Source organism: Emys orbicularis, chromosome 3, assembly GCF_028017835.1.
Source record: "Emys orbicularis isolate rEmyOrb1 chromosome 3, rEmyOrb1.hap1, whole genome shotgun sequence".
NCBI classification, from domain to species: domain Eukaryota; kingdom Metazoa; phylum Chordata; order Testudines; family Emydidae; genus Emys; species Emys orbicularis.
Genome location: NC_088685.1, coordinates 68,348,041 through 68,492,219, shown reverse-complemented (window position 1 = coordinate 68,492,219; position 144,179 = coordinate 68,348,041). Strand labels below are relative to the sequence as shown.

The 144,179-nt window shown below is 42.2% G+C and overlaps 2 protein-coding genes across 2 annotated transcripts in view; one reads left to right on the top strand and one right to left on the bottom strand.

The window, feature by feature from the left end:
- Positions 1-30,246: 30,246 nt before the first annotated feature.
- On the top strand, positions 30,247-114,272 carry CEP162 (centrosomal protein 162). The gene is made up of 26 exons (XM_065401402.1): positions 30,247-30,322; positions 38,598-38,736; positions 48,403-48,555; positions 48,899-49,085; positions 50,516-50,571; positions 52,202-52,317; positions 54,219-54,246; positions 59,898-60,017; positions 60,862-61,056; positions 63,893-63,974; positions 64,365-64,647; positions 65,174-65,441; positions 67,988-68,136; positions 76,167-76,394; positions 78,032-78,169; positions 81,320-81,432; positions 84,175-84,280; positions 86,112-86,238; positions 86,551-86,714; positions 88,659-88,763; positions 95,029-95,256; positions 96,747-97,417; positions 98,196-98,337; positions 98,967-99,065; positions 110,374-110,508; positions 114,054-114,272. Exons 1-26 carry the CDS (start codon positions 30,263-30,265, stop codon positions 114,270-114,272), a joined length of 4,311 nt encoding a protein of 1,436 aa, XP_065257474.1. The 5' UTR covers positions 30,247-30,262.
- A 16,875-nt stretch (positions 114,273-131,147) lies between these two features.
- MRAP2 (melanocortin 2 receptor accessory protein 2) overlaps positions 131,148-144,179 on the bottom strand; it is a 19,879-nt gene continuing 6,847 nt past the window's right edge. Inside the window, exons 3-4 of the mRNA XM_065402138.1 lie at positions 135,866-135,965; positions 131,148-131,541 (exon numbers count right to left, since the gene is read on the bottom strand). Of these exons, the coding sequence (XP_065258210.1) occupies positions 131,148-131,541; positions 135,866-135,965 (494 nt within the window). The remainder of the gene's footprint in view (positions 131,542-135,865; positions 135,966-144,179) is intronic.

The window sequence follows — 144,179 nt, the reverse complement described above, 5'->3', positions numbered from 1 at the left end:
ACTGGGAAGCATTTCTTGTTCAATTTTATACTACTTTTTCTAAAGCAAGTTACAGTGGATCAGTATATTTGATTTGGGAGAAATGAAGTAACAGCTGCCCAAACTGAGCTTGAGCACTCCTGAATTTTGAGGTCAAATCTGGAAGGCAGGTGCTGGGGGGGGGGGGAGAGGGCTGTGGCTCTGTGGGGGAGCATGGCAGCATGTATGCAGCAGTGTGTCTGGCGCTGCGTGGAGCCAGACACGCTGGTCTGAGTGGCACGGTAAGGGGGCAGGAGGGTTGGATGGGGCGGAGGTTCGGGGGGGCAGTCAGGGGCAGGGAGAAGGGGGGGGTTAGATGGGTCAGGGGTTGGGGGGGCAGTCAGGGGACAGGTAGCAGTTGGATAGGCATGGGAGTCCCGGGAGTTTGTCAGGGGACAGGTAGGGGGTGGGGTCCTGGGGGGAAGTTGGGGGGGGGGTCTCAGGAGGGGGCAGTTGGGGACAAGGAGAAGGGAGGCTTAGATAGGGGGTGGGATCCTGGGGGGCAGTTAGGGGCAGGGGTCCCGGGAGGGGGTGATCAGGGGACAGGAAGCAGGAGGGGTTGGATGGGTTGGGGTTTCTGTGGGGGGCAGTCGGAGGGAGTGGATGGGGGCAGGGTGGTGCTGCTCCCTCCCCGCGGAGTGTCCTATTTTTTGAATGTTAAAATATGGTATCCCTACTCACAGTGCAGCTCTCCATTCACTGCAGCATGAGGTCTCAGCTACCCCACTCCCTCCCCCTCTTTCCTGTTGGTAGTGGCCAAGGGAATGCTGGGAAATGTAGTTCTTTCCCTGCTCCAGGGCTGGCTCTATAGGCAGGGAGCTAACCAAGGAACTACAGCTCCCAGGGCCCCCTGTTGGTTCTCAGCTCCCATGCTGGATCCCTGCCGCCCCTGCAAATGGGCTGCCCCAAGCACATGCTTGCTTTGCTGGTGCCTAGAGCCGCCCCTGTGTGGGTGGCAGGTGGTGAAGGAGGTAGCTACATCCTCTTCATGACCTTTATGCTGGTAGAGAGTTTCCCTGCATGAGGGAATTTTCTCCTGGCCACCTCCAGCCACTGTAAGGACGCTTTGCAAGCTTAGGAGGTGCAAAGTGTCCTCAGCGGAGTGGAGAAACAGCTCAGCAGAGTGGAGAAACAGACCCAATGAATCCAGTTGTTCACATCTGATTAACAAAATTTTGGGGCACAGTGGGCTAAAATGCAGAGGTACATTGAAAATATATAGGGTGAGAGTCCCACACTCTCCATCCCTCTGGAGTACTTGTGGCCCTGCCACACACCGCCCCAGAAAAGGGCAGTAGAGAGGTCCTCCGAGCCTCCTAGAGCGACTGTGTGGGAAGCAGCCAATCAGGGCCCAGAAGGCTAGTATAAGAAGAGCTGCAGGGCCAGACTGAGAGTAGTTCCTTACTAGAGCTAAAGGAGAGCGGATGGTGCTCTAGGCTGGCTGCTGGGATTTTACAAGGACAAGGCCCTGAGATAAGGGTGAAGAATGTGTTGAAGCCATGGGGAAGTGGCCCAGGGAATTATAGCAGCAATGTGGTTTATTTAAAGGGACATTGTGGATGGCTGCTATCTATAGGGTCCCTAGGCTGGGACCTGAAGTAGTGGGTGCGCCTGCCCCTCCTCCCTCAGCTACTGGGAAAATGGTCTGGACTTTGAGGCACCCCAGAAAGGGGACTGAACTGTAGTGGCCCAGCTGAAGAGCTGGGGCTAGAAAGGCCCTGTAAGGGGCAAAGATATTGCCTCCAGGGAAGGAGCCCTGGGGTACTGCTCTATTCCGGAGCAGAGACAAACAAAGACATTACAGAGGGCACCTGTTCGACTTATATCCTGAATGGGGTTTGTGTTGCTTTTATCTCACAGACAGACTGTGTATAACTTGGCTGGAGGGCTGAGTCAGCGAAGATTCATCACAAACAGGTAGAGAGAGAGAGAGAGTTCAGGCACATGTACTCAGCCAGGGGGTGCTTGTGAGAGGTGAGTGCAACCCCTTTACAGGGGCATACTGAGGGTGTGGCTGCAGGTGTTAGAGGCAAGGCTACAGAATGCAGCACTGTGGAGATTCTGGGCAGCACTGCTGCTCAAAGGCAACTGGGGGCAGGCTGCTGTAACTTCAGACCCTAGAGCTCTCTAGGTTATTCCAGAGGCCACTCTAGCCCCCAAAGCAGTCTAGAATCAGGAGAGCACCAAGGTGGATTAAAGCCTCCTTAACTTATCTCACCAATAGCAACAATATTAATCTTCAAACAGTAATTCACTGTGAATCCTGCTCAAACTTTGGCCTTTGCCAAGAATATGTTTGTCTTAAATATCTGGGCAAACTTTTAAAATGATTTCACAAAATACATACAAGTGGGAGGTAATGGAATTCTTCAATCAGTTCTTCAGTTATAATCGGTGTGTATTTTAAGTAGAACTAAAATGTGGCCCAAAACAAGTTCTCAGATAGTGTTTTTTGTTTAATAGAAATAACAGCTGATATAGTAAAGGGTATGATTCAGTGTTGTATTCTCTTCCTGTACTGTAACTTGCATACAAACATCATTAAGTTGGCTCTCATCAAATTCCAACTCTCCGTTGAAGTTTCAATTGTTGATATTCATAACTAAATCAATGAGACTAAGTCCTTGAGCTTATCCACTAAATGTGTTGGCTCTGAGAGCTTTTTACAGAATTAGGTCAGCCCACTACTTATCTTAGTACCTCCTGCAAATACCCCTGTTTGCAACACGTTGTACATACCACTGGAATTTCAGAGGCCATCATAATATATATTAAAACCATTCTAATCTGGTGCTTTCACACTTGGCTACTCAGTAACAGCTCATGCTGATTCCAGTCACCAAGTTCATAATCTCCATAGCACATTAGCTTAAAAAAAATCCATTTCCATTCTATCTTATCCACAACATGTGCAAATGTTACCTCATCCATCCTTGCACTGGCTCCAGAGATTAACCCAAAAACCGACACGATAAATGTGTAGTATAAAAAATAGTCCATTTCCTCAAAGTTGATTGTCAGTTTTGTTTCAAACTTCAGCAGAGGGTATGACATTGCTACCAGAAACTGTCATATTTTTAAATTCCATTTCATTTCCAAGGGCTAGAGCCAAATATGATATCATTTGTTGTAATAGCTCAACACTTATCTGAAGTGTGAGACTTTCAATTTTTTTTAAAAACAATGTTTTCATTTGTTATAACAACTCCCAGGGTAAGTAGGAAAATATATTTTCCTGGAAACCTCCATGACACAGAATTTAACCTTTGGATTATGTAAAGTATTATCCAGTCTCTTTAATTGAAGAGATGACACTTGAAGGAGCATATTGGGCATGAATAGGCTTCTTTTAGTCTAGGGACCTAATGTTTAAGGACAGAACTTTTATCTGGAATATTTTATCTCAAATAAAAAGCAAACCCAGGAGTAATGTTTTCTTCACTCCCATATTAATGTTGTGCATGATAGGCACAGCCCTGCACTGGGAGAGAGATCGAAAAGGGACAGCAACTCAGAGAGGCACAATGCTTCCCCCACAGCTCCGTGTTGTGCAGAGGGAATGCACCCTCCCTTTGGGTGGATAGCACAATGGAAGGCACTCAGACTCCAGTTTCTCTTACCTTGCATGAGGTGAGGGAAGAGGTGCCAAGCAGGAATGGGTCGTGCACACTTCTTTCCTTGGACAATTACCAGCTGGCTACATTCTGGCCTATTATGGGAACATGCCATATCCTTTTGTGGTAAAAACCATGACAAGGGGTCAAAGAGTCCAGGAATGCTCCTCTCAGGAAAGAAGGAGTGAGGGTTATAGAGGAGGCATGAGATTTGATCCAATGCCCTTTGAAGTCAATGGAATGACTTTTATTGAACTCACTGGAGTTACTCATTTTGTACAAATGTAATTTTGAGCACAATTTGACTCCTAGTTAGTGGGATTCCTAGGGATGAAGGACACTGTCTAATGAAAAATAGCATTAATCCTTTGCCTAATTTACAGGAAAAACTCCATGTATGCAATATTAATTAGAAATGACACATTATTTTCAATGAAACAGTTTGTTCTTACTAATCCAGTATTATTGTTACACACATGTTCAATCATAGGACACACATGCTTGTAAAGCTGATTTATTGGCTAACTCATGAAAATCATCCTCCCCCAGTACCACCCACCATCTGCAGGGACTAAAGTCCCTTTAAAAAGTCCCTTGTGTAATTAAATGTCAGACTCATTGGTATAGGGTCAAAAACAGTACTGCCAGCTGGTCAAAAGGAGCAAAAGGCAAACAGGTTTTAGTTTATATGCTACAGTACTCTGTTTGTTTTCATTAAACACTCTTACTGGTTTTAAACATCTGCATTTGTTAACTTGTTTAGTTCTTTCGTACTTAAAGAGTACAAACAATGCCATATGTGCTCACTGCTGGTATTTCTGCTCTTCATGCTGACATTTACCTAAACGGCTAGGTTTACATTTGCCAACTCAGTGGATCTGAATCACTATGAAATTTGAAATATTCAAGGTATTACACTGACAAATAAAAGAGGAAAAGTGCACGGGACGCATGAATGGCTGAGGAGAATCTTTACTAAATCTTGTGTAACACAATGTAGCAACAACCAGATGTGATGTTAGTCAGCTGAAGCTAATTTTCTACATTTAGGTATATGTCACTAGATGAGACGCAGAATCCCACTGCTCGCTCTCTCTTATACTTAGATTATTATTTTTTTACTGGAGTTAGGACAAGCATGTGTAACAGTATGTATGTCCTATTATTTAGCACCTTAGCACTGCATGTACAATAATATGATAGCAGTATGTACAAGTACACAGTAGTTACTGTGCACCTGCTTATCCTAACTCAAGTAACCACAAAAAAAATAGAAGCAACAAGTTCTTAGTTTGCATCTACAAAGCAAATTGGGGAAATGCAATCTAGATTAAATTACTATAAGGCAAGTGCACAACTGGTTGAAAGACCATACTGAAGAAGTAGCTGTCAGTGGTTTCCTGTCAGGCCACGGGTCATATTTAGAGGGCTCCTGCAGGGGGTTGTCCTGTATCTGGTACTAGTCAATATTTGCATTAATGATTTTGATAATAGAGTGAAGAGCATGCTTATAAAATTTGCAGTTGACTACAAACTGGGAGGGGTTACAAGCACTTTGGAGGACAGGATTAGAAGCCAAAATCACCTGGACAAACTGGAGAATTGGTCTTCAATCAACAGGCTGAAATTCAATAAAGACAAGTGCAAAGTACTAAACTTAGGAAGAAAAAAATCAAATGCAGACCTATAAAATGGGGCATAACTGACTAGGTGGCAGTACTGGTGAAAAGGATCTCGGAGTTATAGTGGATCACATATTGAATATGAGTCCACAAATAGATGCAGTTGTGAAAGAAGCTAATATCATTCTGTGGTGTATTAACAGGAGTATCCTATGTAAGACATGGGAGGTAATTGGTCCCATTCCACTCGGCAGTGGTGAGGCCTCAGCTGAAGTACTGTGTCCAATATTGGGTGTCATATTTTAAGAAATATGTGTATAAATTGGAGAAAGTTCAGAGGAGAGCAATACAAATGGTAAAAGATTTAGAAAACCTCACCTACAAGGACAGGTTAAAAAAACCTGAGCTGTTTAGTGTTGAGAAAAGACAGCTGAGGGGGGACTTGATAACAGTCTTCAAATATGTTAATGATTGTTATAAAAAGGATCAATTGTTCTTCATGTCCACTGAAGGTAGGACAAGAAGTAGTGGTCTTGAATCTGAAGCAGGCAGGTTTAGGTTAGATAATAAGAAAGATTTTCCTACTATAAGGATAGTTAAGTACTCGAATAGGTTTTCAAGGGAAGTTAGACAATCTCCCTTTATGGGATTTCTATAACGTGTTCTTAATAAACACCTGTCATTATATTTTAGCAGCACTTTTTCCTAATTTCAGTGCTCATTATTCTTGCAAATGAAGTACCATAAATGTGTTAGGGGCTGATTCACAAAACAGCTGTATTAGCATTTGTCCTGCAACTTGTGCAGTCATTTACACTAGTGTTGAATGAGTGCACAATACTACAAAATCAGAATGCCCTTTGTGCTGGTGTAAATGACTCTAGAAGGTGCAAAGCAATGCTGAATTGGGCCCACAGTTGCTTTCCTGGGAAAATTAGAGCCAGATTCTGGCTGTGCTTGTGTTAAATGCACAGTAAGTATGTGTGTGTGTTGGGGAAGAAGTATTGGACACAGACACAATCCTGTGTCCCTGGACACTGGGTTTAAGGAATGTTATTGATGCCAATTGTCCTAGACATCCCAAAGGAGATGGGCTGGGACAGAGGGTGAAGCCTGGTCTTGGCCCTGTTGGCACATGCTAGAGGCTAGAGTCCAGTGCTGAGAGGAGCACACATTATACCTTTTCAAAGGGTGTAGTAGATAACACCTCAGAGCCACTCCTGGAAGCATTCTACCTGCCTCTGTCCCTCCTGAATCTCTGCAACATTATCAACCTCCCACAGAACACTATTCTTGCCACCATGGATGTCTTCTTCCTATAAACCAACATCCCTCACCATGACGGCATCACTGTCTGTCTCAGCTATCTACAAGACAATGGACAACACTCAAATATCCACCCAAAATACATCGCTAAACTCATCCATTTCATCCTCACCCATAACAATTCTACATTCAACAACAAACTCTTTGTCCAAACCATGAAAATAGCTTTGGGTAGTAGGCTGGCTCCTCAATATGCCAACCTCTTCATGACCCACCTCGAGGAAGAATTTCTGGACAAAACTAATGATACTCCTAAGATACATTAATGATATCTTCATCCTCTGGATGGATGATTTAAACTCCCTCATAGATTTCCACCACAATTTCAGCCACCACCGCCCATCCATCAAATTCTCTGTAGAACTCTCCCACACCAACGTCAACTTCCTGGACACCATGATCAGCTTTGACAATGAAATCCTACAGACAACTATATACAAGAAACCCATGGATCACCAAATGTACCTCTACAGATCCAGTAACCACACCAAGAAATCTGATATCTACAGTTAGGCCTTCAGATACCACAGAATATGCTCTGAGGAGAAAGTCCAAGATACACATCGTAACATACTTAAAATTGCCTTCACCAAATAAGGACTCTGTCAGAGAAAAGATCTCATTGTGGAACAGGCCACTCAAATATCCCAAGAGAACCTGTTTCAATATAGGAGAAAATCCTCTGACTGCCCACCTCTAGTTGTCACCTACAACCCCACTCTGGAACCTATACTGGGTAGCATTAAACAATTGCAACCCATACTCAGTGGGGACCACATATGGAAATATTTATTTCCTGAACCCTCTCTTCTGGCCTTCAAACAACCCCCCAACTTTACCAAACTCATCATTAGAAGCAACCTCCCCACAGACTAGGACATGATAACTCAAAGCAGCACCAGATCCTGCCATAACAAGAGATGCAAAACCTGTAGACAGACATAGCTCCACTGCTACAGTGATCAATACCCCCTCCCCCACAACACACCTTGCCTATACATGCCTGTCATAAAGTGTGGTGTACCTCATCCAGTGCACTGAATGCCCCAATAACAACTGTCTGGCTTCACGCATATAATCACTATGCTCTCGAATGAATTCACACAGAAAAATAATAAAAGACAAAAAAACACCACATCATCCGTGGGTGAACACTTTTGACAAAACAATCACTTCATTAGACCTCTCAATCCTCATCCTCAAGGGAAAAACCCTTCAAAAGATTAACCTGGGAGGTTAAATTTATAACTTTGCTAGTATGTGTCTGTACTACAAAATTAAGTTGATGTAAAACCACCACAGTAAGTAAAGTGGTGTTTCACGTCCACACTATGCTCCTTCTGTCGGTGCATCCTCACCAGGAGTGATTCCATCAACTTAATTGTGTGGGACACTGACAACTGCAGCTCCCCATGAGGCTCACAGCTGGAGCCCTCCTGCCCCAGGGCTGATAGCCAACAGGCAATGTAAGTAATGCAGCATCTACATGGATGCTGCATCACTCTAACTACATTGACTAAAGTGCTCCACCTCTCATGGAAGTGGAGTTAAGTCAGTGTAGTGAGTGTGTTACATCGGTGGAAGCTACATTTTAGTGTAGACACTTACAGAATCAGGTTGATGTAAGTTGCCTTATGTCGACCTAACTCTGTAGTGTAGACCAGGCGCTAGACACTAAAGATCATGGTCTTAATAAAGACACTGGATTTATGGCTTATTACAATAATCTGTAACTCCCTAGCTCCCCTTTTTTGTCCTATGACTATAGGGGTGTTAATGGGCTTTTTCACCTTGAATGGTCCCTTAGAATACATGTTAACTACTTATGCTAAAAAATCTGTTCCACCTGGTATTTAGCTTTGACACTCTGAGGCATGGTCTACACTACAGAGTTAGGCTGACGTAAGGCAGCTTATGTCAACCTAACTCTGTAAGCATCTACACTAAAATGTCGCTCCGCCGTTGTAAGTTACCAACTACACCTACTTAATAACTCCACCTCCTTGAGAGGCATAGCACTTTAGTCGATTAGTTAGGGTGAAGCAGTGTCAGTGTAGACACTGCGTTGCTTACATTGCCTGTTGCTGCCTTTCAGAAGCCATCCCACAATGTCCCACACTGAACTATGGGCAAGTCTACACTACAAAATTATGTCGACCTAAGTTACATCAACATACAGCCATCGCAGTAATTAAATTGCTTTTGTATGTCCACATTATGCTCTTTGTGTTAGCAGTGCACATCCTCACCAGGAGCGTTTGCACCAATTTAACTGTCTGTGTGGGGCATTATGGGATGGCTTCTAAAAGGCAGCAAGAGTCGATGTAAGCAACACAGTGTCTACACTGATGTAGTTAGGTCAATGCAGTGGCAACCTTAGGGTATGTCTACACTACAAAATTCTGTTGACCTAAGTGCCTTTCCCAGACCTGAAGAAGAGCTCTGTGTAGCTCAAAAGCTTGTCTCTTTCATCAACAGAAGTTGGTACAATAAAAGATACTACCTCACCCACCTTGTCACTGCTCCAGAAACATCCTTCCAGCTTCTGGCCTCTGTCATCAGACTGTCTCTGCCAACTGCTGCTGGAACAGTATACCTTGGCATCCCACTTAGAGTGTGTGTGGTTTTAAAAGCCACAGTACCAGAGCAGCACTTAGTCTGTACCTTCTAATAAGCTTCAAGACTGTAATACATTCCATTAAAATGTGGCAATAGACATTTGAAAACTTATCAATACAGTGCATATAGTCTAGCCCCAAACTTGAAGCCCTTAACTCAGTCCTTATTCGGGCAACCCTCTGCTAAATAAAGCCTGAATGAGGATGTTAGGACAGATACCTCATAGCAGTGCACATACAGTAATGCAATATCTTGTTGACATATACCTATAATACATTGAGTTTTGGCCTGGTACACTTCCCCTAGGAGGAGTTAGTGGGGATAAACTGTACTGCTCAGTTCATAGAAAGGTCGCCAAACAGACCACTTGCACCTTCTTCTGTTCCCCTGCCTGCATCACCCATGTTGCACCACCCTCTACATTAACTTGAACTTTCTTCTGACTCTTCTGCAAGTGACCAGCACCAACTTAAACTCATGTACACATTGGCAAGTAGGTGTAAGTCAGTCTAAGTGAATGCAAGGGCCAGGTTGTTAAAGGTCTTTAGACATTTAAAGATGTAGAGAGATGCCTAGGCACTTTTGAAAATCCCACTAGTTGTCTATCTGCATTTTTAGGTGCTTAAATACCTTTAAAAATCTGGACCCAAGGCTCTTCAGAGCAGGGATTGTCTTCCTATGTGTTTGTGCACACAGTGTAATAGTGGGCAGGAGCCTAATGGGGCCTTTGGGTACTACTGCAAAACAATGACATATGGAGTTTAATTTACGCAGCCTTACACATCCCACCTGAATTTGGCCCATTGTCTGTGTTAAGAAATACAGAAAAAAGGTATTTTTGTCTGATTATATTCTAAGCTAGATATCGTGAAACTGGCAATATCCAGTCAGTCACCATTTATATATATATATACATCACACGTGTGATGTATATTCATGGACCTGATTCTCATTGTAAATGTTATATACTCACACTTTAAGGCCTCTTACGTAGCCAGAGCAGTATGAAGGGATCTGAGTGCAAATGAGCATCTGGTGCATGAGATTTTCAAACCACATCACACATTAGGGGCATAAGCAGCAATAGCTTCTCATTGTAAATTGTACCTGCTATTGTAATTTATCTATCAGGATCAAACATTAGTTGGCAGCACTTTCCGCAAGATCCGGTTGCAGCATCTATATCAGCATCAAGCAAAATCAAACATGGCTTGTGAACAGAGGTTTAGTGATAGATAAATCATTTGGAGAGCTCTAGAGAAACAACTCTTCACACACACCAGTGTTATGGTACGTTTCTTTATTTCTCTTCCAGCTTTTTTTTTAATTTGATTCACAGTGTTCTGGTGACATGTGTTTTTCCTTATTCAGCCATTTGGAATACAGGTGTACAACTGTGTTTTTGATGGAGTGTTGCTATTCTGGAGTGCTCCATCCAAAACACAATCCCACACATGTAATGCAAACCGCTGAAGATGAGTCAGACATCTTCTCATTGCCGTGATAATTAGACAGCTTTTCATACTAAGTTGCATGGTCTTTATTATTAGTTGCAGATGCAGAACTTAAGCAATATTCCTGAACCTTATGAGGCCTCAGTGTTGGGTTTCCCCCCCCTGAACTTTAAGGAAGTTGTGATTAAAAAAATCCAAGCACTGTATGAACTCTAAATTTTGTTAGGTTGCAAAGTACCCTTAGTGTTTAATTTTAGTACACATTAAAAACACTATAGATACAGATATATTTCAAAGCAGTAGTTAAATAATCTATTAAGGAAATATAACAGCTAAAATAGAGAGATCATCATAATTAAGGTATTCATTTAACTGTCACTTCCAGTCTTACTAATCCACACTGGCTACACAGCTAAAATTCTTGTTTCTTTGAAAATGTTTCAGTTTATTATCACATTAGGGAAAACGACCGCTTTCTAAAAGCCTGAAACAACAAAGAACTCCACTAGGTTTTAAAGTCTTAATCTAGGTATTATTTTCAAAACACACGCGAGGGAAAGGCAGACTTCACAGGTCTTAGCATACGCTGTCTGAACCTTGTCTCTGCCAGTGTTTATTTCTTGAACCTTAGGAGCTAAGAGGTGATTAGTGGGAGAGATGGGGAGAGAAAGAGAAGACACAGGAGAGCAGATGTCATACTCTTTTGAGCCCTGGCTTTATAGCCTTGTTTAGTGCTTTAACAGCAGATTTCTTGGTGGCATTTTTGGCACTATGTGGGTGGCAGCCTGACGTCAAATGTTCAGCTGCTGAAAATCCCTAAGTAATGACAGGTCATCTCCCTGTCGTAGGAACTATTGGTAGAAGACTTTTTGACAGACCATATCTGAGAGCCTTGTTGTACTATTTTCTTATCCTGTATTTGGTTTGCTTTTGTTTTCCATGCACAAACAGCGCACATGAACTTGGAGGCTGGGTGACCTTTGTGGCAGGTTAAGGAAAACAACAAATAGAGAACAAATGTAAGGGCCTGATTCTTGGTGCCAACAAGTTTGCTTTGCCAGCTGGTATTGAGGAATCTCTGTGTGGCATAGAGCTGTCATGTGTAGGGTGACCATATTTCCCTATGCTGAATACTGACACTTGGTAAAATTACTCATATTCAAGTGAGTTCAATGGCAATCAATCATACAAACGTTCAAATTAACATCAAGTTGACTGAGTCCCTGTTAAAAAGAAATACTGTGTAGTTGGATTCTTTTTATTTACCTTCTTATCTTTAAGGCTTTAGGGTTCACACAGGGAGGGGTCACACACACACCCGGGGAGGGGTGAAACACACACTCCTGTACACCCCTCTCTCACACTGGTGGGACCGAGTGACCTGACCCTCCCTGTCCGGCACTCTCTGCCCTCCATGCCTGGCTAGGCCCCTGGAACAGACCCCTCTCTCTTGGTACTTGGCACCACATCTTCCTGAGGTAACACATGTGTGTGGGGGGTGCACACAGGGTCACATGCCCCCTCCTCATATTTCTTCCAGGGTTCACAACAGAATGTGGCCAGCAGCAGCCTTTTGTGCGGGAGAGAAAGGATGGGAGCTGCTTCTAGCTGCAGGGGAGGAGGGTGGGGGAAGGGATTACCTGGCTTGTGTCTTTGCAGAACTCATCTCCTTCCCAGTCCACCGCTCCCATGTGGCTGGGAGCAGCTTGTCCCTTCCTGCCTGCACAGTGTCAAAAGGCAGCTAATACCACCAAACTGCTGCTGGGGTCACCAACATAACCCAGCCACCTCCTGTCCCCCAGCTACAGGGCAGGCAGGAAGGGGTTAAGCCCTAAGGATTCATTGTGCACCAGGGCCCAGGGAATTTGACTGCAGGGGCTTCAGGGAACCCAGCCAGAGAGGTGGCTCAGTAGCAGAGGGTGCCTACGGGACAGAGCAGCCCCACGCTCCCTGGAGGCAGGACCCAGGGCTGGGGGCAGGGGGTGAGTGAAGAGGGTGAACAGGCTGAAAATAGCTGAAAATTGCCCCCCCGCAACTCCAGAGCTTAGCTGAGAAGCTTCCCCAAGCCAGCACTGCACAGGGCTTTGGCACATGCCTTTGGCACATGCCCAGCGCCCCGGGCAGGAGGGTCTTGGACTTTCCCAGGGCGCTGGCCCAGCCAGAGGCAGTGGGGAAAGGAAGGAGCCAGGCAGCCAGGCTGTTGGTGAACTCAGTGCTCCAACCAGGCGCTGGTTCTCTGCGCAGCGCTGGGAGCAGGACGTGTTCTGCCAGGAGGGATATGGAGGAGCGGGGGAAGGGGGCAATGGAGCAAAGCAGGGAGAGAACAGCGAGAGGGGAAGCAGGTAAATGGCTGATGGGTAGGCAGCAGAGGTGACATGTAACCAGCTGCCACCTGCCCGCACTCACCAGCCACCACAGCTCACAGCCAGTGCAGCTGGAAATGGGATGGGGGGCAGGGCACTGCTGGCCAGGAGCCAGCACGCAGCGGAGCTGTGCTGATGGACCAGCAGGGGGAGTGGCCAGTCCCATGCACTGCACATTCACCCCACCACCAGCCTTGCACACCCACCCCCATCGTCAGCCACTGGAGCCCCCACTCACTGCTGGTAGGTGGGCAGCTGGCAAGCAGCAGGACCCACCAATACTGATGGGCCAGGGGAGACAGAAAATAAGGACAATTTGCCCATTTTTAAGAAAAAGTCAGGACACCGGCAGGAGGGCTTAAATATGGGACTGTCCCTTTAAAAATTAGATGTCTGGTTACACTAGTCATGGATCTGGGAGGGTAGAGGCAGTACAGGCAGCCCTGAGGCTGTTCTAACTTACATCAGGTGTCTAAACCAGCCCTTGGCAGCCCTGGGGATCAGGGAGCACAGAGCTGGCCTACAGCCACCTTTGACGCCCCCAGCTTCCAGTTCTGTACCAAATGCAGTTCTGCTAGACCTGAGGGACTGGGATGTAGGGACGCATAGCTCCCGAATCGTCAGCTCACAGGTGCGGCACACTGTGTCTGTGACTACGAGGCAGGAGTGGCCTTCACCCCAGCATCTGTGATTAGGAAACTTACTGGCTGACTTGATCATCACCCTCGCAGCTGGCTTTCACGTGCACAAGATATGGGTTTGTTATCTTATGTTGTTGTACACTGTATGCTTCTTCTATGCGCAAGAATTTAACCAGTTAGAAGTGTTGTAAGCAGGGAAGTAGAAAGAATAAAAACCTCAGGGAAAAGTCCCTGAGGGGTTTTGTTTGGCTTTCTGGCTACCACAGACCAGGCGTTCTGTTTCCTTTCTTCTCTCGTCGCCACACTGGGACCTAAATCTTCATGAGAGAGAAGGCAAAGAATGTTACTTATAGTGTAACAGTGTGACGTTATTGACATAAACTGGGACCATATAGATCATTGTTGCAACCAAGGTCCTGTAGTGGCACCAAATCTTGTATAAAGGGGGTCAAATGGGGTGTCTAAGACAAGATTATGGTTTACTGGTTATGATTATGCTGTCTATATGTGTGTATCAGTTTTGTAGTTGAAGTTATGAATATTGGCTCTATACTGTCTGTATGGCAAACTTATGCTATGCTTCTGGGTGACATCCCAGACAAGCTGGGATTAGCTCTGCCTAGCCTGCTTGATGGCCCATTAAGGACCATCAGCTATACAACTGACCCATTGAGAGAAGGCAAATATGCCTTCAGACTCAGCAAAGTATGCAGGAACTGGCCCATGTGACTCCAGACTCCATCTTGCTGTAATTTTCCACAGTAAGAACAAAGAGGTGTTCTTACACCTGGAAAAGACTATATAAGGCTGATGCCGCATCTCCATTTTGTCTTCAATCCTGCTTCTTACCTCTGGAGGAACTTTGCTACAAGCTGAAGCTTTGAACAAAGGACTGAGGACCCATCCCAGCGGGGGATGTATTCCAGAGACTTGATTTGAACCTGCAGTTTATTCTATCGCTGCTGCAAGCCTGAACCAAGAACTTTGCCATTACTGTATGTAATTGATTCCATTTAACCAACTCTAACTCTCATCTCTATCTTTTTCCTGTTATGAATAAACCTTTAGATTTTAGATTCTAAAGGATTGGCAACAGCGTGATTTGTGGGTAAGATCTGATTTGTATATTGACCTGGGTCTGGGGCTTGGTCCTTTGGGATCAGGAGAACCTTTTTCTTTTACTTGGGTATTGGTTTTCATAACCATTTGTCCCCATAACGAGTGGCACTGGTGGTGATACTGGGAAACTGGAGTGTCTAAGGAGATTGCTGTGAGACTTGTGGTCAGCCAGTGGGGTGAGACCGAAGTCCTCTTAGTCTGGCTGGTTTGGTTTGCCTTAGAGGTGGAAAAACCCCAGCCTTGGGCTGTAACTGCCCTGTTTGAGCAATTTTTCCTGAGTTGGCACTCTCAGTTGGGTTCTGCCAGAACCGCATTGTCACAAACAGCTACCTTTAACTGATTAAAAGCTATTGCTCCCCAACAGAGAGACAGGGAATCTCCCAACATTTTAGGCTGCGTTGCACAAAAAACAGACTCATAATAGCTCTCCTGTATTTACATAACTTCACACCTCCAGGTTTCCTGCTGTTGCACGAGAACTTCAGTAAGGTGCAGTCAGTTTGGGGAGGCACAATCCTTCTTCCAGCTTACAGGAGTCTGCCCACTGCACCTATCTAGTCTTTCCCACTAGCTAAGCCTTGCTAACTTCCTACTGTATTTAGACTGGAAATCTACCAACTTGGATCAGCCTGAAGAATTGGGGCATATATTTGTAACTGTTTCATTTTGATTTTGCATTTACAGATTTCTTTCCCCTCTCTACTTCGCAGGCCCAATCCTGTGTCCCTTGTCCAGGAATTCAAGATTGAACCCAATAATACAGTTTAAACATACACACATGCGCGTGTGCACACACACACAGCAGATGAAGTTATAGTGAAATTATAACGAGGCAAAAGCTTGAGTGAAAAAAGTAATCAGAATTTTCTGCTCAAGTTCTTTCACACTGATGACTGCTTTCAGTCTTCTTAAAATACCAGAGAAATAACAATAACAAAACATTTTGTTCACAGAGATACTATTTATAATAGACATGAAAGGAGGAAAACTGCAGAATAGATTATTGGTAAGAAGTTAAGTCAGGCTCCTGGCATATACACTGATATCCTTTCCAAAAAAATTATTCTAAAAATCTAACAGAGTGTCCGGTGGCACCTTTAAGACTAACAGAAGTATTGGGAGCATAAGCTTTCGTGGGTAAGAACCTCACTTCTTCAGATGCATCTGAAGAAGTGAGGTTCTTACCCACGAAAGCTTATGCTCCCAATACTTCTGTTAGTCTTAAAGGTGCCACAGGACCCTCTGTTGCTTTTTACAGATTCAGACTAACACGGCTACCCCATTGATTCTAAAAATCTAGCATAGCATATGGCAAAGCAAATAATGCATTAGCAACGTGACTACCTTTAAATCCCCAAAATTATTCTATCCAATTGTAACTCTACATGGTGAAATTAACAAAAATCAGTTTTGTAGCTGCAGCAAGCTTTTTTTCCAGAAATCTGGGGTGAAATAGTGAACCCACTGAAGTCAATAGCAAAGCTCCCATTGGCTCCAGTCGTGCCAGGATTTCAAACCTGAACTCTGGTGCTCAGATCCCCCTTCTTCTACACCAAATTGTAGTACAAATGACACTATATTCATTAAAAGTCACTGGTTAGGCACAAGAGACCATTTCCTAAACATCCTCAACTCCCATTGGCTTCAATTACAATGATAAATATTCTACAAAGAATTATAAAAAGAATAAAAGCATTAACTTTATCGCTTAGAGCATCTGTAGATGGCATCTGAGGCCTTTCAAGCCCACTCTGTCCATCAGCCAGTGACTACCATTGTATTTGTGTGAGGGCATAGCCCTTAACCCTTGGGACATATATGTGAATCCATGGTTAGGGCAAGACAATTGGAACAAAGCAAATACAGTATAATGTTTAACAGGTGCAAATACACATTATTTTATGTACATCTGTATGCACCATCATTCTTTATATCTATTCCAAGGAGGATATGCCTGGAATTAGGGGAGAGGCACCACAATGAGCAGGTATAGCAATGATTTGAGTGAATACTTACAAAACACCATGATAGTGGGTTGTGGTCCCTAAACCATGCTAGAAATGCTTAGCTGCAGTTTTTAAACATGAAATGGTTCAGCCCTGTAATGGAGACAAATCACAACACTGTGGATGTGCTAAACTGGCTTTGAAAACATTTTTACTAGATATTAGGCTATGATGGACAGGTCCTTCATGTCTCCTCACTTTAATGGAGCTTGCGACCTAAAAGAACTATTCGGAAAAGAAATGAAAAGAAAAGAGAGTTTGTTGGCCAGGTGGGTATTCCAAGTTCTCCCAGTTTTAATACCAGCTCATCTTTTTTAAATCAAACCCTGAAGACCTCCTAGCTGTACTAAACATAACACTTTATGTGTTATTCAACAAGTGGAATTAAAATATGACAAAATGTTATCCTTGGTAACATTTTGTGGGGGGGGAGGGAAACTACTGGGTAATCCTGAAGTAAAGTGATTTTTAAATGAGAGATTCTATATTTATAATCTGATTTGGACATAATCTGGATTTTTTGATTCTGTTCCTGAAACAGTAAGTGCACTGGCCTTACTAATTTCAAGCAACTAAGTTACTGAGGCAGTGATAGCTACAGAAAAACGATGTTCCCCTCAATAAGCTTTTTAAGATAAACACACATTCATGTGCTGTTTATTGTACTTTAAAAATACAAAAAAATAGTTGAGTGCAAAGAAAATTCTTCAAACTGCATTTGGAGAGTGACCTAAGATGTGGGAAAGTTGTCTATTGCTTATGTTATTTTTTTCACCCACTTTTGAGTGCTTTGAGGCTACATTTCCCCTGAGTTCTGACAGATATTGCCACCCACCTTAGTTCTTCCTGCCTCTGCCCTTACAGAACCTCTTTGTTGTTTTATCTAATCAGATTCAGAGGCCCTGCTATAGTTGGCTCTTTCAGACTGTTCAAAGCGGTTATATTTCTTATTTCCCAGGCTTCAGAAGAACTAAAAATAACCAAGTGAAAATTTGAAATGCAAATCAAGTATTTCTGCCAGCGTTAGGAGATGTCAGGATTAACAAAAGATTGTATAGCTCTGACTAATTTTGGTATTAACATATTTAATTTTTGCTCATTATTACTTGTGATCCTTCTGCTCTATGTGGTTAATATCTTTTCTAATTCACATACATGCATTCACATACACAAAAACATTTACCGCAATACTTTTCTCTGACGTTCTTCATACAAAGGAGAAAATTATTTATAGCTGAGGCTCATGGTAAGAAGGAAACTTTTAAAAATGTGTAACAGAGGACTCATCTTGGACAATGAGACTCTATGGTCCCAGTCCTCTGGACTGCGCTGATTCCGCCTGCAAGTTGCCGAGCATTCTAATTGAGAAACAAGGAGCTGTAAGGCGAGGTGATACAGTGAGATGATGAGCCAGATCCATGTTAGCCTTTCCTGACTCCAAAGGGACTACTTCCGAGAGGAAACCAGGATTTGGCCAAGGTTTGCTGAAGCTGAGAGCTCTTAACAGAGAGATCTTGCTCCACTAAATGGAGTTACCAGTAGACCAAGCTTGTAGGCATGACAGCCTGAACCCAGTGGACAATGAGCCAATGGAGGTTCAGAGTACTCAGCACCTTGTAGGATTGGCTCCTAAAGTTGTAGCTCAGTCCATGGGACATTAGTATGAGTCACAGTCTAGACCAGTTATTTTAAGCCCCCAGCATAATCTTAAATACCATGCAGAATTTAATTATTAACTAGGGCAGTGATTGAAAAAGGGAGAAGGGAGGTAGTGAGGGAATGGGAGAGAGACTAAATTCAATGGAGCTACAAAATTTATACTACCTAAGAATCTGGCCCTTGGTGTTTGGGGTTTTTTGAAGATTCTGGCTTATCATTCATTATTTGTAGATCACTATAAGGTCTACAGTGAAACAAAAATAAGAACTTTTATAAAAAATGTGTCATTGCATTTTTAAGCTGAAAACAAGATCTAGTTTTAAGATGTCACAAAGAAAATATTGCTATTTAACTGTTGGATGATTTTTCTCCTCTTATAAAATTTCTTCCATACAGCTACAGCAAATTTTGTTTTCTATACAACTTGTACTTGTATGGCAAGCTCTTCCTTTTTCTGATGCATACACTATGGTATTTTTGCTGCACAGTCATGTAAGGAAGTGTTATTACAGTGGGCATGAACAGAGAATAGGTTTAAAGAAAGTTCTTAATTCACCACTGTTTGTTTACTTTTCATCCAGTATGAAATTTTTAACCTTTAAAAAAAAACACAACTAAGAATATAGCTAAATATTTATTATCATAATCTCCTATTTCACATATTTGCAAATTCAGTACTGAAATACTATCTAATCCGATGCCTCGGCCAAAGTAGATGCAGCAGACTCTTTTTATTTGAACTTTTTTCCAAACAAAATTAGAAGTATGGACATTTTATACTTTTTATTGTATATTCAATAGTTTGACACTGTTATTATACTAATATATGAAGCCATACACTTCAGCTATCTTGAGAAAAAGTATATGTATAAAAAAGAAGCCATCACTGAACTACATGGATGAAATCCTGGCTTTGATTAAATCAATGGAAGCTTTGCCCTTGCCATCAGTGGGGCCAGAATTTCATCCTATTAATTGGTACTCACTCCTGCCAAGATGTATATCACAGTGGATAGAGAGCAACTCTATTTTCTTAGAACCCTCAGACATACTTTCTTGGCAGTAGCTCATCTTCATGGCTATCCCTGCTCTCTGTTTTTATTAAATACTGCAGTCACGTGCCCTTGAGAATGTGGCTGCAACTGGTTGCTGTTAGAAGGAAATGAAAATCCTTTAAATGGCAAGTGTGCACATCATTAGTATTCACACCATTTAAACACCTAAGCCAGGGCATACCTTTTCTCTCATCTCCATCATCATGTGTGCTCATTTCCATGTGGGCTCAGAGGTTTCCATACTGCTGAGCCCAACGGACATTTCTCCACACTACATGGGAGCCTCTCTGAACAGATATTAAGCAAACAGAGAAGTTAACATCATTGCTTCAGCTTGCAACACTGTTCAGCAGCCTGTAGCACTGTAGGCTTATATAGTTGGTTGCTAATGAAATAACTCTCACTGCCAGTACATCCCTCAGCCCACACCACTTCCCGCAACCCCCATTGGCCTGGAACGGCGAACCGCAGCCAGTGAGATCGGCCAAACCTGTGGATGCTGCAGGTAAACAAACCTTCCCAGCCTGCCAGCAGATTTCCCTGACGGGCCGCGTGCCAAAGGTTGCCGATCCCTGCCATATACTGTCCTAGCTTGGCTTGCACATTTCCCATGACTATCAACAGCAGTTGTGCATGTAGATGAAATGCTATAAATGGCCCAACATATGCAACTGGAAATATAACACCCATGTGTAGATAAAGAGCCTGATCCCAAGAGATGCTGTTGCACCTCTCGCAAAGTGAAAGTACCCTCCACTCCCCTGGGAGTTCAGTGTGAACTGCAGAAGACCCTATAGTCCAATATTTGTCTGCTCCCTCTAATTTTAACTGCAGTTTATACTTGTATAAAACAATCTGGGATATATGGCATAATGGGCCCTTTGTTAGCATAGGCTTTATACCTGAGATTAAATAGGAAATGAGAGAAATGTGAGATAGTGGTAGAATCTTAATTAGTTTCTCACTTCTTGGTATACGGTATTAGTGCTCTTTGAAGAAAACTGCCTTACAAAATCTTTTCGTTTCAAGGGTTTTCAGCAGAGAGGACCAGAATGCATGTGTGTGAATAATGTGTATTTGTATTCTTAAGTGACCTTTGTTATATTTTACCATTTACTATATATTGGCATAAAAATTCCTAAAGCAACATGACTCTCACAACAAACACAATTGACAGCCCTTAGGCTGGACAGCATATGCAAGCACAGACTGCTATTGTTCTGAAGCTATTTGAGAGTCAGTGGTCAAGGAGACAGGGGTCATTAATTTCTCTGCATATTTTAAACATTTGCAGATATGTGCTAAAATATATTTAAAACAAAGTAACCAAAATTTGAAGCAGAAATGTTGGAAAAGTTTTAGAAAGGGATTGTTTGTGAATGCAAGAAGGGGTTGCTTGTTCTTGTCACTACTGGCACCAATAAATGTACTGTCTTTTGCTTTTTGCTAAATATTAGCAGAGTAATTCTTCAAGTGATATGTCTCTCATATACTTGACTAACAGCTCTTTGGTTAGAAGTGGCCATCACGTTAGTCCCAGAAGTTGACTTGAATGGAAGCAACGAGGGTCTCAGCAGAGACCTAAAAGGGCAACTGAATGAAAAACTGCGCACTAAATTCTATTTTGGCTGAGTATTCCATCCACAGGCTCCAGCACAGCTTCTGGAATAAAGGAACAAAAAGAACAGTAAACTTTCTGTACTTAGAAGAACTGCCAGCAATGGAATGAAAAACAAAGCTAAAGTCCCGTATCTGTTCCTGCTGCTCAGTTCCAGCCTCCGGCTTCAGGCAGCCTAGATAACAAGATTTGCCAAAGGACCACCAACTCTGTCCCTGATAAAACAAGCAGAGATAGATGGAGCGGCTTTCAGAGGTGACATCAGAACATCTATGCCAAAACCCATCTATTTACAATTCTCAGATGCCGCCTCTGAACACTGCCTGCTTTTTATTCATTTGCCAAGTCCTCCTGCAGTGCCTGCCCTCCCTTACACCTATACTTAGCAGCAGGATGTCTCAGACAGTAAGTCTCAGAAAGCCCAACCAAATCTTCTGTGACCTCAGGCCGCTCTACTGGTTCCCAGCCATGATCTTTTTGGGTCAGTGTAAGCCCCGTAGAGTTTCTCAGTGAAGTACTACAGTCTTCTTTAATTGAACAGCGTGGAAGTTGGTAGGCTAGACATCTGAACCTTTTTCATGTATTTTACAAATGTTGTCTAAGATAAGGGATAATTGCCAGAAGCCCAGTAGTGCATTTATGAGTTATACTCTAATGATAGAAATAGCTATGTGCATGATGGACATCTTCAACCAAAACCAGATTTCAGTTTCCTGCTGAGGACCACATTCACCCCAGCAGTACAGGAAGCACTGCCCTCAGCTGGGGAAATAGATTTCATACTCCCATGCAGGACAGTCGTATAAAACCTGATTATTTTGTCATTATGCAGGACTCAAGTCAGGGACATCATTTCAGAAACATTTGAGGGAGAGGGGCAAAGGTGTATCAGCATATAGAACATATGTGATTACATCTGCAAAGTTGGGGAGGGGGGAGTGAAGCATGTAGACCTTTGAAAAGTCTGGGTGGTGGGGCAAGGAACCAAAGTCTAGAGGGGGCAACTTCACTCCATAATGACACCCCAGGGTCAGGTTTCACACGCACTGAATAAAAGAAGCAGTAACAGTCACTTAAGAATACCAAACTGTTATATTTTCAAAAGATTTTAAATTAGCACTTTGTTAACAGATTCAAGTTATATTATTGCTCAGTTATAACAATTGCATACTCTTGCTAAAGGGGCAGTTTTAGCAGCAAAACAAAGGAAAAAGCCCATTTTCAGTTTTTATATAGTCAGCTTTTTGTAAGGAAAAGTTTGTAAAACACACTAGCTAGTACATGCTAGAAAAAAATAACCCGGTGTAACGATCTGAAACGGGAAGTAAATTAAATGCTGCACCGATGCTAACGTTTCAATGTCGTGCCTGTTTTTCTGTTTGTTTGGCTGTTGTGGGGGATTGGTTGGTTTTGTGACTGGTATGTCACGACTCAGCCGGGGGGAGAGGGGCAGCATGCCGCTGGTAGCGAGCCCAAGGCGCTCCCCGGCTCTGTGGGTGCGGTAACCACGCTGCACCGACCGGGAAGCCAGCTGGCGGATTAGCCAGCGAACACCTGTAGCGCAAGCGGCTCCGATTAACTCTGGGGCCGGGCCGCGCGCTGCCTGCCAAAGCTTCCCAGCCGAGCCCCGCTGCCGCAGTCCCCACGTTACCCTCCCGCCCCCGAGCGCCGCGGCGGCAGATCGCTGTAGCCGGGAAGCCCTGGAGTCCCGCGCAGCAGGCGATGGCGGAGGGAGTGGGGCAGGTCCGCACGGTCCATCGCTGTGACCCCCGCCGCTCCTCTCCCTTCTACTCTGCTCCGCCCGCCGCCGCCGCGCTCCTCCCTGCGGCAGGGGGGCGCTGTTCCCGGTTCCCCCTCGCTCAATCCCTTCACTCCGCCCGGCGGGTGTAGGCACACACAAGTCACATGACGCCCTCGGGGGCGAGGGGGATTGGATCACGTGACCACCTAAGCTCGCGGCAGCCCCCTCGTTCAGACCGGTTAATGGAGCACGGGGAAACAAGGGGTACCGATGCCCCCACTGGGCCCCAGGGCAGGGGCGAGTTTGCCTCGGTAGCAATGGCAGCCGCGGGACCTGCTTCCTCACGTGATCCTCTCGGGTCCGAGGAAGACGTCATGTGACTACTGCCGCTGAGCCTGGCCGTTGGTCGTGGGAGCTACGGTGGCCGAGCTGAGCTAGGTCTGTTACCTAGGTAACCTAGTTCGGGCGCCTGAGACAAACCTACCGGTTTTTCAAGGGAAGCGGCCGCCGGCGGTTCGGCCCGGCTTAGGTAGGTAGGTAGGTGGCCGGCCGGAGGCGGCACCCTCTGGGCGCCCAGCAACAAAGCTCCAGCTGCCACTGACAGACTTGCCCGCGCAGCTCTTGCGGGAGCCCTACCGACGCCCGCTAGCTCGAGGCTGTGCCCTGGGCTGCGGGGCCGGGGTGGCTCCGGCGTGCACCTGCCCTGGGAAGCCAGGAGACCTGCTGCCTAAAACGCCGCTGCCCTGCCCTGGCCCAGGGGTAGAGAGGCGCCCACGGGGGGCATGCGGCGAAGCTACCCCGCCTTTCCTGATGCTCTGGGCCTAGTGCCTTCTGGGCAGGCTGAGGGCCTAGGCATCTATTCACCGGGAGATTGGGAGTTTCTTCTGCTGAGCTCTTGGGTCCTATTGGAATGGTGTATAAAGGCTGTAGATCGACCCACCTTGCTGGGTTGGAACCTTTTAAAAAGCGAAATAAATAGGTAGGGCCAGATTAGACTAAAGGGACACTGACCACCCCCCCCACCACCACCACCCAGCAGCATAAGACTAAATTTCATGCGTTTGAAAAGCGACGTCCCCACTTGTGCCGTCTGTTAACAGCCCTGATCACTTGAAACTGAATAGATTTTAAACATCCCATTCACCTATTACCATTGCTGCTGTTTACTTCCTGCAGTTTATTCAGCTGAGGCATTGGAAATAGACTGGGCAGTTCATGGCTTTCACGTTAGTTCACTGATGATGTGTTTGGATTTCAGGAATGTGTGAATTCAAACACAAAACAGTTATGCAAATGTTTCTATTAGGTCTTATAAAAATATAAAAACAGGCTCTATCTGTTTGAAGATTGTGACTCCTTTGGTGATATTTTTGAATTAATAGTAACACAAACGTGTGCCAAGCACATCCCCAAGGCAGTGAGATTAAAAAAAAAATCTGCTTTGAGTAGGGGATTGGACTAGATGATCTCCTGAGGTCTTTTCCAACCCTAATATTCTATGCTTCTGTGATCCTTCTGTGATCACAGCTTCAAATCCCAACAGGGTTAAGTCAGTTTTCCATCATTCCTGGGAAGATAAACCAGAGTTCCATGAAGTGTACGTATGTGTGGCGTATGTGTGCAGTCGGCGGTGCAAGGAGCTCCTGGCCCTCAGAGACCATGTACGGACTTTGGAGACCAGGGTGGCGGAACTGGAGGAGCTGAGAGAGGCAGAGAGGTATGTTGATGAGGCTTTCCGGGACACTGTAGAATTGTCCCACCTCCGCTTAGACAGCACCTGTGCTGTTAAGGAGGAAGAAGGGCCCAGGGAAGTAGAGCAGTCAATGGGAGCAGAGGGAAACTTTCCCGTAGTTGGGACCCTCCTTCCAGATGGTTCTGGGGTTGCCTCTCGCACTGAGGTTGCCTCTCCGGAGGAGGGAACTCCAGTTTCTAGGAAAAGGCAGGTGTTAGTAATGGGAGATTCGATTATTAGAAATGTAGATAGCTGGGTCTGTGATGACCGGGAGAACCGTATGGTGACTTGCCTGCCTGGTGCGAAGGTTGCGGATCTTTCGAGGCATCTAGATAGACTTATGTGTAGTGCTGGGGAGGAGCCGGTGGTCGTGGTACATGTAGGTACCAATGACATAGGGAAGGGTAGGAGAGATGTCCTGGAGGCCAAATTTAGGCTGCTAGGGAAGAGACTGAAATCCAGGACCTCTATGGTGGCATTTTCAGAAATGCTCCCAGTTCCACGCGCAGGGCCAGGTAGGCAGGCAGAGCTTCAGAGTCTCAATGCGTGGATGAGACGATGGTGTAGAGAGGAGGGGTTCACGTTCATTAGGAACTGGGGAAACTTCTGGGATGGGAGGAGCCTATACAGGAGAGATGGGCTCCACCTAAACCAAAGTGGAACCAGACTGCTGGCACTAAACATTAAAAAGGTTGTAGAGCAGCTTTTAAACTAGGAGATGGGGGAAAGCCAACTGCTGCAGAGGAGCGTGTGGATCGGACACAGACTTCTCTTAGGGGAGAGTCTGATGATAGAGAATCTCCAGGTTATAGTCAGGAGCAGAGGACTGAAAAGTATAATGTAAGGGCCGGATCAGATGATAAACAGTCACATAAAAAAGAATCTGGCACATCAGAAAAAGGCAGGCTAATAAACAGGGACAAGTTTTTAAAGTGCATGTACACAAATGCCAGAAGTCTAAATAATAAGATGGGTGAACTAGAGTGCCTTGTGATAAAGGAGGATATAGATATAATAGGCATCACAGAAACCTGGTGGACTGAGAGCAATCAATGGGACACAATCATTCCGGGGTACAAAATATATCGGAAGGACAGAACAGGCCGTGCAGGGGGAGGAGTGGCACTATATGTTAAAGAAAGTGTAGATTCAAATGAAGTAAAAATCTTAAGCGAATCCACAGGTTCCATAGAGTCTCTATGGATAGAAATTTCATGCTCTAGTAAAAATATAACATTAGGGATCTATTATCGACCACCTGACCAGGACAGTAATAGTGATGATGAAATGCTAAGGGAAATTAGAGAGGCTATCAAAATTAAGAACCCAATAATAGTGGGGGATTTCAATTATCCCCATATTGACTGGGAACATTTCACTTCAGGGCGAAATGCAGAGATAAAATTTCTCGATACTTTAAATGACTGCTTCATGGAGCAGCTGGTACGGGAACCCACAAGGGGAGAGGCGACTCTAGATTTAATCCTGAGTGGAGCGCAGGAGCTGGTCCAAGAGGTAACTATAGGGGGACCGCTTGGAAATAGTGACCATAATACAATAGCATTCAACATCCCTGTGGTGGGAAGAACACCTCAACTGCCCAACACTGTGGCCTTTAATTTCAAAAGGGGGAACTATACAAAAATGAGGGGGTTAGTTGGACAAAAGTTAAAAGGTACAGTGACTAAAGTGAAATCCCTGCAAGTTGCGTGGGCCCTTTTTAAAGACACCATAATAGAGGCTCAACTTCAATGTATACCCCAAATTAAGAAAAACAGTAAAAGAACTAAAAAAGAGCCACCGTGGCTTAACAACCATGTAAAAGAAGCAGTGAGAGATAAAAAGACTTCCTTTAAAAAGTGGAAGTCAAATCCTAGTGAGGCAAATAGAAAGGAGCACAAACACTGCCAACTTAAGTGCAAGAGTGTAATAAGAAAAGCCAAAGAGGAGTTTGAAGAACGGCTAGCCAAAAACTCCAAAGGTAATAACAAAATGTTTTTTAAGTACATCAGAAGCAGGAAGCCTGCTAAACAACCAGTGGGGCCCCTTGACGATGAAAATACAAAAGGAGCGCTTAAAGATGATAAAGTCATTGCGGAGAAACTAAATGGATTCTTTGCTTCAGTCTTCACGGCTGAGGATGTTAGGGAGATTCCCAAACCTGAGCTGGCTTTTGTAGGTGACAAATCTGAGGAACTGTCACAGATTGAAGTATCACTAGAGGAGGTTTTGGAATTAATTGATAAACTTAACATTAACAAGTCACCGGGACCAGATGGCATTCACCCAAGAGTTCTGAAAGAACTCAAATGTGAAGTTGCGGAACTATTAACTAAGGTTTGTAACCTGTCCTTTAAATCGGCTTCGGTACCCAATGACTGGAAGTTAGCTAATGTAACGCCAATATTTAAAAAGGGCTCTAGGGGTGATCCCGGCAATTACAGACCGGTAAGTCTAACGTCGGTACCGGGCAAATTAGTTGAAACAATAGTAAAGAACAAAATTGTCAGACACATAGAAAAACATAAACTGTTGAGCAATAGTCAACATGGTTTCTGTAAAGGGAAATCGTGTCTTACTAATCTATTAGAGTTCTTTGAAGGGGTCAACAAACATGTGGACAAGGGGGATCCGGTGGACATAGTGTACTTAGATTTCCAGAAAGCCTTTGACAAGGTCCCTCACCAAAGGCTCTTACGTAAATTAAGCTGTCATGGGATAAAAGGGAAGGTCCTTTCATGGATTGAGAACTGGTTAAAGGACAGGGAACAAAGGGTAGGAATTAATGGTAAATTCTCAGAATGGAGAGGGGTAACTAGTGGTGTTCCCCAAGGGTCAGTCCTAGGACCAATCCTATTCAATTTATTCATAAATGATCTGGAGAAAGGGGTAAACAGTGAGGTGGCAAAGTTTGCAGATGATACTAAACTACTCAAGATAGTTAAGACCAAAGCAGATTGTGAAGAACTTCAAAAAGATCTCACAAAACTAAGTGATTGGGCAGCAAAATGGCAAATGAAATTTAATGTGGATAAATGTAAAGTAATGCACATTGGAAAAAATAACCCCAACTATACATACAACATGATGGGGGCTAATTTAGCTACAACGAGTCAGGAAAAAGATCTTGGCGTCATCGTGGATAGTTCTCTAAAGATGTCCACGCAGTGTGCAGAGGCGGTCAAAAAAGCAAACAGGATGTTAGGAATCATTAAAAAGGGGATAGAGAATAAGACTGAGAATATATTATTGCCTTTATATAAATCCATGATACGCCCACATCTCGAATACTGTGTACAGATGTGGTCTCCTCACCTCAAAAAAGATATTCTAGCACTAGAAAAGGTTCAGAAAAGAGCAACTAAAATGATTAAGGGTTTAGAGAGGGTCCCATATGAGGAAAGATTAAAGAGGCTAGGACTCTTCAGTTTGGAAAAGAGAAGACTAAGGGGGGACATGATAGAGGTATATAAAATCATGAGTGATGTTGAGAAAGTGGATAAGGAAAAGTTATTTACTTATTCCCATAATACAAGAACTAGGGGTCACCAAATGAAATTAATAGGCAGCAGGTTTAAAACAAATAAAAGGAAGTTCTTCTTCACGCAGCGCACAGTCAACTTGTGGAACTCCTTACCTGAGGAGGTTGTGAAGGCTAGGACTATAACAATGTTTAAAAGGGGACTGGATAAATTCATGGTGGCTAAGTCCATAAATGGCTATTAGCCAGGATGGGTAAGAATGGTGTCCCTAGCCTCTGTTCGTCAGAGGATGGAGATGGATGGCAGGAGAGAGATCACTTGATCATTGCCTGTTAGGTTCACTCCCTCTGGGGCACCTGGCATTGGCCACTGTCGGTAGACAGATACTGGGTTAGATGGACCTTTGGTCTGACCCAGTACGGCCTTTCTTATGTTCTTATGTTCTTACTCTTTGTGTGTCTTTAATATGAGATATTAGAAATATTATGGCATTTGCCATGAGAAAAAGGTTTTTAACAATCCTCTAGCCAAAGTTTCCCCTTCCTGCAATGTGCTGCCAGGCAACCACCCTCCAGTCCAGAAATGGCTGCATTTTTTGATTTTGTGTGTGTATATATTGTTTGCAAAGCGCTTTGGGATCCTTCTACATTAAAGTCATAAATATAAGATTATTTCTTATTAAGGGAGAAATTTGCCTAAAGTCTTTTAAGGAAGCGTGTGCTTGATTTTAGTTAATAACTGGTATTACCTGTGGGCAAATGGATGTCAACTGATTTAAAAAAAAAACTTTTTGAAAAATCAAATATCAGATGAAATTGTATAAGATGCAATGTAAATATTTATAAGAAACGTGTGAGTATATATGTATGTAATGCACAGGAAACTACGGTAAAATGTAAGAAGATCAGGACTTATTTTTTCTTATCAAGCTTGCAAATAAATATTCTCCACTTGCTTAAGCAGTTGGCATAGGTAGTAACATTAAAATGTCACAGCTCACAAGACTCTTTGTTGTAAAAATATAAAATCATACTGGATTATGTGTGTCATGAGAGGTAACATTCTTAATCCTCTTACTGTGTTTTTTTAAGACTCTTTCCAAGTGCTTACATAAGGATATCTTATTTAATTCAAAGACTGGGCAGTCTTTGCAGTAATTTTCTTTAGTACTGCCAAAGTGTTGGGTAGTCTTTGGATGAAGTAAGAGTTAAAGCAGGAAACAGTTATCAGAACTCGCCTGTCAAAATCAGTTTACTAGTTAGGTAACAGTTCTATGTTGTGAAAAGGATCTATACTTGAAAAAGTTCATATTTAATAGTAAAACCTTATCTGCAAACCCTTAATCTATTTTGAATTTATTATATCACTTCTCGTTCTGAAGGATCCCAGAGTACTTCGAAACTATGTATGGCACCACTGTAAAACAGCCACTTTGAGTCTGCAGGGTGATATCTAAAAGCTGCATAATGTTGAGAGGCTGGGGAATATTTGCTCTCAAAAACCAACACAAATCCTCCATTCACAAAAAGCACTATTGACTTTTCAGTGTGAATGCAGAACAGACAGAATTTCTGTCTTTAAGAGCTAACCTGAAAGACTTCCACGGATTAAATCATTATTTATTTGTTATGCTCTAGCAGTGTGCTCAGTGCTGGACACACTATAAAGAAAGTCTCCCTGCCCCAGAGTGTTCACAGTTTTGGAAAACAAACATAGACCGCAATTAAAATACATCAAACACTGTGCAAGTATACATGGTATAGATGCAATCTGAGTTTACGGTGTTTTTCTCCCCTTTCGTTATAAATGAAACATTTCCTTCCTGATAACGTTGGTGGAAGAGCTACATTTTGAAGAGGAATATGAAGGATGAGAAGAAATTCCTATTTATTAACCTCACAAGGTTTAAGGGCTAAATCAGTCTTGTTGGTATTTAAGTCTATGGTTCTAGGGAATCTAGGCAATTCAGATGTGGTGCTTGGACCTTTGCAGTAAATACAGTATTTGGGGGAAACGTGGTACAGTTTAGTCTTGGTAGACAACTTTTAATGTTTCCTGCATGAAAAGCTAGTAGGAAATCATCAGGCTGTTTATGATTTCAAAAGCACTGCCTCATTAACTGCATTTTTATTTTTAATTTTAGTATTTTCCAGTAATTGAACTGTTTTGGAAGTTAAGTTTGAGCTGCTGACTATGGCTCATCGGTTTTCAAAAGCAGAACTAGATGAGCAGTTTGAACAGTTTCTGAAGGAGGTATGTTTACATTTTACTATGAAATTGATTACATATCTTTTTTACTCCATTAAAATGTGGAAACACTGATAGTTGGGTGTGGTAGAGCAGGAGAGACATGACACAGCTATATTATATTAAATAATTCTCTTAGGTAGTGATCGCACAAAGACTTACAGACCCGCTTAACTTAAAACATGCAAGTAGTGCCAGTGAAGTCAATGGGATATTTTTGTGCTTAATTTTAAGCCTGTGTGCATGTTTTTGGTGTATTGGGTCCTTAGAAAGCTCAATTGCTACGTGATATGATTAATTGTGATTACATTATTCAAGGTATTAAATTTGAGAGCCACACTCAGCACTAGTAGCAGATGTTTAAAATTGATCTGCTTGACTTAAAATACATGGAATGAGACCAATAGCAACTCTTCCGTATGTGTATAAAATTGCAATTTGCATTTAAAACTACTTTTATCCGGTATTTTTCCTATATTATTTTTAAATATATAATTTCACTTAAAAGCTGCTCTAAATTCTAATAAAATTCATTGCTATAAAATAAACCTAACAAAAGGGGAGCCAGCTATAGTGGTTTGAAAGCTTTAGGCTGAAGGGTTTTATCACTGATGATGCCCAGTGTTTAGCGAAGGGTCACATCTAGCCAAAAGTATCCAGATTTTCCAGACTTCTGGTTCTGACAAATCAAAACACCATAAATCTCCAGCTCTGCATTTCTTTCACTGGAGCTATATTATGTAGTCTATTACTTTCCCAGCATATGAATGAGAACAAATTGTCTTAGGGTCAGTCTAGATAAGATGGAAATGATGCTCGTTAGTAGTGGGGAAACATCTGGAGGATTTGGCAGGGGTTGTATGCTCTGTTTGTTGAGGTATGCCTGTCTATTGTCAAAGCAACTCATAATTTCTCAGTATTTTACTAGATCCATCATTGCTTCTGGTTAGCAGCTCTGAGTGTTCTTTGGCTAGCCAAGCAATTGTGGTCTCTTCTTTCTGATGCAGACCTTGCTACAGTTTCCATTCATTTTTCTCTTCTACTTCACTACTATTGTATGTGTTGAGCACTCTTGAAGGACACTTGGAAGCTTTGACTAATGGAAAATGTTTTTTCCTGCCTTTTAAGCAGGGAAGACTGTGAGCTCATTTTACTATTGCTCTCCAGTGTCTTCCAGTTTGTTTCTGAGTATAGTTCAATCTTTTGTTTACCCTAATTAAGGCCTTGAATGGTCTGGATGTGGCTACCTTAGAGATTGTCCACATTTTTCCCTATTGCCTTTTTTGGTAATTGAGATCTACTGGGGTGCAATTAGGGCTGATCTCTTAGGCTCTGGTGGCTGGATTCAGGGATTCTGACTTTGGAACTCCCTCTGTGGTTTATTGACATTTTAGTGTGGTGTACATAAGAGCATGATGTGAGCCACACTTACTTAGTCAGGCCCTTTTCTGACTAGGGGTGCAGCCATGGTGCATGGGGCGTATGTGATGTAAGACAGTGGGCACCGAGTAAAATGATATCTAATATGTTAATATTTTAAATGTTCATGTAAGTAATTAAACTACATGCCAGAGTTGCACTAGTCAGGAGGCTCCTTCTTCTTGGTAGCTCTGAAGCTTTTGATTTTCAGAGGCTGGTTTCTATCCCTGCCTGGAGTATGCAGCTAGGGGGAATCCCTACAGCCCTAGGGATTGAACAGCGTTGTATAGAGAGATTGGGAAACCAAAATGGCGTTTTTGAACTGAAGGTTCTTCATCAGCTTTAAAGGCCAAATTCTGCTGTTTCTGACAACAGTGTGAATAAATAGTTACTACACTGATGTTTTTAGTAGTGTTCTGTTACGGAGATGGTGGGGGAAAAAAACAAACATCATTCTGGGATGTATTAGCAGGAGTGTTGTAAGCAAGACACGAGAAATAATTCTTCCACTCTACGCCTCAACTTGGAGTACTGTGTCCAGTTCTGGGCACCCCATTTCAGGAAAGATGTGGACAAATTGAAGAAAGTCCAGAGAAGAGCAACAAAAATTATTAAAGGTCTGGAAAACATAACCTATGAGGGAAGATTGAAAATAATTGGGTTTAGTCTGGAGAAGAGAAGACTCTGATAACAGTTTTCAAGCACATAAAAGATTGTTACAAGGAGGGGTGAGAAAAATTGTTTTCCTTAACCTCTGAGGATAGGACAAGACGCAATGGGCTTAAATTGCAGCAAGAGCAGTTTAAGTTGGACATTAGATAAAACTTCCTGTCAAAGTGGTTAAGCACTGGAATAAATTGTCTAAGGAAGTTGTGGAATCTCCATCATTCAAGATCTTTAAGAGCAGGTTAGACAAACACCTATCAGGGATGGTCTAGATAATACTTAGCCCTGCCTTGAGTGCCTTCCAGTCCTACGATTCTATGATTCTGTGTTTTACTGAAGAAGTACGGTGGTTGGGTTTTGCTTTTTCAGAAGCTGATGGTTGCGGCTGGAGTTAAGGCTGTCTGTTTTGTTGGGAGGCAGAGGCATACATGCTGAGTGAAAGAATGTGGAGAAGGCAAAATCATAATTGCAAGGGTTGTGTGAGCACTAAATTTGTGATTTCCTGTCTTTTTTATTATGGTGTTGCATGCCCTTGAGCAGCTTTAACTGGCTATCAGTGAAGCTTTTTGGGGAGATTTTTCAAAATTTTAAAGAAATTGTAGTTATTCAAATGGATTGCTACCAGTGGTTATATATGTATTCTCTTGCATATATTGTCACTTCCCCCATACTGTCCAGTTCCCTGTGCAGGTTTGTTGCTGGCACAGAGGTGCCCGAGGCAAAGCAACGGGTTCGTTGCCCGGCGTGCTTCGCGCCAATAAACACACCGGGGTGGAGAAACAATCAAAGGTTTATTTGAGATCTCAAAGTGGTGCAAGGAGACAGGCAAATCTCAAATCGAGCACACAGAACAAAGCAGCTTCTCTCTTCTTATACTTTACAATCAAGCCCCCCCTTCTCTCCCTCCGTATCACCCCCTCCTACTCCCCCACCCCTTTCTACCGAAGACATGTTTATACATTTAAGCCGTTAAGTCATTCTAGGGCTATAAATCTAGCTTGTTAGTAACATTCCTCTAAACAATCATTGGGTCCTATTTACTCTAGTTTACTATGTTTGCATGTTTCCTCCAGCTAGAAACATGCAAACCTCATCATTATTGTTTAGGACCTGGTTATAAGCAAGGTCGTAATAGGTAACTGGCTATTTACACATTCCAATTCCTGTCCTTGGCTTTTGAGGCCGCTTAAAGTTAAACATGGAAGAACAGAGTTTAAACATGGAAGAACTCTGGTTCATATATAGGCCTAATGACGCCATCAGGTTCCTCTGCACAGTTGTATTCATTCTCCATGTCCTACTGTAGAAACTTGTTTTCAGTCCCGTAGCCTCCTATAAACAGGCTAGGTTACCCCATACACCTCCGCGTCCAAGTCCTGCCTCCTTCCATGCCCCCATAGAGTTTTCCTCCTCAATATGCTTCCCTCATCCACCGCATCCCTAGTTCCTGTCAATCCTCTCCCTGCACATTGAGAAAACTGACTTGAGCTATATCAGTGATCCTTACCGAGATTTCTGTGTGTCACGCAATATGGAGAGTGTTCCCATGCTCAGCACTCCAGTTGCTTTGCTTGAGGCTTCATGACAACTGCAAGTGGAGCTCTAAAGAGTCATAGCTTGCCTTTTTGCTGCTCTACAGTGATAATCATGGGCAGCTGAAAAGAGAGATTGATTCAGAAAGGGAGGTTTATTCACTTAATTGGAGAACCTGCAGAGTAATGTTTGAAAGACTAATACTACATATTGAGGGAATACTGATCCTTTCAGAAGATTGTGTGTATAAAATGATGTGTGTAATACAAGCTTGTGCTAAGAAACATAATTAAAAAAAACTAATGCAAAAATGTCAAGAAAACAGTACTTTGATGTATATCATTAAATGACTGGAACACTCTTACTCTGTGAAGTGTTAAATACCAAGGATCTGATCCTGCAGGCACTTCTGCACTTGCTTAATTTTACTGCCGTGTGTAGTCTCATTGACAACGGACTGCTTCATGGTAATAAGTTAAGCAAGTGCTTAAATGATTACAGGATTGGTGTCCAAGTTCCTAAAGAATTGGTCTGACTTTATGCATGTTTTTTAAATTAATCTTTTTTTAGCTGTCTGCTAACTATTAAGTACCATTATCGTTTAGTGGGAAATAAAATAATTGACTCTGCTTGACGACTCTACCTTCTCAGTATTTTTGAGAGGCAACATTAAGTTTATTTAGCCATCAAAACTAGTATTGAGAATTCACTGTTCAGAAAAAAAGGTTGTGGGTTTTTTTGTTTTTTTCCTGTCTGTTTTTCTTTTTTAAAAATAAGCATTTTCAGTAAGTCTTGGTGATCAGATAAATGTCATTATTGGGGAAAATATGTAGTAATTTTTGTGTAAGAGTTTTCTATCCCAGGTGTTACTTTACTATTTGCAGTTGACAAGATGGCTGGACATAGAAAGTTTCCAGATCTGAATCACAACATCTGGGGGTTTCAGTTCAGTTATGATACTCCAAGGAGTATCAGCATCGTGCGTGTCCTGGTTGCTGAGTAAAGGATACAGTTAATCATAAAAGAAACAGCAAGTGATAACAGAACTTGCATCAAGCACCTGTCAATAACTCCCAGCTAAAGATCAGAGGGGTAGCCGTGTTAGTCTGGATCTGTAAAAAGCAACAGAGTGTCCTGTGGCACCTTTAAGACTAACAGATGTATTGGAGCATAAGCTTTCGTGGGTGAATGCCCACTTCGTCGGATGCATGTGGGCATTCACCCACGAAAGCTTATGCTCCAATACATCTGTTAGCCTTAAAGGTGCCACAGGACTCTCTGTTGCTTTTCCCAGCTAAAGAGAGGCACTCAGTCCTTGTGGGACAGTGGTACTGTAATACCTGTGTTATGATTAGAATAAGGAAATTAATTTGACTTTGTTAAGGGCATATATTAAAAATGTGTTTTATTCTGTCCTGTTGAGCAATTCAGCCAAAAGAGTTTACAGTATGTGCTGTCATTTTTTAGCTTTATAATTTACAAGTTTTTATTAAATTGCTTAGTATTCATGCTGCAGGGCTTTCAGTATTTAAAGATTCTCTCTCTGAGGCTATTGAAAATATGATAGACTTTTATTTTTATAAAACTTAATTTTTAAAAAATTGTTCAGAATGATGGGTTTTGGAGATGTTGGCTAGAGTATTGTAATATTATTATCTTTGTGGAACTGTTCCTTTTGTTAGCAGTTGCTAAAGGATTGCTCATTTTAGACCATTCACGTTTGATTTCTGATATTCTCAGCTCATTTAGATCTTAATATATGGGTGGACCTTGTAATAATTATAATAATGCTAACTGCCCCTTGGCTTCATACTTACTAAGTACACAAAACTTGGTTGATTCCAGTATCAAGGCTGCACTGTTAAAATGACCAGAAGTCCAGAAATATAAATATAAAAATTAAGATTTCTATAATGGTATTAATTTACCCATGTGACACATCCTTGTATATTTAACAATATAAGCAATAATATGCAGTGTTAACCTACACAGTTAGGAGAGAAAAATAGGCATAGAATATACAGTAGTGTCCGTCACAGCTGCGGGAACCCCTGCCTCTTGCATTTCTGGTCTTTGCTGACTCTTACAACTGTATAAACTTAACATTGCTGTAACTTTTTTTTTTTTTTTTTTTTTTTTTGCATTTAGCTTAAGTTCGTTTTAATGAATTTTTAAAAAACATTATTGGCTTAGTTCATCCTATGAGACTACGAAGTAGCACATAAAATCCACACTGCACTGAATCAACTGATTGGGAGTGTATTGTGGAACTACTTGAGGGTGGCAGTGATAAGAGAAATTCATGCAAATGAGGTTCTGGTGGGTATAGGGATATGTGAGGCTTCCTATACCTCCTGCCATTCTTTCTTCCCCCACTCAGCATCTGAAAAGTTCACTGTGACCCTGTTTCTGCCATAACTCCCCCAGAGCTGTCCTGGGAGTCGGAGGAAAGGAGCAGAAGTTGGCTCTGTGGGAATGGGTCAGGTCTCTACTTCAACATAGTCTTGTGACCTGGTAGACTGGCTGTGGATCTTTCCTCTCCCCACTCCTTCCCAGTTATCTCAGTTAGCCAGAGTGTAGAACTTTGCTCCAGTGGTCTGACTGGCTCTGAGTTGGACCTTCCAGTCCGAATCCCTATGGCTAGCAGTTAGTTGTGCATTGACACCAACTTGATAGTCAGGGAGGAACTGCTCAGGCATACTGATTTAATTCCCAGGAGCATGGAAAGCACAGAGTGGAGTTCTGAATTCTGCCCACTATTAGAGAGGTGAGGAAGGCTTCAGTGGTTATTTCAGAGGGTGGGGGCTGGGGAATGACTTACCTTTGGGACTTTAACAATGCTGCTCAGGGTACAAAGTCAGGCCAAACTATACATCTTCTTCTGTGCTCTGTGATCCGGAGGGACGTGATCAGGATTTGGCCCAAGTTTTTTATTTAAAATAATTACTATACATAGGTTCTTACACTGTCATAAAAATCTGATTACATTATTAAATTGAAAATGTATGCTGCTGATCAGATAATTTTTGCAGAACCAACTGTCATCAATTAAACATCAGTGCTAGAAATATAGTACAAAGTATTACTCCATATCCTAGTATAGTTATTGTTCTCTTGTACAACTTTATGCTACAAATATGAAAAGCCAAAAAGGGTGGACTGTGTGGAATCAAGGGAGGCTCCTGGACAACTCTACCAAAAGATCATGGATTAATTTTCAGTTATGTTGAAAACACAATGGAAATGTTTCATTATGCCCTTTTTATAATAGTCTGATCCTCAATTAAAATTATAATCTAAATCCAGAAAAAATGTAAAAGTAACTAAATTTGTAAATACCCAGAGTAGAGTAAGGTTATAAGTAACAGCCATCATGGATTTGTCAAACACAAATCATGCCAAAGCAACCTAATTTCCTTCTTTGACAGAGTTACTGGCCTAGTGAATAGGGAGGAGGCCATAGACATGATATATCTTGATTTTTAATAAGGCTTTTGACACAGTCCCACATGACATTCTCATTAAGGAAACTGTGAAAATATGGTTTAGATGAAATTTCTATAAGGTGAGTGCACAACTGGTTGAAAGACTGTACTCAGAGTAGTTATCAATGGTTTGCTGTCAAACTGGGAGGGATCGGGCATGTATCTAGTGGGGCCTGGCGGGGGTCTGTCCAGGGTCCAGTACTATTCAGTATTTTCATGAATGACTTGGATAATGGAATGGAGAGTGTGCTCATAAAATTGCTTATGACCCCAAGCTGGGGGTGGGGGTTTCTAGCACTTTGGAGGACAGGATTAGAATTCAAAATGACCTTGACAACCTGAAGAATTGGTCTGAATTCAACAAAATGGAATTCAATAGAGGGAAATGCAAAGAACTCCAATTAGGAAGAAAAAAAAAAAGTCAAATGCACAACTACAAAATGGGGAATAACTGGCTAGGTGGCAATACTACTGAAAAGCATCTGGAGGTTATAGTGGATCAAAAATTGAACGAGTCAACAATGTGATACAGTTGTGGAAAGGGCTAATATCATTCTGGGATGTATTAATGGGAGTGTTGTGTGTAAAACACAGGAGGTAATTGTCCTGCTCTACTCTCAGAATGCTGAGACCTCAGCTGCAGTACTATGTCCAGTTTTGGGTACCATACTTTAAGAAAGATGTGGAGAAACGGGAGAGAATCCAGAGGAGAGCATAAAAAATGATAAAAGGTTTAGAAAACCTGTGACCTTTAAGGAAAGGTTAAAAAAAACTGGGTATGTTTAGTCTTGAGAAAAGAAGACTGATGATCTGATAACAGTCTTCAAATATGTTAAAGGCTGTTATATAGAGGACAGTGATCAATTGTTCTGTGTCCATTGAAGGTAGGACAAGAAGTAATGGGTTTAATCTATAGCAAGGGAGATTTAGGTTAGAAAGTTTTTCCTCATACCCATGATGATAATTAAACTAAACTATCCCCATCATTGGAGGTTTTTAAGAACAGGTTAGACAGGCACCTGTCAGGGGGATGGTCTAGGTACACAGGGTCCTGCCTCACCACAAGAGGCTCGACTAGATGACATCCCGAGGTCCGATCTAGTCCTACATTTCTGTGATTCTAAATCACATCAGAATGTACACAGAACTATTTTTAATTCTGTATCCTTCTGATTCAGTCTCTTTCAGATGATTCATTTGAAAATTCAAAGAAAAAATCCACCATTCTTGAGACACTGGGACAGCCCAGGAGAAAGGAATTGAAGAAGAAAGATCCTGTGCCATGGTGGATATCCGAGGATGATTCTGATGATGGCGGTAAATAGTGTGCATTTCTGTATAACTTCAGTTCTTTTTGCCACAGTGTGTCAGTCAAGATCTTCCTTTTTTTCATATATATTTTTTGCATCCTGAGGAAAGTTGGTAATGTGAGTGTAGTTCAAAACTGTTTACAATTTTTGTAGCACACTAACAAGTAATGTTTGCAGAATAAAAAATGAAATGAATTCATTAAACTTTTTTTATTCAAATCTTCATTGGAAAGAAAATTCAAGAGTAAGCTATATGTATTATACTGTGTTTACTTTTATGGTTAGCTTGAAGTTAATAAAATATTGAGATACCCTTATATCAGATGAATAAATTCTGAATCACAAAAAGATAATTTATTAGAAAATGTAGTGTACAAATATTAAAAGGGGTCACAATGTCATTAATAATGCCTAATTTCTTTCTTACTCAATACCTGTAGATCTCCATTTTAAAAAATGGAGAGAGGAAAAAACTTCAATAATTTTGAAACGATAAGAGATCTGTATTCATGATAATTATACTTGCAGCTATTCATATGGTGGGGTGGGGAAAGTGCAGGAAAAAATCCACAACAAAAGCAAAAACATGCTACCATTCTCCCATCCTCAATCAGGTGGAGGTTTTTCACAGACCTGTAGTGTATTGGTAAAACCTATGGACTTGGCGGGTCTGATGATCTCTCCTGCAGTAACTACCTTGATCGCATCCTCCTACAAGAAAATATATATTGGTTGCAAACCTCCACCTCACCTTCCTGACTCAGTCTGGTTCCCCAGTGACCAGTAACTAACTAACTAACTATGTAGGGAGCCAGCTTTCACAGGGTGATTGCCACTCGCTTTTGCACAGTGAATGGTGGCTCATAATCCATTGCAGCAATATAAGGGTGAGCTCAGCAGAAAGTTCCGGAAGTATTCCCTGGAAGTTACGCAGATGCCGCTGATCATCTCAGGCTTTAAGAATGACTCTATCGCATTGATGGTGGTCATCGTCCAGACCCAACTACTACATATTCACTTAATCCACAAATACAACATGCAGACCTGAACTCAGCAAGTGTCTGGCAATTGTCTGATGAGTTCTACAAGTTGTTCATCTTGGTCTCTGGCTTTTCACAGATTCTACTGGAAAACTCCTATCTCAGATGTTTCCCAATAGCTTTTCAAAAGCTCTGAGAGAGAACTTTCTTTCTGAGTAAGGAGTGCAAACTGAGCATTCCACCTGGCAAATCTTTTTGCAAAAATAGCTTTGAAAGGGTGTTAGCTGATAATTTCTCAAGGGGTTATTAAAGTTTGACCTCTTCTCTTACAATTCCTTTTGGTGTCCTTGAGGTAACCCACAAAGCCTTTTGAAATTTTTCTGAAGCCACTACTCGGAGCTGCATGGGGAACTGTGGGATAGGTACTCAGAGAACAGTGCAACCAAATGATGTTGAACAGCACAAGCCAGCAGTTAGTATGGACGTACTGAGCCATTTCTGCTTAAACCAATTCTATCACACTGGTTCAGCTAAGAACAGTTTGGTTGTCTAGAGTAGATGCAATCTTAAAGCCCAGGTTGCAGGGCAGGCAGGAAAAAAAATCTTTATAAACCGAGCAGATTTGATCTGCAATGCATTGAGATACAATAAATCTGGAGCCCCACCAAACAATTTTAGGATCACTTTTAAGAGTAGATCTTCACTTAAAAGCTGGAAAATAGTAGGTAATCTAGACCAATTTTGCCAGTACAGAATCTTCCGATTCTGGCTCACACTTTTGCCCCCTTGTTCTAATCCTGCATTGTAAAGAGGCCATAAAGCTGCTCTAACTTGGCAGCTGGGCATTACCCTGGCATAGGGAAATTTCTGGATGGCGTAAAGCAGTGCATCTGTCTCTCTGTGATCCCTCTCTGAGTATGGGGCCATGTTTAGAGCAATGGGCACTATAAGACAGCAGAAGTTAAAGGCTGAGGTTGCTCTAGTTTGCACTGGAGACTGAACTGGCCCCATTATCTGTGGGAATCAGGGAGCACAGAGGTGACCTACAGCCACCTTTCTTTCTTACCCATTCTTGGGTCCTTTGTCAAGTGTAGTTCTGCTGCAAGATCCAAGGATCCAGGCCTATATTCTCATATAGATTCTCCAATACGTTGTCATATTATGCAACTGAGCAGTGGCTGAACAATGCTGCAGTACTAAATTGCCGCAAGGGATAAGTTGAACGAGTGACCTACCGGTAGTTTCTTATCTTCTATTGTTTTGCAAGTCAGATGTACACTTATTAATGTGCAGCATAAGGAACAAAGTAACGGTTAGCATTGCTAAAAAATAAATGATATTGCTTCAAAGGTAACAAACGTGGGAATAAATTTTGAATTTCACTTGTGAGGTCTAAGCCTAATGTTCCATGAAATTCTGCAGGGCTTTGTGTTCCCTTAGGCCTGATCTTGCAGTTCATTTGCAGACGCCACTCTTGTTAAAGGCTATAGGAGGTACCTGCATGAGATCTGCACCATTAAGCTTATAGTGCTTTATGCACTCTGCTAATTGCATTATTTCTTTCAAAAGTGATTGACGAAGGTATTTTGTCAATGTGAAGCAAACCAACTCATATGAAAATCTGTAGGAGTGTTAGTCTTTCTGTCATCTATCATGTAGTGTAAATCTCTAGTCTGATTATCTTTTCCTAGCCCTCTCATCGTCGAAAGGCCCTGACATTGGGTTTAGCATCAAATAATAAGCAATTCAATTGGTTTTCTATTTTAATTAATAAACTAGAAGATACAGTGGTTTCCACTGATTGCTGTTCAGTTGGCTGAAAAGAAAATAATGGAAAAAAAACTTGTAGTGTCTGCATATTTTACATTTGATCTCATCTTCCTTTGGCTTTATGCTAAGGTTGAATTGATTTGTGGAGTATGTTTCTAGCTGTTGACTTTCATGTTTGGTAGATTAAGAAACTGCCTTTATTCCTATGGGCTGTTCCCCCCCCCCCCCACCCCCCCATCTTGGATGCATTTGATCCTCATTAATCACATAACCCTTCTAGTTCTTTTCACCATATTAGTGATGAATCAAAGAGCATGATAAGAATTCCTGTCTACTCTGTGTCCAGCTTGCATGTCTATTCTTGCTGTCTATCTTGTTTCTCAAGATCCTCAGATAAGATTTGTCAAACTGGAGAAAGAGAAGAAAGGAATGGAAAATAATGCTGAAATAGCTGGAGATAATGAACAGAAGATGCCTCATTGAATTTTCCAATCTGGTACTTGATGTAATCAAGTTTTCTAATATTTGTTGACATCAGTTTGGTGCTACTTTTGTATTTCCAGTAGAATTTCCTTACCTTATTTTTCCAGTTAATCACAACGTACTCATGAAACCAAGCTGCCTTTTATATCATTTGCATTGCCAAAAGTAACTAGAGGAACTGTAGACTTTATAATGTTGCAATAGTGTAGTTCGGTAACAATGTCATTTTTCATTAGAATATATTTAATAGTTTGGCCAAATATGGAAAAACCACTGGCATAGAAATCATGGGAAGAACTTGTGTATGTATCAGTGTCTAGCTACATGTAAAATGAATATAATATATTTGCATCAGTTCAGAGATTCTAATCCAGCCGACATTCTGCATATTCTTATGGGCCTACTACTGTCCCCCTTACTCATGTTGTATATTAAGTTATCCCATGAATAGTGCCATTGCAGTTGCACCAGCATAAAACTACTGTAACAGACAACTGAAGAAGAATCAAGCAGTTTATTTCTAAGGTATAGATTGCATCTTTAGGCACAGACCTATGCATGGTGCAACATAGGGTTTGCCACCCTAAGAGGAGTCCCAAGGACGACTTGTTGCTCTCATAGCTGCAACTAACGATGGATGGGCCATGGCATTTGTGCATAAATAATAATGGCAGTGAGTAATTGGCAAGCAATAGGCTAAGTCCTTGTCTACACTAGAAAGATGTACTGTTTTGATTATAATGACAATTAAAGTAGTACAGCCCATTAGTGTAGACACAGTTATACTAGCAAAAATGGCTCCTCAGTTCTACAGGAAATCTCCCTTCTATTACATGTCTAGCTTCATAAATGAGTGTGCTGTTCTGTGTTTAATCAACCTCAGACCCGTATGATGAACTGTAAAGCATCTTGGTCTGGGAGATGAAAGCACTAAAAACTGAAGAAATTTCTCAAGCTACAATGGCAAAATTTGGGGGCATGGGAAATGAGGTTTGTTTTTTTTTTTAATTAAAAAAGAAAATGAAGTTGTAAAGGGATGTCTTGTTTGTTAGTTGATATGATGAAAGGGATACTGTCATCTCTTTTAGCCTGGGAATCAAGGTCTGGTTCAATTTCCAGTGTTGCCACTGATTCACTTGTTGACCAGAACCAAGGCCCATCAAAGTCAACGGAAAGTCTCTCATTGTCTTCACTGGGCTTTAAATAAATTCCTATGAGATTTTAGGTGAGTTGTAGGTGTGCAACTCTTATAATCAAGATATTGAAATATCAAGGCTATTACTACTTTTTATCACTGCTTTTTCACTGTTATGTTGCTTCAACAGATCCAGATGCTTTCTTTGAAAACTGGTATTACAAAACTTGCTTTATTGTTGGCATAGCTACAATAGTATTTGTTATCTTCAGACAGATAGTATGACATACCCTTCCATTCATGCTAGAATAAAACTTTTGTATAAGATGAGATACCTTGTAAGTAACAGCTGAATCCATTAAAAAGAGAAAATTGTATATATAAATCTCCACAAGCAACAATTACTACGGCTGCTGTACTGTAACTTTATAGTTTTGGTAGCAGCTATAAAATTGATATAGTTCAACCTGCAAGAAATAATCAGGTGTGGTTTTTTTTTCCCAGTGTTGTAACTTAAATTCTCCTGATTTATTTTTCTCTTTACTCCCTGTTACATTATACCTAAATATTCATGAATGTTGTGTGTGAGCTTAGTCGTTTCTGCAAAACCTTTTTCCAGTGCATCTTGCAATAAGACATTGGCTAAATACGGTATACTGGAAACATTTCATAAGGCCAAGAAAGATGCATATTTAAATGAAGAAGGAAATGCCGCTTCTGACATTCCAGACAGTTGTGAGGGTAACATACTTACTCTATTTCCTATCCCGTAGGTGACTTTAAAAAAAAATAAAAAAAACATTTGTTAGTTGAAAATTTCTTGTCCAGTTATAAAATAAAATTAAAATTAAATAAAATAATGCAACCTTTTTGGATATGGCCTACTGCCAAAAACAGCTGAAATTTAAAAGCTGTAATTCAGCATGAAAAATAGCCCTTGTTGAGAAGTAGTTCATTGCATTGTTCCAAAGGAAATTGACTTTGATTTGGCCATGTTATGAGGCTCTGAAAATTACATACAGAGCATATGAAATCCTCTTTTCTTATTGGTTGTTTAAGTTTATTAAACTCCTGTCTTGCATTGAGAATCAAGTAGGCAGGTCCCCATTTCAATGGGGGTTCTCTGTGGCTCTCAATACAGAGCTGCAGTATTGGTAAGCATTCACAAAGCTTATGTCAACCCCTCCAAATCATGAGATTTAAAAAAATCATAAATTATGGGGTCTTCTATTTTTCTCGTTGATTTTAAGCCTTTAGGGTTCATGTATTCAGTTTTTTCTCTGCAACCATGATGGATAGAAACATTATTTTTAAATGAAATCTTGTAGTTTTGTGTAATTACATGACTCCAGGTGCTGGGGGTTTAAGAAAAACACCAAATACTGTGAGATTTGCAGAACATTTGCATGAGTTGGCATTGGCAAGATCATGGCCTAAGTGATCACCTAGAACTGAACTGCACTTGCTTGAATAGCTCAGTTCAACAACAAACAAATAACAAGTTCCTTGGGTCCTGGTCCACCAAAGCACTTAAGCAAGTCCCATTGAAATCACTGGGACCACTCACACACTTAAATGCAGGATCTTTGCTCACAGGGTGAGTCCAGACTGGCCTGGATGTACTCTGAACATTGTGGGAAACCGAAAATCTGGTAAATAGGGTCCTTCTCTAGTACCAGCAGCAGAATCCCCTGTGGTCTAAAGGAATGTGTACGAAGCTAGGAGCTTGAGTTATTTGTCAACCTCCTTCCATCTGACTTTGTAATATTTATTTAGTGAGGTCTCACCATTTCTGCCCTATAAGATGGTAATATATACTCCCATTTTCCAGATGGGGTAGTTGAGGCACAGACTTTGGGGTAGTTGAGGCACAGACTGATTAAATGACTTGTCTAAAGTCACATACAAAGTTTGTGGCAGAACTGGGATCAGATCCCTGAATTCTGTTGTTGTAGACCCATATCTTGTCAACTGGATTACAGTCCCTTTTAGACAAATTGCTCCAGAAATCAGGCTATTCATGCCTACCCTTTTGAACAGCACTTTGAGAATTATAGATGGAAAAAATTCGATATGGGAGCAAAGTGTGTCTTTACCTTATCTGAAAAATATGGCTATTAAGATTCAGGGATTGTGTAAATAGGAGCCACTGTTGTCTAGTTAGGTATTGACCTCAGATAGAAAAGACTTGAGTTCTAGTACTTGCCCTGACATTTACTTGCTACATCACTTAACCACTCTGTTTCATTTACCTCATCTGGAAAATAGGACTATTTGCCCAGACTTCCCATTACAAAGTGATTGAGAGCTGAAGATGTAAAAGCATAATTTTCCTTTGCGTATATTGTTGTTGACCACATTTTACAGGAGTAACTTAGGCATAAAGAGGATGAGTGACTGTCTACAAGGCATTGCAGGTACAGTGGCAAAGTGTGCTATAACCAGCAGGAAACGTTCAGCATCCCACAGCTCCCATTTAGGGCACCTAAATAAGTGGTCAGATTTTCAAGAGTTGAGCTATGTTGCTATCAATGGGAGCTGCTGCCTGCTAGGCACTTGTGAAAAATCTGGTCCTGTTTACGTACATAATTAATTTTAACTTTGCTGTGAACTGACTTGTCCCAAGAATATTTCCATACTGCTCTGGAAAGCTTTCCAAAGTATTTTTAGGAAGCCCTTTCCTCTTCTGCTACTGTAATACAAATATATAATAGTGAAGAGCATCATGGGCTAGTATAGGTGCTTAAAATGTTATTGCAAAATTAGGCCTCAGTCGTGCAATCAAATCAGCACAGGTGGACCGCATCCACTTCAGTGGGATTCTTTGCAGGTGCAGAGCTGTACCCTTGCATATCCGAATGCAAGGTAAGGACTTTTACTTTTAAAAAGTATGTCCATATTGACTGAGTCATAAAAACATTTCACTGTAAATATACTATTGCTGTTTAATACAGTTAAATATCCAGCATCTGGAAATGTATTGTTTTGTCTGTATATGTCCAGTTTGAAATAGACAGATGACTTTCAAATCAGTTGGGGATGGGGGGGACTCTGTACACTTAAATCCATTGACATTAACGGAAAGATTCCTGTTGACTTCAGTGGGTTTTGGAACCAGGCCATATATTTTGAGTAAGTTTTTTAGGATGTTTAACAATATAAAGAGAGTACATCTAATATTTAGAATTTATTAAGACAGTCTGAGGATAAGTCACTGGAAAAAACAAATTAGTTTCACTTTTACAAGAGACACATGGTAAAACAGAAATAATGAAATATGTACAGAAGTAATACAAGTTTATAGAGCCAGATTCTCTTCCCTGACTTTTCCCTCAGTGCCAAGGAGATGGAAACTGGCCCTATCTCTGCTTTTGAGGTTTCCTCCAATGGGGGGAATTTTTGAAGAGGGTAGAGCGGGCATAGCCGGCTTTTACACCACTTTCTTCCACAGTCCCTGTCAGAGTGCATTGGGGGTGAAGAGGAATATGGTAAGGGGAAGGAGAAATTTGGCTAGAGCACGCTGTGGTCTGGCTATTCCCAGCTGGTGAGCTGTTCCCAGCTGGCACAACTCAGAGAGCTGTGTTTGCGGCCTGACTGGGTAGAGAATTAGTGTATCTATACACAGCAAAGAATCTGGGCCTAAAAGCATACTTTGTTGAGAAACATCTTGTCAGACACAGCAATAAGTAGGGTTGTCAACCCTCCCGATTTGGCTGGGAGTCTCCTGGAATCAGGCTCGATCTCTTGGAGGCGACTGAAGCCAATCTGGGAAATTTTAGGCTTATAAAGTCCGGCGGCACAGCGGGGCTAAGGCAGTTTCCCTACCTGCCCTGGCTCCACGCTGCTCCCGGAAGCAGCTGGCATGTCCTGCAGCAGCTCCTAGGTAGAGACGTGGCCGGGGGTTGCTGTGCGTTGCCCCTGCTCCAGGCGCTGACTCCGCAGCTCCCATTGGCCAGGAATGGGTACCGCGGCCAATGGGAGCTGTAGGGGCGGTGCCCGCAGGCGGGGACAGCGCGCATAGCTGCCTGGCCGCTCCTGAACCTAGGAGCCGCTGCCGGACGTGCCGCCGCTTCCAGGAGCCACCTGAGGTAAGCGCCGCTCGGCCAGAGCCTGCACCCCAAACCCGCTCCCAAACTCCCTCCCAGAGCCTGCACCACCTCCCACACCCCTGCCCCAGGCTCAGCCTGGAGCACCCTCCCACACGCCAAACCCCTCAGCCCCAGCCCAGAGCCTGCACCCCATTCTGCACCCCAATCCTCTGTACCACCCTGGTGAAAGTGGATGGGGGAGAGCGACAGAGGGAGGGGGGAGCTGGAGTGAGCAGGGGCGCGGCCTCAGAGAAGGGGTGGAGCAGGGCCTTGGGCAGGGGGTGGGGAAGGGGTGTTTGGGTTTGTGCGATTAGACAGTTGGCAACCCTAGCAATAAGTTATTAGTCAGAGCTGTATTTGTCTCCAAAGGAAAAATATATGAGAATAAGTGGCTTAGAGAGAAGAGAATTCCTATAAAAATCTGTCAAACATACTGGACTGCTGGGACAAGGACATTAATGTAAACATACAACAAAGAAATATTTTAAGATTCAGACATGTATATAAGGTTTTGTGTGTGGAAGGGGAAGTATGATATAGTGTATTACTTGCAAATTAGTATGTGATCATTTAATTAAAGGCTATTGTAATAGATAAAATGTGCATGTTAATCCTTAACTTTCTTCTTTCCTGACTTTTGAGTACTTAGTTGCAACCTGAATATTCTTTTATTGTAGTTTTTTAATTAAATGAAATGTGTTGTTTTTAAATAATGTAAGTTGCTGCTAAAGCAATGGGTGCTATTTTTATTTTTATATAATATATATAAATAAAAATAAAAATAAAAAACAAATACAAAGCTACATTTTCTCTGGGCTGCCAACTACATTTACAACTAAATATTAATCTCTTTATAACACTTCTGGATATAATTGGCTTCCATGAATGCTTTTGTGAAGAGGTTACAAAATACGCTCTATGTATTTCATAACATATGATGTTCACCTAAGCAGAATCTCAGACTGGTGTTAAAAACATGACTTGTGAAAATAAAAAAATTGTAAAGCAGAGAGTAGCTAAGCTAAACAAGACATGCAGAGGGCTGAGTCACACACTTTAATAGGAGCTAAGGGACGCAAACAAGTTGAACATTTTCGCTCCTGTGATAAAGTATATAAACTTCACTCATTCTAAAAAGGTAACTGCAAGACTTAACCATGCAGTACAAATTGTCATTTGTAATTTATCTCTATTGTGTACAAAACTGTCTTTTTTAGGAATGCTAGGGACAAATGGAAGCTTTCTCAAGTCACAAAAGGATTCCCATCCTATTATGGAGGTGGATGAGGAAGCTCACACAGGAAAAATGCACCTCCAAAAAAGTGATGGCGTTTCTATATCCTTAAGTAGAGACAGCCTGGAACCTGATGGTAAGAAATAACAGAGAGAGGAACCATTTAATCAGATTATTAGCAAATTGTTGGCCAAGTTATTATCAATGAAGAATATATTTTTCTAAAAATAAACACAAGTGGTGAGAATTGGTGAAACTGTTACCTTAAAACATGGTTCTCGACCCTGATCCTGCAACTAACTCTGCATAGGAGTCTATCTGCATGGAATCACTTGCAGGATCCAGTACACTATTTATTATTTCTTTAATACCATTAGCACTGTATGTGACTGTCTTTTATTATAATTAAACTTCTATGATTATTCCATGTACTGAGATTATATTATTGTAATTAGATTGTCATATGTTTTTAAATTTAGATTCAGTTGTGGCTTCTGGACCCAATCAAAGTATTTTGGGAGCTGGATTGGATACTTTGGAAGAACAAGAAGAAAGAGAGAGATTCTTTGCTAAACTTGAAAAAGGAGCTTCATATACCATTGATTATTCAAGATTAAACAAAGAGCTGGACTCAAATGATTCTATATTACTAGCAGCATTTGCCTGGTAATGTGTGTGGGGGGACCCTACGCTGAAATTACTACATTACTTTTAATAAATATATACACCTCTACCTCGATATAACGCTGTCCTCGAGAGCCAAAAAATCTTACCGTGTTATAGGTGAAACCGTGTTATATTGAACTTGCTTTGATCCACCGGAGTGCGCAGCCCCGCCTCCCCGGAACACTGCTTTACTGTGTTATATCCGAATTCGTGTTATATCGGGTCACGTTATATCGAGGTAGCGGTGTATATATACGATGGTGCTCAGAAGCCCAAATCACAATCAGGGCATCATTGTACTAAGTACAGTATGGATATACAAAATGATGTGGTCATTACTCAGAGGGTGTGATTCCCAGCTCAAGGAGACATATGGTAGCTGCGATCAAGCTAGCATGCTAAAAAGTGTGGTCATGGTCGCATGACTGGTGGGTGGGGCTAGTCATCCAATTACATGCTATGGTCTCAGATGTGTATGTAATCGGGATGTTGCCCTCCTGCCAGTCATGTTGCTGCCATCATGCTCTACTTTTAGTGTCCTACTCTGATAAGAGCTAGAATGGGTATGTCTCCTCAGCTCAAAGTGCAAATGTACCCCAAAAACCTAGGGCAGGACACAAATGAGATTAGCAAAAGGAGAGAATGAGGAGAGTCATAGTGATAGTTACATAGACCTGTACACAACTTGATAGTTACAAGTTATTTAATTTTTTTCTTAACTATAACATGTAAATAAAGATATTGGTAATCCATACTAACCTTCCACTTAGCCATTTTCTTTTAACATATTCCTATAGAAATCACATTAGAAGTGAGGCTTGGGGAGGGATTTGAAGTAGTGACTTCAGAGACTAGATCTGGGAGGTCATTCCATGTGTAAGAGGCAGTGTGAAAGCTGTGGGAGAAGTAGACAAATGGGCAGTCAAGGCTGGCATAATTGGGTTTGCTTAGAGATTGAAAAAGAAACTTCTTAAGATATAAGAGCAGATAAGGAAGGAGAGGGAGAGTTCTGAAAAGCTTTAAAAGTGGGGACAACAACCTTGACTTTGAAGGGAGCCAAGAGAGGAACTCAAAGGGTGGAACGTGGCAAAGTCAAAACAAGAAGCAAAAATAATGATGATAGGCATGTTTGTTTTGAGGGGCTATGTGGGTGTGAAGGAGGCCAGAGAGGAGGTGGTTGCAGTAAACAATTAAGAGTGAAGAGGCTTGGGGGTGAGTTTTAGCTGTGTGGACAGCTGAAGCAACACTTACACAAGTAGAATGTAAAATTGAATATCAATGATTAGTTCAAAAGTGTGCACATATTATTACAATTACTAGTATGAGGCAGGAAGCTTTTATGAAGAACAAATTAAAAAAAATATATCTAAATTGGTGCTCATAAATGACAAGGGAGACAGTAACATTCTTGCTTTTTTTTTTTTCCTCAGCAATGAACAAAATGTAGAACAAGTGGAAGATGAATCTAAACATGAAGAGAAATGTGGTAATAGTCTTATCTTCAGATATAATACACTTACATTTTCTTGTTTAATTTGTGGAGTCTCTTCTTTTTGGCATTACTTTATACCCAACAGTGTAAACTAAGAATATAGAAAATTTTACAAAACTGCTGAATAATTAACAAAAGGTGAACTCCCTGCACTAGTGTTAATTATAGAAGCTACTGAAGTCATCAGAAAAATGCATGTTGGAATATCTGAGTAGAGCAGGATCTCCACATTTCCTGGAAAGGAAAAAATACAATTTAAAACCTTTGTTTGTCCCCTACTTCATAGAAGGTGAGCCAGAAAATTTGAGGCTCCTCTCCTTTTGCATATTCCAAATAGACAAGATAGTATAGCAACATCATTGAAAGGTAGAGTAGTGGGGGTATTATGGGAACCAGGTGATCTTTCATCTGGCTTTCTTCCACATCAATATTCATCCCAATGGGTGCAACCTGTTTTTATTTGAATGTCAAGGTGATTTTCTTATTGTCTGTACTAATAAGGACTTGGGATCTGCCTTTTATAACTTTACAGTCCTTCCGTCAGGTGATTCCCAGATCAGCCTCCTCAGGTGATCAGAACCTCCCAGGTAGCTTGGTTTCCAGGCGACATCTCCCCTGACAAACCAGTTCTGCCCGGCAAGAGCCTGCCTCTTGTCTAGGATGTTTAGAGACGGATCCCAGTTTAAGGACCTCTATTGTCAGCCCTGTATCACTCCCACTTGAAATTTCAGTCCAACATGGAAGTAAAAGAACAGAGAAGAAAAGGGCTGCACAATCAAAATGGAGTTAGGAGCTTGGTAAAGACACATACAGAGCGTTCATAATCTCACACCAAATTCATAAATTGTAGATTCTTCAAATTGACACACTGCCCCTCTTAGCCCTTCTCTACTTTTTCCCTTTCACTGTGCGGCTGCTCCTCCCTCTCCCCTTACTTGTGCTCTTTCTTGGTTTATCCATTTTATTCCATACTGGTTTCTTAATCTATTATACTAAAAGGGCAAATTCCTTTTTGAGATGGAATTAATTAATTGTTTAGCTGACCTGTCCAGAAATCCATTTTGGAAACTTTGAATTTAATAAACATAAAGAAACTCTTATTAAATCTAAGTAAAATGTGTATTTGCAAACTTTAATTAACTAAAGGAAATAGTCTTTCTTTAAAATGATGGGTGCATTGTCAGTTCAAGAGTTATAATAGAAATGTTAAAACAAATTTGTAGTTTTACAAAGCTAAAAGAATAGAAATTCTTATAGTAACAATTTAGATCCTATATAGTTATTGTAGTGCGTGTATATGTATGTATAGACTATAATTATAGTCTTATAATTTTTTAGAGTGAAACTCGTATAGTAACAATTGTACTACATAATCAGAAACTAAAGTATACATTTTGAATCCTCAAATGTCAAACAAAAATATCATTGGGAATGGTGGACAATCCTGTTTGTAGCAATTACACTATGTACTCATTTTAATTTGGAGGGACTATACATGATTTATTCTTCATGCTAATTTTTGTTACAAAATAAGCTCTGTGAGCAACACAGTATTTATTATTTTCCTGACCCTGCCTTAAAAAAAAAAAAAATCATCTTTATTTCCTGCTTAATTATACTTCAGGCAATTATAGTGAAGATTTTGAAGATGAGACTGAATCTAATTATCCTTCTAAAAATGAAGATAACCAAGTTGAGCAAACTGTCAGATCAGATGCTGATTTAAGTATTCAAGGACAGGTATAATATTTAAAATGTTGAATTTTGTGGTGTCAGACATTTGCTGCTATGCTTATCTGCTTTAAAGATGTTCATAATTCTGACAAAGACCAAACTGCTAGTTTTTAAACGCTTCTTAAAAATCTATCATTTTAAACTAATTGTCTGAGCTTTTAAACTACTTGTTTGAGTTTATAGAGATCTGCAAGTACACAAATGTACATGTAAAAGAACACAAGTAGCTATAGTTTTTTTAATGTACTTGCATTACATACAAGGAAGAATAGAGGTATTTGGTGTGATATTTTTCCATGAAGAATGTACTCTTCCTGGTGGTTTGATCTTGATGGTCAGACTCAACCCTTGACATATCTACAGTACATGCTTATTTGCATTTTGAGTCAACGATCACAGATGGTAAGTGCGGTACTTAAAAGCACTGCACAGCGCTTCAGAATGACAAGGAGCTTGTCATTTCAAGTAATACACTATATCATACTTCCCCTTCCACACACAAAACCTTATATACATTTCTGTATCTTAAAATATTTCTTTGTGGGGAGGCCTGGGGGAGGGGCGAAAAAGCTATTGAGCTCTTCGGGAAAAGGAAAGCCTCTGGTCCATAGAACTTTAGAATGAAAAGAGGAATCAAACTTTTCCTTTCCACCCCTTCTCCCAAACAGTGCATACACCTGTTGGCTAGTGACCTGCTGGATGACTTGTGAAGGGGTGGTCAGGATTATCTGTATCATCAATGATGAACCTAGTGGATCTAGCCACCTGGAATTCTGTGACTGTAGGGGAATGCCGGAGTGTCATGGAGAAGGTGCAGTAGCTCTATACCTGTTCCCAGCTGCCTTTGGCATAGAAGGCCTGGCCGGAGTGGCTGTATGTTCTGGCTATTTCTGATTGCTGCAACAGCTTTTTGGGGATCACTTGGCATAGGTTAGAGCAGTTCTGAGGCTGGTCTAATTTTCACCAGGGGCCAAACCATCCCAGGATCACCCTCAAAATCCAGGGGCCTAAAACGTGGTATAAAGTCACCTTTTCCTACCCTTTGGGTCCAAGAATTGGACCCAGTGTGTTTTATGTAAGCAAAACAATGAGACCAAGAGATAAGCCTTCAATGCAAAATTAAAGACAATAAGTCTTTGTAAGGATATTTTGTATGGTATCCATGCACTGTACCACATCTATAGAAAATGAGCTAAACCTATTTTCAGATGCTTCTGGTCCCTTAAGACTGAATAACAAAACACTGGTGCATAAGATGATTCTTATTTCTGAGCAAAATTCTTTTAAAAATTCAGTGCAACATAGTAGAGGTAAACTTTATTTAGTAGGGCATACCATGTATGTGATTACAGCTTATCTACATTGCATTCTGCTGTCTAGAACAGCTCACATTCATCTCCAGTTGATGACCCTCAAATTTTTGTAGCTTGTTTAAAAAAAAAAAAAAAAAAAAAAGTATTAGTTGAAATGCTAGTCCTAATAAATGCAAAACCACAAACCGCACCTCCGCCCATGTTCATACCACTTTAAGGCTTCAAACTTGAAGGCAAAGCAGTTAGGAAATATAAAATGAATGCTGTAATAAGGACACTAACTTGGTGTTTTCTGACTTTCTTGTATTGTAATTTGCAATAACAACATTTTGCTAATGTAATTTTTAGCATCTAGTTCCATCTCACCCCAAAGGGGGAAGCAGAGTAAAAGAACGGGGAAGATGTATGGTTCCAGTTCATCTATTTGTATCATAACTACATAGTGCTCCAAGCAGTTGCACAGCTTAAACTCATACTATAAATATTGAACTGCACATGAACTAAATCAAACTTTTTAATCTCTTTAAATATAAACTTATTTTGTTTTTTTCAAATTCACAAAGTAACTATCCTTCACTCTTTCAATTGTTTTAGGATGAAAAGACTGGCATGCTGGCTAAAGGTAAAAATTTAAACTTGCAGTAGCGTGAAAATATTTGTAAAACATATAGCAAGTAAATCTGTTTTATTTCTGTATTTGAATTTACTGCTCCCTAATCATGGACTGAAGTATTTAAGAATGATCCATATGTCTTTAAATAGGCCTCAACACAGTCTCTAATTTTGCACCAAAAATTCAATATCCATATTTTCACACCTGCAAGCTTAGGGCCCGATCCTGCAGTGAGCTCCATGCAGGCACTGCAGTCCTCGCATGTGGAGCTCATAGAACTGGGGCCTTGGTAGCCATGTTTCAGAATCCTGCCCAAAGTGTTGAAATGTAGAAGGTGATCCAGTGGATATAGTGTACTTAGATTTTCAGAAGGCCTTTGACAAGGTCCTTCACCAAAGGTTTTAAGCAAAGTAAGCTGTCATGGGTTAAGAGCGAGGGTCCTCTCATGGATTGGTAACTGGTTAAAAGATAGGAAACAAAGGGTAGGAATAAATGGTCAGTTTTCAGAATGGAGAATAGTGATGTCCTCCAGAGGTCTGTACTGGGACCAGTCCTATTCAACATATGCATAAATGATCTGGAAAAAGGGGTAAATAGTGAGGTGGCAACATTTGCAGGTGATACAAAACTACTCAAGATAGTTAAGTCCCAGGCAGACTGTGAAGTGCTACAAAAGTATCTCACAAAACTGGGTGACTGGGCAACAAAATGGCAGATGAAATTCAGTGTTGATAAATGAAAAGTAAAGCACATTGGAAAACATAATCCCAACTATACATATAAAATGGTGGGGTCTAAGTTAGTTGTTACCACTCAAGAAAGTGCGGAGAAACTAAATGGATTCTTTGCTTCAGTCTTCACGGCTGAGGATGTTAGGGAGATTCCCAAACCTGAGCCGGCTTTTGTAGGTGACAAATCTGAGGAACTGTCACAGATTGAAGCGTCACTAGAGGAGGTTTTGGAATTAGTTGATAAACTTAATATTAGCAAGTCACCGGGACCAGATGGCATTCACCCAAGAGTTCTGAAAGAAATCAAATGCGAAGTTGCGGAACTATTAACTAAGGTTTGTAACCTGCCCTTTAAATCGGCTTCTGTACCCAATGACTGGAAGTTAGCTAATGTAACGCCAATATTTAAAAAGGGCTCTAGAGGTGATCCTGGCAATTACAGACGGGTAAGTCTAACGTCGGTACCGGGCAAATTAGTCGAAACAATAGTTAAGAATAAAATTGTCGGACACATAGAAAAACATAAACTGTTGAGCAATAGTCAACATGGTTTCTGTAAAGGGAAATCGTGTCTTACTAATCTATTAGAGTTCTTTGAAAGGGTCAACAAACATGTGGACAAGGGGGATCCAGTGGACATAGTGAACTTAGATTTCCAGAAAGCCTTTGACAAGGTCCCTCACCAAAGGCTCTTACGTAAATTAAGCTGTCATGGGATAAAAGGGAAGGTCCTTTCATGGATTGAGAACTGGTTAAAAGACCGGGAACGAAGGGTAGGAATTAATGGTAAATTCTCAGAATGGAGAGGGGTAACTAGTGGTGTTCCACAAGGATCAGTCCTCGGACCAATCCTATTCAACTTATTTATAAATGATCTGGAGAAAGGGGTAAACAGTGAGGTGGCAAAGTTTGCAGATGATACTAAACTGCTCAAGATAGTTAAGACCAAAGCAGACTGTGACGAACTTCAAAAAGATCTCACAAAACTAAAAAAAGGGCAACTAAAATGATTAGGGGTTTGGAACAGGTCCCATATGAGGAGAGATTAAAGAGGCTAGGACTCTTCAGCTTGGAAAAGAGGAGACTAAGGGGGGATATGATAGAGGTATATAAAATCATGAGTGATGTGGAGAAAGTGGATAAGGAAAAGTTATTTACTTATTCCCATAATACAAGAACTAGGGGTCACCAAATGAAATTAATAGACAGCAGGTTTAAAACAAATACAAGGAAGTTCTTCTTCACGCAGCGCACAGTCAACTTGTGGAACTCCTTACCTGAGGAGGTTGTGAAGGCTAAGACTATAACAGCGTTTAAAAGAGAACTGGATAAATTCATGGAGGTTAAGTCCATTAATGGCTATTAGCCAGGATGGGTAAGGAATGGTGTCCCTAGCCTCTGTTTGTCAGAGGATGGAGATGGATGGCAGGAGAGAGATCACTTGATCATTGCCTGTTAGGTCCACTCCCTCTGGGGCACCTGGCATTGGCCACTGTCGGTAGACAGGATACTGGGCTAGATGGACCTTTGGTCTGATCTGGTACGGCCGTTCTTATGTTAAGAAAGAGATCTTGGAGTCGTGGATAGTTCTCTAAAAACATCCACTCAATGTGCAGCGGCAGTCAAAACATTTAACAGAATGTTGGGAATCATTAAGAAAGGGATAGATAAGACAGAAAATATCATATTGCCTCTATATAAATCCATGGTACACCCACATCTTGAATACTGCTTGCAGATGTGGTTGCCCCATATAAAAAAAAGATATATTGGAATTGGAAAAGGTTCAGAAAAGGGCAACAAAAATGATTAGGTGTATGGTACGGCTGCCAAATGAGGAGAGATTAATAAAACTGGGACTTTTTAGCTTGGAAAAGAGACGACTAAGGTAGGGATATAATAGAGGTCTATAAAATCATGACTGGTGTGGAGAAAGTAAATAAGTGTTATTTACTCCTCATAACACAAGAACTAGGGGTCATCAAATGATATTAATAGGCAGCAGGTTTAAAACAAACAAAAGGAAGTTATTTTTTTCACACAAGGCACAGTCAACTTGTGGAGCACCTTGCCAGAGAATGTTGTGAAGGCCGAGACTATAACAGGGTTCAAAAAAGAACTAGATAAGTTCATGGAGGATAGGTCCATCACTGGCTATTAGCCAGGATGGGCAGGGATGGTGTCCCTAGCCTTTGTTTGCCAGAAGCTTGTAATGGATGACGGGATGGATCACTTGATGACTACCTGTTCTGTTCATTCCCTCTGGGGCACCTGGCATTGGCCACTGTTGGAAGACAGGATACTGGGCTAGATGGACCTTTAGTCTGACCCAGTATGGCCGTTCTTATGTTCTAAAAACAGGACTTGATTATGGAAGCCCCAGCTTCCTTCTCCAAGCCCAACTGATACTTGGCAGGGTGGAAGCAATTGAGCATCTTTGAACCTAAAGTTAGGGATCAAAGCAGAAAAGATAGCAGCTTAAACTGCCCCTCTCCTCCTGATTATAACCCCTTGATAGTTTGAAATAATATTTTTGGTCCTGTGCTGGAAGGTTGGACACCAGTGTTTTACATGCTTTTTGTGACCTACCTGTTGAAAGCCAAAGCCACCAACCCAGCAAACTTGGGTTGAGTTTTTTCAGAGCCAGCTAGGGATCCAGCCTTATTCATTTCAGTGGGAGTTATAACTAAATTCTTTAGTTGTCTTTGAAAATCTTAACCTTGTTGTCTAGCACTCTGACCTCCAGTCATAACACACCCACTTCTGGAGAAAAGGATATTTTATTACTGGTCACTTCTACAATGGTCTCCTTTACCAGAGTGAAGAAGAAAATCTGTAGCTTGCTTACCCAGCTGTCTGGGAGTGAAGTGATCATGAGGTGCACAAGAAGTCTTTCAGAAATTAACAGAATGTTTTTCCTATTCTCACTTGTCTCCTCCCTCCAAAAAGGGGGGTTTAAATAATTCAGAAATTGCTAAATGGGTTTTATTTTGGCAATTAAAAAAAAAAATCATGCTGATTTTTGGAGAGTCCTTTAGAGTAATGTTGTTATAGTGAGGCAAGATTTGGTGTGTCTACAAAACATGTGGGGCTCTAACAAATGAACTGTCTTTAGCCAGTTCATAAGTGCGGAGGAATGTTGTTGCGGCAACACTGTCAAGGTTGCTAAGCTGTTACAGCTGCTCAGGGCTTCTGTTCTTGGAGCTTCGGTGTTACCAGCACAAGCAGAAAGCTCAGCCTGCTAATTCAGCAGACCTCGATGTTACTCATAGAGAAAGACCACAGGCACGGTTCAGTGACTAAGGCACGCAGCCAGGTTTATTGCCCTCTAGGCACGGTCCTAATGACTCTCACAACTTGCACAAGTACATTAACACATGAGTGCCCCATGGCAAGGAGTGGTTCAGACAGCGGGAATTTCTGTTGTCCCCTCGGCCACACAAAGGATTAAGGCGAGGTACCCTGACGTTTATAGACTGAGACAAACAACTGGGATAAACAATTTATGTACCACCTTATGTGTTTCGTGACATCAGTTTGTTACCTTCCCTTGTACCTTGCTCCTGATGTCTCAGACAAAACACCCCTATTCGTTACTCTGTCAAACCATTTTATCTTGTGCTAGGTTGGGGTGTATTTGTATTAACTTCCTGGAATATATTTACGTAGTTACTTCCTCTCCGGTCAGGAATGTGCTTACTTGGTTAGCCAGTATCTAGTGCAGTGGTCTCCAAACTTTTTTGATCGCGTACCGCTATCGGTAAAAAAATTTTGAGCACGCACCCCCTGCCGTGCTGGCTCTACCACTTTTGCCAAAGCAAAAAAAAAAAAAAAAAAAGCCGCTCGGACTTCCGCCTGAACTGCCGCGCACCCCCAAGGATCCTCTTGCACGCACCCCACTTTGGAGACCACTGATCTAGTGTATTAGTTATGTTGCCACGGCCAAGCCTACTGTGGTTCATATCTTTTGAGTCACACTGTTAGCTATGCCTAGGGCTCCAGCAAGGCCTGCACCAGTAACAAAATACCTGCTGGTGGATTAACAAAATATTAACTACTCTAACAGTCTATTTTATGTTCAAGTATGCTAATCCTGAATTTGAAGGGATAAATGGTAAAGGCCTATTAGTAATAAAACCAAGTGAGGGCTTAATTCATGAGGGTTAACTAAAGGGCTTACTCATGAGCCTATCTGTGCAGTGTAGTATAAGGGTGTGTTCAGGACCGGCTCCAGGCACCAGCTGAGCAAGCAGGTGCTTGGGGCGGCCAAGGGGAAGGGGCAGCGTGTCAGGCTCTTCGGCGGCAATTCGGCAGAGGGTCCCTGTTCCTCTCGGAGGGAAGGACCTGCCGCCAAATTGCCGCTGAAGAAGAAAGCGGCGCAGTGGAGCTGCTGCTGATCGCGATCGCGGCTTTTTTTTTTTTTTTTTTTTTCCCCCGCCGCTTGGGGCGGCAAAAACCCTGGAGCCGGTGCCCTGGGTGTGTACACCCATTTGGCTACTTGCGTTGCCTGTCACAGCATGGTGGGGAAATAGCAATAGCTAAGCCATTACTTCCTCTTCCATGCAGGTGGGTAGGCAGGAATGGGGTGTGGATTGAGCCTTAGCTCCTCTTTTCTAGTGTGCCAGCCAGCACAACTGAGCTGGTTTGGAGCAGAGTGGGCAGGGAAGCTGAACTGGGAAAAGAGCTGGAGCAGCTTGCTTCCCCCAAGGAGCAAGAGGGAAGCAGAGACTGAAAAGGCCTGCTTTGCTGCTGGTGGAAGTGCAACTAGGAACTGTCCCATACGCATGGCGGATCGCAAAGTGCCAATCTATTCCTAACTGATTAAAATTGTATTCTGCATCCACTGGGGCAGGATGGAGAAAGTATAATATCAAATCAGTGACAGTGTTCTCTAAAGTCCCAGGTTTATCTCTTTTTGTATCCTTTTAGTTGTGTTGCTTGATTCACAAGACTCCACCATGGAAACCCAAAAGGTCATTGAACAGCAAGATGCAGCAGTGACTGAACATCAGACACCTGAAGTCACTAAGGATGAAATAAATGGAACTGGTAAGGCTGCTTTGTCTTGTCTTGTCTTGTTTTGTTTTGTTTTAGACTCTATTTTAGCTGGAGACTTGATGGCTCCAGAGGATTGGATAGAGGAAATAAGGAAATTCTACGTTCCCTATGCAAATCAAGCCCTGGTTGGTAATGACCAAAATCTTGAGGAAGGAAATATTTTTTTCTTTTCAGGCTTAAATTTTTTTTCATAAAGGCCTTTTCTAGACAACTGATACTTAAGTTTTAAATATTTTCTTTTATTCTTTCTTGATCACTGCAAGCTGCTTTCTCAAACTCCCACACCCACACTTTAGCAATTGAATTTCATTTAGAAGTCAGAAATAGACATTTACAGCAGCTAAAATTTTAATTGTACTTGAAACTGTCATGGGAGAGAGAAGTCAAAACAATGAGAAAATATATAACTCCATGAAGACTTACAATACACTTATTTCATCATAGGCACACTGTATTTAATCTAACAAAATATATTTCTCATTTGTGTGAGTTTTAGTAGTGAAAATATATATAAAAATAGAAACACCTATAATTGCAGAGAAAAGACTGTAGAGAAGAGCAAGTATTGTTTAATAAACACTTTCCTAGTTAAAATGAAGTTTGCTGTTTTCAGCAATAGTTGCTCCCTGTAAATTTTGAAATTGTGAGTCAAGAGAGGAAAAGTAAATTGTTGGATTTCTTTTCTTTTTCTCATTACTTTGTCACAATGTTGTTCTATTTATCTGTTAATAGATCATGCTAGTACCTGAAACTTATGCTTCCAGTGTGTTGAGTTTACTAATTGTTTCTCTAATGAATTTCCAGTTCCCTGCATTTTGTGATTGTTAATTTCCAGCAGGTATTTCCTATGGACAAACTAACAGTGATATTGAAGCATTGCAGCAGGCCTATTGTCATATTGATCAGTCTCTAGGAGACACAGATGAGCAAAGAATTAATCTTAGTGCGATGGAAAATGCAGAATGCCCAGTACAAGATGCTTCACAAAACAACGAAGACTGTGCAAAAAACATCTCAACTACTGAATCAGGTAGATACTGCACATGGAAGCAGGGTTGTGATTTCCCATCTATTGCCTTTCCTTAGTTGACATTACTACATTATGGAAATGATACATTCAAACTCTGTGGATAGAACTAGTACAGAGTGCAGCTATTTGCCATTTATTTTAGGTTAAAAGAGCTGTGGTTTCTGGTAATATGGACTGAATTGCTCATGCTCCACTAATCTTGAGTATATAATCTTTGTATAATTCCTTTCTTGTTCAAATTATGTAAAATCCGTGTATGTTTTGGGTTGTGTTCAAGTTACACATGAGAAGTGTGTTCAAGTTACTTAAAGGAATGATTTCAAACAAAAGAGCTAAAACTTAAAGCATTTATGCATTTACTACTGACTCCAATATTCTCTACTGCATAAAACAAATCTCTTTTTAAAAATTGAAAAAACAAAACTGTAATATCACATACACAAGTAAAATATACAAGCCTAGGGGTAAAATTTTTCAGAAGAGTCTGAGTCCCATTTTCAAGAGCGTCTTAGGCTCCCAAGTAGAGGTGGCTGGGAAACCTAATTACAGTTATGTGAAAACTTTAGAGTTTTCATAATTTTTTAAATTCTGACGTGGGACAAATTTTCACAGAACTGAAATCCTGCAACATTTCATTTTGGAAACACCAAAACCTGGTGTTTCTGAAACAAAATATGCTCCTGGGATCCCCGGCTGCCTCTTTGGCAGGCTGCAGGGAAGCTGGTACCCATGATGCCTTGGCAGTTGCAGACTGAAGTTGACATGATCCCTTATCAGGTTCACTGCTGTCCATCACTGAATAACAGCGGTGAAACTGACCAGACCTTTTAACTTGACAAAAGTCTGGTCAGCTTCACTGCTGCTATTCACTGAAGGGCAGCTATGGATCTAACAAAAATCATGTCAATTTCAGTCTGTGGTTGCCAGGGTTCCTGGCTTCATTGCAGCCCATATGGTGATCTGCCGGGACCTGGGAAGCCTTGGGTCCTTTCTAACATGCTTGGTGGGTTGAAGCTGGAACCCTGGGAGTGACAGCTCTGAGGCTCCTGGCTGAGCTGGGTCTTCCAGGGTTCCAGCTGCATTTCATTCTACCCGCAAGCCCCAACTGCTGAGAATCCAGGCAGATGAGATGACCAGGAACCTTCCTGGGTTCTGTCAGAAGTTTGTCAAATTCAAACTGCTTCCTTGAAATATTTTGATTTCCATGTATCAGAAAATTATGACACAAAATATTTTGTTGGAATTTTTCTGACCAGCTTTTCTCCTAAATGCCTAAGTCTGTCTTACTGAGTGGGACTTGAGTTTCTAAGTGCTTTTTGAAAATGGGACTTAAGCTCCTGAATCACTTAGTCACTTTTGAAAATTTGACTCGATCTTCTCCCTGAAATCCAACCAGGGAGTGGATCTTCAGCGTGTGAATCTCTACTCCCACAAGATGGGGGATTAGCCACATCAGTGGCACTATCTCTTCTCTTCTACTCAAATTCTTAGAGAGTGCTACACCAGATCATGATCTACAGTGGTAGAGAGGGTGAAGACTACACAGGTGATAGGGATGAGAAGGCAAGTTGCACGTTCCCAGCAAGGATAATATAGTCTGATACAGTTATCTTTCTATTAAGCACCCTCCTTGCATCCTAAAGGCATCCAGGGCGAACAGAGTTCTCCAATAGCATTGTATTGGCAAGGAAGAGCTAGTGGGGGCCAGAGCTGATGCAGAGGTAAAGGATCTCCATGTGGATGGCCTCCTGCAGATCCCAGGGGATCTGTCATGTTCTGGGACAGCTCTGATTACCTTACCCAACACAGACTTGAATGAGACAATATAGGGAAATCTACAGGAGCCAATGTTTGCAAAGACCTCCTTCCCCAGCAGCTCTCTCCCATGGGTTTTACCACAGGAGGGTAGGATCTGGCCTACAAAGATTTGTACTACATAAAGTTCTATTTTAAGAAAAGATTTTAATTTGCTTTGTATTTGTAACACCCTTTTTAAAGCTTAGAAACAAGATCTTCTCTACCCACTTTTTCTATGTGACAAACATTAACAGCTAAATTCTGCTCTTAGTTACACCAAGGAATTGAGAGTTATTCCTAATTTACACCATTTTCCGAGATGGCCTAGTATGTCTTTTCCATTTCTATTTTCTGTCTGTGATTTCTTTTCACTACCTTAGAAGCACTGGAGATTTTGGAGAATTACACACTACTGTTTGTCAGAGTTTAGCTCAGTATCTCTTTTTTGTTTGCTTTTTAATGGGGTTCAAGTTAATAGCTTTCATTTATTACTGGTTTTGTATTATCCTTATCAGTTTGTTCAATACAGCACTTAAAACGTAGTTAGTGATTTAAGTTAAAAATGCCAATAAATACTTTATGCACTAATCAAGCAGAATGATGCCCATTTGGAATACCTGTGCCTAACTTAAAATATCTGAATAACACCTGAGAGATTGTATGTAGTTTCTGGACAATGAGGGTGCTTGTAAAAACAAGACAAAAAAACCCACCCCACTCAAAATTAATGATTCTGACACTTTTGTGTTAGAAGTTACTTTTACAGTTGAGACAAGTTTTTTTTTTTTTTTTTCTTCAACGTCAGTGAATTATTTACATGGTAGATATCTTGGAATCTATTTGATGCCAAGTTAAATCAGTAAGGGGCATGTTTCAGAAAGATACGTGCTATTTTTGTCAAATACTCAGTTATAGCATTTGATACAAATATGTTTTCTAAATCTATCACCCACTCAAAATTGTAATAATTTAAAAAAAATAGTTTATTACTGTGTATTAAGTATTATACTTAAAATTAATAATTTATTCCACTCCTTAGATTTGCTCACTGTAGAGGAATTGATGAAACCCATTAGAGCAGATTCATCTCATGTGAGAGGCTTTGACCTGGAGCCTGTAAGGTATTTTAGAAAATGCATGTTTTAACATCTTAATACCCATAAATTATTTGTGAAAATCATCTTTCTGAATAACTAGGGTCATTTTTGAGCTAGGAATCTAGATTTTATTGTGCTAGATAATTTAGTACTACTGTGTGTCGTTTGTGCTGATGTGTAGAGTGAATATGTATCCTGAATTGGTCTGGCCACTTTTGAAAATAAGATCTATTTCCAGTAGACTTACTCCATTAGTAAATACAGTTTAGAAGTATTGCAAGTAGCTATTTAAAAAATGAGCAGTCTTTTGATCTGGCAACGGAAATAACATTGCATTTGTGTGTCAATTTTAGAAAAAAAAATTGTAAGCAAATTGCAAGTCTTGTTAAATGCACTTTTATTTTTATTTTTTAGTCCAGTAAAGCTAACAGACAGCAGAGCAGCTGAATTTGACAGCCATTTGCCATTTAAAGAACTCAAAAATGATGCAGTTCTGGAGAAGCAAAGTTTAGATTTTTTGTTTGAAAAACATAGTAAAGAAGAAGAGAGTGTTTTTCTCCAGGCAACTGCAAATGAAGGTAATCATCAAAAAGGGACTGATAAAGAAGACCAGATTGATAAAGAGCAGCTTGACTTTTTGAGACAAAAAATACTACAAGATTCTGCATTGTTGCATCAGGACAGCAAAATTAATAAGGTAAGCAATATTTAGCTATCTTTTATCTGTTTTAAAAAAATCATTTTAAATCACATTTTGAAGATTGTTTCTACAAACATATTTTCTAGAAATATTTTTAGGAGCTTAGAGTCTATCCATAATTTGGGGATTCCCAAGAAAACATTATTGCTATCTATTGATTAGGGTCATGGGTCCAAAGCTGAATGCCAATTTCCAAGATGACCTAATAGGTCTTTTTCATCTCTACCCTGTTGTCAGTTCCACCTAATAGGCAGTTTTCTATTCTCAGTGTGATATCTTCTTTTCACTACCTTAAAAGCACTCTAGATTTTTGTAGAATTACACATTATTCATTTGTTTGGGTTTGGATTATTCATTTTCAGCTCCAACGGGAATTTTATTCCTGTTTATTTAAGTATAACTCTTGTAACTGGCCCAGTATTCAGTTACTAGAATTATATTTAAATAGGAATAAAACTGAAGTTACCTTCAGATTTTATTATAGTCTAATGTGGTTGTTACAAACTATACTTATTCTACACAGGCATGTCAGTCCAGCTCCTGGAGGAACAAGGGATTGGATTCAGTGATTAATAAGCAAATAATGCACAAGAGCACTAGAAGTACAGCTCCTTTACATAAGAAGAAATCTCCCATTGGACCTCATATATTGGTTAGGAGTTCTGGGTATGGTAAACCCACTTCACCCTTAAAACAACTTTCCACAACTAGTGAAAAGAGAGCATCAAAAGAAGCTCTCAAAAAGCCAAGTTTGAAAGCCAAATCACCTCCAGATAAAGCAAGGCAAAAAGGTAAACTGATAAAATTATGTGTATAAAACTATCTTAAATGAAGAGTTCAGAAGTTAATTTTTGTTTAATCCAGAGAGCTTTTGGTTTTGATGTTACACGCACAAAATAGTGTTAGATTTTATGTGATGTACTTTTTCGACTTCTTAAAGATGAGTCTTATAGCAGTGTTAATTTTTCCTGAAAGAATAAATCAGTGTGAGATTCCCAGGATTCCTGCATCTTCCTGAGGGGTGGGCCTAGATATCATATTTTCAAATTGCAGTCAGATTGTATGATATTTTCTGCATTGAACAGATTGATGCATTTTGATATCACTGACTCATGGATATCATAGTCAGTCCGAAAGTAAAATAATGAAAATAAATGTAATCAGTTTATGCTTGAATAGGCCTACCAGAACTCGTTGTAGAAATGTAATCTTTCTTTTGTAGCATATTTTACATGTGGATTTCAAACCTTCCTTTACTGGGCTAGTCAAATCTTCTGTCGATTTTTGACGACATGCAAGTTTTTATGGAAAGTGCTGCTGTCCTCAAAAACCATTGTGTTTTTAATTAAAAAAAACCTTTTTTATAAAAAACAAAACACATTTTCAATTTCCTTATGAAAATTCAAAATTTTCCATAGAAAGGAAAAAACATTTTTTGACCTGCTGTAGTTCCCAAGTAAAAAATACATTTTACTCTAGTCGTCATGTAATTATTCAAAGCCCATGCTCCACCACTAGATTTATTTAACTATTGCTGTCCAACTGAATAGAAAATAATTTTGCCTTCAAAAACAGATGTACATCTGTTATAGTTTCTACTTTAGTAAGTATAAATATTCTCTGCAACTAAAAAATCTTTATTTCTGTTAAAGTCCTTTTGGATAGTTCAACGTATTGGAGTGATATTGTAACCTCTTTCAGTGTGGCCTGTCCTGTTTTTTATATGCGTTTTATCTTTATCCTCAGTTGGGCATTTTGGAGCTTGTTAGAAAATACAAAGAAATAATTGCTTTTATCTCCCATTTATTTCCAGAATTAGTTTTTTCCTTAATGCCCATTAATCTGATATTGAGGTTGCCCACTAAGAAAAAACCTCTGCCAGAATTCTCTGCTTCCAAGTGGCTTGTACAGTGGAGACTGAACTACAAATGAAGAAAAACTTCAGGATTTGGTTCATTTTAACTTTGTAAAATTCCTGATGAGTTTTGGCAACTTGTGGGCAATATTTGTTATTTCTGAGGCACTGCAGGCATCCACTCTGTGGATGCTCTCAGATTCTCGGCACATTCTATAGCATCTAATGTGGTCTCCAGGAAGCATATGGAGCACACTCGAGGGTAAAACAGCTCCTGTCTGTTCCCTTATTTTGAGAGCCCGACAGTTTAGGGAGCTTCTGGATAAAATGGTGACAGTGGTGGCTGGTAAGGAAAGGTTTATTTGTCTTCCTTAAAATTCCCAGGAAAAATACTTCAGGTAGTCCTAGAAGCAAACAACCATTTCGCAACCAACAGTACTAGAGCTAAAACCTGAAAGAGATCAACTCTTCAGAAGAGCAAAAGGCATCTGATTTGCAACATGGTCACTTACCAATATATTCTCCCGCACTATAGGTAGAAACTCCTGTCATCAGCTCAAGCTTTTTTTGGAAGGAGTGTATGTAGTCTGTAGTATTTCAGTAGTTACAGAAAACCACCACGTTCTAAGCTACCGACCTATAAATTGTTGAATGTGCGTTACTTCCTACCCTAGGATGAATTTCACTGTTTATGCCCCAATGTCAAGTTAGAAAGACAAGGTGGGTGAGATGATATCTTTTATTGGACCAACTTCTGTTGGTGAGAGAGACAAGCTTTTGAGCCCCCACAGAGCTGTAATGAAACATAGTTCCTCACTCAGCTTGTCTCTCTAATATCTGGGGACCAACATGACTACAACAACACTGCATACGCCAATGTCATGTTGGCTGTTATGAATAGATGCTGAGTTTCTCAATTAAACTGTGGAGTTTTTTTGGTTTTGCTACAGGGTCTATTTCTAAGATTGGTGTTATTTCTCTGAGTGTGACTGGTATTCTGTAGTATCTTCATATATATGTGGGTGGCTTGGTTCTGCTTAAAGAAAGTTCACAAAATGAACTGAGCTAGCTTATTTGCTGTCCAATTAATGGATAATTATCGTGGTCTTTTGGTCTGCAGGGCATTCTGGTTATTACAGTTATACTTCTCATTGTTCTTTAAGTATGAATAAAAATTTTTATAAAGGAAATGATGGCTACTCCATCTCCAGTAACATTGCACATAATTTGTTGTGGATGTTCTTGAATTAACTGAAAATCTTAACTATGGAGTGCCTGAATTGTGAGCCAGAAGCTTGAGGCTTAGCACTGGTGGATCATATGAATATACTTAACTTTTTGAGAGCATATACGTACAGTATGTGTTGTTCACAAGTAGAAAATAAGCATTTTCATTGGTTTTATAGCCTGAAAGCACAGTGCCTTCACAGTCTGTCACTCACTGAATTTTGTTCTGTTCTGCTTATTCCTCTCAAAATGAAGAAACATTATTTACTACTAGGATAATAAGATCTGCAATAAATGAATCAGCTTCTAAAAAGATCAACAATATGGTTACGTCCAGCCAGTCAGTTGTTAATGCCCTTGGACAGCAGATTAAGGAAATGGATTCTTGTGTGCAGTCTCAAAATGTAAGTGTAGTATTCTAAGTTATTACTGCTCAAAACTAGAACACCTGTGATGAAGAATTTGCACACCAGATTTGTTAAGGCTTTTTGTAACACCTTTTCTAACAGGATCAATAAATACTGAAACTTTGCATTAAGAGCTTGCTTTAATCAGATGTTGATGTTCTTCTAAAAGATATTGCTAAAGTTATATTGCCACTTTAGGTTCCCAGATCAGCCTGTTTGGGTAGTTTTATGTCAATGTTATTGTGAAAATGCTATACATTATTTAATTTCTAAACATTAATATTTCAGTACCAAATGGGTTTAATTTAAATAAAACTTATATTTGGCATGTAAGTTAGTACCTGTATTTGTCTGTCTTTGTATTAGTACTGCATATTGTACTAGAGCATATAATAGTATCTTCTGATGTCAACAGAAAAATGACTTGGTTGACAACACGGCAAAGAGTTTTTCTCCTCCTTTATTCAGGCAGGCAGTGGGCAGCCAATAAGAAAGCAATATTTATTTATTTATTTATTTTTGCCTTATAGGAAATTTTATGCATTTATTGGTGTTTATCCCTGGATTCTTCCTGCTTTTCTGTAAGCTAGACATGGAGCAAGGCAGCTCAGGTAGCTGTGGGTGGTCGCTACCATTTTTTTTGGTTCTATTCAGAGACCTTTTTTCAAGATGGAAAAAAGGCTCATAAAAGAGCCCAAAGGAAATCTTGAAAGCAAAGAAAAGAGCATAGGATTCATAGATTCTAGGACTGGAAGGGACCTCGAGAGGTCATTGAGTCCAGTCCCCTGCCCTCATGGCAGGACCAAATACTGTCTAGACCATCCCTGATAGACATTTTATCTAACCTACTCTTAAATATCTCCAGGATGTTTCATTACTTGTCAGAGTGCTGCTCTTCCTTCTTCTCTGGCACCTCTGTGCATACCGGGAGGATGAAACAGCTTCCAATGAGTGTATGGGAAGCAACACTTAGAGCCACAACAAACAGAATATTTTTTAAATGTTAGCAAAAATAATTGTAAAGTGCTTTTCTTTTCTGAAAAGTGACTAAAAATGGCATTGTGGGGCTTCATGTTTGCCTCTTGGTGATTTCCATATTAACTTTTTTCAGTTTAGAAGTAAACCTTTTTCGTGCTGCAGTTTTACATGGGTTCTGTAATTTGTGTTCACTCCTCCTTGGGAACAACTGTCAATTCAAGTGATTGCACATATCCATTCCACACTAAGGCCTGGTCTACACTAGGCTTTTATGTCGAATTTAGCGCCGTTACATCGAATTAACCCTGCACCCGTCCACACCACGAAGCTATTTAGTTCGACATAGAGCTCTCTTAAATTCGACTTCTGTACTCCTCCCCAACGAGAGGAGTAGCGCTAAATTCGAAATGGCCATATCGAATTAGGCTAGGTGTGGATGGAAATCGACGCTAATAGCTCCGGGAGCTATCCCACAGTGCACCACTCTGACGCTCTGGACAGCAGTCCGAGCTCGGATGCTCTGACCAGCCACACAGGAAAAGCCCCGGGAAAATTTGAATTCCTTTTCCTGTCTGGGCAGTTTGAATCTCATTCCCTGTTTGGACAGCGTGGCGAGCTCAGCAGCACTGGCAACGATGCAGAGCTCTCCAGCAGAGATGGCCGTGCAATCTAATAGAAGGAGGGCCCCAGCATGGACTGATCGGGAAGTCTTGGATCTCATCGCTGTGTGGGGCGATGAGTCCGTGCTTTCAGAGCTGCGCTCCAAAAGACGGAATGCAAAGATCTACGAGAAGATCTCTAAAGCCATGGCAGAGAGAGGATGCAACGCAGTGCCGCGTGAAAATCAAGGAGCTGAGACAAGGCTACCAAAAAACCAAAGAGGCAAACGGACGCTCCGGATCCCATCCCCACACATCCCGTTTCTACGAGGCACTGCATTCCATCCTAGGTGCGTCCGCCACCACTACCCCACCACTGACCGTGGACTCTGAGGATGGGATATTGTCCGCGGCAGGTTCCTCGTCGGACATGTTAGCGGACGGGGAAGATGAAGAAGGAGATGAGGAGGACGAGGCAGTCGACAGCGCTGGCACCGCTGATTTCCCCGACAGCCAGGAGCTCTTCATCACCCTTACCGAGATCCCCTACCAACCGTCCCCATCCCTTACCCCGGAGACAGGATCAGGGGAAGGATCAAGCAGTAAGTGCTTTAAATATCTAAACATTTATTTTTACAAGAACTGAAATATTTATAATATTAACAATGGCTTTTTCCTAAAGTGCTTAAACATGTAAACAATTATCTGCAAAAAAACTGGAATATTTACAATAGTAACAAAGGGTTTTTCATGATTTGTCTGCCTTAGGCTCTTCACAATTTAGTCCCAAGTATTTACATTTTTTTTTACAATGTCCGGTAAGTCATGATTCTGCTGCCCAAGACGCTCCACTCTTTAGTCCCAGTGCACCTACGCGAAAATCCGGTCAATATGGCCGGGGATAGAGGCGAAATCCTCATAGGAGAACTCCTCGTAGGTCTCATGAAGGTACATTTCCAGCCTGTTCATCAGGTTCCTGGGTAGGGCGATCTTATTGGGCCCTCCGTGGTAGGACACGTTTCCGCGCCACGACACCATCAGGTACTCTGGTATCATTGCCCTGCAGAGCATGGCGGCAAACGGCCCTGGTTTCTGAAGGCTTTCTCGAAGCATCCTTTCCCTCTGGGACTCCGAGATCCTCAGCAGGGTGATGTCGCTCATGACGCCCTGCTTTGAATTAGGGAGGGGAATGTTAGTATTGGGACTGCTTTACAGCCACGCGGTGGAGGGAGAGGGGCAGCATACAGGGATCTTTCCCTGGGACAGCCGCGAGGGGGTGGGACAGGGGCATAGTTCATGCTGTCCTGATTGCTGGCAGCAGAGACTGGCATTGCTTTCAATGTGAAAGGAGGCCAGTGCTACTAGTACAGTTTTAAGCAGCCAGAAGTCTACGGCTTACCATGATTGCACGCTACAGAAGTTCAGGTGTCCTGCCACGCTTCTCAGATAACTGCAAGACCACTGCAAGACCCCAGGCACTGAAGGCGAGGGCCGAAAATTCGACCTTGTCCTGAGTGCGCATGTGAGAGGTGCAGTGCATGGTCTTGTTCACAGAGAAAGACTAGGTTCTTTGTACACAACTTCATTTATCTGTCTCAGGAATTCACTCAATTTTTCCCATTCACACAGACACATCTGCGACTGTCTCCCAACCCAGCCTGTCAGCACACTCCCAGAGGCTAGCGCAGATTAGGCGGAGGAAGAAGAAGACGCGGGAGGACATGTTCTCAGAACTAATGAGCTGCTCCCGAGCCCAGGCAGCCCAGCAGACACAGTGGAGGGAGAACTTGTCACAAATGCACCGAGCAGTCATGGAACGGGAGGAGAGGTGGCGTCAGGAGGACCAGCAGGCTACTGAAAAGCTGCTTGGACTAATGAGGGAGCAAACGGACACGCTCCGGCGCCTTGTGGATGTTCTGCAAGACCGGAGGCAGGAGGACAGAGCCCCGCTGCAGTCTATCTCTAACCGCCCTCCCCCGCCACCAAGTCCCACACCCCCCTCACCCAAAGTACAAAGAAGGAGGGGCGGCAAGGGCCGTTAAAACTTTCAGTCAACCCCTGCAGACTGCTCTAGCACTAGAAGGCTCTCATTCCCCAAAATTTTAAAAGTCCTTTCCTACACACCTCACAGAAGCCCCCGTGCAAGTTTCAACCCCCACGTTTCATGTGTGGTTCATAATAAAATATTCGTTTCTGTTAATTACTGTTTCCATGATTTTCTTTTGGAGGAGAGTCTGTCTGAAGGAGGGGAAGGGGCTTGGTAATTGGACAGGACAGTCACCTTTAGCAGGGTACAGAGGCGGGGTCAGGTCCAGCATCAGGACACATACCCAGTGCAGTGACTAGTGACCCTGGTCAATCTGGGAGGTGATTTTCATGTTCGGGGGGGGGGGGGGTTGCTCTGTGACTTTGTGGCGGGGGAGGGCAGTTACAGATCTAATGCATCACAGAGCCGCGCAGCAGGGGATCTGTAACCCTCCTCCCCCTGCCAGACAGTCACATAGCCGACACATACACGCTGTCCCGCCCAGGAGGGCTGGCAGGCTCTGTTGAAACAACCAGTCCACCACTGCGGAACCTGTCATTCCTGGAGTTTAGAAGCATCATTTGCATCACAACACTAAACCCGCACCCCGCCACAGTCTGCGTCCCAGGTTTAAAACATTCCCGCGAAAACAGTAATAAAGACAACGGTGTTCATTAACAAAACAGAACAGATTTTATTTTTTGGGAAGGGGGTGAAGGGGGTATGTAACTGGAGAGGATAGTCAACGGTAACTGGGTAAAGAAACGGTGGCAAGTTCAGCTTCTGTGTCCACAAACTTAAAATTCACTGGTGACCCTGCTCAGTCTGGAAACTGTCTTTCAAAGCCTCCCGGATGCACAGTGCGTCCCGCTGGGCTCTTCTAATCTCCTGGCTGTCTGGCTGGGAGTAATCAGCAGCCAGGCGATTTGCCTCAACCTCCCACCCCGCCATAAAGGTCTCCCCCTTGCTCTCACAGAGATTGTGGAGCACACAGCAAGCTGCAATAACAATGGGGATATTGGTTTCGCTGAGATCACAGCGAGTCAGTAAGCTTCTCCATCTCCCCTTGAGACGGCCAAAAGCACACTCCACCACCATTCTGCACTTGCTCAGCCGGTAGTTGAACAGTTCTTTTTCTGTGTCCAGGGCGCCAGTATAGGGCTTCATGAGCCAGGGCATTAGCGGGTATGCTGGGTCCCCGAGGATCACTGTAGGCATCTCCACATCCCCAAGAGTTATTTTGTGGTCCGGGAAGTAAATACCTTCCTGCAGCCGTCTAAACAGACCAGAGTTCCTGAACACGCGAGCGTCATGAACCTTGCCCGGCCATCCAACGTTGATGTTAGTAAAACGTCCCTTATGGTCCACCAGTGCTTGCAGCACCATTGAAAAGTAGCCCTTTCGGTTGATGTACTGGCTGGCCTGGTGGTCCGGTCCCAGGATAGGGATGTGAGTCCCATCTATAGCCCCACCGCAGTTTGGGAATCCCATCGCGGCGAAGCCATCTATGATGGCCTGCGCATTTCCCAGGGTCACTACCTTTGACAGCAGTACCTTCACGATTGCCTTGGCTACTTGCATGACAACAACCCCCACGGTAGATTTGCCCACGCCAAACTGGTTCGCGACTGACCGGTAGCTGTCCGGCGTTGCAAGCTTCCAGAGGGCTATGGCCACTCGCTTCTGGACAGTCAGGGCTGCTCGCATCCGGGTGTCCTTGCGCTTCAGGGCAGGGGACAGCAACTCACAAAGTTCGAGGAAAGTCCCCTTCCGCATGCGAAAGTTTCGCAGCCACTGGGATTCATCCCAGACCTGAATCACTATGCGGTCCCACCAGTCCGTGCTTGTTTCACGGGCCCAGAATCGCCGTTCAACAACATCCATATGCCCCATTGCCACCGTGATGTCCTCGGCACTGGGTGTCGTGGTTTCAGACAGGCGTGTGCTACTCTCGGAGTTCAGGTCCTCACCCCGCTGCCGTAGCCTCCTCGCCTGATTTCTCTCTATCTGCCTCAGTGAAAGGTCCATTATGAGCTGCGATGCGTTGACAACGGCCACAACTGCAGCGATGGTCGCAGTGGGATCCATGCTCGCAGTGCTGTGGCGTCCGCGCTGTCACTGACCAGAAAAGTGCGCGAACTGATTTCCCGCCGGCGCTTTCAGGGAGGGAGGGAGGGCGGTAGTGACGGACGGATGAGGACAGTTACCCAAAAGCACCCTCGACAAATTTTTTTACCCAGAAGGCAATGGCGGCTCGACCCAGAATTCCAATGGGCAGCGGGGACTGCGGGAACTGTGGGATAGCTGCCCACAGTGCACCGCTTCCAATGTCGACGCTTGCCCCGTTAGTGTGGACTGACAAAGTCGAATTACTGTCCTTAGTGTGGACACACACGTTCGACTTTGTAATATCGATTCCACATATTCGATTTAACTAAAATCGAACTACTCTCCTAGTGTAGACATACCCTAAGTGTGGGCACACCACACTCTTTTTCACTACTATGTGAAAAAGAGATTTTTCACATAGCAGTACTGATCAGGGCTGCTTGTGTGCCTTGCATCTATTTGTAATCCCAGCCAAGAGTATATAGGGTGGAGACACTCTGATCCCCCTTTAGTTCCTTCTCACTGCCTGTGTCCTGGGACTTGAATCTAGTATTACTTCTAATGGCCCACCTTGTGAGTCACTGGTTGCATGCTCCTGATTACATCGCTTTCAGTCAAAGTGGCTTTCCTTGTGGCTACCATGTTGGCTAGGAAGATGGAGGAACTGCAGGCCCTCAGAGTAGGGCCTCCTACACTTTGTCCTTTAAAAAAAAAAAAAAAAGTCTCTACCAGGTCTCACCCCAAGTTTTTTAAAGATGATGATGGACTTTCACCTCAACCAAACAATTTACTTACCAATTTTCTTCACTGAGCTACATAGTCACAAGATGAATAGAGGCTCCACACTTTAGGCATGCATAGAGCCCTTGCCTGCTGCTTTGACAGAACTAAGCCATTCTGTGCATCCCTCAGCTGTTTGTCTCCTTTGCGGACAGAATGAAGGAGCTGGCAGTTTCCTTGCAAAGAATTTCAAATTAGAGCACATTATACATATCAGTGTGTTATGAGATTCCTGAGACCACTGCTCCTTCAAAGATTTCTGAATATTCCACAGGAGTTCAAGCAACTTCAATAGCATTTTGGGAAAATATCCCAATTTCTGACACACATGCACGTTCCTTTACCAAGTATTATGGTATTGCTGCAGCTTCTAGGGATGATACCAGCTTTGGAAAGGCAGTTCTACAATCCCTTTTCAGACAGAATCTGAGCTCTGCCTCCATTTCAAACTGCTTGGGAGTCACCTAATGTTGAATGGACGTGTGCAAACACCTGAAGGAAAAACAGTGACTTATCTGTTCTGTTTTTTCGAGATGTCCATTCCACACCCCACCCACCTTCCCCTCTGCTTCAGAGTCTAGCTTGCTATGGATTCCAATGCAAAGGAACTGAAAAGTGTTGGGGTGGCTCCAAGTTTTGTACCCTGGGCCAGGAGTACATGCAGGCATAGGCACTACCTCAATGGATACCGCTAAGGGGAAAAAATCCCTGGCTTCAGTGCACTTGGCACACATGCCTCACATGGAATGGACATGTGCAATCACTTGAAGAGCAAGTGTTACAGAACAGGTAAGTAACATCTTTTTTTATCCTACCGTATTGAAATATATTAAAAGGTCCTCATTATCCCATCATCCGTTCATGTTCAACTCCTGCTGAAGTTGGTGGGAACTGCATATATGTGCAGCTAATAGAAAAATCTGGCCCTAGAGCTACTACAACTCAAAGGTGCCTTAACAGCTTTGTTCACCTTGAAATATTTATTTTGTTATTGGGATTTAGCCATTCTGAAGTATGAGTCAGACTAGAATCCAACTGATTCGCTCTTATCAGAATTAGCTCTTAAGAAGAGTAAAAGTAGTTAGAAATTCATTTTTATCTCTAAAGTAAGATTATAGGATTTGGCACACATACAAGGAGAAGCTCTTTGAAATTGGTGCCATTTTTTACCAGAACCATAGTATAAATATTACTTTTAAATTGCATTTTACATGACTTGCTTAAAAAAAAAAAAAACCCAAAAACCTAAAGACAATAATTTTATAACTTTTATTGTATATTTTACCTGTGAAGATCCTTCCCAACTCTTTTCTCCTCCACCCTGATATGTGCTGGCATTGGACACTTAATCTTGCTTAACTGTATTAACACTCCTGTTCAGCTCTTTATATCTTCATAGTGCTGAGTGAAATAGTTCACAGAAGAAAGAAGATGTAGTATTGGCTAACCTTAAATCTTCAGTTCATCTTATTGAAATGAAAATGAATGATTAATGATCTCAGTGCAGTGTTTCTCTGGTAATTTTTCTTCACCAGGATTCCTCACTTTTCCCTGTCAAAAGTTGTGAGAGAGAGCTTAATTTGCTAAAAAGAGTCAAGGAAGCAGAGGAAAAGTTGAAAGCAGCACATGATTTAATTCAGCAGCTAAAAGATTCATTTTCACAGAAAGAGAAGGAAATGGAGAATAAGATGGTAGAAATGAAAATGCAACATGACAAAGAGCTTTTTCGGCTGAGTCAAGAAAACTATGTGCTTCAGACCAAGGTACTGTACCTTATTATCTTCCACCACAGACAAAGGGAAAGTCTTGCTTAAACTTGCTTCTGAAAACACTCAGTATTTCTTAGTTCAGTCATTCCTGCTCTGAACCAATTAACAGGAAATAAACGGTGGAGGTGGGGGCAGGGTGCACACTCACACTGTTGCTGTTCCATCTGAAATCAATCATAAAGATGTGTTTGTTTTTTTCCAGAGAGTAAACTGAGTTATGCTCTTCCCTCACTCCTTGTGGCTACCATGTTGGCCAGGAGGATGGGGGATCTGCAGGCCTCAGAGTAGGACCTCCTACACATTTTTTGTTTTTGTTTTTTTTAAATAAGGACAAAGTCTCTACCAGGCCTCACCCCAAGTTTTTTAAAGATGGTCTTGGACTTTCACCTCAACCAAACAATTTACTTACCAATTTTCTTCACTGAGCCACATAGTCACAAGATGAATAGAGGCTCTTACATGGAGGCTTTGCTACTTAGGGGTTGTCTGTCTAATTCCTCTCTGGATACGTGTATGCTGCATGCGTCTTTTGGCAGCATGTAGAGTACATATCCCCCTAGCCCCCTTAGCCTGGGTATAAATAACAGTGTAGCTGGTGAGGCCTGGCTTAGACAAGTAAAGACACCTGAAGAGTGTGTATATGTATGTATGTGAGTACATACTTTACCCCCTCTACTTGCCTCTACACTGTTATTTTTAACTCCTCCAGTGGGGAAGAACTCTGACAGTGAGGGGGCAGCAGGGAAAGGCTGTGCAAACTGTCTGCTGCTGGAGTCATTCCCTGCTGCAGGGAAAAGCTCTGACACCGGAGAGGTAACTGGGAAAGGCTTCACCTTTCCCCCTGCTAGAGCCTTTCCTTGCCTCAGGAAAAGACTCCAGCAACTGGGAAAGGCTGGAGGGGGGTGGGAGGGGATGTGGGGAAAGGCTCTGGCAGCAGGAAGCTGCTGAAGCCTTTCCCCACTATCTCTCCTCTGCCAGAGCCTTTCACTGATATCTATGGCTACATGCTGCGGTGTGGATGCAGTGTGCTTTTAACTGCAGCATGTAGCTATATGTATACTACATGCCACCACCAGTGGTGTACGGTGTATACGTATCCTATATTACACATTCCAGAGCAGCATTCCAATTATAAATCCTTACACTATAACTATAAATAAACGTTTAATATAATGTCAGTTTCTGGTAAAATAAAAGCAGAATTATATACACTTTCTGATGTGTTTTCTACAAAACTATGCTTAAGGCTTGGCTCTCAGGGAAAGTTACCACCAGAACTTTACCAATTCAAGTATACTGCTACAGTTATACCATGTGAACTCTCTTAATAAGAGTGTCCACATGGGGAGTTAGTGGTATAGTTCTGCTGGTAAGTTTCCCCATGTAGACAAGCCCTTATAGTGAACAGGGCCTGTTGTGCATATTACTACAGTCTTTCATGTGCTTCACTTTTTCAGATAATGCTTCTCTGATGACACCGGTATTTTTGAAGGCTCAGAGTACTCTGTTTCCATGTGTTTTATTATAAAAAGGACTATAGATGCCATCTGACTTAGTGCAAAGCTTTCTCCAGAGAACTTTGTCTAACAATTGTTTTATTGACATTTTGTGTGCTTTGTATATTTTAAAAGGTAAATAGTATGGAAGAGCTGAGCAAAGAAAAGAAATGGCTTCACCTTGGGGCAACAGAGACGGTCACTGAAGAAAAGTTAAAGCAAATCCAAAAGGAAATTCAAGATCAAGAGAACCTTCTTCACGGTTATCAGCAGGTAGAGTGATATTTTAATGTGGTGGTGTGAACTCTGGTTAGCTGTAAAAACAAAAAGATCAGACAAACTATGTTGTTGTTTTTGTAACTTTAGGATGGGATTTTCTAAAGCACCTAAAAATAACAGGAGTAATTGTGGCACCTTAGAGACTAACAAATTTATTAGAGCATAAGCTTTCGTGGGCTACAACCCACTTCTTCGGATGCATATAGGGTTGTAGCCCACGAAAGCTTATGCTCTAATAAATTTGTTAGTCTCTAAGGTGCCACAAGTACTCCTGTTATTTTTGCGGATACAGACTAACACGGCTGCTACTCTGAAATAAAGCACCTAAGTTAGACTCCCATCTGCCATGGTCATTGTATCCATAGTTGAGGTTAAGAGCTCCTGCACTCCTCCACATACAAGATGCATCTGTGTTTAACTTAAAAACACTTAGTTGAATTGTTACCAAATAAAACTTTCTGGGGTTTCCTTTACTTCTTCAAAATTTCAAAAGCTGCCTTACTTGGGCCTTTTGTAAATGGAAAAGCTGTGAATTATTAAACTGATTCTTCTGAGAATGAAACTTTCGTAGGTGAAATCCTTGACTAGTTGCTGCTATTCTACTGAAGGGAGATATCTTCTTCTAAAAAGCAGTAGAGGTTTAGGTTTGAAGGGCATGAATAAATTACACACATTTCAAAAAAGCTTATATCTTTCTAGTTTTGAGTAAGCTCTTCCCAAGTTATATAGTGTTCCCTGGCATTAAAAGAATATGACCTGTGAGCTGAAAACTTTAATAAATAAAATACAATTTGGCCAATAAAGAATCAAAATTTCCATCCCCAAAACATGTGGAAAACCTGTTTTCCCAAGAAAAACTAGGCTCATGGAGGTAAGTTTGGCTCTGCTAGCATGCATCTGCATCATCTCTCCATCTTCTTCTCAGCCCAGAGGTGCAACTTATGTCTGACTGCACTGGTAGAAAGGTAGAAAACTTAGAGAACAGAGTTTGAAACTTTTCTTCTGGGATTGGGTATGACTCAGAACTAGGGCTGTCAAGTGATTAAAAAAATTAATTGTGATTAATCGCACAATTAATCTCTCTGTTAAACAGTAATAGAATACCATTTATTTAAATATTTTTGGATGTTTTCTACATTTTCAAATATATTGATTTCAATTACAACACAGAATACAAAATATACAGTGCTCACTTTATATTTTTTATTACAAATATTGTAATCTGTAAAAAAAACAAAAGAAATTGTATTTTTCAATTCAATTCATACAAGTACTGTAGTGCAATCTCTTTATCATGAAAGTGCAAGTTACAAATGTAACTTTCTTTGTTACATAACTGCAAAACAAAACAATGTAATACTTTAGAGCCTACAAGTCCACTCAGTCCTACTTCTTGTTCAGACAGTTGTTCAGACAAACAACTTTGTTTACATTTTCAGGAGATAATGCTGCCTACTTCTTGTTTATAATGTCACCTTAAAGTGAGAACAGGCTTTCTCATGGCACTAGTGTAGCTGGTGTCATAAGATATTTACATGCCAGATGCGTTAAAGATTCATATGTCCCTTCATGCTTCAACCACCATTCCAGAGGACATGCGTCCATGCTGCTGACGGGTTCTGCTTGGTAATGATCCAGAGCAGTGCGGACTGACTCATGTTCATTTTCATCTGAGTCAGATGCCACCAGCAGAAGGTTGATTTTCTTTTTCGGTGGTTCGGGTTCTATAGTTTCCACATTGGAGTGTTGCTCTTTTAAGACTTCTGAAAACATGCTCTACACCAGGGGTGGGCAAACTACAGCTCGGGGGCCACATCCAGCCCTCCAGACGTTTTAATCCGGCCCTTGAGCTCCCGCCGGGAAGCGAGGTCTGGGGCTTGCCCCGCTCCAGCTGGGGAGCGGGATCTGGGGCTTGTGCGGCTCCCAGAAGCAGTGGCATGTCCCCGCTCTGGCTTCCACACATCGGGGCAGCCAACGGGCTCTGCACCCTGCCCCCGCCACAAGCACCGCCCCCGCAGCTCCCATTGTCTGGGAACCGCAGCCAGTGAGAGCTGCAGGGGCAGCGCCTGCGGACAGGGCAGCGTGCAGAGCCGCCTGGCTGCACCTCTGCGTAGGAGCCGGAGGGGTGACATGCCGCTGCTTTTGGGAGCTGCTTGAGGTAAGCGCCGCCTGGAGCTTGCACCCCTGATCCCCTCCTGTACCCCAACCCCTCGGTCCCAGCCCGGAGCACCCTCCTGCACCCCTCATCCCCAGCCCCACACCAGAGCCCGCACCCACTGCCGGAGCCCTCAGTCTTCCCCCCCCCTCACTCCCCCGCACTCCAACCCCCTGCCCCAGCCCGCAGCCCCCTCCTGCACCCTGAACTCATTTCTGGCCCCACCCTAGAGCCCGCATTCATGGCCTGTCATACAATTTCCATACCCAGATGTGGCCCTCGGGCCAAAAAGTTTGCCCACTCCTGCTCTACACTTGCCCTCTCAGATTTTGGAAGGCTCTTAGGTCGAGTCTGTAGCTGTCTTTAGAAATCTCACATTGGTACCTTCTTTGCGTTTTGTCAAATCCATAGTGAAAGTGTTCTTAAAACTAACAGCATGTGCTGGGTCATCATCCAAGACTGCTATAAAATTAAATATATGGCAGAATGTGGGTAAAACAGAGCAGGAGATATACAATTCTCTCCAAAGGAGTTCAGTTACAAATTTAATTAACTCATTATTTTTTAACGAGTGTTATCAGCATGGATGCGCCATACTATCCCAGCTAAATGTGTACTACATTTAGTTGAGCATACTGTATAAAAAAAGTATTTGATATTCAGATGTGCTCAAAGAACAAATAGTTATAAACATCAAGGTCTCATCCAACATAAATATGTTTGCCTATGTGTGAGTATTCAGTGATTACAATTATATGACCTATTATTATCATCGTTGTTTTTGTCTAGTATTTTTATAAATTACTGTAATTTATACTTAGTCTGTGTTTATATGAATAAGGTAATAGAGTATTTGCTTTATGAAATCTAAGTATTAAGAATGTGGTAGAAGCAAATTACACATGTAAATTACAATAAAAATGCTATTGAGCCAGATCAAATTATTATTAATAAACGAATGCAGGTTAAGTTTGTCTTTTTTGTCTTAGGAAAATGAAAGGTTATACAAGCAAATGAAAGAACTCCAGATACAAAACAAGAAAAACGAGGAAAGGATGTTTAAGGAAAATCAACATTTAACATCTGAGTTAGCGTCCTTAAGGTGAGTATGTTTAACTTCTAATCTAAAGACATGTAAATTCAGAGTTAGTCTGAGGGCTTGTGTGTTAGTCTGCACTAGTGAGGTATAAATTTGTCTACACTAGTATTTTGTACACTAACTGGCCCATGTGGACCTTGCTGGTGTGCACTTAAAATTCCTACTGTACATGAACATAATACTATCCGAAACGGGACAACATTAACATGCACTAGAGAACTTTTAGTGCACACCAGGGTCCGCACAGGCCAGTTAGTCTGCACCAGCATATCATACACTAACTCACCATGTAGACAAGCCTTCAGTTAGCAGAACCATAAAAACAGAACTAGCAAGCCTGTCGGATATCCTGTTGTTCGGTTTATTTTGTCATAGATGCTGATAGGTGACTGACTGAGCTCCTATTCCACTGAAATTGGGAGGGGTGGAAGAAGTGTCCAAATTTGGTTCTTACCCTTCCCTTTTCTCTTAGAGACCTACTGGATAAATAGGGCTTGTAGCTTAGACGCTTGTATTCTAAATCTCAAGAGTGAATGTTTGTTCATACACAGAATTAAGTGAAGGCCTGGGGGAGAGCATGCCTTTTTGTAGTATAATTTTATTTGCCATGTTAAAATGTGTTTGATTATTATTATTATTATTATGCATAAGTATTCTCATAAGATGAAATTCACCAAGCAGCTCAGGTCATGGAAGGCCCCAGTACAAAGGAATCACTGTGCTGAGGGATGAGTGCCTGAGCAGTGGTTATATAGGGGGAATCTCCCCCTCTGTAAAACTGGGATCTGTGTCTGTAACAGAGGGTCAGCAACCATGCAAATCCAGTATTTACAAATCTTTGTATAGGAGCTTACAGCTGAGCTTAATTCGTGGGGAGTAGATTCTATCCCCAGACTTACATGTAGTTTTCCTAAGCAAAGATGGCTTACTTGGAGTTTATGGGTCTATCTACACTGCCAAAAAAAAATAACACATCACCGAGTCTTGGGAGTCCAGGTCTCCAGACTTGGGTTCATGCTGAAGCGCTGCCAATAGCTGTGTAGACATTCCTGCTTCAGTTGGAGCTCAAGGTCTCAAACTTGGGAGGAGGGGTGGATTTCAGAACTTGGGCTCATACTAAATAAAGCTATGTAGATGTTCCCGCCTGGGTTGGAGCTCAAGTCTGTTGACCCGGGCTCTGAGACTCACTACTGCAGTGGGTTTTTTTTGTTTGGTTTTTTTTGGTTTGTTTTTTTATAGCAGTGTAGACATAGTGGCTTGTGCCAGAAAGGGGTAGATGTCACCTTTACTGATTTTGATCATATAATGACTTACCATCTTTTGTTTTATTTAAAATCTTTGCAATTATCATTGTGACTGGTGCCTGGGATGGGCCACACTGAGAAAACCACACTCAAGGCAGACTGCAAGAAATAGGCCAGACAATCCCTCAAAAACTGGTGGTTAACTCTATAATTAGATTCACCAAGCCAGTAACAAAAGAACTTCTGCAGTACCACACTGGTTAACCAGAAGCCAAACACAGTCCTCTTTAGGCATTCCAGCCCTTGGCTCCCATCCAGTCAATCCAGTCTAGTATAGTGAGAGGTTATTGAAACCCCATTTCACCATATGTGAGGTTCTTCCTAATCCCAATGGATCAGACACACATCCCAGGTCACTATGAATCTCAGATCTTACCCAAATATCGCGCTGTCAGCCAATCCTTAGTAAACTAACGAAAGGTTTATTAATAAAAGAAAAGAAGGGTATTATAAATGGTTAATAAATCATACACATACAAATGATTGCCAAGTCCTTATATCAGTATGTAGCATTGATGAATAGACTGCTGGCGTGTAAAGTCTCTCTAGAAACTTCCAAAAGATTGGAAGGTCCTCAGTTTATAGTTCAAAAGGCTCCTTTTAGTTGTAAATCCACAGTCCAGAGAATTAGAGCAGGAAAGAGGCAACATGGAGGTGTCTCAGAGGTCTTTTATTTCTTTTGCCATGTGAATGGAAGTCCTAAACAAAGCCCACAGCACCTGTATGTGGAAAATTACTGGCCCAAGATGGAGCCCAGGGTCATATGAGCGTATCACATGCCCTTACATGTTTTACGGAATCACCAGGGTGTGGTCATTGACTCCTTGCCGTCTGAGGCATCCTCAGGAAGAGCCATCTGGACAGGATGAGTTTCTTCAGTGGTCCATTGTGAGAGTGGAGTGTCCTTGATAGGCCAGCAACACACAGAATTTACATTAGGGCTAGACAGCTATCTGGGGAGTGACACCCAGGAATACAACACATGTGTAAGACGTAGGTACGTAGCCAGTCTTCATAAATTCAGATACAAAGATATGATACATGCATGTAAACAAGATAACCATACTTAGAAAATCTTAACTTTTCCATTGACATCTGACATGGCATATTTTGTACAGGATTTGTTGCAATTGTATAACAGTGGTAGCAACAATAATAAAAATGGTCATCTTTATTATACACAGCATCACAATCATCAAGTTAGCATTTATGAAGATGGATGGATTGGTGTCTGATATCCCAGGAGTAATTTTGGGCTTGGTGTTTTACCTATTTATTTCAATGCTTTTTTTTTTTTTTTTTTTAATGCTTTAAAAGAAATATTTGCCTGAATTTGTAGAGATGATTCATTCATATGGAAACCACTGAATGTGTTAATGAAGAGAAAGTTACATAAAATCACCAAACTGCATAACATTCTCTTTTGTCATTGTTACATTAGAGAACAGATGGATAAAAATAACTTCCTGTCACGATTAGAGCAGGATTCTAAGCCATCAAGAAACCAGAGTTTCACAGAACTGATTTCAGAACTTCGAGTAGCACAGGTAAGTGGATTTTTTGTTCCAGAAGTGTATGCCTGTTTAAATATTAACCTCCATGTAAAATAAATATATCCATTGATACCATAGACTTATTGTGTAAAGTAAAATTGGAAATTTTGTAGCATATTTCTGTATACTAAAATGATGTACCATTTATAGTATTTATTAAAAACCTGTCTTGTTTTAGTACTTGAAAATAGCATGAATGAATAATCAATTGAACCCACAAAACTAGCCTCCAAAGATGCCTTTACCCACTGTCATCTCTTGTGGGGGCTTCAGTGGTTATTCTGAAATGTTCTATGAGAATGATGGCAGCCAGCAGGGTGGTATACTGACATGTACAGGTGCACATTTAGTTGAGACACCGATAAAGAACACATGTTAGTCTCAGGCAAGTTTAGTGTAGTGTTTAAGGAGTGTTTTTCAGTTGGGTTCTAGATGATAGCTGGTGGGCAGATCCTTAAGGGTGCCTTTGCCAGTTCAGAATTTTGAACCGTTTCTGTATTCTGCAAGGGAAGAGTTTTTGCTCTTGTGATAGGTAGGTAGCCAAAGATGTCATCTCTGAGAAAATAAATTTATAGACACAGGATACCCTCTGGATTTTCCAAAATCCTATTATTTGAACCTTTGCTTTATCCCTTCCTTGTCCACCAATAGAGCAGAGACCTCTGGCCAGAAGGGAGGTCTTCCTGCTGCTAAATAACTCCTGCAGCAGCGCAGGAAGCCTTCTGCAGTCCTGTTGTCATGGGAGTGGGGCCATGACAGCAGAGATGCAGAGGGCTCCCTGCACAGCCACAGGACAGCTGTGGTCCCGACAGGGCAGAGCCTAGTCCCAGCTGGGGTTCTCTGCTGTGCTCTGCCAGGACCACAATGCCCCTGCATCCCTGACATCTTGTGCCTGCAATAATCAAGAAGGCAGAAGGAGCAGCACAGGGAGCCCTCTGCAGCCCTGGGAGGGGGTGAGCGAGCAAGAGTCCTTGCACTGCCACTCCTGCTCTCTCGATTATCCATACTCTCCATTATCTGAATAAAATCCATGTCCCCCATGCGATTCGTGTAATCGACAGTATACTGGAATGAGGGCAGATCTCCCATTTTAAATATGGAGAAGCTGAGGCAGGAAGATTGTCACTTTCTCAAAGCAAAGGCGGGAATGAGTCTCTCTGTCAGGTGGTCAGTGTGTGAGGCCACATCTCACTCAAAGGGAAAGACCTGGCATCTTGGAAGAAAACCAGTAGGTTGTAGAAAGAACCATATCCAGACAGCAAGTGTGCATAGATCTCACAAGGAGGCGTGTGGATTTCTGAGAAACCTTCCTTCTCATTTGTTTCCCTTTGGACTTGGGAAAGCAGGAGACCTAGAAGCAAATTGTTGGTTTGAAAGGTCTCCAAGAAGGCATAGCCAGAGTAAGGCTAAAGGTTAGTGCTCACTGATACAAATGAACTAGACTAAGTTTGGGAATGGGTTTCTGTTCTTGGTATATGTAAACTCAAATTTTTCCATTGTGCCTAAACTAAAAGAGTTTTTTCTTTAACTGTGGTCTACTTACAAACTGAATCTGGATTGTTTGGCTTCTAAGACTGATTTAATAAGAGCCTGTTATGTTATAAGAGACCTCAGATTCAGCCTGTATTGAGTGACTAACTTCATATAGTCTTCCTGCATCATAGAAAGGATACTATCCAACATAGACAATCACATTGGCTGCTAAGGGACCAGTGCAACAGCTGTGATTCATCTTATGATGGAAAAACACCTGTTACTTTTTTTTTGTATAAAACGTATGTTCTGTTGGTTTATTTTTCTTTACATGTTTTCTGTGAAAATTAAGAAGGAAGAAGCCAAATTGCTGGAAGAGATGAAACGGCTTAAGCAAGACAAACAAGCTCTTGAAGTAGATTTGGGACAAATGAGGAGAGAGAGAGATTTGGCAAGAGCCCAAATTGTTTCTACTTCAGGTAAAGTACTCATTTGTGGAGGCTTTCGTTCCAATTAATAATTGGATAATTGCTCCTTACCTGTGTTTCATTAAATAAATGTATAAAACTTAATTATTTGTAATACAGAAGGGCTTAAATAAATGTGATATAAAGGTTTTTGAAATGCTCTTATATTTGAAAACTTAATTTGAGTCACACCTTTAAATTTTAGTAAAGAAAAAGTAATGGCAAAGTGCTGAAATGTATCTGAGAATGATGCAATATCTGACGGATAGCTTTGTTGCAGATATCTAAGAAGAGTATATTAAATCAAAAATTTTTGCCTTCTAGGTGAAAAATCTTATGAGATAAAGATTATAGAAGAATCATACAAACAGGAAATCAGTCTTTTGAAAAAGAGACTGCAGTGGTATGCAGAAAATCAGGAGCTTTTGGATAGAGATGCAATTCGTCTTAAAGATGCAAAAGAAGAAATTGAGAAATTGAAACTACAGGTGATCACAACAGTTCAAGGTTTATTTTGTGAATTAGTATTTCTAGAAATAGTGTCCATAGAATGCAACTTGGTTCTTCAGTATATGTTATCTATCATATTCTAAATGCAGTAATGGAATACATCAAAATCTTTTACTTAAATACTGAGGGCCTGATATGCAGAATGTACATTTATTATGTGTGAAATGGAGGATTTAGATGTATGAGAGCTTAAAGCTGTTTTTATTTGCATTTGGCACTTCAGTGGCATTTCTAGAAATAATTCTAAATTGATAGTTCTTTAGGCCATGCAAATCTATTAACTAAGACTACCAGGTAGCAGTTACGTTATTACACTAACATTTAAAAAACATACCATGCTGTAGTGGTTAAAGTAGTGTTACCCCAAAGTGCGTGGCATCCATGCCTCGGAGGCTGAAGGAAATAGCTGTAGGGGACAGACAGGCTTCTGAATCATTCTCCAGTGTCAGAGGAAGCTTTATTTGCTTGAAAGAAAAGTAAGTCTCTAGCTGTAATGGTTGAAAAGAAAACCTTTCAAAACATGAAACAAGTTAAACCAATGCAGAGAGCCTGAAACAATTTCTGTGAGTGTGAACTGCCCCACTTATGTCAATGGATGCTAATTCAGATGCCAGTGATACTCTTTCCCAGCTTATGAATGCATGTAGAAAACAGAGGAAGTATTGTATGATAAACATCCCAAAGTGGGGGAAGAGGTTGCAAGTATGTAAATTAAGATCTATGTAGGCCTTTAACAACACATGGTGGGTGGGGAGGAGCTGGCATGACTGGTTTCATATTCCTCAAGGTAGGCTCATTTTCAAAGGTTTGGGAAACACCGTGAGATTGCTGTCTCATTCGGGTGAACAGTTTTGTGTATCAAAGGTTAAACTTTACAATGAAGCATTGTTATTACCCATGTTTTTAAAATAACATCCACCATTGATGCAGTAGATAATGGGAATGTGTGTTCATTTAACGGTCCAATATCTCTTTAGCAATACATTGCAATATTAATATTAGGTGGGAGCTCCAGATATTAGACTTGAACCTTGATGGCCAAATTTTCTCCTGTGACAGAGCTTTGCTTGGTCATGGGGAAAAAGGGACGCGTCAGGGAACCGGTTCTGGCTCCCTGAACCTCAGGGCCAGCTCATCTGAGGCTATGTCCTCACTACGGGGGGGGGATCGATTTAAGATACGCAAATTCAGCTACGCGAATGGCGTAGCTGAATTCGACGTATCGGAGCCGGCTTACCCCGCTGTGAGGATGGCGACAAATCGACTTCCGCGGCTCCCCAGTCGACGGCGCTTACTCCTACGTCCGCTGGTGGAGTAGAAGCGTCGATTCGGGGATCGATTGTCGCGTCCCGACGAGACGCGATAATTCGATCCCCAAGAGATCGATTTCTACCCGCCGATTTAGGCGGGTAGTGTAGACCTGCCCTTAGATATAATTTAGAGCTGCTGCTGGGCATCTCTAAATTGCATCACTGAATGCAAAGTTGTGGATGCTTAAATTGTGCCCTTAACTGATCACATATCAGTGGAAGACATAGCTTAGCTCTACCATCCCGCCTCCCCATCCTACCCATGTCAAGAGAGTGGGGGGCAGAGGCTCAGGGCACAGACCTGGCAAAGATTTGCTTGCAGGGAGTTCCCGTCATAAGGGAATTCTCTGTTAGATCTCTGCAGCTTGGTTACAGTTCCGTTACCCCTATCTGGCACAAAGAGGCCATAGCCCAGCATGAGAATATAGCCCATAGACTTCTATCAGACAAACCATACTGATAACTAGGATAAACTTCTGCACTAGTCTTGTTCAAATATGGAACTCTTTCATTATAGTTAATTTGAAATAATTACAAATATTTTCAACTGTGCTAATGAAGTGAACCTGTTGCATATACTTTTTGTAATGTACCACTGAATATGCTGGATAGGTTGATAATCTCAGAACTGAAGCTGGGAATCGGTCTGTGCAACAGAAGAAACGTTTAAAGGACAGAGCGGCAGATGCAAAAAAAATTCAAGATCTTGAGCGACAAGTATGTAATAACATTACTTTTCTCAGTGTTTCATAGCTTGTGAAAAATGCAATAATGCTAATTGCTGTTGAGAGATCTTGGCAGAAATATCAAGATTAAACTATGCGGTACTGGAAAAGTCCCATGATAAAGTAAACAATTTTTGTCCTTATGGAACTGTCTTATCTTGACATTACAAATATTAATTCATTTATGAGAAAGTGTTCTCATGATGGGACAAACCCTAAAAGTAATAGTATTTCAAGCAGCAACTGACTTTATCAGTACACTTCTGAATTCTTATTTCCATGTGTAAAGGTTTTGTTTGAATATTTTCTTCCCCTCACATCCAGGATGAATGTTCTGGGGCCTAGAATGAAATAATAATGGCATTAGTCTGTTGCTCGGAGAATGATTTGGATATCATATGACTAACATTGAGATCACGGTAGAATCAAGTATTAGTTGGCGAATAGGATAGAAGAGAAAAGGAAAAAGAGCCCAGAAAGCCATGAATATTTTGTTTTATATGGCCCTGAAATTCCAAAGCATCAAAAAGCAAATGGAGGGTGCATTAAAGTAGTGTCCTTCTCTATCTAAAATAATCGGAGTATAAAGAATAACCCATTTAAATCAAAAGGCATCCTAGGAAAAGATTGTTTAAATCAAACTACTAAACCCACAGTGCAGCTGAATATTTCAAAATCTAAAACAAATCCCTGTTCTTGTGTTGGGGTGGGGTGGTGGTGTGTGCCTGCGTGCGCATGTACCTCTATAACTTTTTAAACATTCCAATAAAAGCCCTTGTGTCCTCTTTACAAATCTTCCCCCAGCAAATTGCCACCCTCATCTTTTTTAAATGAATGGTAATAAAGTAAGAAATAAGAGATTTTTAATTCAAAATCCAGGAAACTGCTTTTTTTATATGATCAATGTCTGACTGTTGATCACAGAAATGTAATTATATTTTTTTAATGAAAATTTATGCTGTAGCATTTTTCTCTAGATATAAATGTTAAGGGTTGAAAGTATACTGGTGGTAATGTCTGTGAAATGTTTTCCTTCAAATGCTTCTCTGTATATATTCCACTGATGGTGTACATGGAACCAGTGCCCCACAGTGTCTGCTGGTAGCCACTGTTTGTACCCTGTGTGTCCTTATGCCACCAACCGAAGGCATAAAGGGTAGGGCAGAGCCCAACTTTGGCAATTCCTTCTCTGGCTACAATTTGGAATTTGCAGTGTTCATGTGACCTCTTCTTATGTAAATAGTTAGTTATAGATAGGTAGGTACTTAATAGTTAATAATTAATGTTAGAGATTTTGTATAGTGTTTCCTTTCTTCCCTTTAGAAGGAAACTTGGTTGTTGTTTTTGCCTCAGGGCTAGTGGCTTATCCAGGTACCAAGACTATCTCTTCACTGCAGAGTTAACTTAGGCCATGTTTACACTACCACTTTTGTTGGTATAACTCAGGGGTAGGGAACCTATGGCACGTGTGCCGAAGGCGGCACGTGAGCTGATTTTCAGTGGCACTCTCACTGCCCGGGTCCTGGCCACCAGTCCGGGGGGCTCTGCATTTTAATTTAATTTTAAATGAAACTTCTTAAGCATTTTAAAAACCTTATTTACTTTACATACAACAATAGTTTAGTTATATATTATAGACTTATAGGAAGAGCCCTTCTAAAAACGTTAAAATGTATTACTGGCACGCGAAACCTTAAATCAGAGTGAATAAATGAAGACTCGGCACACCACTTCTGAAAGGTTGCCAACCCCTGGTATAACTTATGTCGCTCAGGGGCATGAAAAAATACCCCCCCCCCCCCCGAGTGACATAAGTTACACTGACAGAAGTGCTGTTCTGGACAGCGCTATGTCCGTGGGAGAAGCTCTCCCACCAACATAGCTACAACTGCTCGTGGAGGTGGTTTTATTATGTTGACAGGAGAGCTCTCTCCCGCTGGCATAGAGGAGCTACACGAGTGATCTTACAGCAGCACAGCTGTACCAGTGCAGCTGTGCCCGCTGTAAGCTCACTAATACAGACATGCCTTTAGGTTCTTACTTCGGTGTTATCCCTTTCTGTCCACACACAAAATACATTTACCTGCATTTGATGGTGCTTTAAACCCAATCTGTCTGGCCTAGATAGGGGAATAGGCTAGAAGTGGCTCTCAACCTTTTCAGACTACTGTATCTCTTTCAGAAGTCTGATTTATCTTTCATACCCCAAGTTTCACTTAACTTAAAAACCAATTGCTTACAAAATCAGACATAAAAATACAAAAGTATCACAACACACTGAGCCATTTTTCAGTAATATTCTCATTTTTACCATATAATTTTAAAATAAATCAACTGGAATATAAATATTGTACTTTCATTTCAGTGTATAGTGTATATAGAGCAGTATAAACAAGTCATTGTCTGTATGAAATTTTAGTTTGTACTGACTTAAGAACAGCCATGCTGGATGTGACCAGTGATCCATCTAGTCCAGTATCCTGTCTTCCGGCAGTGGCCAATGCCAGGTGCTTCAGACTTCACGAGTGCTTTTTATGTAGCCTGTTGTAAACTAGGAAATGTCGAGATGAGTTGATGTACCCCCTGGAACACTTGCGTGCTCCCAGTGGTACATGTACCCCTGGTTGAGAACCACTAGGCTGGAGCTTGGGTGCTGCTTTCACTTGGTCTGGGAACCTGCCCACTTTGTAGTGAGGACACCAGCTAGACCACTCAAGTTCTGATACTCCTCCAGTGCCTTCTCAGAATCCCCCCTTTGTGCCCAGAGGATAGTCAAGTTCTCCCACAATTCACTGAGAAAGAATTGGAGAGTAGCTCAGTTTACTGAAGCACAAAGAACTATGGAATATGCATCCAGAAGTCATAGCAACTTACCTGAGTGAGTGAAGCACCAGTGAGGACACGGTAATTCAGACATGGCTTTAGTGTGGCTGTTCACAGCCATGCTGGGCTAACTGGGGTGCTCAGACCCAGGTGCTGATGACCCAAGTAAACTTTTTAGTGATGACAATACCCTGTGACTGAACATAAATCTCCAGGCTTTAAAAATTGCCCTTTTTGTGAGGCCAGACTTTCTCTTAATGATTCAGTTGCTTGCATACTAAGTACTTGTTGTGTTTGAGTGAGGAGCACATTAGAAGGAGAGAGATGTGCCTTCTGTAAATCAGTTTCTAGGAGAACCCAGAAAGCTAGGGAGTCCTGTTGGAAAATGTTCCTTTTGGAGAGGATAATGCATCCCGCTTCAGATCCTGGGATGTCTGGGGCACAAACCTCTGAGCACCCATCATCTAAAAGTGCTCCACATGTGGACCTGAAGTTCCTACTCCTAAAGATCCAGCGTCCTTGCTTGGTAAAATTTCAGGGGACTGAGGGAGGAAAGAGCCCACAGGTGAACGAGTTGTAGGTCAAGCCATAAATCTTCTCTAGCCTGAGACAGAGTAGCCCAAGGCCCAAAATGGGTCTACTGTCCCAACCTCTCACCACCAAGGACCCCAGTACCATTGTCTTCCCTGGTACCAATGTTATCTACTCATCTTTTCTTCAGTACCAGTGTATTCCGTACCAAAGTCCTGTGTGATGTCAAAAGACCTACTGGTCTCTTTCATACCGGACACCCCTCTATTAGCCTTAGTGAAGGAGCTTAACCCCAAGTACCAACCACTGCTCCTATACCAGAACCAAGTATATCAACACTTCCATCCAGAGCACAGTTTGAGGGCAGTCCCAGCACACCAGCTGGCAGTTTCTTCTCTACAGAAGGACTATTCATTTTTGTCAGACTCTGAGGGAGGTAGGGAAGTTTCACTGTCTCTGGGGGGTCTAAATATTCATGTTAGTAAACACCCAAGGAGGAGTTGAGGGCAGAGTCTTATTACAATAGAAGTTCAAACTCATGGGTTTCCTGGAGTCACTAGTCCTGGAATCCCCAAAGGGGGAGGAAATCCTTGTTTTAGTCCGTAGTGGCGTACCTGATCTGGTCCAAGAGGTGAATCTAGCTGAACTACATGGTAATAGCAACCATAATGTAATTAAATTTAACATCCTTGTAAGGTGGAGAATACCAAAGAAACCCACCACAGTAGCATTTAATTTCAAAAAGGGAAACTACACAAAAATGAGGAAGCTAGTTAAATGGAAAATAAAAGGAAGTCACAAGATTGAAATGCCTGCAAGCAGCAAGGAAACTTTTTAAAAACACCATAACAGAGGCTCAAACTAAATGTATACCTCAAATTTAAAAAAAACAGTAAGAGGACCAAAAAATGCCACCATGGCTAAACAGAGTAAAAGCGGCAGTTAGATACAAAAAGACATCCTTTAAAAGTTGGAAGTCAAATCCTACTGAATTGGAAGTCAAATCCAATATTGCACAGTTCCATCATCTTCCTCGCACCCTTCTCCTAACTAGGTACTGCATGTTAATCACCCTCAGTGGAATACAATAGGTATCATCACTCAAAGAAGAACAGGAGGAGGCTACTTACCTGTAATTGGAGTTGCTTCAAGATATGTGGTCCTGTAGCGGAGTGGTTACCCCGCTCCTGCCTGAGGGGTTTAAAACAGCCCTGGCAGAGGGCTGGGGCAAAGGGAAAAGCTACTGAGCTGATTGGGGAAGTAGCCACAGCTGGGCCACGCCCCAATCAGGCCCCAGCTGGCCTGTATAAGAAGGCTGGGAGCCAAGAGCTCAGCAGTCTCTCTCTGTACTCAGAGAGAGAAGGGCCTGGCTGCAGGGAGCTAAGACAGAGTACCTGGGTGGAGCAGAGCTGCGGAAAGGCTGAGGAGCTGGGGAGGCTCCAGCCTGGATAGCCCCAGGCTGCGGCCTAGTAGGAGGCCAAGGGGTACTGGGGGTTGCAGAGGGCAGCCCATGGGTAGGCCAAGGCAGCAGGTCCAAACCCAACCTTGCCTGTGATGAGTGGCCTATACTGCAGTCTGTCCCAGTGAGCGGGGGCTAGTTGGTGACTGGCAGTGGCCTGGTACTGAGGCAAGGTGGGGATAGTGGGTGGGGGTTCCCCAGGGAGGGGAGACCCAGATCTGTGGGGTACTGCCAGGGGGCAGCATCCCAGTACTAGGGGCACCGGGTCCTGGGAGGGACACTGGCGCCAGAAGAGGACAGGCGGACCACCGGCCTGCAGGGGGCACTCCAGATCGCTGGAAGAGCTAATTCCCGAGACGACCAGCAGGAGGCGCCACAGGGGTGAGTCCGCTCCTCTACAGGTCCCTATTTGTATTGCAGTCCCACCCTCCTTCCCGTTTACTGCAGATCTATTTGATTTGTGGTGGAGAAGGAACTGAGGGCGCGGCTGATCCGCCCCACCCTTACTTGCCTCACATGAATCCATGACGTGCAGCAAGCGTGCACACGTGGACCAACAGACACTACTACTTTCAAAATCTCCAGGCACATGGCACATGCGTATAACCCTCAGTGGACTTCAGATAGGGACCACGCATCTCAAAGAACCTCCAGTCACAGGTAAGAAACTTCCTCTTAGAAACCATTAAAAAAGGGATAGATAAAAAGACAGAAAATATATAATATAGAAATCCATGTTACACCCACTAGTCGAATACTGCTTGCAGTTCTGGATGCCTCATCAAAAAAGATATATTAGCACTGGAAAAAGTACAGAGAAGGGCAACAAAAATGGTATAGAACAGCCTCCATGCAAAGAGAGATTAAAAAGACTGGTACTGTTCAGTTTAGAAAAGAGATGACAAAAGGGGGATATGATAGAGGTTTATAAAATCATGAGTGATGTGGAGAAAGTGAATAAGGAAGTGCTATTTACCTCCTCACGTAATACAAGAACCAGAGGGACACTCAATGAAATTAATAGGCAGCAGGCTTAAAACAAATATAAGGAAGTATTTCTTCACACAGTGCAAAGTCAACCTGTGGGGCTCGTTACCAAGGGATGTTGTGAAGGCCAAATGTATTACTGGGTTCAAAAAAGAATTAGATAAGTTCATGGAGAATAGGGCCATCAATAGCTATTAGCCAACATGGTCAGGGATGCAACCCCATGCTCTGAGTGCACCTAAACTGGGACTGGATGACAGGGGATGGATCACTCAATAATTGTACCTTTCTGTTCATTCCCTCTGAAGCATCTGGCACTGGCCATTGTTGGAAGATACTCGGGCGAGATAGACCATGGGTCTGTTCTACTATGGCCATTCTTATGTTCTTATTGACAGGGAAAATCACAATTTTTTTAATCAAATCTCTATTTAACGAGTTTTGGTTTTTTTGACAGATTAAAGAAATGGAAACAATTCTAAAAAGAAGGCATCCAAATTCTTTGCCTGCTTTGATATATGCTGCTGCTGCAGCATCTGAGGGAGGTGGTGACATTTCAGCTAAATCCAATACAATTGATTTCCTGGAAAGAAGAATAAAAAAGTTAGAAACAGAACTTGAGGGTAAAGATGAGGAAGCTAAAAAAAGTCTACGTGCTATGGAACAACAGTTTCAAAAAATAAAGGTAACTAACTTAAGGCTATCAGCATCAGGCCCTTATGCATGTTGAGTTGCAGCTTATTCCACAAGTAGTGAAGAGAGGTTCTACTGAATGTAAGGGTATCTGTCTCTAAGGTAGTAGCATAATGTTTGGGGAGAAGAATATTGAAAAAGATTTTGGGGGCAGAAATTTCAAAGCTTTGGGCATTTAAATATAGTCACGTAAAAGCATTTTGAAACCGACAGAGGAGGAATTAAACTTTCAGGAGAGATTGCTTGGGTCGTCTTAAAAAACCTTTCATAAATAGAGGAAGGGGACTTGGTCCTACAGGATACAGAGAGGAGGTGCACGCATACTGAGCTGCACACACAAGCGAAATAAGTGTGCAGGCTGTAGCAGCATAGTCCACTTACAAATTGCAGTCTCTTCTGCATGTTGAGCTGGAACCCGTGCCCCCCACCTTTTTCTTCATGGATGTCCAGGACACAGAATTGTTATGTTGGGGGTTTGTGGACTGGAGATTCCTGCAGAAATTGTCCTGGGCTCTGATCTGCAGCATGACAAGTAGGTGCTAGGTTGCCATTGCCCAGGAAAACATATACTTCTGCCAGGATCTTGGCACCAGATCTGAAATCCTGTGTTTGGAAGTCCTGCCGGTATGGCAGTGGGCTTTGTCCCACAAGACCAGTTTTGGTCGCTGCTCACGTAGAAGGGAAGGAGAACATGATCTTGGAAAGACTGAATCAGTTGGAGATAGACCCCTTTTGAGTAAACCCTGGCACTCACTTGAATGAGAAATTACCAGTCTTCTGCTCATGACACCAGGAGAAGAAGATACATTACTAAGGTTTGCCTTCTCCATCCAATTGAGAGGAAGCTTCCTTGTGTATCTATCTACTAGTACCTCTGGAACAGAATGTCCTGACAGAGCTCAAAAGAGACCAGGGTTTAATTATCTTGATTGCCCCATACACACCCAGATGGCAGGGACCATCTGTTTTGTTCTATTTGTACATTCTGGTCCATGATGCTGATTTCCACTTTGCAACAGTTGAAATGCTATGTTTAACAAAAATATGAAATGCTCTGAATTTCTTAGTGAGCCAACGTGCTCTTAATGTTAAACTGAGAATGGAATGTTAATTTGTCTGTTCAGACTGATAGCTGAATAGAATAATCCAGCACAATAATACAATGGGAAACACTCATTTTCCCAATAATTGGCTTTAATTATTTATTCTCTTTCTAACTGTTATAAGGTGCCCATCTATCCTTACTAAGAATAGTTCCTTAGTTTGCTGATATACTGTGCTTTTTTGTTGCAGGTAGTCTTAATAAGTTATTACATTCAAGAGGCTGCTTTCTGAACTACCTAATTCATAGTATTGTAAATATTACTGGTTTTGTTGTATATAATTGTTAAACATTTACGTAAAGTGCTTAATCTCTTAATTTATACAAAAAAGAGGGAGTAATAAATGTGCAACTCTGTGTAAATTGCTTTTTTTTTCCAGCTTCAGTATGAGCAAAGACTTGTAGAGCTTGAAGAACTCCTTGCCTATAAATTGATGAATGAACCACAAAAACTGCATGACAGCAAAGCCAGCTTTACAGCAATTGAGCAAGAACTTCGTAGTCTAAAGGTGAACCATCAGATCACAGTAAAAAATCTTCAAACAGAAATTGAAAATCTTAAAAATCAAAACTCCCAGTTAGAACTCAAAAAATGTGAAAGAGATGATGAAGACTTACAAACAATAGAATACCAAGTGGAACAAGCTCATGCTAAAGCCAGGTTGGTAAGACTAAATCAAGAATTAATCACCAAAAGTAGAGAGATACAAGACCTAACAAAAACTGTGGAGAGACTTCAAAAAGAGAGGAGGACGATGTTGTCAAATCATAACTCAAGTGACAAAACTGACGATAAGGAGAAGTCTACAGAAATTTTGAAAAAGGCTATTTTAGCAACAAGTAAAAGGAATGCCAGCACCAGTGAACCCTTCCCAGACACTCTTGATGATAAAATATACCAGCCACATAACTTTGCCGATTCCCATATTTCAGAAGTTCTGCAAGAAAATGCCAGGTTAAAAGATGAGCTAGAAAGACTGTCTCTAGAAATGAGCCAGCAGAGAGTGAAGTCTCAAGCAGCACTGGCTCATTCTGAAAGTAACATACGAAGGTAAAACAGTCATCTCATGCATTTATTAAAACATTGGAGTCTTGGCGGGAGATCAGTAATGATATAGTGCCTTTTGACAAATAGATCACATGTATGAATCCAGCTCACATTAGTAATGACCTAAAAGCTGCTACCTTCTCATGCTACCATCTAACTTAGTTGGTGGTTTCTGTACACACATTCATAGTCAAGTGTGTACATGTCACAAAAATTGCCACCTAAATTGGCACTAATTGGCATCTTTCTGGTCATAGATGACTGGATAAAATTGATGCTTTTGAATGGACGAGAATGTGAGGCAATCACTTCCATGAGTCCTTACCCTCATTTAGGAACAATACGCTGAGAAGAGAACTTAGGTCTTCTATGTAGTGTATCACTGCTATTAAGCCCTCAGGCAGGTCCAGATGAGTGCATTTTAATAAATCTAGAATTTGTCATGGCTTTGAGTAAGAACAAGGTTATTTAATATAAATTGTTGCAGCTTGGATGCCTTTGTCTTTTCATCTAATAGTGTAATACTAATATTTATGGCCCAAATCTTCAAAATTAGACACATGCATAATTTCATATACAGTTACCAAAATTGTGGGTGCAGTTGGAGTAATTGCACACACATGGTGTTTGCATATACCATCTTTGTAACTTCTAAAAAATGAAGTGTGTGCAATTTTGAAGTGATGGGGCCTATAATTTAATTTATTTTAAATGTATAAGCATATATAATTTTGTTGGTACAATTTTGGGGAACAGCTATATGCATAGCTTTCTTTTACAGGACAAAGGAAGATACAGCAGAATATATTGCAGCTCTAAGAGCATCCCATCAGCGAGAAGTAGAGAAAATTCTTTGTCAGCATGCAGTGGAACATTCTGCTTCTAAAGTAGCTGAACTAAATAGCAAAATTTCAAGACAAGAAGTAAAATAAAACAGTTATACACCTATGATCCTAATGAATGTTAAGAGTTATTAACTATGACTTTAACAGAAAATGGGCAAAATTTGTGATGATTTAGAAATTAAATATTTTTAAAATAGTCCCATTTCTGAAAGAATACGACCTTTCTCAAAAAATAATATATGTACACCTCTACCCCGATATAACGCGACCCGATATAACACGAATTCGGATGTAACGCGGTAAAGCAGTGCTCTGGGGGGGGGCAGGGTCGCGCATTCCGGTGGATCAAAGCAAGTTCGATATAGCGGTTTCACCTATAATGCGGTAAGATTTTTTGGCTCCCGAGGACAGCGTTATATCGAGGTAGAGGTGTATATTACATAATAAAAATGTAGAGCGAATATACAGGGCATAAAGATATGATATGACGGAAATATTTTAAATTCAAATCCAGTACACGACCAATTAACTGCATCAGTATTGGCTTTTGTCTAGTATAAGGTACAATACAGTTACTATTAATATTAAGATTCAAGAAATGCTTTCATATATTTTAATTCTAAGATTCAAGAATTGACTTTCTGTATTACTTTGAAGGTTTTAAAGTCTGTCAGTGTTAATGAGGAATATTTAAAATATTTCCTTAGATCTTAATAAAACATCTACAAGAACAAGTTAATGAGCTGCACAGAGATCAGGAGGCCCTTGCAGTTTCGCAAACGCGAGAGGAAATCTTGCAAAAAGAGGTAAATGAAAGGTTTGTGGTGATTTTTTTTTTTTTCAATTTTGAGCTATCTGATTATAAAGCAAAAAATCTTTGTTTTATTTTTAAAAATTTCCAATAATATAAAATGAAAACAACCTGCAAAAATCCAAGCTTGTGACCACTTTCCTTACCTTAGACCTTAGTCCATCCCGTGCTTTTCTGCACATTGGGCTACCCACATTTGCCATCCTTGCCTGTCAACTGCCCTTCTCTCCAAATCTTCCCATTTCATATTGAGGTGCTTGATGTCGTTCACAACTGTTCATTTCCATGTTATTCACGGTCTTCCTCTCTTTTTGGCTTCCATTCAAGGCCGGTATTTGGTATGCATTCTTTTTCCATTCTCAGCACATGTCCCAGCTACTGAAGTCTTCTTTTGTAGATTATTTGTGAGAGGGTGCCTTGCCCAGTAATTTTTCTGACTTCTTCATTTGTCTTCCTAGAGCTATATGTTATTCCCAATATTCTTCTCAGACATTTGTGATTAAATATATCCAACTTTTGCATATCTTTCTTGGTAAGTTGCCGTGTCTCACTGCTATATGTTGTGATGGCAATAACAATTGCTTTGTACACATTCAGTTTTTGTCTTGAGGGAGATGTTTTGAGTTTCCAGATGTTTTTAAGTCTTCCAAATGCAGCGTTTGCCTTCCCGATTCTTCTTCTTATTTCCTTGGAACTAGTACCATCTTGGCTGATACGTAAAATTGTCCACCTTCTCCAGTTTCTCTTCTTTGCATTGTATCTCAAACCCATTTCCTCCATTACTTCATTTACTTGGTTTGTGCATTTTTGTAGTCCGTTGGCATCTTCACTGATGAGAACGATGTCGTCAGCAAAGTCTAGATCAGATCACCTTGAATTGTTCCATTTTTAGGCCATATGTATCACTGTCGCATTGTTTTAATCCATAGTCAATGACTAGCATAAACAAAAAAGGAGACAGGACGCACCCCTGCCTTACACCTGCCTTGATGCTGAATAGCTTACTCAATCCATTTTAAGGCAGCATTTTGAATTGGCGTAGAATGCCTTCATAATAATTAATTTTGTTGGAATTCCATATTGTTCCACAGTTTTCCACATTGTTTCTCTGTTTACACTATCGAATGCCTTTTGAAAGTCCACAGAATTGATGGCAAGACTGCCTTGGAATTCAGTTGTGTTCTCAGTAATCCGTTTCAGGGTGAAAATAGCATCTGTGCACGATCTCCCTTGTCTAAATCCAGATTGTTGTTCATGTAGGATGGTATCCATCTTTCCTTTCATTCTCTCAGGAGGACTGCTGCTAATACTTTTCCTGTGACCGATAGAAGTGTTACTCCCCTCCAATTTGAACAATTGTTTAGATCACCTTTCTTTGTAACTTGATTATGATACCAAGGGTCCATTCTTCCAGTACTTTCTCCTCCGTCCATATTTTGTTGCACAGCGAACAGATGACTGTCTCCACGTCCACTTTAGATCTTGGTAAATTAAGTTGGTTAGAATTTAAGTTTAATAATTGCTCTTTATCTCAAGTACAACTGTGAATTTTAATTGGTTGGGACAGGCCAGGTATTTATGTGAGCAAGGAAGCAGAACATGCCACAGAAAATGTAACTTACATAATGCTTGTCCATTTCACTTTGGTCTCTAGTACTTGGAATGATTTTTACCAAGTTCTAAACCTACATGTAGCAAACGTTTGGCTGAAGATCATGGTTTTAATAAAGTTAAACAGAAATGGATGAAAAGTAGACAATACAATGATAATTACATGATGTTTTGTTTTTTGTGTCTCAGTATTACTGTAGAAAGTCCACAGCCACAATGTGTTGTTTGTTTTCATGCATTAATGAATGAAAGTGTGAGGCCAGGGAAACTACAGAGACATTTAGCAACCAAACACCTGGAATTTGTAAATGAGAACTGCGACTTGTTTTCCTTCAGAAACCAACAGAATTAAAGTGCCAAACAAAAAGTCATGTCTAAAGAAGCAACTGTTCCTCAAAAAGCCTTAGAAACATCTTATGGTGAGGCCGTGCAAATTGCAAAATGCAAACAATCACACACGATTGGCAAGATCTTTCTACTTCCAGAAGGTCCTAAGTGGGCTACATATGTAGGGCTGTACATTGATGAGGCAGCAGCCGTGACAGGATAGAATAGTGTGGTTGCAACATGAGTTAAGAAAGTGGTACCAGCAGCAATTTGGACAAGCTGAATGAGTCATCATAAGCTTTTGGTATTGAAGAAGTTGCAATCTTAAGTACACAAGGCCCTCAATGTTGTTGTTAAAATTGTTAATTTTATAAAATTCTGGCTAGTGAACACACATGGTTTTAGTACAATGTGTGAAATGATGGGCTCTGACTACTCTCAGCTTTTGTTTCACAGTGAAGACTGGGTGTTGTCATGTATGAAAGTTTTACAACGTGTCTTTAAATTGCAAGACAAAATCAGAATTTTACTCCTCTGGAAAACAGACTTTGCAGATTGTGTGTGTAATGTGGACTTCTTGATTATATTAACTTATGTGGTAGGCATATTTGGCAAATTGAATGCACTGAACTTGAACTGTTAAGGTAAGAAGACAAATGTACTAGATACGAAAGAAAATCAGGGAATTCATGAGGAAGCTTTGTCTTTGGAGATGTCACACTGAAAAGAGAGTTACCGAGTTGTTTCCAGTGAAACCAGATTTCTTAAAAGAGAAGCGTGAAAGTGATCAAAATACTATCAAAGATCATTTGTCTGGATTGTGTTCCTCTTTTGATGAATATGTTCCTGGAGTTGAACATGGATCTATAGCAGTGGTTCCCAAACATCGGTGAGTGCGGGGAAGTTGGGGAAAGGACGCCCCACACACTCACCTGCGGCGGGATGCGGAGCGACGCGGCCCCAGCCCACTCTGCTTTCCTTGCCCCAGCCGTGTCGCTGGGGGCTGGCTGGGGAAAGGTCCTGCACTCACCTGCGGCAGGAAGCGGAGCGCCACAGCTGGGAGCTGGCGGAGTAGAGCGGGCTGGAGCTGGGCTGCTCCGCTTCCTGCCGCCGGTGAGTGCGGGGAGGTTAGGGAAAGGACGCCCTCTGCACTCACCTGCGGCGGGAAGCGAAGCAACGCGGCCCCAGCCTGCTCCACTCTGCCACCTCCCAGCCACGGCGCTCCACTTCCCGCCACAGGTGAGTGCGGGGAGGTTGGGGAAAGGACGCCCCCCCCCGTACTCACCTGCGGCGGGAAACGGAGCGCTGCGGCTGGGAGCTGGCAGAGTGGAGCGGACTGGGGCTGAGCTGCTCCGCTTCCGCCGCTGCTGGTGAGTGCGGTGGGGGATCCCTTCCCTCAAGCCCCCTCCCCCGAGCGACACGGCTGGGGCCAGGGTGAGGGAAGCAGAGCGGGCTGCTCCCGGCCCCGCGCTAATCCCCGGGCCACTGTGGGGCTCCCAAAAGTGCCCTCCCACAGCTCCTGCCTCCCAAACCCGGGGGGGGGGGGAGCCCCTGACCGCCCCCGAGACCCTCTGCCCATTATCCAACCCCTCGGCCCCGGACTGGCCCGGCACCCTTAACACGCTGCTCAGAGCAGCGTGTCAGAGATTTACCGTGTTGTATGCGAACCCGCCTTATATTGGGTCGCGTTATATCGGAGTAGAGGTGTATTTGTTTTGTTATGCCGTAGGGATCATTTGTCCCACACTTACGTTATCTTTCTTTTTTTTTTTTTATACCATCTATTACCTGTAAAACTATCCTCTATCATGATAATGTTTAATTTTCTGTCTATTTTTTTTTCAATTGAAGGCTTTGCTGAGGATAGTACATTTGAACAATGTTGCTAATGCTGTGTCACTCGAACACTAAAGTTATAAGTACCATTGAAGTATTGCTAAAATAAAATCTATTTTTTCCATTATAAGGTTTTAAACTTTTGAAATTTTAGTAATCTTACCCATTGTCCTTGCTGGTATTTCTTTCACATCTTCTATAACCGTATGTGCTCAAGCAAGAGGAGTTCTTGTGCTTTATCACAACTTTGGGTATGTCTACACTACGGGATTAATCCGAATTTATATCATTCGAATTTTGGAAACAGATTGTATAAAGTCGAATGTATGCGGCCACACTAAGCACATTAATTCGGCGGTGTGCGTCCAGGTACCGGGGCTAGCGTCGATTTCCGGAGCATTGCACTGTGGGTAGCTATCCCATAGTTCCCGCAGTCTCCTCCGCCCATTGGAATTCTGGGTTGAGATCCCAATGCCTGATGGGGCCAAAAACATTGTCGCGGGTGGTTCTGGGTACATCCTCCCCCCTCTCCAGGGAAACAATGGCAGACAACCGTTTCGTGCCTTTTTCCTGGGTGAACAGTGCAGACGCCATACCACGGCAAGCATGGAGCCGGCTCAGCTCAAGACAGTAGTCATGAACATTGTAAACACCTCGCGCGTTATCGTGCAGTTTATGCTGAACCAGAACCTGCAAAACCAGGAGGCGAGGAGTAGGCTACGGCAGCGCGGCGGCGAGAGTGATGAGGACATGGACATGGAATTCTATCAAACCGCGGGCCCCAGTGCTTTGGAGATCATGCTGTTAATGGGGCAGGTTATAGCCGTGGAATGCCGATTCTGGGCCCGGGAAACAAGCACAGACTGGTGGGACCGCATAGTGTTGCAGGTGTGGGACGATTCCCAGTGGCTGCGAAACTTTCGCATGCGTAAGGGCACTTTCATGGAACTTTGACTTGCTTTCCCCTGCCCTGAAGTGCCAGAATACCAAGATGAGAGCAGCCCTCACAGTTGAGAAGCGAGTGGCGAGAGCCCTGTGGAAGCTTGCAACGCCAGACAGCTACCGGTCAGTCGGGAATCAATTTGGAGTGGGCAAATCTACTGTGGGGGCTGCTGTGATGCAAGTAGCCAAAGCAATCACTGAGCTGCTGCTACGAAAGGTAGTGACTCTGGGAAATGTGCAGGTCATAGTGGATGGCTTTGCTGCAATGGGATTCCCTAACTCTGGTGGGGCGATAGATGGAACCCATATCCCTACCTTGGCACCAGAGCACCAGGGTACCCAGTACATAAACCGCAAGGGATACTTTTCAATGGTGCTGCAAGCACTTGTGGATCACAAAGGACGTTTCACCAACATTAACGTGGGCTGGTCGGGAAGGGTTCATGACGCTCGCGTCTTCAGGAACACTACTGTTTAAACGGCTGCAGCAAGGGACTTACTTCCCGGACCAGAAAATAACCGTTGGGGATGTTGAAATGCCTATAGTTATCCTTGGGGACCCAGCCTACCCCTTAATGCCATGGCTCATGAAGCCATACACAGGCAGCCTGGACAGGAGTCAGGAGCTGTTCAACTACAGGCTGAGCAAGTGCAGAATGGTGGTAGAATGTGCATTTGGCCGTTTAAAAGGTCGCTGGCACTCGTTACTGACTCGGTCAGACCTCAGCCAAACCAATATCCCCATTGTTATTGCTGCTTGCTGTGTGCTCCACAATCTCTGTGAGAGTAAGGGAGAGACCTTTATGGCGGGATGGGAGGCTGAGGCAAATCGCCTGGCTGCTGATTATGCGCAGCCAGACACCAGGGCGATTAGAAGATCACACCAGGAAGCGCTGTGCATCAGAGAAGCTTTGAAAACCAGTTTCATGACTGGCCAGGCTACGGTGTGAAAGTTCTGTTTGTTGAAAACCCGCCCCATTGATTGACTCATTCCCTGTAAGCAAACCACCCTCCCCCCTTAAATCACAGCTTACTTTTAAAGGAAATAAAGTCACTATTGTTTAAAAATCATGTATTCTTTATTAATTGATTATAAACATAGGGAGAGAACCAACAAGGTAACCCGGATGAGGTTTGGGAGGAGGATAGGAGGGAAGTAAAAGGCCACTGAAAAAATTCAATATAATGACAGCCTTTTGGTTGGGCTGTCCACTGGGGTGGAGTGGGAGGGTGCACGGAGCCTCCCCCCCCGCGTTCTTACACATCTGGGTGAGGAGGCTATGGAACATGGTGAGGGGGGAGGGAGGTTATACAGGGGCTGCAGCGGCACTCTGTTATCCTGCTGCCATTCCTGAAGCTCCACCAGACGCCGGAGCATGTCCGTTTGATCACGCAGCAGCCCCAGCCTTGCAGCCTGCCACCTCTCATCTCGAGCGTCGCTCATGACCTCATGTTCACTGGCATCTTTCCTGTACTTAGATACCGTGTCCTTCCACTCATTCAAATGAGCTCTTTCATTGCGGGTGCATTCCATTATTTCCGAGAACATCTCGTCTCGCGTCCTCTTTCTCCGACGCCTTATCTGAGATAGCCTTCGGGATGGAGGAGGGAGCCTTGAAAAATTTGCAGCTGCTGGAGGGATGGAAAAAAGGAGAGAAGTTTTTAAAAAGATACATTTTACAGAACAATGCTTATACTCTTTCACGGTGAAAAACACTATTCACATTACATAGCACATGTGATTTCAGTACAAGGTTGCATTTTCCATCTTAATATTGAGTGCCTGTGGCTTTGGTGTTAGAGATTACAGACACAGGTCCGGGCAACAGAATTCGGCTTGCACGCGGCCATGGTAAGCCATTGTCTTTCGGCTTCTGCGCCCTCCTTTCCCACATACCAAGCAAAGCCCGTTTGCTGCGGTTTTCCAGTTAACCTTCAGCAGCAGAAAACAAACTAACCCCCCCCCCCATCCAATTATCTGGGATGATCGCTTTATCCCTCCCCCCACTGCGTGGCTGGTATCAGGGAAGATCCCTGCAGAAACCAAACTAACCCCCCGCCCCCCCCCGCCCCCCGCCATGAATTATCTGGGATGATCGCTGTACCCCTCCCCCCACCGCGTGGCTGGTATCAGGGAAGATCCCTGCTAGCCAAAGGCGAAAAGCTCAGCGCCAATTTCCCCCCTCCCCCCGTGCTTGGCTAACTGCAGGGAAGGATTTCTTTTCAGCCACAGGCAAACATCCCAGTAGGAACGGCCACCTCTGTCCCCTTAATTAAATTCCCGTATTTCAACCAGGTTACCATGAGCGATATCACTCTCCTGAGGATAACACAGCGAGACAAAGAACGGATGTTGCTGGAATGCCAGCAAACACCGGGACCATACGCTGCCAGGCTTTGTCATGCAATGATACCAGATTACTTGCTACTAGCATGGCGTGGTCAAGTGTCCTACCATGGAGGACGGAATAAGGCTGCACTGCCCAGAAACCTTCTGCAAAGGCTTTTGGAGTACCTCCAGGAGAGCTTCATGGAGATGTCCCTGGAGGATTTCCGCTCCATCCCCAGACACGTTAACAGACTTTTCCAGTAGCTGTACTGGCCGTGAATGCATCCCAAGTCCTCAGGGCAAATTAATCATTAAAAAAACGCTTGCTTTTAAACCATGCGAAGCAACGCGGCCCCAGCCTGCTCCACTCTGCCACCTCCCAGCCAAGGCGCTCCACTTCCCGCCACATGTCTGCAGCTCTGACCCGGAGCGACCGTTTGCCGCCTTTGTTTTCTGATAGGCTTGTCTGAGATCCTTGACTTTCACGCGGCACTGCTCTGAGTCCCTATTGTGGCCTCTCTCCATCATGCCCTTGGAGATTTTTTCAAAAGTTTTGGCATTTCGTCTTTTCGAACGAAGTTCCGCTAGCACGGAAACCTCTCCCCATATAGCGATCAGATCCAGTACCTCCCGTACGGTCCATGCTGGTGCTCTTTTTGGATTATCGGCCTGCATGGCTATCTGTGCTGATGAGCTCTCTGTGGTCACCTGTGCTCTCCTGTGCTGGGCAAACAGGAAATGAAATGCGGGGCTTTTCCTGTCTACCTGGCCAGTGCATCCGAGTTCAGATTGCTGTCCAGAGCGGTCACAATGGTGCAGTGTGGGATAGCTCCTGGAAGCCAATACCATCGAATTGCGGCCACACTAACCCTAATTCGAAATGACAATATTGATTTTGGCGCTACTCCGCTCGTCAGGGAGGAGTACAGAAATCGATTTTAAGAGCCCCTTATTTCGAAATAAATGACTTCGTTTTGTCGACGGGTGTAGGGTTAATTCGATTTAACGCTGCTAAATTCGCATTAAACTCATAGTGTAGACCAGGCCATAAAAACGTCCCTCGAGTGATGCTTAATCTTCATCTTCTATGCATCTTAAAGTTCAGCTCTACTCTGAAAAATGCCTATGTAAAAAATAGCACCTTCTTACTCAAAAGATCTGTTTCTAGTGTGTCCTTTTATTACTGGTGGTGATGTGTAAGAAGGAAAGACTCCTACTTGAACTACAGATTCCAGATTGAGTTTGAAGGGCTGGCAGTTAGGAAAAAAAAACAATTGTATTTGTAAAGTGAGAAATTTTGCATTGGAAATCATTGTGAGACTGAGACTTTTCAAGGTAAAACTTCACTTGCCATGTTTTTGTTCCGTTTATGTAATAACTATTAATGTTACTGTAAAATAACTTTTAACCATTTCATGCCTAGAATCCAAATTTAGTTAAACTGGAAAATAAAGCAAATGGGGGTTGCAAATATGATTAGTCATTACAGGTGAATCACTATGAGCAGTCTTAAATGGGATGGGGTTGAGCTTCATCTATTTAAACTACCAGTGCCTCAAATGAAGATGTAGATATTTTGGGAGAGCCACAAGTAATTCCGGTATTTTGAATGCTGATCTGCTTCTGAATTGCTGTGCACAGCCATGCTGCATTAACTACGCCAATCTGTTAAATAGATTCCTAGCTTCACTAGAAGACAACTTTGACTTAAAAATTGGAGACTTTAACCAGAAGATGCCCTATCTTTGGATCTGCTTCTACATGGTACTGCATGAGGATGTGAACATATTGATATTTGGAACTGGTCACCTCAGGCTATTTTGAATTCAGAATAGTAAAGAATGGGGGGTGAGTGGGGACTCTCAGAATACAGCAATACTTGGTATTTGATTTCAGGAAAGCAACATTGAGAAATTAAGGTCTCTAGAAAGTTCTGATGGAACCTTTTTGAAATCCACAAGTGTAGATAGCTGCTGGAAGAACGAAGATGTACCAGACTGCAGTACCACTTAAAAAGTAACCTATATGGGGTAGCCAAACTGTGGCTCATGAGCTGCATGCGGCTCTTTTACAGTTAAAGTGCAGCTCGCGGAGCCCCTCATACCTCCCCCCATTTTCCGCCTACCAGACTGGTCAAGGGGGAAGAGCTCAGGGCTTGTGCCCTGTGGCAGGGTAGTGGGGCTAGAGGCTTCTGACTAATGGGTAGGGGGACCCCGGGGCTTCAGTCCCACAAGGTGCACCTGCTAGAGTTCAGGGCTTTAGCAGGAGCGGGGCTGAAGTCTTGAGCCCCGGCAGGCATCTCCCACAAGGCTGAAGCCCAGAGCCCCAGCAAGCACACCCTGCAGGGCAGAAGCCCCGATCTCCAGCAGGTGTGCCCTTGCTATCGAATTTCTTAAGGTTGTAATATGTGGCTCAGAGGGTCAGTAAGTTTGGCCACCCCTGCTATATAGCTTCTTCTAAATCAGGGATCGGCAACCTTTGGCCTGCGGCCTGCCAGGGTAAGGCCCCTGGCAGGCCACGCCAGTTTGTTTACCTGCTGCGTCCGCAGGTTTGGCCGATATAGGCTCCCACTGGCCGCAGTTCGCCGCTCCAGGCCAATGGGGGCTGCAGGAAGCGGCGGCCAGCACATCCCTTGGCCCGCGCCGCTTCCCGCAGCTCCCATTGGCTGGGAACAGCAAACCGCGGACACCGGGAGCTGAGGGGCTCCATGCCTGCAGACGCTCCAGGTAAACAAAATGTCCCAACCCGCCAGCGGCTTACCCTAACGGGCCGGGAGCCAAAGTTTGCCAACCCCTGAAATATAGGGTCGGCTTATGAAAGGGTCATACAGTTTTTGCTATTTTTACCTAACCATCTAGGGGTCGGCTTATAAACGAACGGGCTAATGAAAGAGTATATATGGTACCTTGACTTTATCAAAGCTTTTGATACGGTCTCCCACAGTATTCTTGCCAGCAAGTTAAAAAAAATATGGATTGGATGAATGGCCTATAAGGTAGATAGAAAGCTGGCTATATCATCGGGCTCCACGGGTTGTGATCAACGACTTGATGTCTAGTTGGCAGTCGGTATCAAGCGGAGTGCCCTAGGGGTCGATCCTGGAGCCGGTTTTGTTCAACATCTTCATTAATGATCTGGATGATGGGATGGATTGCAACCTCAGCAAGTTCACGGATGACACTAAGCTGGGGGGAGAGGTAAATATGCTGGAGGGTAGGGATAGGATCCAGAGTGACCTAGACAAATTGGAGGATTGGGCCAAAAGAAATCTGATGAGGTTCAACAAGGACAAGTGCACAGTCCTGGACTTAGGATGGAAGAATCCCATGCACCGCTACAGGCTGGGGACCGACTGACTAGTTAAGCAGCAGTTCTGCAAAAAAGGACCTCGGGATTACAATGGACAAGAAGCTGGATATGAGTCAACAGTGTGCCCTTGTTGCCAAGACGGCTAACGGCATATTGGGCTGCATTAGTAGGAGCATTGACAGCAGATCAAGGGAAGTGATTATTCCCCTCTATTCGGCACTGGTAAGGCCACATCTGGAGTATTGCGTCCAGTTTTGGGCCCCCCCCCCCACTACAGAAAGGATGTGGATAAATTGGAGAGAGTCCAACGGACGGCAACGAAAATGATTAGGGGGCTGGGCACATGACTTATGAGAGGCTGAGGGAACTGGGCTTATTTAGCCTGCAGAAGAGAAGAGTGAGGGGGGATTTGATAGCAGCCTTCAACTACGTGGAGCAGGGTTCCAAAGAGGATGGAGCTCGGCTGTTTTCAGTGGTGGCAGATGACAGAACAAGAAGCAATGGTCTCAAGTTGCAGTGTGGGAAGTCTAGGTTGGATATTAGGAAAAACTATTTCGCTAGGAGGGTGGTGAAGCACTGGAATGGGTTACCTAGGGAGGTGGTGGAATCTCCTTCCTTAGAGGTTTTTAAGGCCCAGCTTGACAAAGCCCTGGCTGGGATGATTTAGTTGGGATTGGTCCTGCTTTGAGCAGGGGGTTGGACTAGATGACCAACCCTAATCTTCTATGATTCTACTAGAGATTAGGCTTCTGCAGCATAGAGGAAAGTAATAAGAGGCAAGAACCTTCGGGCTCTAAGATAAGCTTGGATTATAACAGTGGGCTAACATTTAAAATACTGTGAAAGAAAATGTAAAGGCATTTTGATGGGAAATCCTGTTCGTTTATACAACACTTAGTAAAGTTGGCACTACTTCATTACAAGTAACAAATAATACCTCAAATTTTAGATGGCAAAACTGTTGGAAGAACTGAGAGAGGCTAAAGAGAGGCAAAGTCCTGAGATGAAACACTTCTTGTGTCTAGAAAGGAAAATCAAGTATATGGAGATCAGACACGCACAAAGAGAACAAGAACTTCAGCAGGTAAAATATAGCATCTCTGTACTTATCTCCTATGTATTTTGACAGTATTTGTACAAATTATTGCAGACCATACTGCAGGGATCAAATACATTTTGACCGATGACATGATAAACCAAAGTCGTCGTCCTTTTTTGTGCCCGCTGGTGCATATAAATGTGCATGCAATCCTGCACCCACAGTTATTTACAGGGGCAATTAAAGTAACTTGTACATTGGATCTCAAATGAAATACTTAGAAATCCTAGGTGCCAAATGGCCATATATGGGCACAAACAGGAACACTAGGTTTAGAAAATGAGGATCGGTATGTTTATAGACTAGGCTCGACTTAATATTGACTGAGTTGAGTCTGAGATCCCAAATAGAACTCAACAACATAAGATGTTTGCTCAATTTCTAAACATTACACAGAAAAAACTTGCAAAATATTTCCCATATGCTCCTTGTACTTTCACAAAAAATGCCCATAGACTTTCTTTACTACCTTTATCCCAAATCCACAAAAAAGCTAATTAAAAATATTATACAATTGTATAATCCAGTGGTGGTTTGGTGAGTTGGATCTTTTTCCTTCTTATAGTGTTGCTTTTCTTTTACTATACAAACAAAAAAATCCTTGCAGTAAATATTGAGTCCGATTTTGTTTGAGTTACACCAAAAAAGAATTTGGCCCTATGCCCTAGATAGCAAGGTAGTAAGGAACTGCCAATGAAGTCAAAGCATAAACACTTCCAGACCACTTGTACCTGAATTAAGGTTTCTTTTTAAAACCTAACGTACAGCCATATATAATTTCAACTAGGTAAAGTAATTTCTCAGTGATTCCTGTACCTCATTTTATAGAAGGATCTAGCCTCTGTGTTCTTAGTAATCTTTATAAGGATCATTTTGTATCCAAAGAATTACTTCTACTTTGTTCTGTATAGGTTCTTTTATTTCCCTCATCACTTTCACATCTTAGTGCTTTTCAGTAGTGCATTAAGCAGTGTGATTAGTATCTGTCACATGTGGTTCATTTTTTCTCATATGCTCTCCCAGGGAGAGGATTATATGTGTAATGAAGTGGTTTGGTTTGGGGAATATTTTTTTGGTAAATGGAGAAGGCAAAGTTGAAGTGTACCTCAGGGCCGGCTTTAGGAACTGCGGGGCCCGATTCGAATACCCGGTGGCAGTCCGGGTCTTTGGTGGCACTTCGGTGGCGGGGGGTCCTTCCCTCGCTCCAGGTCTTCCGCGGATCTCCCCCGCCGCCGAAATGTCGCCGAAGACCCGGAGCGAGTGAAGGACACCACCCCCACCCACCACCCCCGCCGCCGAAGACCCGGACCACTGCCGGGTGAGTAAAAAAAATTTAAAAATTAAAAAGGCACCTAAGGCGCAGGGCCCTCTTAGGCGCAGGGCCCTCTTAGGCGCAGGGCCCAAGTCCGGGGAGTCGGCCTAAAGCCGGCCCTGGTGTATCTTGTACTTGGAGTAGAAGGTGGTGAGGTTTTTAGTTCTTCTGGGCATTGTTCCATAGTCTTGGACTGGCCCCGAAGAAAGCCCTGTCTGCTGCAGATACAAGCTTTACCCTGATGGTAGAAAGTTCCATTGTGCCAGAGAAAGTGGAACTGTCCACTTAGGATATAATAGCTTTCTTCTTTAAAAGAATCTATCAAATATATAAGACCTGATGGCGGAGCAATTTATTTCTTCATTAGCATGAATGTGAATGCCCTATTTCTATTCCTGGGCTGTCAATTTTTAAAAGTCAAAACAGCAAGTTAACATAACTCATTTGTTTTCTTCTTCCCCTCTCTCATGCCCCCACCCATTCACCTCTACAACCTCAGGTAGTGGGTAATTTCCCTTTTTTTCAACTCTAGAAAGTTCCTCAATTCAGATACAAGTGGGGGCAGGTGGGATTTATGCTTTAACTTGATTGGCAGTTCCTTACTGCCTTGCTGTCTGGACCATAGGGCCAAATTCTTTATTGGTGTAACACCACTGAAATAAACAATCTGACCCAATATTTATTGTGAGGTATTTTTTTTGTACAGTAAAAGAGCAACACTATAAGAAACACTAATCACTGTTAAGTAATTTTTCTTTTGCTGAGTTGTTGTGGGGTTTGTTTGTATTCATTTTTTTTTTTTTAATTTTTGCTTATTTCCCAACTTGCAAATTTAATCCTCTGCAATGGGACTCCTAGTAATCAGTACAAATACATACATAAAATAAAAAAGGGACAGTCTAATATATTGAATGTTAAGAAGCATCGGCGTCTTGGTCCATGACTAAGGCTCTTAGGGTATGTCTATATCAGTGGTTCCCAAACTTGTTCCACCGCTTGTGCAAGGAAAGCCCCCATTGGCATGGAGCAGCGAACCGCAGCCACTGGGAGCCGCGATCGGCCGAACCTGCGGATGCGGCAGGTAAACAAACTGGCCCAGCCCGCCAGGGGCTTTCCCTGCACAAGGGCGGAACAAGTTTGGGAACCACTGGTCTATACGATAAGCAGCAGCCCACAACAGCAAGTCTCAGAGCCTGGGTCTGCGGACTGGGCTCACACCACAACACTAAAAATAGCTGTGCAAATGTTCGGGTTTCCAAAACCCAGCCCCCATTCCTAGCCTTCAGAACCCGAGGAGTCTGAACTTCTTACTGTAGTATGAGCCCCGTGAGCCTGAATCTGTAGATCTGGGCTCTGAGACTCATTGCCGTGGGCTGCTGCTTTCCGTGTAGATTTACCCTTCAGCACTACGGTAATACACATAAATAATGAAAATAACTGGCAATTTATATCTTGTTATTATAGAGGATTGAAATGATGTCGTTGCTTTATACAGCACATTCCAAAATAAAATATTCTGTTTGGAATAGCCATTACATTTTCAGAATGGCATATGGATTTTTATTTCCTTTGACACTAACATGTTTAAATTAGCTTGTTGGAATTTGGTGAGATTAGGAGTGAAAACTCATTCAGACCCATATCCGCAACAGCCTCGGGGCAATGTCACTATAGGCTATTTTTGGTGCATTTATAGAGTTCATTACGCAGTTTTTAAAAGTATAGCGATAGCACAGGGTCTCTGTACCATAAAGAGAATCCAGATTTGGTCTGTCTTTGTTGCACACTATTACTAATTCAATTACCGTGTATTTATATAGCAAATTTTGTAAAAGGCTCATAAAGGCCTGATATATTCAAAAGTGTTAAATATTTGTCAAAGTCTTAAGTGCTCAAACTTTTAATTGGGACCTTTGGAAAAAATAAATTAATCTCTTGTGAGGCTTCTTTAATCTGAACTGGGTATTAACCCCCCTTCCTCTCCCCACTAATGTCTAAAGGAATTTATTGCTACTATCAGAAGTACATTTTCCAGTGTTCAGAACAAATATTTCCATATAATAATTAGCAGTGGGCTTTGGGATTTAACATCAGAAATTAATTAAAAATACAATAGTATGTATTTTTGCAAAGGGACTGTCTCAACTAAGGAACAGTGTTCAGTGAACTGATGACTGGAAATCAATATACTTCTTGTTAACCAACTTATCATTTACAGATAGTGCAACAAACACGACATGTTGCTGAAGTGCAGCAAACCCAGGAAGTTGAGAAGTGGAAAAAACTTGCCCAATTAAAGAATCAAGAGCTGGAGAAGTTTCAAGTGGAATTAGATTCAATATTAGATGTTTTACGGGAATTGCAGAAACAAGGGGTTGTTATTCCAGTACCTGTTTCAAGTGGATTAAATTTACCAGAAAGATATTGGAAGACGTGACTGGGTAAGAACTGATCAGAGAAACAGAATATTAACCTAGACAGCTGTGAATATAAAACAATCACTGGTGAAATCCTTGCAAGTTCAGATACTTTCCATAAATTCATCTGAAATTTCACTCATCTAAAGGCAAGTTTTTACTGAACAATTGATTGATCATATTGTGTCTCATAATTTCTTAATAATAAACGGTCTTGTATATGAAATAATCCTGAACAAAAAATTAGGACTTTTGAGCCAGATGATTCTCCTCCCCCTCCCCCCATAAACTGAATTGTGAAGAAATTTGCATTTTGTATTCTTCCAACAGCCTGTGGAACATTACTGAATACTTTTGAGAGAAGATGTACAGTTCTGTTTCATATAGCATAACTGATTGCTCAGTTGTATTCTCCTATGTCAGATCATCTATGAAAATCTCGAATAATGTGGTCTATTTTATACAGAAATTGCTAACCCAGTAATATCATTACTACAATAATTAGGGCACAAAATCCTGTTTACATCTTTCCAACACTTCTCTCTTCTCATCTTTTCACCCAATACTCTTTTCTTTCCTCCCTCCCCTTTTTGGCCCCTAAACTTCTCCAAATGCTTGGAGGACTAGGTCAGGTTCTTTTTATGACAACAATGACCCCAGACTTAAGCCTGGTCTACAGTTAAAATTTAGAAGGACGCAGGGGGTGTGGAAAAAATTCACACCCCTGAGTGCCATAGTTAAGACAACCTAATCCCTGGTCTAGATGCAGCTAGGTTGATAGATGAATTCTTTGGTCAACCTAGCTAGGGGAGGTGCATTATCTACATCAACAGAAAAATTCCTTCTGTTGGTATAGGAAACGTCTATGCTATGGCGTAGCTGCAGCAGTGCCGCTGTAGTACTCCTAGTATAGACATAACCTTAGAAAACCATTTTCTTTGAATTTTGAGATATTTCTTACAAAGCCATGCCATTCATGCTAGTGCTCTATTTAGTATAATCGGTGGTATTTGATTGCTGACTGAATGATGCTAAGAGTTAAGTCATAGCTGAAGTAACTTAGTTTACAGGTCTACAGCAGCACATATATTAGCTATAGATCTGTGCCTTTTTGGAGGGACCATGAAAGAAGATACGTTTTCATCAGTAAATTATGTGGTCACACGAGTGAGTGTGCATGATTTAAATAAAAAGTAGTTATATACCAATTTGTATCTTGTAAGTTCCTGTTAAAATGCACTTGAGTGCCCATAATTGATTTGCAGTGCAATATTTGCTCATAGTTATGCTATATATTTTATATATACATGTAAAAATACATACACTGTATGTAAGGGCTAGCCTGCATGAACAGTTAGACCGCAGCAGCCTGGGGTGTGAAGCTCCCGGGCACTAGCCTGTCACGGTCTGACTATCCGTATTGTCCCTGCTGCTGTATATTAACAGTTCATAGAATGCTTTGATCTGGTCCTTTTTGAAATGCGACTAGCTCAAAGTGCTCTAACAGACTGCTAGCATGTAGAGCAGGGTCCACAAGAACAGCTAGTGTGGGGTATATTCACACCCCAGCTGGCTGAAGTCTAATGGTTCATGTAGACAATCCCTAAGTGTTTGTACATGATATCTGTATGTAAAACATGTATTGAGAGTGATAAAGTTGGGATTAATGCAATAATTATTTTGGGTATCTCATTCAGATATTTTCCAAAACGCCATAAAAGCTTAATTTTCATTAAAAAGATTTTTTTAGAATAATCAAGAATAATCTGGAAGTGTTAATATATAGTCATAAATTATGTAAATAGGACTATAAAGATTTGTATATAAAATGTCAATCATTAGTAAATATGTTGTATTTTCATAATGTACAAGCTCTTGTGATTTGTTTGCAAATGCAAAAGTTTAAAAAGAAAAGAAAAAGAAACCAACATTTCTTCTTCGAGTAGTGTCCCTATGGGTGCTCCATTGTAGGTGTGCTTGCATACCTGGGCTGCTGATTGGAGAACTTCAGTAGCAGTGTCAGTTAGGCTGGCACATGGGCTATCTCTCCTCATGCTGCGCCACAAGGCTAGTCACAAGGCTGGGTTGAAGAAACAGGCTGCGGACCCCTCTCACAAATCATCTAAAAGGAGAATGGGAAGTCCCCCTAGTGAACCCTGAGATAGCCGAAAGCGATCACCATCTCGCTTGGTATCTCGCCGGCTCCAAGACCATCTCAGTCTGGCAACCGTGCCTCATGAAGACCAATGGGTACTGATACCACTGACAGACTCATGGACCCGATGGACATGGGCACCGAGTCACTGGTACCGAAGGACAAGTGTAAACACTCTTTAAAAGTCCATGCAAGTCCACTTCACCAGCGACAGCTCACATGGTACCTGAAAGACAGCTGCAGACCAAGATCTCTGTCTCCGCCCTCCTGCCCCCAACCCCGGCACCACTACTGACACTGGGACAATTGGTACCAGCGGAATCCCGCCATTCCAGAGACCTCTGCATGTCAGGTGCACCCGAGTCCCCTCCTCTCGGTACCAAGACCTCTGCATTGAGCTTCTACCAGCCACAGGAAGTATTCCCACTGCCATGCCATGTTATGCCCCTTCCCTCTGCTCTTTAGTGAGGGTTCAGACAGTAAGCCAGAAGAGGTAAAAAGCAACAGAGGGTCCTGTGGCACCTTTAAGACTAACAGAAGTATTGGAGCATAAGCTTTCGTGGGTGAATGCCCACTTCATCAGACGCAAGTAATGGAAATTTCCAGAGGCAGGTATAAATCAGTATGGAGATAACTAGGTTAGTTCAATCAGGGAGGGTGAGGTGCTCTGCTAGCAGCTGAGTTGTGAACACCAAGGGAGGAGAAACTGCTTCTGTAGTTGGATAGCCATTCACAGTCTTTGTTTAATCCTGATCAGATGGTGTCAAATTTGCAAATGAACTGGAGCTCAGCAGTTTCTCTTTGGAGTCTGGTCCTGAAGTTTTTTTGCTGTAAGATGGCTACCTTTACATCTGCTATTGTATGGCCAGGGAGGTTGAAGTGTTCTCCTACAGGTTTTTGTATATTGCCATTCCTGATATCTGACTTGTGTCCATTTATCCTCTTGCGTAGTGACTGTCCAGTTTGGCCAATGTACATAGCAGAGGGGCATTGCTGGCACATGATGGCATATATAACATTGGTGGACGTGCAGGTGAATGAGCCGGTGATGATGTAGCTGATCTGGTTAGGTCCTGTGATGGTGTTGCTGGTGTAGATATGTGAAGAACTTGTACCGTAGGTGTTGGTCTCTGTCTGAGGGGTTGGAGCAGATGCCTCAGACAGAGACCGACACCTACAAGATCTTCACCAAGCATTCTCAAAACTACGATACCCACACAAGGAAATAAAGAAACAAATCCAACAGAGCCAGACGTATCCCAGGCCTGACCAAGGCAACAGGGAGGCTATACTGTATACCTGAGATATCAGGGGAGCCCTGGCCTTCTACCTTAACAGGACAAGGGTCTTCAGGAAGTCCCGTAGACTTTTTCTCTCCATTGCAGAAAGATCCAAGGGCTCAGCAATCTCAGCCTGTAGCAATGTGGGACTCACCCCTGCGGCACCTCCTGCTGGTCTCTTCCGGGAATTAGCTCGTCCAGCCTCCGGAGTGCCCTCCGCAGGCTGGTGTCCCACTGCCACTTGGCCCCCGTGTCCCTCCCGGACCCGGTGCCCCATTATCTGGGGTGCTGCCCCTTGGCCGTACACCCCCTCAGTCTTGGGGTCTCCCCTCCCTGGGGAACCCCCACCCACTCTCCCCACCTCACCTCAGTATAAGGCTACTGCCAGTCATCATCTAGCCCCCGCGCCCTGGGGCAGACTGCAGTATCAGCCTACACATCACCGGCAAGGTAGGGTTTGGACCTGCTGCCTTTGCCTACCCCTGGGCTGCCTTCTGCAACCCCCAGTACCCGTTGGCCTTCTGCTAGGCCGCAGCCTGGGGCTTTCCAGGCTGGAGCTCCCCAGCTCCTCTGCCTTTCCCCAGCCCTGCTCTACTCAGGTACTCTGCTCAGCTCCCTGCAGCCAGGTACCTCCCTCTCAGAAGCTAGAGGGAGTCTGCTGAGCTCCTCACTCCCAGCTTCTTATATAGGGCCAGCTGAGGCCTGATTGGGGCGTGGCTCAGCTGCGACTGCTTCCCCCTGCAACAGCCCTCTCCCAGGGCTGTCTTTATACCCCTCAGGGCAAGTGCGGGTGACCACCCCATTACACAGCCCAAAAGCTCTCTAAATGGGTATCGAATTGCATCAGACAGTGTTGCCAAATTCGCAATATGACCCTTCCAGGCCCTATTCATACACACTCCACAAGGTCGATCTCCTCATCTGTCACATTCAAGAATGTCCCTATCTCAGAGATCTGTAGAGCGGCGATACTGGTGTCAGTCCACACTTTCACAGAACACTATGCAGTCACTTGAGTCTCTGCCTCCAATGCCATCTTCGGCTCCACAGTGCTGTCATCTGTAACTGACCCAATTCTGAAGTCCTGACCCTCCAGAAGGGGTACTGCTTAGGAGTCACCTACAGTGGAGCACCTATAGGGACACTATTAGAAGTTATTCACCTTGTGCAGTAACAATGGTTCTTAGAGATGTGTGTCCTTATAGGTGCTCCACAACCTGCCCTCCTTCCCTCTATTTTGGAGTTCTTGTTAATGATTCTGAGGTAGAGAAGGCGCTGACGGGTGTTAGCCCAGGCGCGCTGATTAGCCTTGTGGTATTGCACGAGGAGAGACAGCGCATGTGCGGGCCTAACGGCCACTGCTACCAAAGTTTTCCAATCAGCAGCGCAGGGACACAAGCACACCTGCAGTGGGCACCCACCAGGACATACATCGCAAAGAACTATCATTACTGCACAAGGTGAGTAACTTTTTCAGTCCATCCTCTAGTTCCTATGTGGATTTGCCATAAAAGTACGGTATCCTCTTTTGAAGTAGCAATTGATAGGACATTTTGACAGTGTGGTGAAATGTTTTAATTAGTAAAGAGAGCAAAATCTAACTTATTGTAAGATGCCTTTTTTGATAAGTACAGTAACTCCTCACTTAACGTTGTAGTTATGTTCTTGAAAAATGCGACTTTAAGCAAAATGATGTTAAGCGAATCCAATTTCCCCATAAGAATTAATGTAAATGAGGGGGTTAGGGAATTTTTTTTCATCAGACAAAAGACTATATACTACACACACACACACACACACACACACACACACACACACACTATAAGTTTTAAACAAACAATTTAATACTGGTACACAGTGATGATGATTGTGAAGCTTGGTTGAGGTGGAGGAGTCAGAGGGTGGGATATTTCCCAGGGAATGCCTTACTGCTAAATGATGAACTAGCAATTGGCTAAGCCCTCAAGGGTTAACTCTCACACTCTACAAGGCAGCAGGAATGGAAGGAGGGGAGACAGCATCGCAGACAGACACACACACTATCAGAGGGGTAGCCGTGTTAGTCTGAATCTGTAAAAAGCAACAGAGGGTCCTGTGGCACCTTTAAGACTAACAGAAGTATTGGGAGCATAAGCTTTCGTGGGTAAGAACCTCACTTCTTCAGATGCAAGGCTGAAGAAGTGAGGTTCTTACCCACGAAAGCTTATGCTCCCAATACTTCTGTTAGTCTTAAAGGTGCCACAGGACCCTCTGTTGCTTTTTACACACACTATGTGTGTGGGAGAGAGATGTGCATTTCCCCTTTAAGTACACTGCCTTGTTAATTAGATCAGCTTGCTGAGACCGCAGCTGCTGCCAGCAGGCTCCCTCCATCCTGAGCCCTGGTGTGTCCCTCCTGCTCTATGGAAGATGGGGTAAGCAGGGTGCAGGAGCAGGGGGACACCCTGACATTAGCCCCTCTCTTTCTCCCCCCCCCCCGCACAGCAAGCAGGAGTCTCGGGGAGCAGCTCCAAGGCAGAGGGCAGGACCAGCACATGGCAGTGGGGAGAGGGACAGCTGCAATTGCTAGCCTGCTGAGCAGCTGCTGCACAGGGAACTTAGGGGAGCGGGGAGCTGATGGGGGGGCTGCTGGTCCATCCTGGTTCCAAGCCCCCACCAGCCAGCTGCAACAGGCTGCTCTTCCTGCAAACAGTGGACAAAGCAGGCGCTGCCAAATGACATTAGAAGGGAGCATTGCACAACTTTAAATGAGCATGTTCCCTAATTGATCAGCAACGAAACAACATTAACCAGGACGACTTTGTGAGGAGTTACTGTATATGTACATCTTTAGCTTCTCAGTTACATTATGACACGGTTGATTTCTTCTTTTTTCTAAAGAAATGCATAACTCTACATACTGAAGCATTTTTAGTGTATGTAATTAAGTTCTAATTATATAAAGGGGTTCAGATAACATAAACCATTCATGTGTTGTGGTGTTACCTGCTGGGAGCCAGTATTTGTAGGGTTCTGAAAGCAGGTACACTGGGGATGGTAACTGGGACAAGAATGTCTAGTAACAAGACCGTTCTGGATTTTGCCTGAAGCAAATTTAGTACTTTCCGCTTGCTACTAGAAACCCTAATGTCTCCAAGCTGTCAGTGTATACTCCCAACAAAACTCCTCTCAAGTCTGCTGCTTCCCCAGGTCATCAAGAGAGGAAAACCTTAACTGCATTTTTAAAGACAATATTAACACAAAAACAACATTGTTTCTAGAAATTCTAATGTTTCATCTACATAGTCCAGGGCCAAAACTGCTACCTTTTGCCCTGTTGGAAGGAATCTAGTTTTGAAATTAATTTATTTGAAATTAACTGAGCACATTATTAATTTTATTGTATTATATTTAATATTGCTCTTTATTATAAAAAAGACATGTATCCATGTGTGTCTAATATGTCATTATTTGAAGATACATTCATTGAAACACACCTTTGGGAAAGGAAAGAGAGAACTTGCTACCTCAGGATAGAGAAAACTTACATATTCTACAATATGTGAACTTATGTGAAATGCTCAGTTATGCTGTGATGTAATATCTCCCAGATACTTTGTAACATCTAGGGTGACAGTATGGAGTTTCTATTATATAAAACAGCATTTTTAGATGCTTTCTGCATAATGGCTAAGTTAAACTGAGGATGTTAAGCCCTAAAATTGAAGCAAGTTGGAGCCACGTGTTGCAACAATACCTCCTGAGTGTAGAGAAAGGGGAAAATCTCCTGAAACAGAGCAAAAGCGGACTGAGAAAACAGCTCATTGGCTTTTATTTTAAAATCCTCCTTTAGTGGAGTTAGTGTTATTTGTCAAATAAGTAATTCTGTATGTTCATTTGGTGCTTTTGTCCCCCTTTACTTTTTACATTAGAGGTATCATTTATTCGTGCTTATAAGTGAAGATATTTCATAAAACTAAAAACATAGAGTCCTTTGTAGTATCATTGAAAACTAGGAAATAATCCTGGACATTTAGTACAGATTTATAATAAATTTCCTCAATCTATTATTGTAACAGATTTTACATTTTTAAATACACAGAGCCTTGATTCCTTACGCTAGTAGCCATTTTCCACTTTAAACCCTGTAGAGGGAATTATTCTCATGTATTGGAAATGTTCTGAAAAGATAAAACAGCTGGCATGATGAGTCACTGACCTAGATTAGAATAGGCAGTCTTTAAAGAGAGAAAATCTGCAGCACTAAAGAATAGGATATGCAGCAGAGTATCACATCTTGTAGTGGGAGTTGTGACAAATAGTGGCTAAATAAAGAGAATATATAAGAGCCAAATACACAACAACCACCCTAGTTAACCACCCTAGGGTTTTTTCTTTTCTTTTTCAGATTGCTAGTGAAACAAGTGAGGAGACTGTTTATATAACTATAGATGATTTATAAAAACTATGGATACAAGTTTAAAGTACTGCATATGCCATTGCTGGGGCTTGGGAGTCAGGTTTTACATCTGCAAATTAGACTTATCCACTTTATTGGTTTTGAAAGACAATGGGGAGGATATAGACCATTGCAGAGATTAATTACTTTAAATAGGCAGGAGACAGGCCCTTGTTGAATAAATCAGCCCCTAATGTTATGAAGTACCTTGTCTGAAACAGTCTTTTATGGGAGAAAGTATACAGAAAGTTGTAGCAGGCCAATCCAGGTGTCCTGGACTTCTGCTAGCTAGGTTTCAAGACTGGGTGTATCTCAACTACTGAATTGATATACTTGATCCATCTTCTGGTGATGGAAAACTTCAGGTTGCCATACTAATATTGCTAGACAGAGTATAGCAGTAGCCTTTGCCATAAATAACCAGCCAGGTGTGCCTTGGCAAGGATGGATAAGGTAGCGCACTGGTGGCTCCATGCTTTACTTTCTAGGTTTCCGAGGTTGCGTTATGTATTTGCTCACTTGCCCTGAGGGCGCTCGGGTGCAAGCTTCCACAATTCCATCCTGTCCTGTTTGTATGGGAAGCTGCTAGATCTTCTCATAATTTTGGGCTGCAGTGCCTTCAGTCTGCTTATTACTTGGATCACTTGTTCTCCTCCAGCCCATCTTCCACAGCCGGGGATAGGGCACTGGCCTCAGAGATAGGAAAGTCTAAATTCTATTCCTCGCTTTGCTACTGATTTGTAACATCCCCAAAGTCACACTTCACCATTTCTGCCTTAATTTCCCCATTTTCAAAATGAGGCTGAGATACCCCTATATAAGGCACTTGGAGATCTACAGCTGCAATGTACTATGTAAATGCTAAGCATTATAGAAAAATAAGGAATAAGTTGCTGTAGCTTTTAGACTTGCTGAATGAGTGTCAATGTAGACACTGGCAGGAAAACAAAGGTTAATAGTTAATAAAACTAGAGTAAGAGTTTTTACCTCAGATTTTATTAAGATAAGGGAAACCAAGCAAAAAGTACACACAAGCACATTGCTCTAGCTTTACTACACCTGAAGACATAAATAGCCATTTTTGAAAACCAGGACCTCCCCCCCTCCCCCCCCGGCCACGTAGTAGCTGGTTTTACCTTACATGTAGTATAGGGACATAGAACATATACAAAAATATACCGTACTGCTTGGTAACATTTAGTGTTGTAAGTTTCTTTGGAATTAAGAAGTACTTTTATCCCATAATAATTCCTTCATTTGTATAGGAAGTTTTCATTGTAATGTGTTATATTAGCAGTTATAAATTTTAGCTTTGAATCCTATGTCCCAGAACCCCACAGGAAAATAGAAAAAAAGATGCTGTGAAATGTACAGCACCAGAAGCAAGGAAATTTTCAGGCATCTTAGTGGCTATTCCAAGTATCTGAATTTGTTTCAAAATATGAAACAAAAACCCACTACAGCAGAACCCTGTAGTCAATCTAATTAGGACCAGGGCCAGATTAGATAATCAAAACTTTAGATAATCCAGAGAATGGGAAAGTGTGAGGTTACAGTGCTGTCTAGCAGCCACCGGAGAGATCAGCACATACAGGAGCAGAAGTGGGTGGTGGTTCAGAGAGCCGGATAATGAAGGGTCAGATAAAAGGGGTTCTACTGTATTAAATTCTCAGTGTCCCTATAAAAAGAACTTTCTAAAAATAGGTATTCTCAAACGAAAATGCAGTTTGTCATGAGTCTTCTCCTTGCAGGAGTTGTCTGATCTGTTTTTGGCTTCCTACACAGAATTATTCAATCTAACTAAAGTCATACCTGGTAGCTTAGCTAGTGGTTCAACTAACCAGCATAGTCCCCTGTCATAAGATATATATAACGTTAGTACAATTATAATATTTAAGAGGAGCTGGGCAGATATTTTCAAGTTTGCATTTTTTTATATACCATAATTGGATGGGGGAGGAGGGCACATACATGTGCATAGCTAAATCAAGTCTACCTTACACATAGGGCTCTTATTTTTCTATGTACTGCTCTAAACTCTGTACCATTCGGACAAAGAAATCATACTTCGCTTTGGAGAAAGTGCTTCCGTGTCACTACCCCACTGTTCCTGACCAGACTCCCAAAGGCAAACTCCAGCAGGGCCAAGCCCAATTGGCCCTTCAAGGTAGCAGTTGGCAGTCGGAGGGATGACACAGAGAGACAGTCCGCAAGCACAATTCCACCCCAATGAGAAGTAGAAGCATAGGCCTGCCACCTGCAGGAGCCCAGAAACAGGTCCCAGAAGAGACAACCTAGCCTATTTTTGGTCCCTCTTAACTAGAACACCTACAGCAATTTTGAGGTCTTTTATCACAGAGCTACAAGCAAACTACTTTAAAAAAAATATTTGGACTGTAAAATATTACATTCCCTTGCTGCCCATGACTAAATCTCCTTCATGGCAAGCAGTCATAGTGAGAGGGTAGATAAGCTCTAGGTGGGGCTACACTAAATTCATTGGTAGGAAATGGTTTAATAGCAGTATTTGATTGTCATTAAGCAATCAATGTCTTGCTCCTCCACACCTTGTTCAGCAACCAGTGCAGTCCATCATAGACTGCATGTTTTGCAGGTATGCTGCAGAGACGCAAATTTGATTCGGTGGACATGGCAAATTCCTTTAGAGTCAGGCAAATCTTTTTCCTAAGCAAAATGGAAATTACTTTAGGGTCTGGGAGCTAAGCTTTAACGCTTCCTTCCCAACTCAAAAGCTACCTTAGCACTTATTAAATTATGAAGGCTTGATATTCTCTGTGCTAGAATCCCTTAATTTTATCTGAAGCAGATAATACTCATCTCAAAAAAGAAAACAACACACACCACACAGCTAGAGGCTGCATTCAGCCCCCAACCTATGCAGGCACCCCTCCCAGTGGGTTTGTAACTGAGGGCAGCAGTTGGCCATGAATATTTATACAGCTGCTGGCTTGGTCTATATGTCTGCATTAAATCAACATAGCTATGTTAGTTAGCAATATGGGGAAAAATACAACCACTTGATTGACCTAGCTATACCACTTGACCACCGTGAACACTTCCTCTGATGGAGCTAGCATGGCTTGGGGAGGTAGTGTTCCCACACCAACAGAAAAACCCCTTTCTCCAGCAGTGTAGGCTGCACACAAACCATGACAGCGACATAGCTATGGCCGTGTATTGTCAACATATCACTCACAGCTGTTTGCTGGGGGCAGTCTGACCAAAATCACAGCTAAGGGGTTGGCTGGGTCAGAATTCAGATCGAGGGCTATGCAAGATGCAGGGGTGTTCATTAATAATATATGGAGATACACCTATCTCATAGAACTGGAAGGGACCCCGAAGGGTCATTGAGTCCAGCCCCCTGCCTTCACTAGCAGGACCAAGTACTGATTTTGTCCCAGATCCTTAAGCGGCCCCCTCGAGGATTGAACACACAACCCTAGGTTTAGCAGGCCAATGCTTAAACCATTGAGCTATCCCTTCCCACCTTTTTTCCTTTTGATTTAGTTTTAAACCAGCACTGCCACATGGTGTTCAGGCACTGCTTGAGTGGAGGTCTTAAAGTTGAGCACCTGGAGTATTTATACTCATTAAAGAGCCACTGACTTGTTAGTGTCAGTATGCTGCTCAGGGACCAGTTATTACATGCAGTTTACCTCCAGCAGTTTCAAGGGGATGGATATCTTTCACTGCTTAAGCTAAGCTGCTGTTACACTTTCTTAAACTGCTACCAACAATTCACTGCAGAGGTAGCTGCATTTCACTTGTGATATAATGGAGGATATCTGTGTGTAATTTTTTTTTTTTTTTTTAGTATCAGGAGACATTATGCATCAAATGCAGCACAACTACACTAATCAATCATTTGCTACAGGGGTGAATCTGGGAATATTAGGAAATAGCCTTTCAACAAATACTAGTTGGTACCTTAAATAGCCTTCCCTGTGTCTGACCCGTCACCATTCCACTTTGAAATCTAGGCCATTTATTGATTTCACAAAGATCTCAAGAGCGCTTCAGTCACTGTAACATTCTCCTCACCACCTCTGAAGAATCCAGGTACAAAAGGTTTTGATCTAACAGCTGCAGATTTAATTCAAACAAAATTAATTAAATCTTTTAAAACTGTTAACATTGGTACAAAATAAATGCAGTATCCACCAAGCAGCCTCTGCATCCAATACAAGCTTCACAAAACACGGTATATCCCCTTTATCAGATGAGATGGAGGGAAGAGCTCACTGCCAAACCAACACACCTTCCAGCACACAACAGGATTAGAGCACACACATGACCTACTTTGTCCATGGCCCCTTCCAACATCTTAGGGCCCAAGAAATCCTGTGGTTGGCCCTGCCACTACCCACTGTATATCCTGATAAATATGCAGTGACTAGACTTTTCATCTGGGGGTCCACACAAATTTTGTGGATATAGCCGCCCCCGCAGAAATCAACAGCTTATTTTGATAGACATGTCCCTTCGGTACTTTCTACGGTGGATGTGGTGTTATAAGGTAATAGCAAGAGATGCCAATACAAGACTTTTTACCCATGTCTAAACAACCTTTTGTGCAAGTGAAAAGTCCTCAAAAATGTATTTAAGTTGTCAAGACAAGTTGGAAAGAAAAAATGAATAAAAGGGGATTTAAACAATTTACATTAAAGAAAAAATTAAAAAGACAAGGTGGGTGAGGTAATATCTTTTATTGGACCAACTTCTGCTGATGAGAGAGACAAGCTTTTGAGCTACACAGAGCTCTTCTTCAGGTCTGGAAAAGGTACTCAGTGTGTCCACTAAATACAAGGTCAAACAGAAAACTTGTCTCTCCCACCAACATAACTTGATCCAATGAAAGATATGATGTCACCCACTTTCTCTCTCTAATATCCTGGGACTGACATGGCTACAACGACACTGCATACAAAAAATTAAATTTAGTCATCCAAATGGGTTGACACAAATTAATAAGGCTCATTACTTAAAGAACGTTGGCCGTGTGTTGATCAATGCAGAGATTAGTCATTGACAGTTTTAAATAAATGTATTCATTATATTAGAAGCCAAGTATACTATTGCACATCATGGTGCTAGCAAAAACACTAATAGCTAGGGCCCTAACAAATTCATGGTTCATTTTAGTCAATTTCACAGTCATAGGATTTTTAAAATAAAAAATTTCATGATTTCAGTATTTAAATCTGAAATTTCATGGTATTGTAACTGTAGGGATCCTGACGCAAAAGGAGTTGGGGAGGGAGGGTCACAAGGTTTTTTTTGGGAGGGAGGGGGGTTGCAGTACTGCTACCCTTACTTCTGTGCTGCTGCTGGCAGCAGTGCTGCCTTCAGAGATGGGCAGCTGGAGAGCGGCAGCTACTGGCTGGGAGCCCAGCTCTGAAGGCAGAGCTACTGCAAGCAGCAGCACAGAAGTAAGGATGGCATGGTATGGTATGGTATTGCCACCCTTATGTCTGCGCTGCTGCTGGTGAGGAACTGCCTTCAGAGCTGGGCGCCCAGCCAACAGCTGCCTCTCTCCAGCCACCTAGCTCTGAAGACAGTGCAGAAGTGAGGGTGGCAATACCATGACCCCCGCTAAAATAACCTTGCGGCCCCCCTGCAGCTCCCTTTTGGGTCAGGACTCCCAATTTCAGAAACACTGGTCTCCCCTGTCAAATCTGTATAGTATAGGGTAAAAGCACACAAGAGACCAGATTTCATTGGGGGGGGCCAAATTTAGCAGTCCGTGACGCCTTTTTCATGGCCATGAATTTGGTAGGGCCCCACTACTAGCCAACGGACTCCCTCTCAGTGATGGACAATATGGGTGTATCTAATCTTTTTCAATATATTTGCCATATGGTTCTTGTCTAATTCTGAACCATCTGTAGTTGGTCTCATTTAGATTATACTCATCATAAAATTGTCAGTGTCAAACAGTCTTCACCACCACTACACAAGCAAGTCAAAGTGTACACCATGCTCTGTCTTGAACAACTACAGTTGCCTCCACACTTGGCTTTTTACATCTACATGTAATGATTTCCAGGAGTGCTTCAGTGGCAGGTGTCTCTGTCATTAGTGTTGGAGAAATCTCTTCATCCTTGTGATGCCAGCTATTTCCATGTGGAGGGAAGGAGGAGAAAGATGTCAGGTCAAGCCTCCATGGCACGGTTCCAGATAAAGGTCTGGTAATCTGAATGGTTGGTATGTTGCACAAGACTATCATAAATTGGAGGGAGGTCTTGTTCCAGGTCTGTTTGTGACAGAAAAGCTTATATCGCACACCATTTACATGTGCTGAGTTAGCCATTGTGTCATAGAAAAGGGTTATCAGACGTTCCTGCGCAGTTGAAATCAGCACAAGTATCTCCACCACAGTGCCAAAATTGGCAAGGCTTCTAAATTTGTGTGGATTTTTCCTGATAAACTTCCATGGCTTTAGTTTGCAAGCCATGCCAGATTGCTGGTTGAATTACACCCAGTCAGTGTGTGTACTGCTGGCAACATTCTGCATAGTTGTCCAAGTGCAGCTGCTTTGGCATGGGTTGGTTTATCTTTCACACCAGTACATACCCAAAGCTTGAGTTGTTTCCAACTTGTAAATAAAATTACTCCACACACTGACACTGCAGTTCTCAGAGACCACACCACTACATGAGGTTATTCTTATGAAAGCAACATGAAGTAGATGGAGTGTATCTCGTTCTTTGTGGAATGAGAATAGATTTTCTTGGTCTACAACTCCCTCTGAAGTGAAAGATATCCCCTGATCCAAGTCCCTTGTGGCATGGCTGAGGACAGGCAAAGAACAAGTTGAACAGCACTAGAGCAAGTACGCAGCCTTGCTTCACTCCATTCGAGATTTCAAATGCGTCAGAAAAGTCACCACTGGCGAGCACTTGCACTGTCATGTGGTCATGGAACAGATGGATGATTTGTATGAACCCTCTTGGGCAGCCCATTTTATGTAGAATAGCCCATAGACCCTCTGTGTTGACTGTATCAAAAGCTTTGGTCAAATCAATGAAAACTGCATTCAGGTCCATGTTGTGCTCTAAATTTTTCCTGGACCTGCCTTACGACAAAGATCATGTCTATAGTACTACTACCTGGTCTGAAACCACATTGCACTTCTGGCAGATTCTCCTCAGATATGTCTACAATGAGTCTGTTCAGTAGAATGCAAGCTAGTATTTTCCCTGTTGTACAGAGAGCAGTGCCTCTGTAGTCAGCTTTGCTGCCTTTGTTTTTGAACAATGATACAATAATAGCATCTTTGAAATCTGTTGGCATTTCTTCTTCCTCCCAAATGCTAGTCAAGGTATCATGAAACACCTCGATGCCTTGGGGTCTGTTACTTTATACAGTTCTGCTGGAATACCATCCTTTCCAGAGGCTTTGCCAGAGTTCTGTTGTTTGTATGGCTATCATAACTTCCTCAAATGATGGAGGGAGATCGAGATCATCTTTGATGGATTTCTCAGGTTAATGATCATTGTGTAAGCAGATCATAAATTACACATATAGACAAAACAAGCAGCAGAGGCAATATTGAAGATAAATTTGCCATAATGAAATTAATGTATAGTTATACACATGTTAAAAGAGAGGCATTACTTTGACTTTTCAAGAAATGTGTGAAGGCAATTTGACATGATTTACAAAAAAGTATCCATAATTCTCAGTGTTAACCACTGCATAATAGCACATCTCCCTAAAAATCACTTAATCCCGTCCTAAAAATGTGTTGGGATGCTACAAATTTTAAATGTAGGCAGGGTTTTCCATTTGGGCTCCAACTATTTATTAATTTTCTGTAAGTAATTGTCACCTCAGAGTCAATACCTCTTCCAGTTTTAAAAGGTGAAAAAAAAATGTTGCAATAAAACTAAATCTCTCCCAAATTCTTTATTGTTTTACAAAATAGCTCTCAGTGGTTTTGCAGTTACCCAAAAAATATCAGAATGCATGAGCACTACAGTCGCAAGTACTGTGCAGCCACTTGCTTGCTTTCTCTGAGTAAAGTACAGTAGCCGCAAGTATCAATCAATTACAAACATACACTATAGTAACTGGCTATATCTGTTGTGCTGTGGACAAAACAGGAATGTTTTCAACCCTGTTTCCTATAGTTTCTGTATTAAATCCTGTGCTCACCATGTTAAAGGCTCACATTGACAATCAAGTCCACAAAACTGAATGTTATTAATTGTATGTAGAATGCATTCATTCTAGGTCACCCAGCCACCCACAACTGCAAGAATATGAAATTTTCTGAAACACTAAATATCTTCAGCAGCAGATGGTAACTGTATTTTGTAAACACTAACTGAATATAATATACAGAACAGCATCACTAGAATTTTGATAGGTGGGGTTTCAGTAGCCTCTAAAAGCTGCGAGGAGTCTTGAGTGCAGATTAATGGCAAATTTTTATTATGTTGGTTATGTTTCAAAATAATCTGCCTTTTGAATGGGGGGGAGGAGATTCAGAGCCCGAAAAGGTGCTTCCTCTTCTTATTCCTCCATTCAGTCTTGATTCGAGTTTACTGTCCTCCTGGCCAAACAGTTCCACGCCACTCCTTTCAGAATCCAATGATACTCCTCCCTCTGCAGCTGCAGCAATCCCACAAAGCAGAGTCAAGTGCATTGCAACTGTTGTCTCATGTTAGTGTGTTCTGCTACCACTAGGCAGCTGGGCATGATGGCTAGTTAAATCAAACAAATAGCAAGCAACAACAGCAATGCTGAAGAAGGTTTTGATCTTAGGAAACACTTGAAAGTGACATAAAATAAGTCTTGACATAAAATATTAAGTATTTCACTTTCTACGAAAGTGAGGTCAGTCAGTCAGTTCAATATTCACAACAAAACACAAGGCATAAGATATGAAATATCTTCTACTGAAATAGGCAAAAAGGTCTGCTATTAGCAGCTGAATAAGAGTTCTTGATACCACAGAAACAATAAAAGACACTGCTTTAGAAACCAAGGTTTTTCAGTCAAGGATCTGACGTGAGGCTTGGATAACTGGTTTGCTTTCTAAAATGATTGGTGGCTCTGAAATCAGCAAATCATCTTCACCCAGTGAAGAATTCTGGTCAGTGTTCACGAAGTTGGGGATGTTAAATTTTGTAAGGCAATTCAGCTCCTCCTCCAGCCTTCCACTACTCCTAGCTACTTCCTGGAAGTGAATATTACTGTCCAGACCTGGGGCTTTATGGCTTTGTTTTGCTTTGTCCAAATGCTCCACTTCATTAATGTAAAAGTGAAAGAGTGACCTGGACTCTTCAGCTACTTGACGCGAAAATACCTTGTCTGACTCCAGAGGTTTTCCAAAGTCTGCCACAAAGCTACTCACGTGAAATCTTTTTTCAGAAGGTTCTGTATTGCTGGGGGGGAGGGGAAAAAAGCAAAATTATACGTACTAAAATAACCATGGAAATAAAAATAACTATTAGACTTCAAAATGATTACCTCTCAGTATCAAATGTAACTTCAGCAGGCATCAAAATTGGGAATAAATGCAAAAATATTCATTTACCGAGGGCATGCTTAAAAGACGAACTATCTACTTCATATTTTCTGTTGTAAAATGTTTATTTATTTTTATAGATGTTGTAGTGCTGGAATAGATCATTAATGCCAGCATTCCTACAATGCACTTTAATATACACTACTCCTACTACTCCTGGGAGCATTCTGCACCAAAACATTAAAAATTCTACACATAATATTTTAAAATTCTGCAAATTTTATTTGTCAAAATAACACTACATAATCACACCAGTTTCAATTATTTTGGTAATTTGTTTCAAAATACCTGTCAGCAAGTATGTCTGTACCAATTCAGACACACAAAAATTCCCCCAGGAGTAGAGAGTTAAAGAAACCCCTATGACAACCAAGTTCCTGTTTCTCTGCCCCCTTCCCTCCCCCAGAGCCCAGCCAGAGGGCCAGATACCTGCACCCCATTCTCCCCAGAACACATCCAAGGAGCCCCCCCTTGCCCAGACACCTGCCCCCTCCCACCTCAGAGCCCAAGGCTCCAGAGGGAGAGAAAGCCTGATGCTTTCTTGAAAGTCCCAGTCTTGTACAGAGTTTCCTGTGCGCCGCCCTCTCTTCCCCTCAGGGCATGCTGGGAACTGCAGTTGCCAGGAACCCTCTAGCTCTCTTCCCATCCCCCCAGCAACGTCTTCTATTTGCGAGCTGGGCTCTGCCGGGTCCAGCAGCCCCTAGTGGCGGCTAGTAGCACTGTAGCCCTTTTCTGTGAGGGAAAAGGAAAAGGAAATTCTGTGCGCACAACATTAATGTCTGCAAAATTCTGCATTACACAGTGGGCAGAATTCCCCCAGGAGTATCCTACTGACAACAGTTGAAATAATTATTTTAAAAATAAAACAGATTAAGGGCAGCTGGTACTTAGTACTGATTAAAACATCTTCTCTTTTCTAGATCAAAGTGTCTCCTGTTTGTGTTATAAATGAAACACTGACACTCCTTGTTCCATGTGTGGATGTGGTTTAACTAGGCTGCAACTTTATTAACTCATTTGGGAACTATCCAGCAATAACTCATGCAGTCCAGGTTACCCTTCCTTAATCATTTCCACCTGACTGGGGGCTGCCGACAGTCCCCCACCCCTCCAAAGCTGGTCCAAGCCAGTTACTGAGATTCCATTGCCCTCCCCTCATATAAGAGTTTAGGGCTTGGGGAAAGGGGGTTGTCTCCAGATATTAGAAGCCTCAATCCCATTACCTGGCTTCTTTAGGGGATGCCTTCTCCTAAGTCCACTTTCAGTTTATCAGAGAACTGGACCCCCTATAGAATGAGTAACTGCTCAGGACACTTGCATCCAGGCTTGAGAGGGGACTCAGCACTGGAGAGACAGGATTTAGATCCCCTCCCACAGGTGCACAAGGGCCAGTTACCTGAGTCCCATGGGCCCACCCACCAGGTCAAGTGATGCCTTTCCATCCTCCAACTCTCACATGATGGGGAACTCTTAAAGGAGCCACTACACCCTTTTCCCCCTGCCAGTGCTAACAAAGTGCAGTTAGCTCCATCACCTCCTTCAGACAGACAGAGCTGAGACTGAAACAGTCCAGAAAGATCTGCAAGTGATGTGAGATGACAAACACTATGAATAGCTAAACAATCAAGGAAAAGAGCTAGGCAGGAGCAGGCAGACTGCTCAAGAAGGGGGAAAGCAAGTATGCTTCTTTCACAGCCAATTCCTCATCCACTACAGCAGAGACCTCACTCCATAGAGAGGGCCTTTTATGTCATTTGTGGTTTGTGAGCCGAGCTCACATAATCTAACACGATGCTGAGTGATGGGGTCTGCATGAGCTCACCATGTCTGAATATCAGGCCACCTATTTTTTTGTTTATTTATAGTCTTTCAATTTAGAATAAAATGTTCCTGCAACACAGGCTCTAAAATTATTTAAAATTATAAACCAAATAAGTAGGCCAGTCAGCTCACCCCTTTTACCACGTAGAAACTCATAATCAAAAGATATCAGCCCATATTTTGGCCAGCACCTCTATTCCCCACCTCTTTTCAAAAGCCAGATGAAGGACATGGACCCTGCAGGATTCACCAAAAATCAACAAATCCAGATTATTTCAGATCAGGGGCTAAATGGCTTTCAAGAACCCACAGGCCCTTATGCCGAACATCCTGCCAGGGACCCTGTATCCACAGTAACCTTGCATCAGCACCTCTCCTGACTGCAGCTGTGGCATGGTAGCATGGGGAGAGTGATGCTCTCTCTGGTCAACTGGCCCAAGATATAGGAGCCAAGCATCAGGTGACCACGTTTGAAAAAATTCAGCTGAATCAGTCATCTCTCATTTGAAGCCACGGGATCAGGATTTTCATCAAATTCCACTCTCTTGAGGGCAAGCTTCTTTACCTCCTCTGAAGGTAGAAGGTAATGGGGAATGCTTGGGGGTTGGAGTGCGCCTACTACATCAACGGCTGGAAGGCAGTGCTTGTGATGTCAGATTCTGGTAGTGCTGGGGAACTCACCCACAGCAGGTAGAAGCAAGGCTGCCTCACACTAAGTGCATACGGTAGCGAGGTGTATCACAATTCTGGGTACCCCCAGGAAGCTTCACAACTCCTAAAACCCTAGGTACCAGATTGTAACCCTTCAGCTTCTTAGAAGGAGCCATTCAGGTACAACAGCTTTAATGTAGGCTACATCTACACTGCATTTTATTCATGTATCATTTTGCCACCCTCCACACGTCCCTATTTCCCCAACCGTCTGCTCTTGTCACTGCACCCCACTTACAGGGACTTATGAAATAGATGTAATCTAGGTTACCATACATTACACACCTCTTTAGGCAGCACGTAGAGCAGGGGTGGGCAAACTTTTTGGCCCCAGGGCCACATCGGGGAATAGAAATTGTATGGCAGGCCATGAATGCTCACAAAATTGGGGTTGGGGTGTGGGGGGGGATGCAGGCTCTAGGGTGGGGACGAGAGATTAGGGGTGCAGGAGGGTGCTCTGGGCTGGGACCGAGGGGTTCGGAGAATGGGAGGGGGATCAGGGCTGAGGCAGTGGGTTGGGGTGCAGGCTCCGAGCGGTGCTTACCTCAAGCGTGGTGCAGCCACAACCCAGCGCCCCAGCTGGAGCGCCGGAGTGGGGCCGAGCTGCGTAGTGTGGCTTGCAGGCTGATTTAAAATGGCTTGCAGGCCAGATCCGGCCCACGGGCCATAGTTTTCCCACCCCTGACATAGGGTATATGTAGCTACATGCCACAGTAAAGAGCAGGCTGCATCCAATCTGCAGTGTGAAACTACATGTGTCAATGAAAGGCTCTGGCAGGGGGAGCTGCCTGAGCCTTTTGAAGCTGCCTCCCTCCTGCCAGTCTTTCACTGCAGCAGTGAAAGGCTCTGGCAACTCTGTGCATTAGGGAAAGGATGCTGTACTGCTAAAAATAGCAGGGTAGACAGGGGGAGGCACTGCTTGGGCAAGTACAGAGCCCTGCAGTGTAGATACTCACAAGTTTCAGGAATGCCTAAGCCATGCCTCACTGTCTACACTGCTATTTATATCCATGCTGAGGGGCACGTAACGTGTGTACTTTACATGCTGCCAAAAGGAGTGTGCAGTGTAGATGTACCTCTAAAGGAATATCATCAAGATTCAGAGGCCTAAAATGTAGCCTATCACCTTTCTTTTAGGCTGAAAGCGTGCACGTATGCCCATTATGCTGTCCTTCCTCTCTACTTGCGTACTGATTTTGCTAAGCAGGTGGAGGTATCAAAATATTCTATACAGAAGTGCTCTCTCAAATGAGTTCTGAAAACAAAGATTCTTGAATATTTTGGTGCCATCAACTTGGTCACAAGAACAAAATAGGCAGGCAGAGTAGAAGGGTGGTATAATATCTACACTGACAAAACACATCCTGGGACCACATAGAAACAAGCACCCTGGATTTGTTGTCTGGTCTGCAGAAGATGACTGATGTTAGAAATTATGCTGCTCCAGCTTCTGAATAGGCAGACTTTTTAGTATCAGCTGGAAAGTATTAAAAAAAAAATCTCCTTTTTTTTATAGTAGGTAAAATTCCGAGCAGTTTAGCCTTGACAGTGTCCCCTTTACAAACAACTCAATAGAAGGGACCATCACTGTAATGGGAAAAACATTTGATCAGCACATCACATTGCTGTCGCCCTCTGATCAGACTTACTCTTGGTGCGGTGCTCCTGTCTTTGTCAGCAAGGTCAGCACAAAGAACATGAAAATGACAAAAACTGCCAGACCGACCCAAAATCCAATCACAATGGAATCTGCAGGAGAGAGGTAATAAACTGATTAGTATTCCACCTTCGCTTGTAAACAGGTTCCATTCCACATAATGTGTCATGACTCAGAGTTCAGAAAGGCTTTGTTTCTTATTACAAGACACATTCAACATCCTGACCAGCCAACGTACCAGGCACTGTGTCTCTGGAAAAAGCCAATGGATATAAAAGTGACTAATTCAGCATCAGCTACATCAAGCACGCGCAGCACTGAATGCAGAAACAATTCTTTTTTTAATTTCCACTTTTATAGCAATAAAACCTCAGGACAGGCCAATGTTTGGCATCCTAGGTTCTTGAACTCCTCCCAGCCACTCAGTCTCCAGCAAGTGCCCTGTACTGCTATCATTAGTGATTAATTACAGCCAATGTATGTGTTACTGTGGCTGTACTCAATAGTCATATTTGATTGGAATAACTGCAAATGCTATTTGGTCAAAAACAAGTAGTGGATAGAGCAATAAATGAATTAAATGCACAGCATTATGGTAACCGGAGCTGGTAGCAACCCCTATATTTAACTTACCTAACACTTTCCATTATAAAAGATTCTTACAACTATTTCTTTAAGAAGCTCTCACACTAGGGTGACCAGACAGCAAGTGTGAAAAATTGGGACCGGGGGGGGGGGGGGAAGAAATAGGAGCCTATATAAGAAAAAGACCCCAAAATCGGGACATCTGGTCATCCTCTCAGACTTCCATAGTTTTCAGCAGGCCTTTGATATCTGACAGGGAGAATGCCTTCAAACTACAGAAGCACCTGTTTTTGACTCAAAGTCCATTCAATTTTTGCGAAGAAATCATTTCCCTTTCTCTCTGATATGCCTTAGGAAGTTTTTGGCAACCCGCCAGAATAACTACTAAAAGACAACACTCTAAGTCAGGCTTGCAGCACTGCCAAAGCAGCAGCAGCACATGCTGTACTGAGCACACCAAAGAGCTACTGGAGTGAGGGGAAGACAGCTAGGCCAGGATCCCCCCAGCCCCCAGACTGAGCACATGGCCCCAGTTGTCCACACCTCCTCTGGGGGTAACCCGTTGGGCAGGTGCTCCCCCAGCTCACATGGGGGGTGGGGGGAGAGAACATGTGCACACCGGGCCAGGCTCCCCACAACCATCCCAAGACCCAACACATGGTCGTAGTGACCCCCACCCCAACATAATAGCCCTCTCTTGTTGCCAACCTTAATTCACTCCTTGTGCATATATATGCATGATGAGAAAGTCTTTAACTACATGACCACATTTTTTTCCACAGGACCCGACTCATTCAGTGCACAGGCTGGATGCACAAAGAGGCAGAATTAAGGCTGCACAGGCAATTGTAAAATTTGGCTTTTCCTAACATTAAAGTGCTTTAAAAAATTGCAAATTAAACAACATTTTAACATAGTTTAATTGTATTTACCATATATACTCGTTCATAAGCCAAATATTTTTGGTAAAAAAGTGACGCATCAAAGAGCGGGGATCGGCTTATAAACGGGTCTACACCAAAATTTGATGATTTTAAACTCTGTGGAATCATTGAATTGAATATCTAATACATTGTCGTTTTGTTTGCCTGGAGCATCTGCAAGCATGGAGCCCCTCAGCTCCCGGTGGCTGCGGTCACCATTCCCAACCAATGGGCGCGCCACTTCCCGCAGCTCCCATTGGTTGGGAATGGTGAACCGTGGCCACCGGGAGCTGAGGGGCTCCATGCCTGCACACGCTCCAGGTAAACAAAACGTCCCGCCAGCGGCTTACCCTGACAGGCCGGGAGCCAAAGTTTGCCGACCCATTTATTGATGTGAATACTGCAGCCTTTTAAAGTTGCAAAGGCTTTGTTTAGTGGACTAGATTGGCTTGAAATGGACCTCATAAGTCTCGAGCCAATATGAAAATACAACGTGCAGAATCGATGGAATCTCTAATAAAATTGAAATAGCCTGTTATCCCTACAGCCAGCCAATCTACAGGGCTGCTTTGAAATAAACAAAGAACAATAATAATTTGATAGTGATAAAGCAGGTGACATTCCTATATAAAGGCCTACAAAATCTATAACTACAATAATAATAATAATAATCTATTTTCATACTAGTATTTAAAATGAACAACGGTGAAATCAAAAGAAAAAGGTTTTCTTATCATGCAGCGTTCAAACTTAAAGTTGTTGAATATGCAGAAGCAAACAATAATTGCACCATTGCTCGTGAATTCTGTATCAATGAGAAGCAAGAGAATGGCAAAAAAATAAAACAACACTAAAAGACATGCCGAGAAGCAAGAAAAAAAAATGTCCAACAAGGTGAGCTTCATTTCCTGAGCTAGAGAAAGATCTCAATAATTGGGTTGTTGAATGTCGACAAAATGGGTACATTGTCACTAGAACTGGAATTCGTCTGCGTGCTCTACAAATGTCGAAAGACGACAATTACAAGTCAGTAAAGCCGTCAATGTTTGTCGCATCAGTGGGTTGGTGTACTCGCTTCATGAACCGTCATGGTCTCTGTCTTCGTCAGCGAACAAAGATAGCGCAAAAGCTGCCTAGAGATCTGGAAGAAAAAAAAATCTTTCCAAACATAATTATAAAATATCGAAAGGAATATGCATTTGAACTGTCACAAATAGGAAATATGGATGAAACACCAATGACATTCGATCTCCCGAGCAACAGAACGGTAACCGGTGTTGGTGAAAAAACAGTTTTAATTAAAACCACTCTCCATGAAAAAAATCCATTTTACGGTGGTTTTATCATGTTTGGCAAATGGGGCTCACTCCTGTTATTTTTAAAAGAAAAACCTTGCCTAAAAACATGAAATTTCCTGCAGGTGTCATCGTACATGCACACGAAAAGGGATGGATGGATGAAAGTGGGACTATTGAATGGCTGGAAAAAGTGTGGAATAAGAGACCAGGAGCACTTTTCAAGAAACCTGCTATGCTCGTTTGGGACATGTTCAGGGCACACAAGACGGATGAAGTGAAAAATGTGGCCAAAAATATGAAAACTATTTTGGCTGTAATACCTGGAGGCTTAACTTCAGTTCTACAACCGCTTGATGTCTGCCTGAACAAACCCTTTAAAGACAGGCTACACAAAATGTGGTCTGAATGGATGTGCTCAGGCATGACGAAGTTGACAAGTTGGCATGACGAAGTTGGCTGGAATCTTATGAAGCCCAAAATCAATCTGGTCGCCCAGTGGATCAAGGACGCGTGGGTGTCCATTCCCTCGGAAATGGTAGAAAAATCATTTAGGAAATGCTGCATCAGCAATGCACTTGATGGGTCAGAAGATGATGCCATATTTGATGATGACACAACAGAGGCTGATGATGAGAAGGAATCTGAGTCTGACAACAACACTGCCGACATCTACGATGACAATGCAGGTGCAGCTATGACTGAAGCCAAGTTTAATTAACTGTTTGGTGAACCAGAGACTGATTCAGACTTGGAAGGATTTTAAGACTTTTTAAAGTCTCATATTGTTCTAAGTTAGTTGTTTTAAATATCCATTTACTGATTTTAAATATTGACTGTAATTTTGAAGGTGAATACGTATTTGTTCAATTATCATAACAACAATAGGTTTTTCGTTAGATTACATTAAAATAATTCTAGCAAAAATTGAGTGTTTGTGATGCCAGCTTTTAAAATATAGCAGAGGTCGGAAAACTTTGGCTCCCTTCCCGCAGCTCCCATTGGCTGGGAACGGCAAACCGCAAACACTGGGAGCTGAGGGGGCTCCAAATAAACACTGGGAGCTGAGGGGGCTCCAAATAAACAAAACATCCTAACCCGCCAACAGCATACCCTGACGGGCCGGGAGCCAAAGTTTGCCAACCCCTGAAATCTAGAGTCGACTTATGAAAGGATCCTACAGTTTTAGCTATTTTTACCTAACCATCTTGGGGGGGGTCGGCTTATAAATGAACGGGCTAATGAACAAGTATATACAGTAATTATTCTTCTTTTAAGGAACCCGGATAGTATATTACAGTGTGAAGTTATGTTTTAGCATTGGAAATATAATTTGGCAGTGAGATATTCACCAGCGGCTGGAGGGTGCCAGTGCTCAGGAAAACACTAAATGAATGGCAACTTCCAGCAGTCAAAAAAAGGGAGAAAAGGAACAAATGGATGATTTTTCATAACTTTCATAAAAAGTCATGTCTTTACACGGAATGGGTCAGGGCAACATTTTCAACCTCTGCCCAGGGCAACTGACACAATTAATCAGTCACCAAGTACTTATTTCTGCGAAGTACAGCAAAACTGGCAACTGGGTGTGGAGGGGAAAAGGCTGAATTCTTTTGTGTTACAATTGTTCCCTTCTTACTACTGAATATGGCAAATAAGTGCCTTGCCAGATTCCTGTTCACCGGTTAATATCAAATTGAGATCCATCTACTGTATCAGAGACCTGACTGGCTGGGTAAGAGACATAGGGGTTCCAAAAGGATGCATTTATTTCTAATTGTTGCTTTCACTTTCCCTCTTAACCAAGATGGGATTTCAATCAAAGTTGTCCTATTTTGTGACTGGAATTACAGTTTTTTAGCCATCTAATAAATTCTTCTTAAAGAATTCCCAATTTTCATTCAATTTTGTCTAAATTTTTTCTCCCACTCAATTTTTCCCAGCTTTGGGAAATTCTCCCTTTGGAAGCAGCAACTATATATTTTATACTGGTTGGGACTGTCCTTTGTTTGCCCATACTGAATGTAATCAGTTTATGATTGCTGGTCCCTAGGTAACCACCAATTTTCAGTCCACTGACTAATTCAATTGTGTTTGATGCGGTACCTTATGTGAAATCATCATCTATAATTTTTAGAAACTCTAATGATGTTTTACTACTGACTACATCTGAGCACTGATGCCTCTCAAACTGTGATGCCCCATAACACCACAATTTTTCTTCCCACACAAGTACTTACGGAGTAACTCAATTTCTCTGGTTTGATTTGGTGATCTGTAACAACCCCCCCACTAGTACCCTCTCCTGGGCTTTGTTAATTGGTACATTGATCCACATGCACTCAAGAACGTTCAGAGCACACAGCCACATCTTGTTCTTAAAAGAGCTTGTTTTAAAGTGGCCTTCTTAAGCACTGTGGTGGATCTGCCGCTTTGAGCCTCAGTTAGATGATTCAGATGTTTTTCAATGCCAACGGCGAGGCAGACAAGTGTTACGTCTGTCAGTATCACTCTGGATCTCCCCAAGAAACAGAGCCAGTGTCCTCCAAGTTTTGTTTAGATGTCATAGGAATATAGGAGTTGCTGTACCAGGTGAAGTCAGAAGTCCACCTATTTCAATATTCCCTCCAAGTGTCCAGAACCAGATGTTTCCAAGGAAGGTGCAAGAAACTGACAGTGAACGATAACCTGTCCCATTAGTGGATGGCTTATGGCCTGAAGCATAAAGGTTTGTATCCCTTCTAAATTTTATCTTTCATCCTTTCTAATGTAACAGAAGTTGTCATCCATATAAATGTCTAAAGCCTTTTTGGAATACTACTAAGCTCTTGGCCTCAATGATAGTTCGTGGCCATGGCTAGATCCTGAGGTACCCCTCAGCGCTGCTTGGCTCAGTATGAGGCATATTAGGCGTTCTATCACATTTCTCTCCCTCCAAGATCCTCAAGGCACACTTTGGACTGTTATAACTTGTGCAAACTGAAATGGGCACCACAGGCAATTCTGCCAGCCTAGGATCACTAGAATTCAGTAGAAAACAAAACTGTACATACCAGGAAGACACCACAACTTTGTCAACGGCCTTATTCCTACAGCCACAAAGAGACTGATCCAATGACTACTGAAGTCAATGGGAATCTCTTCACTGACTTTAATGAATATTGGACCTAGCTCAAAGGCTGCAGCACGTGCATATACACACACACAAAAATCTTCGAATCTTGCAGCTGTTAATGTCCCCCAAATGAGTGCCGATATAACCAGACTCCAGTTCCGTGGATTTTAAATACAGAGGAAAAAATGAAGGAAAACAGACAGAGCATTAACAGTACAAGCATGACTTTATATAAAAGCGATTTCAAACTGAATTGCTGTTTGGAAAGTGATGAATATTTATGGAAACCTAAAGCTGCACAGTGGTTAAAATACAGACGCCAGTTGCCTGGAGGATTTCTACATACACTTTCCAAATGTAATCAGTAGTTGAAAAAAATATATTGTTCCCTTCACCCAACTGGGAGTAGTGAAAAGTAATGCAATAATAAATAATTGCTCTATGAAGCCTGCGGGGCTTTCAATTGCATTATCACTTTGGGATAAGATTTTTCCTGTTTTACTAGATATTCTCCCCTTTTCTACTCCCCCAGCTACACCACACATATGCAAGCTAACCATTTTAAAATGGAGGACATCCTCCTCAATCACACAAAAAGAAGAATTCAAGTGTATCATAGCCACTACCCTTGCCTGCCTTCCCTTACATCCTTTTACACTCTCATAACACCTTAAATGCTGTAGAATTCCATTGAGAAGACTTCACCCATCAATCTCAAGATGCAGAGAGACTGAACAGTTGTTCCAAATTTGCTTCTTTATCTGCATCTGCCAGAAGGCACAGGGCTCCTCCACTGACTGCTACATCTTGACACCATGAATCACATATACACAATTTAAGTGACTAATGGCCAAATATTGCGCTCAGTTTTACCACTGTAACCTCAGTGAATTCACTGGGGTTGCACTGATATACCAAAAGTTGAATTTGGCCACATATTTTAAGGTGCGTGAGAAAGCCTGGTCACTTAGCATCTTTTAGTAATTTGTAGCAGAAAGTCCCAACCGACAGATACATATGCTAGGAACTAGAAAATTAAAATTAGAGACAAGTCCAGGCTGCAACCTTCAGAGCTGGCTCTGAAAGCCATAATGCTCAGAAGGGTTCCAACCCAGTTCATTACAGAGATGGGGCTACTGATATTTGGGTGTCAATTAAAATTCCCACTTCACCACCTACTAACGTGCAGGTGTGCTGATATCCAGGTTTTTGTATTGGGGCCCATCTTTAATTAAAATATTTACTCCTTTTGTTTACAGTTTCACATTTTGTACCCCGACTCAAGTGTTAAGTTCTGCCTGCATTAAGGATTAATAAGGTATCTTGCATTAAAAGGGAACTGCAAGGCAGACATCTTAGTTAAAAAGGCTGATAAATTTGGCAGTCATCAAATTAAAAGAATTTTTTGAGGGGAAGGAGGGAGTATAATGGGATTGGGTATGTTTGAGCACTTAAAAGCACCCTCACTGTGGTTTACAAGAGAAAACACTTAGCACGCCCTACAAAAGGAACTGGCAAAGATTTAATCACGCCATTATTACCTCCCACAATTTCTGCCTAATTGCTACTACCTTGAAAGAGAACATATTCCTCACTAGCATTAAACAGCTTCCATTAAACCATTTGCAAGAACATTAGTAGTAGTATCCGCTGTTATTAGTATCCGCAGTTATTAACAGCTACCTGGCATGAGGGTGATCATGACTCATTAATATATTCCATGCAAAGAACTAATGTTTAATTCCATATTGCTTTAGACCACAGGTAAGCAAATTGGCAGACATACCACAGTTGGCATCCATTTTTCATAGTGTAATGCTCCAGGATATTCAAATATAGCCTATCTCCTAATAACATCAAGATTTCTACATTAATTTGACTATGATCACTGTTTGGAATCGAGCACATTAGTATGAATTCAATATATAACTGTTCCCACAATGTGTCTCCTCCTTCACCAAGAAATAACTAGCTTATTGTAACCAGCTCTAACAGCTATCACTATTAATAAACTAATGAGGAAAGAGGACAGGTGCCAGAGAAAGCATTAATCTAGTCCATTCTCTAATTCTTCTTAAGGCAGTGGTAACTCTGAAAAGTACTCCCATTAACTGGGACATCCTGCAGCACCACCTTTGGTTACTCAAAAAAAGGCTGAGGTGTTTTGTTTTTGGGGGTGGGGGAGGTGCAGGGGGGGGTTGGTGCTTGAACTTTCCATATAAATCCACCTTTGGGCAGAGACCAACACTGGGAAGATTTCATGCTGAAACGTAAAAGTTATTTCTTTGAAAAAGGAGGTTAGAATGGAAGCACCTATGAAAAGTTCAGGTTCATAAATTGGGTCCCGCCTCTAGTAAGAGCTGGAGGAAACCGATGAAAAATAAATAA

Bases quoted from the DNA above. Each gene is read 5' to 3' on its own strand.
- CEP162 (XM_065401402.1), top strand. From the start codon at position 30,263: ATGGCTCATCGGTTTTCAAAAGCAGAACTAGATGAGCAGTTTGAACAG. The intron at 30,323-38,597 runs GTATGTTTACAT...CTTCTGATTCAG, and splicing joins TTGAACAGTTTCTGAAGGAG to TCTCTTTCAGATGATTCATT. The intron at 81,433-84,174 runs GTGAGTATGTTT...TTGTTACATTAG, and splicing joins TCTGAGTTAGCGTCCTTAAG to AGAACAGATGGATAAAAATA.